The following is a 144179-nucleotide window of genomic DNA, read 5'->3' as shown; positions in this document are numbered from 1 at the left end:
CTGTGTCGTTTTCCCACCCCTTAAAAAAAAACTGGCGATTCCAAATCACATTAACACATAAAATGGAAATAATAGAGACGGGGTGGGGGAAGTCCTTCTGCAACAAGTTACAAGCAATGTTATTGAAGTAGATATGCTTTATCTTTCACAAATTTGGGAATGTGATACTTGGTTCAATTATTTAGTAACTAGGAACCAACAAAGTTTTGCAAAGCTTTGAATTCCCTACAGAATGTTGTGTCAGATTACAGGCTTGTTTGAAGGGACACTTGGTCTGGCGTGGGTGTCCAGGTGTTAATGGTTGAATTTTACTCCAGTTCTGAATCTGAAAGTTCACCCACATTTGTTCTAATTCATTCTACTTACATTATACTTAAATGTGAGCTTTCCTTTCATGATGCCTAGATGCCAGCTCCTTCTCAATTTCAAACAACTCCCAGTGAGATAGGTGTATTGCATTTCCTTTCAACAGGTTCAAAACAATGTAAGACCATTCATTGCTTTTTTTCTTTTTCAGACTTTGAAACCTTAGCACACAGAGACGAGGTTTTTGATGTTTTCCTTTCTTTGTTAAATTACTCAGAAAACTCTTCCTGTTCTGCTTTTTCTCAATTGTATTGTAAAATTGTAATTTTCCTTATGTAAGTTATCTTGTGCTGTCTCTTTTAGGTAGAGCTAGAGATATAAAATTGTGAAGGTGCCCTGTGTCTGCACTTTACTGTGTGTCTACTGACTTTCTCCAAGATGCCTTCTCAAACAGCGGTAACTAAACTCCACAAAAAGGTATTGTATTCATGAAAAGAAACTCAAAATTAAAGGAGATAAGTTCTAATTACAGCTTGGAAGGAGGATCATGAAACAAAGCATGACCTGATTATAATCTACCCGTGTGACCAACCAATGAGTATTGTATAGCCCTTGTGGTATCCTGTTTGTTCACATTCAAATGAGCCAAAGACTCTTTCTCAATCTGTAGTTTATAGAACTCTCTGTAAGAGTGTAGGGAAGACATTTCAAGCCATCAATCAGTGAGAGACTGAAAAAAACTCATTCTGAAAAAAGCGAGCTATCACTTTGCTATCAGAACATTCTCTTCATTCTTTCCTTCACTCTCCACCTGTTGGCAGGCAGTGTCACTGGTTTCAGTTACAAAATGACAGCAAAGCAAAGCAGCTTGTGTTAGCAAACCTCCTTGGAATTGCTGAATGTGAGCTCGAGTGATCCTTCATACTGTATGTTTGGTCCAGATTCAGATTTTCAAAATAATTTAAAAACAAAAACTTGAAACAGTCCTTAATGCATGCAAATGATTGCAGAAGCGCTGTTATTTTATTATTGATTCTCATAGCAAAGTGACAATCATGAGGTACAGATATTTTAACCCCTGATCAAGCCAAACCTTGCAAAATTACCAGTGTCAGAGCTACTGTATGTACATTCAAGAGGCCTACAACTCTGCATAGGTGCATTCACCTCACAGTGCACACAACTATTTTGCAAGAACTCCCATAGTTTCACTGAAAAGTACATAAAATGTCACTGTAAGCATGCATTGGTGTTTCAGTAGCACATCCACGCTTGTGAATACTTGTTTTCCAATCAAGTCATGGCTGTTGCTTTTATGTCTGGAACCAAACAGGTAGAACAAGAATGTTCCTGTTTTTGCTACATGTTAATCCGCCACAAGATTTTTTTCAAGTTGCTATTTAAAGAAAAATCCTTTAGCACTGCTGCAAGCCTTTGAGTAAGCAATAGCAGTCATTTTATTGAATATCCTAAAATCCGTGAAGTTCTTTTGAAAACGCTCCCACATTTATTAATTGATGTAGAAATCAGTAATTTAGATATGAGGCTTTATTCCTTGGAGTTTAAAAATGCACAGATGGATCCTATTTGAACTGATCACATGAAACCCTTTAGTTCTGTAGCAGAATCAAATATTAAAGAATGCATCTTCTAAAGCTCTCTGTGGAGAACAAACTCTTGTGCTGCCGTCACAGAGATGTCACACCTCTGTATTTCTGCCGAAATGCATGACTTCCACAGCTTTCACATCCCTCTGGCTTGCAGCAGTACTTTTCCATCATAACGCAGGGGGTGACAAATAGTCACAAACAGCCCCGGAAACAGAAATGATAACATTTACTTTCTTCCATGTGGAAAAATTCATGTGTGCATGGGGTTTGACAACATTGCAGTTTTTTGCTAATCATTGCAAGAGCTTCTCCTTGTGCCCCCCCGGCTCTCTCAGTCGTGCAGAACGGAGACAACACGCCCGTGGTACTGAAGGAGCCCCACCTGGGTCCACTGGGAGGTCCAGCATCAGCTGTCTGTCAAACTCCACCCGGTCTTCCGTGTGGATGAGTTTGAAGATGGTCTGGTTGATGACATCACTCTGAAAGGCAAGGCTGGGCCGTCACAGAGAAGCCCACACTAACAGACAATCACCCTGATCGCTGTGCGCGGATGCAAGCGGGGGTCATGCTTCCTCACGAGAAGCATCAGGAATATGGCTTTTAAAGGTGCTATTCCAAATACGCTTTATTATTATTGGAAACACTTCGGAGAAACATTTAGATCTTAAAGGCGTCTTACAGCTGACCACCTGTGATCAGGTGTAAATCACCATCTTCAAGTCCTTTAAACCTTATTTTCATTCTTTTATCAATTTAATAAACATAAAAATGTCTGCACAAACACGCGTCTTGCCTTTGATCCAGATGAACATATTTGCCATGATTCTGTCAAGATTAAAAGCAAGATTTTATTTCTGGCTGTAGTTATGCATTTTTAGGTCTAAGCACATCAGCTGAATTGAGCATTCAGTCGCTTGTGTTTGTTTATTCACTCACAATCACAAACGGAATTTAAAAGGATGTGCACTTGATCTTGAAAGTTGTCTTTACAAGATAGTGGGTGTCTGGAGCAAGTTGCCCATTCCTGTTGTTGAAGCTGATCCCTTGCAATAAACATCTGGTTTAGTTCCTGTGATTAATTACTGTAGCTACTATAAACCAAGACATACTCTAACATATATTATTATTCATTCTCCTTATATTTAAATTTAAATATTAAATTTAAAAAGTGGAAAATCACACCAATATGACAAAGGCACCATACCTGGTAGTATCCGAGGTGATCCTGGATGTTGTGGGAGGTGTAAAATACAGTGCCATCCCCGGTCACAACCAATACAAAGCCATTCAGCGCCTGGAGGGCATTTGCGAAATGTTTAACACAGATCACAGAACATTGTTTTCAACAGCTCTACACGCAGGATGACTGGATGTCAGCAGGGTGACCCTAGATATCTGCAACCCACCCAGGATGTGGGTCAGCCTGCTTTGAGCAAGACAGAACTTGTAACACAAGTGCCGGTAAATGGATTTCGCTTCCCCTGCATCTAAAAGTTGATGCACAGTTTGAATCAAGCATATTCATGGTCAGTAGCAATGGATGCTATATTTTCCACCAAACGTTAATGTAATCCCATTCCTAAATCTCCCTTCCAATAAAGGCTTTCTCTTTCAATACTCTTTCCCCAGGACTTACACTGTCTGCCCTATCCCACCCCATTGTGTACCTGGAGCATGAGCTCTCCCTCTGGGACCCCTGTGGTGGGTGGTGCTGTCCCCTGCTGGCTGTTGGGTGAATGGCCGGTTTGCGATTTCTGAAGGGTATCTGAAGAGCAAGCAGATAATAAAGAATCTAATAAATAATCCTTACAACACTACAGATACAGAGTGCAGTCTTCGTGAAACACGTTAACATGCAAGCTTTTCCACCAATAAGAAAACATCAAGATTAAGTCTTCATGTTTCATATACAGTTATCGCATATCCTGTATCTAACAGTAGTTCTTGCAAGGTTAGCAGGGGTATCTTATAAAATGTAAAATTGAACAACCAGTTTTTATTACACAGCAAATGTTGGTGCACAAGTGGAAACAGCCAGTGATGTCTGGACTGCAGGGCTCAATGATCTGACCCTAAGTGACTGCCTGCTCTGGGTGGGATCACAAGGAAATGTGAAAGAAATTGCAGTTTAAAAATGGAAATACGACCCATTGGAAAAACATGAATCCAGTACTCCTTCTGTAGTTTGTAGGGACATATGAACAAAAAAAAAAATTTTAGAATTGAACTTGTAGACCAATTACGCATCCAAAATGTGTCTTTAAAATCCTGAACAAAATAATTTACTTCACTTCCTACAAGGGAGCCAAGAGTAGGATTGGCTTTTCCTTGTTGAGTGGAAGACCTGTGTTATTCCACTTTGCAGACGTCTGTGCAGGAATCATGTCTAAATGTCTGTTTTTGAAAACTGACAGGTCTGGGTTTACAGTTCTAGCTGAAAAAAAAATGAATGAAAAGTTTAATGATCAACATGTGACAGAAAAAATGGGGAAAATCGTATTGCCCTACTCGGAGTACCATCATCAAACGCACAGTAATTAGACTTGAGTTACAATCTTGAGTCACAAAGAAACTACGTTTCACTTGTTCCCCTGCATATCCTACTCGCTACACTCACACCTGGCAGGTCTCACGTCCCAGCGCACATGCACCCTGTACTACACAGATTAATTGCAACACACACTCTCTCCAGGTTAAATTTAATCCACCCACCTCATTTAAATTTAGAATAATTTTAAACAAGGATTAAATACAATGGTTTAATATTATAGGAGCCTGATGAAAATGTGATGCATTTGTTTAAGATAGTTCTCTGGTTAATCTCTGAGCCATCAGACCTATACATCTGCAAATCTCTGGCACCCCTGAAGAAAAGCAGCTAAGTAAACACAATGTATTCATGTATCTCAGGTGTACAGGGTCCCACACACGGAAAAAGAAAACATCCCACTCACTTGCTGACTGATTATGTCTCTCTGGATCATGTGGGACACTGATATGGGGACATGCCATCGTTAAAACAAAAACAAACCATGAGACAGATAGTGAGGGCCTGGCTCAGGTCCAGATTCTCAGCAGAGTTACTGGTACTTACAGCAAAGCAGAAACGGGACTGCACACCAACAACTTTCACAATTTTCATTGAACAAACCTGATTGCGCAATCAAGGAGATAGCAAGAGAGAGTGTGTTGTCTTCCCAAGAATGAAAATGGAGAGCTTCAGAAAATGACCAGTCAAAAGGAGCTCCACTTAGCTCTTCTTGCTTGCCTGATGATTCCATAGCTAAATGATCTAAATTATCCCAGGATCACATTTATCAGTTTCCATTGGCCACATTCAATAAGATCACTGTGCAACTACAGACACTAACAACTTTCCGTTAAAGAGACTCTATGTGTAATCACCTGTTTAAAGTCTGAAGCACATCTGATCTTAGCTCCACTGATGGTCGGGTTTTGTGTCTGCATCCCCTTCAGCTCACTTCAGCTGTCTTGTGGGGGGGCGGGGTTCTGATTAAAGATTGATTATTTATACAGCGCTCCCTTGGCCACAATCAACCAGAATGCCCCAAATCAACCACAGCCAAGCAGTGAACTACTGTTTTTGTAGCACACTACCAATTAATGGATCTCAATCAGATTTAAACAAGCAATAAGCCAAGCAATGCAGTCAATATTAAATAATTTATTTTGTTCCATTCAGTTCTATGAGAATATATTTACTATAATTCCAGATATAGGTATTGTGATCATTAATTGCATCGGCAGTGGTATTGATCAGTTACTTTACCAGTACTTTACCAATAATGTCTGAGAAGATCTGAGAGAAATGATAATAAAAACGCTCCAACTGACTTCACGCTGTGTTTCACACTATTTTGAAGTAATACTTTGACAGGACACTGTCTATGAAAGAAAATACGCAACTAGAAAACATCAAACACAAAATTACATTAATCTGTCCGAGAGGAAGTAGAATCTTGCCATGTTAAAAGAAAAGGGAATTACACAGATTCCTGAGGCACTTAAACGTTTAGAATACCTTTGAGAGAAGCTGATTAGACTGCAGTGGCACAGCTTTCGGTTCATGTCAGACAACAAGAGCTGCACACATCAAAATAAGCCAACCAAATCTGCAATTATAAATATACATTTGTCTGTTTCAGTCATGCAATTTCTCGTTTAGAAACTATAGACTGTGTATTCTCTGAGAAGCACTGTGGGTACAGTACCTTTTTGGTTAATTTAAGTTGTGGAAACAAGTGGTAACTTTTGTGTTCATTATTGTAAATAGGGATAACTGGTAATATCAAGTACACTTGGTACTGTATAACCTGGGCCTCTCACAGTGGCATTCAGTAAATGTATAGTAGGTGGTTGTCTGGTCTGACAGCAGCTGAAAACATGTTGAGAGAATCCACATTCTCCCTTCTTTTGTCACTGGATCCTGGCCTGGCTGGCAATCATGTACAGTATATGGAGCTCAGAAATGCTTGGATTCCTAGTGACAGTGGGGGAACGGAGTGCTGCTGCTGGCCTATTCTCAGGGCATTCTCCTGTAGCTCAACTTTATTTGAGGTGCCCATATGGGAAGACTTTGAGGAGAATCCTGCTGAAGATTAGGGAATGTGGAGGGGGTAGCTATTTTATGTTCAAATAAAAAAAATTTACAGATTGCAGAATTTACAGAAAGCTGTAATTTCAGTAATAGCTCAGATCTTGTAAAACCCCATACTACTGTGAAATGAGATGAACCCTTTTTGTCCATTTTCTGTATTTTGGCATGGAACCGTACACGGCTTGAGTGCAGTGCAGTTTGCGATTGTCGCATTACAGCAAACTGGAGAACTTTTTTCTTTTTTGAAAAGAGAAAAAAGGAAATATATTTTCAATGTAATCCAACTCTTGGCAAGATTTTAGGTTGTTATACAAACGTTTAATTACTGTGTTGCAGCCTCAGGCTCTCTCACATAAACCGTAGCGTGAAGTAAAAATGATCATTTGTTCTTCACTTCCTTCCTAGAGATGGCTCGCATGCTTTTTGTGTTTTTCTAAATTCCTATGGCATTATATATCCAGACTTGTTGTTCTGGAAATGAACTCTGTTGAACGTTAGCAAAGCACACACAGGAATTACTCGTATTATACTACCAGAGTGACACACACTGAGATCTGTGCTGGTCTCCTGACTATGTGCAGTGCTGCTCACTTCTGCCTGTTTATCTGGACTGAAGGTTGCATATCAGCAATGTTCAATGTTAACACTAATATCAACTATTTTACAAAGAGCTTTTTATAGTTCAGTTCACATGAAAGCATCTCAGAATTTTACACATTTGAAAAACAAATCTAGGTCCTTTCCACTTATGCCTGCCACTAGGCTGTCATCACACCCGATCCTCACCCTTCGTTAGCAGGTGATCATCCCATAAGATGGCCCACATTGCCTTTTCGGGCTGAGCCCGGCTGGGTTATGTGGGCTGCCCGGCCACCTGACGCTCGCCGGTGAACGCGACCCCCAGGCCTGTCTCCAGGGGCAGGTCCTGGTAACCCTGTCCCAGGCAGGGTACATTCGATCTTAGTTTGTCCTGTCATGAGGGTCTTTTTTGGACCGTTCTTTGTCTGACCTCTCATCTCAGACCTGTCCACCAAGGGAGACCCCACCAGGAACACAAGGCTCCAGACGACATAGCTCTGCGCATCCCTGAGGTACACAAGCCCCACCACCACGACAAGGTGACGATCCATGAGGGGGGGGGGAGAGTGGATTGCTCTCTACAGGTGAGGGGGGAACAGCTGCCCTTAGTGGAGGAGTTTAGGTATCTCGGGATCTTGTTCACGAGTGATGGAAGAGGGGAGCGTGAGGTCGACAAGCGGATCAGGCAGCGTCAGGTGTTTTGCGGGCACTGTACCGGTCTGTGGTGGTGAAGCGGGAGCTGAGCTTGAAGACAAAGCTCTCGGTTGACCGGTCGATCTACGTTCCTGTCTTCACCTATGGTCATGAGCTGTGGGTAATGACTGAAAGAACGAGATCGAGGATACAAGCGGCAGAAATGAGGTCTCTCCGCAGGGCCGCTGCACTGCCTCTCTGTAACAGGGCGCGGAGCTCGGCAATCCAGGAGAGCCTCAGAGCAGAGCCGCTGCTCCTCCGGATCGAGAGGAGCCAGTGGAGGTGGTTTGGGCATCTCATAAGGATGCCCACCAGTCTGGCTTCTGCTGGAGCTGTTCCAGGCACGTCCCACTGTGGCAGACCCAGGACACGCCGGAGGGATTCTCTCTCTGGGCTGGCTTGGGAGAGCCTGGGGACCCCCCAGGAGGAACTGGAATCTGTTGCTGAGGACAGGGAAGTCTGGGCTGATCTACTGGCCTGCTGCAACCGCGACCCTCACCAGGAAAAGCGGAGTGAAAATGGATGGAAGGATGGATGGATGAAAAATACATTTGACAAAAAAATTAAATAAATTGAAGAGTAATATACATGGAGTCACAACGATAAAAACCAGCTGGGGGTAAAGCAATCTTATACTTTTCAAAGAAAAGCTCCAGACAGAAGGAAGACTACCAATGACTACCAGAGACACCAGCTCAAAAAGAAAAGGTCTTTAATGACTGGTTTAAGATTTTCCCCGTTTCCTCAAAGGTGCAGCATAAGTGTGTGTTATAAGTTAAATGCTTCTCGGAGAACACTGATATCTGGGCATTTTGATGTGTGCCTTTATTCAGACATTATTCTGCAAAAGCTTAATAATGTTTTTAATAATCAATGCAGCCTTTGCAAAATGGAGCTACAGTGCAAAATGGAACATTGGACACTAGTTTGTTTGCGTCTGCTCCCTTTTGCGCATGGTGTGGTCACACAGGTACCATTTCAAGGTTAGGCATCTTTTTTCTAAAATGACAGGGCTGTACTTACTGTGGCTCTAATTATTATATTCTAACCTACTGGTTTGGTATTTAGCCATCCCGGGTTTTAACAAAAGCAGAATAGCCTTGTGTTGTTTACTGCATTTTGAGATTTAAAAAAAAATAAGAGTCATGAAAAGGCACTTCAGCCCTAATTTGCAACTTCAGCTTCCTAAGTACGCCTAAGATTTCAAAATGATTATCTTCAGGTTTTCATTATGCAAGCACTAGCACAACTGCCACATTCGGGAACGGAGATGTTTCAAAGCTGTTCTGTTGCATAAGAATAGGTTTAGCCTTTGTTTCTTTTGACAAGGATTAAAGGAACGCACAGCGGATATCCTCAGTGTTCTTGAATGCGCTAACCGGAGGCTGCTGGCACGCTTCCAACCCCGCCTCCCAGGTGCTTGAAGCCACACCCATTTCCTCACAGGCCCCGCCTCTCCCTCAGGACAAAAGGCCAGGTGAGGAGAAACACGTGTAAAAAGTGATTGTCAGGTGGGCCTGAAACCAAAATCCCTAACCAATGAGCATTCTTAAATTCTCTTGTCAGGCAGCTTGTGTCAGTAGAGTACAATCACACTCACAGAACCTTCAAGTACTGTGCACTTTCTAAGTCTAGATCAATACTGAGCAGAAAAGATTTTGATATTCACATTCCTGAAAGGCACTGACAGATTTAATACAGCGGACGTCTTCCATCTTAACAGCAATACAAGGACCTACGGACTCAAGTCTTGAAAGATTACTTGGATCATGAAGTTACACCTACCCAAACCACCCAGACGTACCAAATGGAGACCATAAAAAGCCACACAACGCCTACATTTTATTTTTCAGATATTTCTAAAGCTTTCTACAATGTACAGATGATCAATTATAGGAAAAAAAACTTCTGTGAAACAAGAATTCTATTATTACATATTTTATAAAATACTTCCAGTAGAGGTCTATGAATCCTAATTCTGAGAAATAAAACCAGAAAAGTGTCTCTTTCACAATAATTATAAGAGTATTAACTTAAAAGGCCTATCCCTGCTTTTCATGTTTGTCAATAAATTAATACTGAAAACCTGTATTAGAGATGTAGTCCTGTTCGTGATATTAAGAGGATGTAACTCATGTCAGTGCAGGGCTTGGACAGAAGATGAGCTCACCTGGATACTGAATCCAAAGAATATTAAAAAATGAACCACCAAAAACGACCTACTTCACCTGACAATGTTGTGTTTCTGGTCATAGGTACAAGAAAAAAAGAGAGTGACAATTTGCACAATCTTATTGTTATAGTCACAAGTTATGCTAATATGCCAGAGAAATTGCATTTTTTTTTAATACAACACATTTCAGAGCAAAAGGGGTTACGCATTAAATTACATCCCTGAAGATGTAGAAACTCTTCCAAAATGATTTACTGTGCAAAATCGCAGATGTTTACCTCATGCTTAATGCTTACTCATTTAAAATATCAATGTCATGAAAACAGCTTCTTGACATATGACAAAAAACCTGTAAATTAAACCTTATCTTGGCGAGATGGCTCAACTGTTAAAGAAGTAAGTCTATTGGCTATTCTTATACTGTATAGTAGGTGGCTTAAACCAAATGTCTTACATTTACTGGCAAATGTATAATAACTGCATACATTATCAGCACCAGGTCACTATAAAGTGACAATGATCACACCATAAATCTGCTACTGTATGGGTTCAACAGAGCCCAGAAATCCTAAAGAGCATTATTGTGTTGAATCTGAAACCTTGCTGGAATCATGCCCTGGAAGGGCAGTAATAGATTATAGGTTGTGAGTGATGATACCTGCTCAACTGGAACAGAAGCAGGGCTGAACACAAACCAGGTCCATGACAGCTTTGGCAACACACCCACAGATCATGAACACAAAGCTGGAGAAAAAGAACTGGGAGCCCGTATGCAACTTGATACGCAATCACTCCACCATGGCCACCAAGCATTCCTGCCACTTCCACACAGGCTGCCCTTGGATTCACCTGTTTGTTTAGAGATGCGCAACAGAGACAAGGTGAGGAGCGAAGCTCTCTCTCTTTCCCATTTCAGGTAAATGATGAAAACCCCACAAGAACCCTTAAATCAGACTTACAGTCTTCTCCGCCAGGCTGACAGATAAAATTGAAGAGGAAAAGAAAGCTGGTTTGTGGGTTCTACTAATTTTAGTTGTCTGAGAAGAACTTATTGGCCTTTCTCCCCTGTCACTCTTGGACTCAAGAGTCTCTTAAAGGTATAATCACATTAATCTGGAATTAATGCGAGTTTCCCTGCTGTACTGGTCCTGGCTGATTTTCAGAAAGAATGGAGTGTGAAGGGTCTAAGAAAGGGAAGATGGAGCAAGAAGCGAAGTGAGCAAAAAATGGAAGATAAGACAAAGAGAGCCTAAAAGAGAGGACAGGTGAGTCTGAGAAGTCATTCATTTCAATTTCTGCCTCTTAAAAAAGCATCCATCAAGCACCAACAATCTGAAAACCCTTTTGGACTAAGACTGGATCCTTGTGAAAGAAACGTGACCTACTGTATACACCTTCACATGAAAAATGAGGTAGCAAGGAAACATGCAGGGTTTGCCAACCAATTCAGAAAAAAAGTGCCAAGAGCAGTGAGCTGCGTAATTCTTCACTAATCCATAGCTTGTGCATAATAAATACTATTTACTCTGAAATTCATTTTCATCCTGTCTTGATAAACCATGCTGTCTGTTGGCAGTGCTAATTTCTCTGAGGAATTAACTTATCTCACGAAACTGCCAAACGCACAGCAGCCCATTGCCTTGGACAACAGAGGCAACTCTGTGGCCGAGACTCGGAAGTGTTGCACTGTCTCCAGCACCACAGGAGCAGAGTGGGGAGCCCCAGGTGAGGAACAACACTGGCTTGACTTCCTGCTCAGCTTGACGTCACTTGGCTTTCAAGTCCTAGGAGAGCCGTCTGGGATACCTTTCTGCCGCCAACACAAACACTCACAACACCATAACCTCATTTCTCTCAAAGGCCCTTTTCTCCTAAGAAACAAAGCGCTCTCTTATCTCATTGTTCTGGGTTTTATTAAAAGTGCACATCTCTTCCTGGTAGGTGTGGGACCGTGGTATTTGGTTGAAAATAGTACCTTCACATTTGGAATCATAGGGGCACAAAACAAAACTATTTTTTTGCTGTAATCATACACTTATATACGTTTTCAGTCTGAGCATGTAGAGTTTGGATGGAATGTTTAAGTTAAAAAATGTGTATGCCTTATTTTGTTATTTAACTTTAATATGGGACACCACAGAAAGACTGGATACTTTTAAAAGGTACTGTATAATATTTTGCTAAGTACGACAGCAGAACTGAAATTGTTATCTAGTGAATATTGTTCACTTTAATGTGAACTTTAAAAGTCAAATATATTTTTTTCTGAAAATACAATGCTGCAATATAAAATGTGAAGCTCCCAAAACAGTCTTTCGCTTTTTATTACAAAACACTTTAAAGCTTCAGTATACTATATTAACTGTGAGCACAGAGAGTTAAATTAAAGCAATTAAACTAATGTCTTAGTTTTTTACTATTTACTGTGAGGTTACAACTGCAAAAGGTCAATGGTTAAAACACAAAGTCATGTTTGCAGAATATTTAATCATGTCTGTGCTTTTACAAACTGGTAATCACACGTTTTCAGTTCAACATGAGGATTTATTTTACGAGACTTTCGTTTCTGTTTGTCTTTTTGTGTGTGAAAAGATCATATTCCTTATAGAAAAAACAAACCCCAAACCAGCCTCAGTTGACCAGTGGCCAAATGCACAAAACAATAAAAGTTGAATTTCCTCTTAGTCTTCCTGTTTTGCATTTCTCGTACATTTGTCGTACAAAGCACTTGCAACGCATTTTCAACAACGGCCTACAAACATTAATTCGGAAGCTACCATAGGTTTGACGAGTTAGGAGAGATTCCTTAACAAAGAAGCTCAAGGCCTGGCCCCAGTTTTTTAGAGGAAAATCAAGCTAATTTATAGGTTATCAGTCATCACTTTTTTACAGTATGTAGTGTTTTGATTGCAGTTCAGTTTAGCACAGCTATTTGTACTTTCAAACAAGAATCGGAATGTGAAAGTTTTGAAATGTGAAATATTGCCAGGAGGCTCCCGGTTACTCCGTTTCTGACACAGTGAACAAGAGCATGGACAATCTGAAGAGCTAGCAAAAGAAGTGGAAGCAAAGATAAATTAGTTTATGCCTCATCAATCAACAGGATCACATCACACACATCAAAGGATCGCATGGTTGAGCCCCAACTGCCAGAGCATGCAAGGCAACATTTTTCCCTGAAGGCCTGGGCCTGGCACATCGCATCACCATTAAGTAAGTTTCAGCTTTTTCCTCTCGGGCACTACTGAAGAAACGGCACTAATAAACTAATAGGGCATCCCCCGACGCCAGGAAGCTGTAAGCAGAGGGAATCAACCAGGCAGCCTCATATAGCTCTCCTCCAGTTTGGACACAGTCCTCGTTTGTGTTATGCTTTTACAGTACAAGAGTAAATCTGTCTTTCTCTGAAAATGTGCAAGGGGTATCTGACCAAGCACAGAGTATTTTCCTTTTTATCATTTGTTTTAATATCTCACATTTCCGAATGACAGGAAAACAAATTATTAACTCCGAGGGTTAGCAGTAATATGGAATATATTTCCTGGATGAAATGGGAAAAGGAAGAGGCCCTTCTATATCATGTGAGTTGTGCAGGTCTAGGCAAAAATCCCAGCCTTGGGATGTCCAGTTGAAGCGGACGGCCCGGAATCTTTAAGAAGGCAGCTTGTTGGGATTCTTGGAGCGTTAAACACAAGATAAATGAGCAAAATGGGCTGAATGGCCTCCTTGTTTGCTCTAATGCTCCTAAACACACAAGTTTCAATACCATGCAATAGAGTAGTGCCTCATCCAGGAGTGAGTCCTGCTCTAACTGCTGAACTCTTAAGAAAATAAGGATAAGCCTCAAGGCTTGAATATGGACACTTTGCTATTTTCGTACAGGGGGGCTCTAAGGCTCTGTTTGCATCATATATTTTTCACATTTTACGCAGACAGGAAAACAAGCAGGAGGCACAGGGCACCTCTGGGGCCATGGGGTCCATTTCAGCCCTGGGCTGCTCTCTGCATAGAGTTTCTATGTGCTCTGGTTTCCTTCCACAGTCCAAAGACATACTGGTAGTTTTATTGGCTTCTGGGTAAATTAGCCCTAGATGTTTGTGTCTGTGTGCACTGCGACATACTGGCATCTTGTCCAGAGCGTGCTCTGCCTTGCACCCGTTGCTTGCTGGGATAGGCTTCGGCTCTGCAGCAACCATGAATTGGAAGTAGTGGTTAGAAAATAAATGGATGGAAGAAAACAAGCAAAGAAATCCAAATTCTTAGCCGGCGGTGATCCTATCCCAGCAAGGACGGTAACTTCCCACCTAGTCCCAGAGGCTCCAGTTAGCGGATTTTACCAGAGATGAAGCCACTTCCATTAATAACAAAGACACCACACCAGCAAGCCACAATTCAGGCTCAGTGCTCTTGTGAGCTTATACCCGAGCTTATACCCTTACACTTTGGTCTGAGTGACAACTCAAACCAAAAAGGCTTAAAAAGCAACTTTTTGGAACTACCTCTCAGTTAAAGGGAGACCTTTCCACAGTAAGAGCTCAGTAATAAACTCCTGGAGTCAAAGTACAGTCTTGATGCCATCACTGTGATGTTACTGTAAAGCTGTTCACCTCTTCATTAAAAGGGTATCATCCCACACTTTGTTCCTTGCTCTGTAACACCCTGTTGCTTTGGCGTGTTGTGGTACTGTTGGATCCAGTACCAAGAACTCAAAGCTATGTCCCACTGGGAGTTTCTTTATACAGTTTCGGCAGCTGTCACAGAGTAATCTTCTCCACTTTGCAGTCCCCACACCCAAACTGCACATTGCTGGATGTAAAAACTGATATTTAATTCTGTACACCATAGCAAAGCCGGCCAGCTAACGAGTGCAAATACATCAGATTTGAGGTCTGATCTCTTTTCCTTCAGATTAATAAACGGTATACCATTAAATATTTACAGGTATTAATGTAACATACACGAGAAAGTGCATGATTAAGAAATGTGCAATGATTTTTTCTCTTCCTATATTGCAGCTTTCAGAAATTCATGCACTTGAAATCAGAAGGAATGAAGCTCAATTTTCAAGTTGACTTGGTAGTTTCAGTTTTATGACAAAATCAGGTAACAGTCATTCTGTCAGAATCAGGCCAGAGGGGTTTAGTGTACAAAGGTGAAGACTTGCGTGCAGACAGCACTGCCGTGTCTGGGGCTGAGAAGACAGACAGCAGGCTGCTGATTGAGATCTAAAGCCAGCTTGCACGGAAAGCAGCCTCTCCTCTCAGCCCAGACCGCCACATGGAGCTGTACAGAGTGCAGGAGGAAGAGGCCGGGAGAAGTGGCGTGATGGGATCAATCTGCCAGGCGTTGCCCCAGTCTTTCAGGTGCTACAACAGGAATTCTCCCCCCTCAGAAGCAAAGCAAGACTGCTGGGATAAATACACATTGCAAAAATGTGTCAATGCTATCACAACAGTTGTTTAAAGCACCTTACTCTGAGCAAGTGTTTGTGGATTTCCTTACACAGTGACCAATGATCACTGTGCTAATCTCCAGACTTGAGAGTACTGCATACTAATTTTACTTTGCAAACCTTACTTATATTTATGGTAAGACTTTTACTTGTTCTTAGAGAAGCTAAAGGATCTTCTTCTTCATTATTATATTATTATAATTATCCGTAGTAGTTGTAGTTTTGGGCATTCCAAAACTAGTAAGTCCGTACTTACAGTTTTAAACTGTTTGTCATTCCTTAAAATGGGAATATCTGAAGAGACTTAGGCAAGTATCTTAAGAGATTCTGAAATAACATTTTTGCACTGAGCTGAAACGGTATCTGAAAACTGAAAAATATCAGATTTTTAAAAAATTCATTGATTTCTTTTTAAATATCTAAAACTTTAAACAACTAATTACCAAACTCCTTGCCTTAAGTGAGTGGAATACGTGCCAGCCAACTGATGGAAAAAACAGTTACTGTATAAGGTGTTGACAGATCAGAGGTTCACAACTAACACATTCTGCAATAGACAGAACAGGTCTAAACATGCCCTAATTAGGATGCAGGCAGCCTATACAGAGGTCTTTGCCCACTTTTAATGTGTGCCTCATCCTTTCATAGATGTCTTGTTTAAAGATTTGTAAAACAACAAAAATACAAATCCTGAAAAAGTATAATGAAATGGTATTTAAAACTAAAATATGCTGCTTTTCTATTACGTTTAAAAAATGCCTGGAAATTCCCCAGTGGAAAGTCTCTAATGGATTACAGGTGGGAATCCTATTATGTGGGATCAAATGCTACCAACCTTTGTACTTTGTATAACTATTATGCTCATGGTGAAATCTAAATATGATGCTGGATTAAGAAAAATGATGACCTCTTTTAAAAGGGATACCTCCTAGGGCAGAACTAGAAGACTACAATATTCATTAGCATGCTTCTAATGTATAATTATGATCCTGTCAGATTCAAACTGTGCAAGAGATCTCCAGGTTTCGAGAGCTTTCTTACAAACAAGGTGAGAACCTACAAACTTCATGTCAATAGCATCCCAAGTTCAGAATTGAACCCAGGCCCCCAGCATTGCGGGGCAGCAATGCTAAACCACTGTGACGCCATGCTGTCCCACATGAAACATAAATAAGAATAAAGCTTTCATACTGCTTCACCATTGGACACACCTCCATTTCTCTCCCAATGCACAGAGAGAGCTGAACCCGAGCTCTCCACACAACTCCAGCTCACGAAGATAGAGCCACTGATGGCTTTGAGGACAAAGTTTTTTTCCACAGCTTTTGCATTAACTGGGTCCAAAATAAACTGACAAGAAAAAAGTGAAAGCACAGAGTGCCCCCTGCCATCAAATGCATTTAAGACTCATTCTCTGTTCCCGACTTTCTTTGATCAGAGGACATTAAAAGCAAATAAAAACTTCAACACATGGAAGACAAACTGCTGGTATCTCACAAAACCGGTAATAGGTAGCGTTTAAAATAACTGGAATACCAATGCTGACTACAGTCACGTGGCTCATCCTGTTGGGCTTAACTGCTCTTGCACACTGTTTACTGTCAACAGAAGAAAAAGAGTCCAAGTTGAGCTCATTATTGAGTGGTGGAAAACCTCAGTAGGCCAGCATTCCACTCTGCCCCTAGAGACTCGTTTCATCTATCACCAGTCCTGTATGTAGTCAATTACACCTGAAAACACACAATTTCCCTTAATGCACCTTTATAACAAAGTCATGTGTATTTTGTTTGCTAAATCACTCTATATCCTAACCAGTTTTTCCTGTGTTTTTGACTCATAGTTCCTTTTTTCTTTGGGAACCATCACCCCTCTATTTCCTCAGCTTTCAAAGACATGCACAGAAGAATACCACTGACAAAATGCTCACTATAACTGAAATGATTCCTAGCAATAGTCCCGTGTGATCTCATTCCATCAGCTCCAAGGTGACTAGAACCATGTTTGAAATCTATCCTTATATTGCTACCAATAAGGAGGCTCCAAACCATAAATGGCTATACTGTTTCTGTGATGTTCAATAGACAGCTCCAAGATGCTCAGGGAGATTGACATGAAGCCTGCTAAGTGTTAATGTCACACCTGTACCATCATCAACGTGCTCTTCAAGACTTCCTTGCGGGATCCCAGCTTGGACACAAACTCGTATATTCCTTTGGCCAGGAATGTATTTCAAGTTAGATTTCCATTGAAGGTAACTAGTCATAAAAGGGGAATCTATCACAAACTAGGGCAAGTGTTTCCAGAATTCAGACTCAGAAAAAGTGAAAAAAAAAAGGTAATCCATTTTTGCAAAGAGTCTGTTCCAAGTTCAGTCTTTAACTTGAAAACGGTAACAAGTTGCATGCATATCAAATAAGAGATTCAATACAGTAAAATACAATTATACTGCTGTAAATTGCAGACCAACAGCAGTACAATGTAGAACACAAACTGAGGGTTAAGAAGGAATTCAATAAACCATTCCGTGTCAAGCAACAGAAACAATTAAAATGCAATATTTTCCAGCAGCCAGAAGGACAAAAGCATTTGACTACAAAAATGATTGCTGACTCAGTAATGAAACTGACATTATGACTCAGATTAAATGATTCACTACATACCTGTGTTGTCAGTGGAACCAGTAGATTTAAGCACGATCCTTTTATACATGTAGGGATCCTTCTTGTTTATAAATGTTTTCTTTTAATAGCCTCGCTAAAGCAGTACCATTGGCAAGCCACAATACAGCTGTGTGTCTACAATGTCTGCAGGACTTTTGTAGGATTGTATGCAAGACATGTTCAGCTGCCACTTGTATTGTAACTGGGGAACCAAAAGTGGAACAAAAGAGATATCTGTGCTCCTCAGGATCGTTGAGACACACAGATCTGAAGGACTCATCTTGTAGATTGCAGCTATAGTCTAAATTCTACCAAAAACAACACTAACAGCAAACAGCTTCACTCATCAAAAACCTATACAGAAGAAGACACAATAACAATGAAAACGTAAGATAGATTTTATACTTACAATTCAACACTTAGGTTTGACATGTAATGTTTAAGTTGGTATCTTATATTCAGAATGCCTAACTGAAGAAAAACTCCCATACTGCTAAACTGTATTAATCATGAATTTGGGCATATTTTCTTCTTTAAGTAAATGCATCATGTTAAGGACAATTCTCCTTACATAATATTTGTATCTATTACATCACACAAACTATATGTTATTGTTTACAGTAAGAATGTTTTAATTACTCTGCATAAATATTTCACTTGACACCTCTCATCAGGCATCTGATGAGCTACTTTCTGGTCTATTGATTGAACTTTCGTTCAATCTGTTCATCTAGTTTGACATCTACCTGCTTTCGTAAAATACTGTACATTTTATGAATTTACTGTTATTCCAATGTTAATATCAGCATTTCAGTCTTAATCAGATTCTTACTAAAGGTTATTTCATTAAGTGGCATAGTGGTTAGCACTACCGCCTATTTGTGGAGTTTGAATGTTTTCGCTGTGTTTGTGCAGGTGTTTTTCTGGGAGCTCCCAAAAAGCGCACATTAGGTTTGCAAAGCAGACTAACTGATTTCACCCCATTAGCCAGATGCATTTTAGTAATACAGCACGGAGCTAAACGCCTTGCAAAATCATCATATCAGAAAAATGACATGTAGTGTATAGTAGGTATTAACATTTTACGTCTTTACCGGAGGCAAACTTGAAAAAAAAATGTCATTTAGAAAATGATAAATTACACATTTTTGTCATTTAGAAAATTATAGAGCTGAAATGCTTAAACTATACAGAAATACCAAAGAAATGCTTGTAACAGGGGCAGCTATGAGCACTTCCTGACCTGATATCTAAAGACATGTATCCATAACCACGTTGCACAGTGCCACGGTCAATGTCATTAGACCTTTAGGAATACATGAGCTGTGAGTTCCTTACTGCTGAGGAGGGACTTGGCTCGGAGGTAGCCGACAGTTAGCCTCATGACGGACAGCTTGTCCAGCTTGGAGGACACATGCTCAGGGAGAGGCAGAAGAGCTGCCACCCTGTCCAGCTCCACATTCAGCTTGTCCCGGTGCCTCTTGGAGGCGTTAGTCTTCGCTGTCTTGGGAGAGCCTGGCTTCCTGAAAAGGTTAAAAAAAAGCCATCAGACAAAAGCCACCAGAGCAGGAAATGCAGAACAAAACACACAGTATTGGCTTTTTTATAATGTGTACCTCCGAAAAATGGAAATGCCAGTAATTCCATTTCTATGCCCCCTATAGCATAGATCAGCCATCTCCATTCAGCTTTCCTACTGTCCAAAGCACAGCTCCAAGCTACAGATGTGTCTGTGCCCACTGCGTTCTGCTCATGACTTTTTTCCACAGACATATCTTTGTCAAAGCTAGGCAGCTAATCATAACATAGAAAGATTTGTATAATAAAAAAGTTAAACAAAAAAGCCAGATCAAGAGGGGACCTTGATACAGGTACTCAAAATCCTGAAAGACACTGCTGGAGTCATTCCAGGGGATTTCTTGATAAGTAACAAAGATACAAAGTTTCAGGGATACAATTGACCAAGAACAGGGAATCGTGGGCTAGAACAACCGCAGAGGCTGGTCTGAGAGAACCCATTGAGAACAGGTGTGAGTTTGGAATCAGCCAAACGAGCAATGCAAGATGTAAAACATTTGGCCATAGCTGCAACCTTTGAACAATAGGAAACTCAAGGGGACACTAGCAGATCAGAACCTCATTTCTCTAAGTACTCTACTGTTTTTATCAGTTTTCAGAATATTTGATAAAGCCAACATTAAACTGAACAAGAATTTGATTCTTATTTGACTGCAATCAACTAAAATTTGCTTCAGCCTTTTGCAGCTACAATATGAGTCATACTTAGATTTTGGTAATACCAGAGGACTACAAAGTTGTTCTCTGTTCATTATCATGTAAAAAGCTGTCCACTGGCATTGTTAGGGTTAAAGGATTTAATGCAAGGAGAAATGTGTATTGTTTCAACAGGTAACTTTGAACAGGTAACAGGTGGTGTGACTGCTTCCTACCTCGAGGCCAGGCTGCAGGCAGCTTCCTGGCACAGTGTCACACGTCTGAGCGTGGGACGACTCACTCTTGTGCCTGTTACTCAACACTGAACAGTCTGTTTCTTTCTGACAGGCTCACCACGTGCTCATATTGCTTGGGTTTGGTGAATAGAATGGATTCTGTGTTATGATTCCCTTTTGATATTTAAGTCAAAGGGATTGAAATGGGTTTTGTAAACAGCTGGTGAGCATTCATGTTGATTTGTTTTTAAATATGTTATTCTTGTGATACTGGAAAATGTAAAAGGTGAAACTTAGATGTGTTTTTTTACATCTTTGCGGTAAACAGATCACTCCTCAACAGGAAAGGGGGCAATACCTAAGTTTAATCACAAGGCTGTTTTTATACTGTAGGTGAGGGCACCTGCTTGTTTAGCTGAGAGACAGACGCCCTCTGTAACTACATTTTGATTCGGGGCTTCCCACATTTTGAATATCATTGCTTCGCCACAGAGCTCAGCGACCGTAGGACACTGAGAAGCTGGTCCAGATTCCTTCCAATCAGAGCAGAGGGAGAGGCAGTGCAGTGTGACCGATTTAAATGGTTGAGCACATTGCAAATTAACCGAACAATAACATTAATATTACCATAGAGGTAGCTAAAACATATCTATCTACAATTTAAAAAAAGACTTGACTAGCACATTATTCATTATTGCCTTTGCTGAGCAAAATGTAAGGAAGCTGCACTGAATGTGGACGTTCCTTCCCGATACTGATGGCCTGGTCCCACCCAATTCTTCTGGCCAGAGAAGGTGAAGGACATCTGTCTGAAGTTCTTCGAATTAACCAAACATTGCCAAGTCTATTCATTCACGTTGTTTCTTGTAAACTGGCCTGTAAATTATCGAACATCCTACTCCTGCCCTGCAAAACGTCTTTTCCCCTATTGTAAGAATATCCAACCTTCTTCATGAGCAGCTGCACAGAGGCAAGGGACAAGATGCTTTTAAACTGCTGTGGCTGTGCCTCTTCCTTGTAATACTTGGCGTTGTGGCACATAGCAAATCCACCTGCATCACAGCTGTTTCTTTTTTCTACACAGCAGTACTACAATAAAACAGGAAACACTAGTGCCGACTGTGCTTCACCACTGGCTTACTCACAGCTTGGGAATCGGACGGCTTCTCTTCCTGTTTGCGTACACTGCCGGGTTGACCATGGCGCAGCCTAAGGGGGCAGAGGGCGTGGAGAGAACAGAGTGAGTGCCACTGGAGGTCACGTCAGTGCTGGAGTACAGAAAATCAACAACACAGGCCATTGGAAGTCCCAGACATAACAGACGCATATGGTTTTCAGTTGTTAATGTTGTACTTAATGAGCCAATGTACTCAGATCACCCATAGTTAGCACACAGGTAGATAGTGTCAGTAAAAAAAAAAAGGAGTGCATACGCTATACAGACTGTTCAGTACATGTTTAATAAAATTTCATTAAAAGCTGTAAAAGCATCTGGTCTCCACCACCCACACAACACAACATGGTAATTAAGAAACCAGAATATGTACAGTATAGACCCACTAGAACGCAGGCAGCACAGCTAGTTAATAAAAGACAAGTAAAAACAATCATAGTACGACAGAGGAAGTGTCCCCTACAACCACCAGAAGACGAACCAAGTTGTTAGATTGCAGACTCTACGTGGACATGAGTTCCTGGGAGCTCATCACAGTCTATAGTAAACCACAATTATACTTCATTGAATCAGAAGGAGGGGAAGAGGGGAGAATCTGATGACACATTCTGAAAGTTCCAGAACCTGACACACAGTACGCTGAGTTTCTTCCTAATCAACCTGATGTTCTAGAAATCCCTGCCATGTGAACTGCAGAGGAAGAACAACAACATGAGCCAACAACCTATGAAAACACTTCCCAGACAGCAGGGATACATTCACAAGCTCCTTACAGAGGTCTCTTAAGAAAGCTGAGTTTCTTAAAGGAGCTGCTGTTAAGCCCTGGTGCCGATTGAGGAAGAAATCCTGTTTGCAGCCAGAAGATTGACTTTCTGTTGTGTGTGCTGCTTGGCAACACATCCCCTTCTTGAAAACATGCTGCAGTGAACACCACTGAGAAAGACAAATAGTCTCTCATATCCATTCCACCTAAAAATAGTTTTATTTGCACCTGCATTAACACTGCATCGCTGCTGAGATACACTACGATCTTTTAAATTTTTAAGAAACAACTTTAAATCACTGAGGAACAGTATCAATTTTCTTATTGTTCATATGCCTAATTGTTTATATGTGGCAGCAATTATTGGTCATGCTAATTTAATGGACTACTTCTTGGGCTGTAATCTATATACTTTCATACATTAAAAAAGTCACAAACCTACTCTTAATCAACAGTTTTTGCAAACTGCTCTTGATTCCTTTATCATTTATCATGGTTACAAGACGCACAATTCATTTACAAAGAAAAGAAAACTTTTTGGGAGCTTTGAAATGCAATATGCAGGAAGTACAGCATATCAGTCAGCACTGCTAGTGGATATTTAATGCCTGCTACATAATCATATTTATGTAGGTTTTCTTCACAAATTAGTGTATTAACTTGAACAGAGGCCTGCAGACAGTAAAAGTTGAGGAGGTTCTGCTATTTTATTTTGCCTGCCCCTTCAACAGCTCTTCTTCCAGTATGTTAGGTTTGTTGTCTTTTTATTCAACTGATTTTGTTTTCCATTCTAGTGCCTGCATGATTATTATTTAGACGTAAGTGCTGTAAGTCACCCTGGATACAACAGCTCGTGAAGCAGATAAAGAGATACTGTAAGTTAAAGACAGGGTGGGTTTTCTCACTGGTGACACCTTGGCTGATTGATACTCTTCAGTAACAGTACACTGAACACTATAATCTCTCATACGATCACAATAAGCAGGGGACAACCAAAATAACTGAAACAAATGATACATTTTGTGATTTTTTTTAAATCCCAAGTTTTATACAATATTTGGCACTGGTATTTCACTGTACTTTGCAACTCTGTGAGATTATAACTCTTCATGGATAGTTTCTGTAATGTCAGGTTCAAGATACGCAAATCAGGGCTCAATGGGAATTCATGTGAAAATGCCACATTTACCTCACCTATGAAACAAAGTACTGGTGCTCACAAGACATACAAATTGCCGAGACAACAACACCTATAAACCAATAATAAGGTTAAGTTTTTGTCAGAGCTCGACCTGGCCTGATTTATGCTCAGGTGATGTTTGCAGAATTCTCAGTGAAAATCAGCATAGCCCTTCAAGTGCTGGCTGCTGATCTGTTGACCTCCGCTTGTGTACCATCTTCTGTGATAAGGCAGCAAAATTCTCATCGCTTTTGATTTTGCCCATAACATCCTAGGCTACTGCCAGGACATTTTTTTGGTTGATCAGATAAGAGACTGAAGAAAGAGAAATTTAAAAATGGGGGACACAGCAGGGAACCTTCCTTCCAGCCTGCCCTGCTACTTAACACGGGAGAAGGAGTGAGATAAATGTATATCACCTGACAAAAAGGGTACTGTACAGGAGTAAAGTTCCAGTTTCTAAAGAAAAGGGCATAGGAAACTCACAGGTTGCCTGCTAGATTGCTTCAGTTTGCTTCTTGGTGAGTAGTTCCGCCTAATCAATAAAGTATACAATACCCGGGGCACGGAAATAGAGTGTGCGTACCCGAGATATATAACAGTCGGCAATAAATCCCAATCTGGATTTGCTCCAATGTCAACGTACCCTCAGACAAACTGTGAAGTGTTTGCCTGTCAAGTGGCCAGCGTGTGTATACCTGAAACATCCCGAGATTAACCAGATGCCGCTGAGCGCCCAATAATTAGAGAAAGCAGAAAAACAGGATTTTAAATAACGAGTCTTTAAAAAAAAATAGAATTATTCACGAGTCGGGATGCTATCGAACCCAAATCCCTGAATGAAGTGAAGTTTTCACCAGCGTGTGTATTACAGGAGCTGGATACAACAGTAACAATTATACATTTATTACAAATTACACGTTTTTAGTAAAAAAAAAAAAGTACTTCGAAGATCAGCATCATTAGCTTCACCCCTGTTTTCTCGCTCACTTAGGCTGTAGAGACGCTTTTTATTAAATAGCTGAAGAGGGAAAAAGGTAGCAGCTAAAAAATAATGTATGCCAGAATCCGTCTGGATGCCACTCACCGGATCAAAGCGTGAGTCTTCTTAGGGGTTTAAGAGAAGTACCAAGACTAAAATAGTCATTAGTAATCCAGTCCGCAGAAGGAATGCAGCTACTCGTATCACACTGTCGATACCAGCTCAGTGCGGCGTTGTCACAAATCTTCCCATTAGTAGCGAGAGGCCAAGGTGGAGGTAGGGACTCGTAATAGACCAGTCGGCAGGTTTTCACGGAGCGAGTTACGCTTTCCTGCGCCACACCTGACGAGTTTCGAGGTACACACCTGCACAGGTCAGCTCTGCACTGCCTACACGACTCCGGGACCTGTTGGCGCATCCGCTCCAGAACGTACTTACTTCTTTCCGGTTTTTCTAGGTCAGCTATTTCCGTTTTTATCATCATTATCAGCCAAACACAGGTAAGCGCGTTGCGTTGGCGATTGGCATCAAAAGCAGAGTCGGTAATATAATACACCGCATAAAAAAGCGGAATGGCAGGTAAAAGACTCAAAATAAAGCCAGTGTTCATGCGCTTCGAAGGTTAAAAAATACTAGATAAGGTGCGTAATAGCACTCAAACTAAAAGTACACCATCTGTGAATTGTTGTGTGGAAAACATACAAGTGACGTGAAATCGATATGTTCCGTATGTGAAGTCCGCGTTTTAGGTGGATTAAAAATTAAAGATTGCTTTAAAATGATTTATGCGCAAATTATATTAATAACCGAAAACCAACCCCGATTTGTATTGTTTTCCCAACGATAGTTACTGTATATACAATTAACAGATAAACGATATGTACAATTTATAAGATTAAAGAAACACTTTAACAGAACACTGCAACCAACATCTCATTTCGGTGCATTAATCAGATCAGGTAGTTTTCGTATGTGAAACTCCTTGTGATTTTTTTTTCACGATCGAAGTACTGAAAATACTTAATGTGCTCCTCTCCTTTGTAACCTTCATGTTTATGGTAGTTGGGTAGTGTGTAAATGTTGGCTATGAGGATTAACTATAATTGCAAGGAGTTTAATTTCACATTTTCCACATTTCATAGCTAAATTTAATCTAATCAAACTTCTAGCATTCAAAACTGTTCTCTGTATTTGGCACACTTACAATTTGTTTTCCCCAATAGAGAGCAATTAAAGCAGATCTATACAGTATATAGGAATTAATTTTACAAAACAAGTAACACTGCTTGTCTGCCATACTAAAACACAGCATAAATCAGAAAAAAAATGGCATTACCGAAGACTACTATGAACAAACAGCACAGTACCTTAACTGTACAGTGTATAGGTCTTGACATTAAAAATCCAGAATTTATGCTTTGAAATGCATTACATAAAATAAGCCCGCCACAGTTTGGGAGCTGTTGCAAACAGCCGCTGAAGTAACATACCTTGATGGCTAACTAAATCTAAGAGCAAGACTAAAAAAACAGGTAGTTCTTTTGAAAACAATCAAGTTTTATTAATTTTTGTGTATATAGATTTTAAATATACAGGGATTATACAAGAATGCAACAGACATACATAAAACAAGACAGAATTTACAAGCAAAGAGCTTCTACAGGTCATCTTTCAGAAATGCTTAGTGTATAAAGCCTAGCAGCTTAGATCTGAGCATCTTTCATACTGTTTAACCAAGGGGTAGATACTGTAATTTGTATCCATTAGTGTCTTCCTAAAACTGAGAACCACTACTCCACTACCTTTGTACAGAAAAGAGAAATGGCTCCTAGAGACTATACTTCAAATGATAAGCAATAGTCCCAGGCTGTAAAAGTGCATTCCAACATCTTCATGATGGCAGTGCTATAGGTGAACCATTCAAGTCAGTATAATGTGGCACATATTACACTTCACATAGAACATTTTAAATCCCTCTCAGTTAAGCCTATTCAATGAATGCCTGACAGAAAAAACTGTCATTGTCATATAACATCATGGCATCGTATAGAGGCTTTGCTCTGTCTCTTCAATTACAGGCACATGTTGTGGGCTGATTATACAATACTCTTCCTGGAATGGGTGCTAGTGAACAACATCTCATCGTTCTCTGCTGGGTCTGTTGTTCGATACCTGACATGGCACCAAGGAGTCATCCAATAACTGACTAATTTAAACAAATTCTTAGGAATTGCAGAGTAGATAGCAGTTTCCGAATTTATATAGCAGAAGAACACATTTATCAAAAACATTACTCCATATTATAGGTTCAAATTTTCTGGATTCTGGTTCCACTGTAAGACACTGACATTAACCATTCTTTTTATATTGCAGTTAGGCAATTCAAAAAGTGCCAGCAGAGGAACAGATCAATAGGTCTGGTGTATAGTAAAAAATAAAACAATGATCTGAAAGGCTTTTGCAAAACAAGCTAACAAGAAAGTAAAATACATCTGTCCAGTAAAATGCAATTGTCCAGTAATAACTTTACAGATTACAAGCACATAACAAGAGATAAAACCCTCCATAGAGAGCTGTGGAGGAATTCAACACCTAAAACTTTAGACATGAAGGCTAATGAAAACGAACCACTGAATTATGGCAGTTCAAGCACTACTTATGTGAAGCAATAATTCAAGCACTACTTGTGGATTTTTAGATTTTTTCTGTAATTATAAATACAACCATCTACTCACCCATAATGTTTATTAATTTATTTTTTCAGATATCCCTTAAATCCCTGGACAGGTCTGCCTATTCTCCTTCATATTCTCCTAAACGTTACATCAGCGGTTACATTAACTCTGACACGAATGTATTTTTCCTTAATCACAAATAATAATGTATCACACATGAGCAAAGAGGACCTAGTGCTTTAGCCATCTTTGGTTTAAACAGATTTAATGTGCTATATTATAAATGCACAGTCCCAGGTAAAATTAATAAATTGTGCAAATTCCAAAATGTTTTTTGCAAAACAAAGCATACTAAGTAGTGTACATGAAAGAAACAATCCTAGGCAATTAAAACATATAAATCATTTTCTTTTGCATGGCATGTTTTGTTAAGTCCAAGTTAAAGAATATTGCAAAGGTATTTAATATTCATAATTCTTCACCCCAAATTACTGCTGAATAATATATATAGTTATATAATATGTTTTACATTTACAAATGTAGTGTAACTTCAAAGCAATTACACCAGACATTTGCTGTTAGCCGATTATAAGATACTTTCCCTGGAATGGGTACTAGTGAACGACATATCTTGTGGAGCATCTCTCTGCCGGGTCTGTTGGTCCGATACCACCGGCTTCCAGGTCCTGTGATCCAGCAGTGCCTGGTTCAGCTTCTCCATCCACTCCTCACGTTCCTCCTTGGTGTCTGCTGAGAACCAGCACCTGAAGCCACAGATAGTGCCCACTTATAAACACTCGCTACCCAAAATATTAGGAGCCCCCTGGTAAGATTAATCAAGTCTCTCAGTAACAGGCAGTGCGTGACTGGTATTAAAAACACAAGATCACCAGGAACCATAAATCCTATTGGGAAACCAGTGCATATGGTTGAAATTACAACTCAGTAATGCATAGCAAGACCATCATAAAACAAAACGGATTCTGCTAAGAGAATGGAAGTGGGCTGCAAAGATTTCCAAATCTTGTACAACATACCCAGTTTGAACTATTCTTGTTGCTTGTTCTTGATGCATCTTTGAGCATGTCAACTACAGTCAGCCTGGAGTTTCTGAGTATGGCAAGCATTAAAAGTGTTCTGAAAAAACATCACTATTAAGATAACTGGGTAGTTATCGAAACTAAAACACGGATCTTACTTGGACAGAATCTCACGCTCATCCTTCTGCTGTGATAACTTGACCAGCTCAAAGGTGTTGGGGCGTGCGCAGGAGTCTCTGTTCACAGGCTTCACACACTGGCTAGTACAGTTGGTCAGATTAATGCATCCAACTGCTGGCTGAATTCATACGAGGAGAAAGATCATACATGATATAAAGATGAGTTTTCCATTTTACAGAAAGTTGCAAAGTCACAGAGAATTTTGAGCCAGGTTCTATATACATTTTTGCCCCAAAGACTCACCTGCCATCATATCAACAAAATATCTACAATAAGATAGTAAATTGTACTAAAATAGTTGCAATGCTCAATGAGGATGTTTTCCTCACAATGTTGTCAACATTCATGAGGTAAACATTCTACCTATTTTATCAAAGTCTGAACCTCACAAAACGACCTTGTATTTTCTTAAGTAAAAACCCTTCAACACACAGAAAGTATTTATTCACAGTACATCAGTGTTTCCTATAAATTGTTTTTATATTGTAAGCTAATAATAATGAACCACCTAAATGTTAAAAATGTGCCACTATATTAAGACTATTTCTAATCACTTCTTCCAATTCAGGGCAGCAGGGTAGCTGAAAGGCTATCCCAGCAAGCAAGAGGCGCAAGACAGGTTACACCCAGGACAGGACGCCAGCCGATCACAGGGAAGACACAGACAAACATGCACACAATCACACTGAGCACCAGTTTTCCTAGAAGCCAGTGAACCTACCAGTATGCTTTTGGACAGTGGGAGGAAACCAGAGCACCCAGACAAAACCAACGAGAATATGGGAAGAACACACAAACCCCATGCAGATAGCACTCCGGGTCCGGAATTGAACAGGGACCCAGAACGGCACAGCAGCAATATTAACCACTGCACCACCATGCCACCCCTTATTTTTAAAACACATGCTTTATATTGTCATTTCAAGCACATGTATATCAAATTGTGCCCAAATTCAATTGCCTGCTTAATTACCGACCAGTTATACCTGTTTGTCATGAATTGTCTAGCCTTCGTGTACTATATTAGTAGTAAATGAGAATTCAAGCATGATGAACAGTAGTATGAACCGCAGTTGAAAGTTTGCACCTATTTACTTTGTCCTTAACAATGAGTTTCTAGAATCAAAAACATTCTTGCATAACATGTTTCAGTCCTTTTTTCATGGGATGTACATGTGCTAATGTCTAAGTTATTACAATAAGAATTTAATTTCCTAGTTATCTAATGATCTCTGAATGCATCGTGTTTAAACACAGCTGAAGATCAAAGGTTGTCTACTGAGATTATGTCCACACCAATGGGGGGGAATGTGAAAATACCTTGCTGCGCTCGTCATTGGGGTAGTTCCAGTAGGACAGGTTACCACGTTCCAGACAGACCCAGCGGCGGTGCCAGGCGCCAAACCCACTGATGTCTTCAAACATAGTCTGGGTGAAACACAGAAGTAGCTCGGTGAAACTACTGTTGCAAATAGCACTCTCAGAGAAAGCATGAGGGTTGTCAGCTTGTTTTACTGGGATGGAAAGAACTAACTGACTTGGTCCCTAGTCTTCAGATCATTTTCTAAAATGTGGTTTAGAGATTGCAAAGGGAAGGAAAGCCTGACTTTTCTGTTTTGTAAAGCACTATTCTGGGGGATAAGTATGGGGTATTGGATCTTTAGCCAGGAGGTTGTAGTTTCAGTTCTCATCTTTGATGAGCAAGAGTCCCATCATTCTCAGGAAACTGGAATATTGGGCCCAAAAAGCCACTAAGACATAGACTTCACTATGTATTAGATGCTACCCTCCTCTTCATGGAAGTCATCTCATGGTTTTAACCCTGTCTTACCAGAAAGCCTCTGTGCTCAATGTTAGAATGGCTCTGACATGCAAGACGTAGGTAAATGTTCCCTTCCAGAGGGGACAAAAATGGAACCTGTAAAAAAGATGAATTATGTTAAGATTTTAAATGTAACCATGGAAAGATAGGGCCCTGTTGCAGATCTTTCCAAGACAAATCAAAAAGTCAGTTCATTATTAAAGATGACCTTTATAAAATTAAGGTCCTATAAGACCACTCTCAGTAGTTTATATTGTTTATTGAATTAACATCTTGCTCTTATCCGAGAACAACATGTATCTAAAAATACATAATGCCTCACAAAGGTTGGTTTAAATTTCCAAAATGCTCGCATTTTAGGTGCTTACAAAAATGTGAAACTGACTGAATTTATTATGAGTGTGGTCCTTTTTAATCAACACCACAAACATGCAGTTAGCAGAAAATCAGCAGATGTTAATATTAGAGGATCTAGAGGATATTGCTACAGCTGCCAGAAAAACAGCAAAAACAAGAAACTATTCATGTACAAGCCATGGAAAGAGGTTACACACAAGGCAAAAACGAAACATCTTCCCCAAAATATCCGTTTTTGTTGACAGACACAAGATAGCATGGATTTCAAAAGATATTTTGTTCAGTCTCAAAAAACACAGTAGTTCACAATTCTACCCTTTCCTCCCCATGTAAGAAATTTGCTATAAAGACATGCGTAGCAACAATTCAAAATGAAATAGAAACAAGATACTTCAGTATTAAGCCAAATTAAAAAAAAATCAAGCAGCATGCAGAAGAAAAAGGATAGTCTGGAGTTGTGGCTTATACACTACAAGTCATACGCTGTAGTTCCTGACCACACTTTGTAATAAACCACACCAGATTATCCAGCATAAGCCAACAGTCAGTGTGTAATGTGAGAAAACCACTGAAACCTTCTCCTGAAATTCATCGCCCAGTAGCTTCCTGACTTTTCCATCAAATTTGATCTATATTAAGAAGAGAGAAAGAACACAAGAGAAGGTTACGTCACCAGAAACTTTCAGCCGTGAAAAAAACTGAAGCCTTTCGTGAACCCTAAGGAAGGTACTGTAGATGCAGTAAACCCCAAGGCTGTCTCCACCCAAGCAAGTGAAATTGCAATACAGTGCGTGGTTCTACAACATTAAACAAAATGGACGACAAATCACAGATTGAACAAATACACCAGCAAACCTGTACACACACAAACAAAAGATTGCATATGGGGAAAACCGACACCTTTTGAATTCAAGAACAACCAGAACACAAATGGTCAAAGGAATACTTTAACAACATCTAAGGTTGCAGCCTTTCCTGATATTAACTCTGCATTCTTTGCCCACTCTTGTTTTTTCATGAAATTATCAGTTTATTATCTGACATCAATGAAACAGGAAAGCTTTTGAAGGTGTAGTGACCTGCAAAAAAACCCAATTAGTTACAAAACTTGATCCACATTCTCAAACCCTAAGTAGGTATTTTACACATATGATGAAATACAATTTTTCAAACTTAGTTATTGGATAAATCTGACCCTCTCAACCAGTGATGGTTTTAAGCTTTAAAATTGAAAGTTTCAAAATGTCGGCTTAAACAGATGGGATAAAACTGGATTTATTCTACAAGGTCTGACAGACACTTCCTTATTTGAAAAATTTCTGACAAAGTTTGAAAGTCACCATGGTATGGGTCACAGGGTGCATTCAAGGTGGTTACCCCTTCACAGGAGATCAATACCTAGTGTCTCATTAGCATAAGCAATGCTCAAAGACATCCAGAATAATTCTCTATTTAATGTGAAAAACATATCAGGCAGTGGTGCGTCTGTCTGGCTTCAAAACTTTCCAGACTGTAGACATAAGCTCCTGAAGCTATGGGTTATTGACAGTATAATATATTGAATGCCACTGTGGAGCACAGATGTCAGGTTTAGGTAGATCCTCTCACCTTATCCAAAGGGAACTTATTTTGTCCAAGGGAAGTTAGCGTGATCTTATGAGATCCCACCAGAGAAAAGTTGCTGCCCCGAACAGAGCTTCCCAAAGCTGGAAGAGCTGCAGCTGAGTTGAAAAAAATAATTCTTCAGAATGAATACCAAATGTTTTCTGTGCCTATACTGTAATATTCTGCTGATTTCTTTACTGCTGTTGTATTCAGAGAACTAGTTTTGGTGTAATATTAACTTACATTTCATATTGCTCTATAAAAAGTGCAAGGAGGCATTATTCAGAAAATCCAATACTCTCTATATAATTGCCTTCTATATCATTTCTGCCCTAACACATCACAAACTGTCTACATTTTAATGCAATCAGTAATTTGACAATTGTAATATTTATGGTTATTATACATTAAAATAATAGAGGTTCAACAGTTAGTTTATAAGCACAGGTTTGCAAGTTTTCTAAAGGATAAAAAGCCTATATGAACTAGGGCCTGTGGTATTGTAGCCATAAAAATCTGAACTTACATGATTGGTTATGATTTGATTTCTGAAATGAAAAAAATACATATTTTCAATATGTTTTTTTACCATCAACATAACAGTGTTAATAAGAAAAGAGAAATAAGATGAGCATCTATACAGTATATTAATATTTCAACACTAGGGTGGTAAGAAGGGCAGAGATTAAATTGCATTTTGTAAAAAGAGTGGAATTAAAAAATGAACTTACAGTGATGTTGGTAAGCAGCTTTTTAGGCGTGACCTGAGGAGAGAGAAGAAATCTAGATTATCAAAGAACCACCCTTTGTGTCTGTAATATTTTTATATCCAGCAGAAACACAGGCCATTGTAACTCTTCCCATCTTATTTCAACCTTACTAAGCTTTGCCATCTGACGGCTGTATAATGTAGGGAACATCCCAGCTCTTCAACTACTACACAGCACTAAGGACCCAAGTAATACTTGACAATATTTTCCCTGAATAAACAATGGTATGACTGTCAGATCAGATAACCTGTCTTCAGTAAGTCCCATACTTTAAAGAGGGAAAGATGAAGACAACAGTCTGCATTCTGTCACTGGAAGTGTGGATGTGGGGCTCAACTCCAGTCCTTTACTACTTGCATTAAAGAAGTCAATGAAAAAGGCATAGCCCACATTTATCCCAGTATGCCTTAAAGCAAAAAAAGCCCATCCACCTCTACAAAACCCTCAAATACCTGTTCTTTTTTTAATATGTAAAGTTCTTCAGACTTCTTTGAAATTCTCATACAGAATAAAAACAAGGGCAATACTAATGTCTTTATTTAGGATAAGATTTTATTCCAGTTTCAGGTGTTGAACCAAGATGAGCTGAATCCTCCAAAATCTGGCAACAATTGCAATCATTTACCTCTACTGGCATATAACTGAATTCTCTCACCTTAGATTTTGAAGGTCTCCTTTCAGTATTACATGCATTTGTTGTGTGAGACTGGAAGACAAAAAATTCAGAGTGAATAATTTTTTCCCCATCCTTCTATTCTTCACTAAATCATAATTCATAAGCAGTGCACTACTATTCAATGGAAAGTTCTAATTTTTCAGTTTATTCCAACATGGTTTTTCACAAGCGAATAATAAAAGGGCCTTCAAAGAAAGAGAGATAGTAAAACATCAAAGTTGAAGTAACAGGTTCTAAACTGAAGGAACCTGAGAAATTATTTACATAAAAGAAATGACATTTATAAGCCATGTTTCTAGTTTTACATGTTCTTTACTTACCAAACTATAAACTTCCACATCAATTTCAAAGTTGGGGCGAATATCTTGTCTATAATAAAGAGCACAGCACAAAACAAATTTGTCTGTGAAACAGAAAACTGTTCGAAAACAAGAAATCTGATTCAGGTGCTTTTAAGGATCAAATATAAGACAATGAGGAAATGAGACACAATGGCAGTGTAGGAATGGCCGTGGCTGAAGGGTGCTGAGGAACTGCAAGGCATAGACAGTCACTGGAGCGGACTTCTACAGGAGGAACAGACCAGAGGAAACAAGTGACAATAAAGTGGTTGAGCATTTTAAACCAAGAACACATCCAACTTCTTTATGCAAAGGGTTGTGAGAATAAGGAACAACCTGCCTAACTATGTTATTGAAGCCAATACTGTGGCTTCTCTTGTGAAGTGGCTGGATAAAATCTTTGAGTCATTTTGCTACCACGTATGAAATTGGCTACATGACCCAGGTATCATCCTCTTTTGCTTAACAGAAGTGTGCGTGAAGGGTAGTGAATGTACTCACAGGGTGATGGAGGTGGGGAAAGCAATGGTGTCCCCATTCTTGGCATCTTCTGCTGTGGCAAGGGGGGTAGCTACTATGTTACTGAACCCATAACGGAGCAGCACAAAGAAATAATGGCTCGGTCGCCCTGTGAAGCAGGAAATAGTAGAGTAACAATTAAAATTGTTATAGCATAAATAGTGAGGTGGCATGCCAAAAGTAGCAGAAAGAAAGTGAAGGCTGTCATCTAAAATTTTCACAATGCAACAAAATCCTAAAGAGTCCTCTTCAAACAAAATACTGGCATCTGGATAAGAATGGTATTTTTATTATTTTTCTTAAAAAGTGTTAAACTTAGCCTTAACATCAGAATTTCTTATTAGTTTTAATTTTATATTCAAGTCGCAAACCGCTTCAAAACTGTGTGTTTTGCTTTGCCAATGATATTTCTATAGCTGAAAAAAAAATAGCCTACAGATAAAAAGCTGTGCTTTAAACCAATGCAGCAATTGGCATTATCAGATAAGCATTTCATAGCTGTCAGACCTGTTTATTTGGTGGTCCAAAATTTTGATTTTCAACCAAAACAAAGCAGAAATACCCAAGAACAAAATCACCACAAGCTCACCTGCCCTGGCACGTGCAGAGCAGGCAAACTCCACTTTCAGCGGCAGGCGCACATCGGAGATGCTCAGGGTGCCTCTGCATGGCTCCTGGGGAGTCTCTGAGCCCCTCTCTGCATACCCAGTGCTGGCTCCTGGCTCTTTCAAACGGCTCAACTCAGACAGCAGAGAGAGGCGCTTTTCCACTGGTGGATACAAACATACACAGAGCTTTCAGCTGTCAACATTCAGAACATTTGTTCTTGCTTTAGACTAAAGTCTGTTTTTTCCCTATAAAGCAAAGACCAAAACATAGTGAGCCATCCCAATAATACACTCAACCAACTTGTTTGGTTTTGCAAATCTTGGATTTTCTCATCTTTAAAAAAGTGATGTACAATGTTGTTGTCCAAGCAACATATGAACAATTTGCTCAACAAATTCTAAAATCCCTCATCAGAAATTGTAAACTTTAAAGAAAAAAAAGATTTGAAACTAAGTCTGGCTTACATGATCTAAGTAATGATGAAAAATCAAAAAGTTTAATAAAAGTCTTGTTACATTAAAACATAATATTCAATTAATTTTTGTAATGTACTCCTTTTAAGTGGGGACAGTGCTATAGAAGCGTACAACATGAATTTTAAGCCTAAATTCTCCAAAGATTATTTAGAGGCCACATTGCAATCAAATTTGAACCCTTACTATCCTCTTATGTTAATCTAATGTACATTTTTAAAGTCACACAAAACTGGGAAACTTGTTTACAAAGTTGGCACAGCAAATAAACAGCAGGCGTTACATGTTTTTATTCCTATAGTGTTTACAACAGCCTCACATGTACACCTCCAGTACCAGCAGGGGTAGCAGGACACGCGAGGGGACTCACTGGACACAAGCAGCAGCTTCTCGGCCTCGGCCTCCTCCAGCGAGCCCTTCCCGTGCTCCTCATCAGTGCAGCAGTTCAGCGCTTGGGTAGTCTGATGGATGATGGTCTGAAGTTTGCTAATCTCTTCATTCAGAATCTACAACCAGCAACAAAACAATCATGATGCCACAGATGGTACCGGCGGTAATAGTAATAGTTGTACACTCTTCTACCTTTGAACAGTGTCAAACTTTTCTTTCACAAATCATGTCTACCAATAGAAGAATTCCATCACAGAATTATGGATGCTTTTCATGCATTTATGTAAGTGTGTGTATATCACGGAGTACAATACTTAGTTCTAAAGTTAATTGTACAAAACTATGTTTAAGAAAATATATACAGCATGATGTGCTCTTACTTAAAACGTTTGCACCAGAAACCATGATATTTCAAAATGTTAAACCAACTGTTTTTTTTTCCCCCACTACAAGTTGTGAAGCTAGTCTTTGCAAAATCACCTTTAATTTGCATAAAATTATTTGGTTTCTTGCTTTACATATATGGTTTGAATAGAGCTTTTAATCAATATAATTTATTGAATGGCAAAATTGCTTTAATTAAAACAAAATGCCAATTTTAGTTTGCTGAAACAGCAAACAGCACTGTCATGGCATTCGATTACAGAATAAGAAGCTCAGACAAAGTGCAGAAAAATGGCAACGATTCATGGGCATTGCTTTGAAGCACATTATACTTTACAACTGTACAGTTAAACTCAGGGTCTACCATTTTAGGAAATAATACCATGAAGGAATAAGAAGTGTAGATTGTGGTTGGTGTAGATGAATTACTTGGAAATTCATGGCTTCATTTTAATCACGTGTTGCTGGAAAAAGCTAATTCAACCCAAATGAAAAAATAAATTTTAAGGAAAAATGTCCTACATAGTTTGATTGAACAAGTAAAACGCAATGATTGTTTTGATGGCCTACAAATGTGATCGATTCTAAGATGTAAAAATGCGAGTAAGACCCAGGAGAGCACAGCTAGAGGCTCTTCGCTCACCTTGATCTTCTCCTTGACACTGTGAGGCTGAGCAGTCCGAGTCTGCTCTGTGGTCTTCCTGTTGGTCGTAGGAGTCACACTGTTGTAGGAGCGCAGACTACTTTGCCGCAGGCTCCGATAGGCATCAATGCTTTAAAAAAAAAAGGATTAGTATATAATCAACTTTCACTGTTCCCATCTTCTGATTATCATGTGCAGATAAAAACTGAAATTTCACTACAAACAAGAAATAACAAAATGTGAAGACCATTACAAAAAACAGGGTTTTACAGCTGTACTATAAAATTTACACAATGAAATAACATACATCAAGACAGCATCATTTTTAATCATGCACAAGGGATATTTGAATCAGGGAATGTTCAAATCTGAACGCTTTTCAAAAGGTTGATGATCTGAATACAACTCTTAACATTCTAACCGCTTGCGATAATAAAAGATGCGCGAAGATTCGGTTATCATAGTACAACAGTGCATGCGCCATCAAGTACTATTAAAGCACTTACCTTAATTATGAAAAGTGTGATAATTTAAGCTATGCATCAAAGAAGTCACCGATTCTCACTCATAATTTGCAAAGATATCAACCCTGGTTATAACTAGCCTAAGCTTCAGACATACAAATGTATATTCTTTCAAAGCCTCCGATCTAAGTACATTCTCAGCAACGTTTTTATCTTTGCAGAGACTTTTCAGCAGCAAGTCCTTACCTGTAGAGAGGAGGGGTCTCCGTCAGATCATTGGGTGTCAGGTGGAAGGGAATGGGTTCAGATGCATCACCAGACATCAATCTCTGATGAATGGAGAAACATGTGACAGCTCAGTCTGTTAGTCCAGTCAAAACCTTTCATTTTTTAAGTGTAGAGTCAATCATAAAGTCTCACTGCTATAGAATGCTCAAGTGAGATAAGCCCTGCATCTCAGATATTACTATTGTAGGTAGAGGCCTGACAGAGCTCCCAGTGTAAGTTGGTTACCAACAAAGAGCTAAGAACAGACAATCATGTCATTAGGGAGCCAACAGAAAAATGTGCTGGGCCTATGCACTTTTTGAGCCACAGAGCAAAGCCCAGTGGGTTTATGTAGATATAAAAAAAATTAGATCCACATTCCTATTAATTACTCACTTGACTAACATCACATGCTGTAAGGAGAATTTGGTGGTGGCAAAGTAGACAATTTCCACTCCTCAGTCTGCCTCATACACACCACTTTTGGATTGTAATTAGAAACAAACTTTTACTCAAATTAAAATACAAGAATTACAGATCTTCAAAATATTATCAGAAAGACTTCTTGTGGCTGTGTTCTGTATGGTAATGGCCCTAAACACACACTTTGTCTGTGGTAAACAATATATTTAATACGTACTTCCTATCTCACTTTTCTATACTGAAACATTAGGAAATTTGAGAGGAGACTGAAAAACCAACCACCATAAATACTAGGAGGGAAATAGGACTGAGCTGTCAAAAATAAGCAGCAGTGACAGGTAACAAGGAAGAGTTCTAGAAAACAGTTTGCATTAAAATGACTGCAAAGCATTATCTACAGCACATTCTTTGAGAAGGATGAGTATTTCTAATAGGAAGCAATGTTTTCTCATTTAATTTTGTGCCAACCAATTCAAATAATGTCAGAATCTATCAAGTAAAAAACTTGACCAGATAGAACTTTAACCTATTAATGCTTAAGTGACCACGATCTTTAAAACAGAATGGAACAAGACAAAATACCATCACAATCTTACCAGGGGCGTAACTACAGCCTCAACAGACTTTGTTAAAGGAGAGAGAATGGAGCCAGGAGGAAAGGTCAGCTCTTCATCTACACTGTTGTCACCATGCTTGTCCACCTCAGCCTTCTCCTTTTCATCATCTGCCCGCTCTTTATTGGAGTTCTCCCTTGTCACATTCCCCTCTTGCGTCACTTGCTGCCCACTCTGCTCCTCAGTTTCTTCCCGACTACTCATGCTGTTATCATCGCAGTCTGGTTCCACCTCGTCCTCAGTGGTATCCAGCACCCCCTCAAATATTTGATCGATCATCTCTGAGCTATTCAGCTCTTCTTCCTGGGAGGTCAGGTCTGCATCCGAGACTAATAAGGTAGCAGGACAAGGAAAGGTACAATCCAATGGTTTACATAAAGCTGTTCTAGTGAACTGGGTCACTGCCATTGTATTGATGCCATTTGATTATTCCCGTTGTACCCACATGGGTGAAATAGCAGCCATTCTGCACCATTAGCACCACTACATAATAACAATAATAATTAATAATTGCTTACACTTATATAGCGCTTTTCTGGACAATCCACTCATAGCGCATTACAGGTAATGGGGACTCCCCTCCACCACCACCAATGCGCAGCCCCACCTGGATGATGCGACAGCAGCCATAGTGCGCCAGAACGCTCACCACACACCAGCTATCAGTGGGGAGGAGAGCAGAGTAATGAAGCCAATTCATAGATGGGGATTATTAGGAGGCCATGATTGGTAAGGGCCAATGGGAAATTTGGCCAGGACACCGGGGTTACACCCCTACTCTTTTCAAGAAACGCCCTGGGATTTTTAATGACCACAGAGAGTCAGGACCTCGGTTTTATGTCTCATCCGAAGGATGGCGCCTGTTTACAGTATAGTGTCCCCGTCACTATACTGGGGCATTAGGACCCACCTGGACCGCAGGGTGAGCGCCCCCTGCTGGCCCCACTAACACCTTCTCCAGCAGAAACCTTAGTTTTTCCCCATGAGGTCTCTCATCCAGTTACTCACCAGGCTCACACCTGCTTAGCTTCAGTGGGTTGCCAGTTGCAGTGATATGGCAGCTGGCGTATCATCTCGGCATACATAGCAGAAGAGCAATTAGTTCACCAATTAGAATTAAGGGAGAACTTTGGGAAGGATACACTGACCAAGCTTGACATTGGAGTAACAACTGTGCCATGGGATTTTTAATGACCAAGAAATGTTTGTCCAATAGGAGGGAAATTGGACTAGTAGGATGGGAAAGTACTCCATCCCACTAGTCTACCAATACCACATAAAGCAGCAGTTATCATTGGAGTCTTAAATTTCTAGGTAGTGAGCAAGCCCACCCTTGCTTACCTTGGGAGATTTGAAAAGCTTGGGTCAAGAGACAGTAATGCTGCATATTTTTGTGAATCTGAAATTATTCATTAAGCAGGCTCACCAGTGTCACTTTCCTTCCTCTCGGTGTCCTGGGAATCGGCCTCTGAGTGAGAGTGATCACCAATCATCTCGGGATCCAGGACAAAGGTCACTTTCTTCATGCTCCGAGACTCACGCTGAATGGCCTCACCCTCCTCTGGGTTTTCTACAGTGGGATCTTAAGCAATATGCTAATGTTAAAATACAAATTCAGAACACAGGAAAGTTACAGGTTTAGAAGCTTATAATTGAGACTTTGAAAAGTTAGAATCACTAAGTATTTTAACCTTGTAGATACCAAAAACAACGTATGTAGGAGGATGAGAAAATGTTGTATATACTAGGGGAAACCAACCAGAAAACTGCATGACACAACTGACTGATACAGTCACTAAAAAAAAAAGATTTGTGGGTACAGGCTAACAGTACCTCCAGCTAAGCACTGAAAGACCAAAAAAAGACCAAACTTTTTAACAGATGTTTCAAATGTTCTAATATAACAAATATCTGATATAGCTCCCCCCCACCCCAAAGGCAAAAGGTGTTTCTCAAAGCTTAACTGTTTCATTGAACTGCAACTACATTCACGAGCAACAGCTTACCCACCAGGAAATAGGCAATAAAAAAAGAAAACCATGACCACTGCCAACCACTAGATGCCAGAGGGAGCTATGTTTTGCATTAGTCTTGTCACCCTGAGTGCAATAAAATCCAATTGGCATAGAATGATACAGGCTTCTTGGTGTTAAAAGGGACAACTTATTTAAAAGTAGTTTACATCTGTAGTATTTTACACTTTGCATGATATATTGCTTCTAAGCCATAATGAAAGAGCCTAAAAAAGTTTGAAATTAAATTTTACCTGTTTAAAAACGATTAGAAAGTGTTCAAAAAAAAAGAAAAAGACACGAGGTCTGTCTTTCCAGTTTTATGTTCCATACATTGCTTTTCAGGCGACCTACACAGTCTATTCGAGTTCTCGTACCCCGATCTTCACTATGGGCAAATACATTTAAACTGGCTAAATGGAGATAAAAGCAGCTAAGAGCCAAGCAAAGGCACAATTAATTACTACATCTTCATTTAGGTTTGACATCTCACCCTCATCTTGTGGCTGCAGGTCTTTGCCGGCGCTGGTGCAGAGGTCCACCTCTGGGGACAGCTCAAGCAGGCTGTCCTCCTGCACCTCCGAGGGCGCTTCACTGCTCACGCTGTTGAACGTCTCATCATGGCGCCTCCTCGACTCCTCATACTGCAGCACATCACATCAACAGCTACACACAATGCTCATGGAAACAGCCCGCTGCCCAGCGGAATAATTAGGACTTGGAAGCAGAGAGACAAAAGCCCTACTCTGGGTAAACATTCCTATGTTGCAAGTACACCAGGTAATATGCCACATATGGCCAAATTACAACAGAGAGACCTGCTGCAAAACTCCACATAATGTATATTCTGTATGTGGTTTACATTTTTCTATTATACTGTACTTAATATTAGTGACATTATGTTAGTAGTTGCATATTTTCAAGTGAATAAATTTTTGAAGAATAAAAAAAGTACCTAAAGAAAAGCATGAAACTTAATTTAACACGTGTGAATTCAGCAATTTATCAATCATGGCTCAAAGTTAATTCAATTAACTCAAGAAAGTTAAAAAAGGTTAAACTGCAGTAGCAGTTAATGGAAAATTTGCATGAAGCAGTAGTAAGGATGGAGGAGGTACGTGCAGAATCTGTTAGAAATGCCTGGGGCTTATGATATTGTTTGGAGGGATTTAATAAAACTGTGGTACAAGCAGAGCAGCAGTGTGCATCAGAAGTTCAAAGACTGAAATGGGCAAATCAGGTCACTACTGTGGTTTTTGATTCTGTTAAGGAAGAATATTTTCATAAACCTTCTGTGTCAGAGACCATGAACAAAGGGATATTGACTAGCTTCAGTTTCCAGTGAACCCCTGCCTTTCCTACAGACCGTCACAGTTCTGTATATGAAAGAATGTGAAAAAGCAAAAACAATGTACGATAATACGTAGGTTTTAAAAGTAAAACTACAAAAACCTTCAATAACTTCTTGTCCGAATGAATTCTTCTTCAAAAAGCAGGTTTGCCTTCAACAGTTTAACAAAGATGGTTTTCTAAAAATCGAATGATTGCCTTAAAATATGAAGCATCAAGTAATTAAAGAATTGAGGCTTAATATGTAAACATTCAAGTGCTTTTTCATGCCCCTCGTTCTCAACACCTTACCACCACCAGTGGTAAACTTACGTCTATGGGACGGAGAGGTAGCCAATGGGTTCTCTTGTTCCGTTCTACTATTCGAGTCAAACCAGGAGTCACCTGCAACAAGCTGCACTTAGCATCCCTACACGCCTTCATGAGATTGCTTGGTTTAGTTAATCACTGAGCGTGGTTTCTAAGAATTCTTCAGGATGAGCAATGAAACATGACACCAGGGACAGGTGGAAGTTAAGGTTTGCAGCATTCAGGACAGAAAACATGCATAAGGAGCAGTGAGAATCTGAAACATACTTCCTAACCAAATTATTGGAGTGGACTGAAATCCATTAAGAAACTAGGATCATTAAGCATTTAGCACCTAAACAAAGCTCTCAAAGGTTTCACAGGCTTGAATTAAACTGCTGGTCCGCTTCCCAGAAGAAGCTAGACTGCAACACTGTATACAGATGTGGTGCTTGGTATTTTATAGAATACAAAATGTAACAATTTACAGGTAAAATTGGAATCCAAAACGATCAGTTCACTGCTGCCATTCTTATGATTCTCCTTCCCCTTATGATTCTCAGATTTACCATGACCATGATTTTAGGAACATATTTCCATTTACAACTCTGAGCCTCTATGACTTTAAAGACCATGACGTCAATCTTGTACCAACCAGACATCGAATGTCACAATACAGTCTTGCCTTAATTGTAAAGCGAATGTTTACCCTGGCTCACCACTGCACTTACGGAGGGTTACTCATACTCACCACTGCATCCTCCATAAGCGATGCTTCGGCATCATTCTTCTTCCAGATGTTGTCACTCTTGGACTGCAACCTCACCAATCTCAGTTCTTCTTCACGCTCCTGGGCCAAAACCAAAATCATTTCCATCAGTCACACCTAAGGCACTGCCCACAAAATCACCATAGCACCATCAATTTCAATTCAGTTCTCACCAAAGATTAAATAAATCCCCAGGACACTCAGTAACCAGTCACAATCTTGCGGAGGATTGCTGTTTGGATTTAAACCTGACCTTGCGGAGGCGGTTGGCCTTTGAGACACTTGACCCCTGGCTGTTGAACAGCTTCTCCTGGATGGTCCTGGCAATGGAAGACTGGGAGTGGGACCGAGAGGTGGGCGCTATGGGCTCAGTTGCTGGGGTCCTTGCCTCAAATCTCTCCACTCGAGAGCGAAATTCTGCATCACCTTAGGAAGAAAAGAACAGCAGCACGACCAACTGAATGTACTTGGACGCAAAACACTTTCAACCAATCTTTTAAATTCCCACAAACTGGGCTTTATTATCCTTCCCAACAATCAATTCACTCCAAGGAAAAACATTTTATTATCTAGTGGATAATAACCCCCACCAAGACACTTCTATTTCAAAATACGAAAGCCTCACGAATCAAGAGTAAGCAGGTTTGTGGAAAAAGATTAACAGAAAATAAATAATGTTAAGGATTCATCAAGGAATCACTTAAACTTCCTTGTGGCTGAAAAACTGTCATGATTTAAGAAAAATTGTGATGCATTTTGAATCAATAATAGTGATCAGAAACTCACCAATAAGACTAAATTCCGAACTTATACTTCTGTCACTGCCAGAGGTGTTCAGCAGTTCCCCGCTGTCCTTCTGAGAGAAACGCTGTGAGATCACCTAATGTCAAATATTGTGCAGAAGACAAAAACATTCAAGATGACACCCAGGATTTTACATTGAACATTTAAGCTGCGAATGATTTATTGTGGAGGCCCAGTGGGTTGTCTCTCACTCACTCTGACAGCTGTTTCCAGAGCAGCCTGGTCTCCGCTCTGATCCTCCAGCCCACTGACAGCGCTGGGTTCATCCTCCAACATGCCGACGCTTGAGAGGGAAGAGAGGTCTCCCTCTGAGACGCAGCTCCTTGGCAAGCCCACCGGAGCCTCCTCTGAGAAAACAGAGGAAGGGTTCTCCACACTGTCACCTGAAAAACACCACAATCCAAATTTGATATTAGAAAATAAACACAAATCAATACAAAGTGAGAGTTATCATTGCTTAATAAATATTTTAAAGTTAGCATGCTTCTTTTTTTAAAAAGGCTGGGTTAAGGAGAAAAGCCAATACATTATAAAAATCCATAAACACGTGACAACAGGTGGCAAAAGAAATGTGTTGATAAGTTCATTATTTTATCATGTGAACTTTAATGAGATGCATTACTACTGTAATTCTGACCTACAGTACAACTTAAATTAAACTAGCAATAAATTTAAAAACATTCAGATAATGTTTTCTTAATTTTGAATAAATATGAACAATACTGTGTATATGGCTGGGGCAGCAATGAATGATCAAATCAAAAAATCTCCAGACGTGTGGTATGATGGGGATATAGTATCGGACACTCCATTGATAATATTGTAGCTGTCAAAGCCCTCAAATAAATACAATACAAATGTTTTAGAAACACTGAAGAATAACACTGCACATTGAATATTATGTTGCAAATTGCTGTTTGAAATTTGAAAAAGAAAACACAAAGGTTTTATAACCCACAGACTTGATCAAATCTTAATCGATCGGACTCCAAACCACTGTGGGAAGTACCGAAATCTTATTTGGACAGTGCATTACCTTCACCTTCCATGTCCCACTGCTGCCGCTGTGCTGCCAACATGTTCATGCGTGACTTAATGGAAGCGACTGCGGGGGTGTCGGGCTTCACCACCATTTCCACTCGCCGGTGGAGAGGCTTCAAGGGCGACCTGGCCTGCTCCGTGGGGTTCAGATTCTCATCACCACTTACATCATAGCAACGCCTCTTGAACACCTCTTGAGGCTCTACAATGGAAACACAGGGACCTCTAGGCTCCATCGTGTTAAAAGGAACAGGTGCGCCCACATTTAGAACGGGGCTACACCTGCAAGATTTTGATGGGCCCACGGACATGACCAACAGACTTGCTACACTTTTTGTCTTTTAATACTAGGAAGACAGCAGGTTGGGGGTTTCTGCAGGAATACTGACTTAATATTATACACATACTGTACTTACTGATAAGTGTAATGACTTGCCTCATCTCTCAAGCATGTTTACCATTAACATAAAGCCTGAAAATAGTATTATACAATAACATAAGTTATTTAAACGTTCTTCTAGGCTCCAGAGCAGGAGCTCATCCAATATCTGGACTGAAATATGGTGTAGTTGCAAAAATAGCTATGAATTGCACTGAGATGGTCAAGTGGGGAAATTGAAGGACTGAAAAAGACTGCATGTGTTAGAGGAAGAAAGCAAACAAAGGCGTGGAAGACCCCCTAATGATGAGCAGACCAAGCCTCTGAGAAGCTGTATGGTGTCCTGCTCCAGGGGCACAGAGGTCAATTACTGGGGAGAGACATGGACCTTCAAGGACCAAAAGTGATGTGCTACAATCAAATAAAATGGTAGCAGCTACTCTATTGCTGCATCAAAAGGGAAACTTGCATGTGCTAATGTCAATGGTCAATAACAGACTGCGCCGATGTAATACACTGAGCGCTACGTCTCGTGTCTCAATCAGATGTGCCACATCAAAAGGCAATGGTCCAAAGATGTGATCATTAACAGAAACAGAAAACACCTTTACGTGCATCATTCACATTTAAACGATCATATGTAAATGCTGTCTCCTGGGAACTTGGGATCAACAGGAGGAGACAATATCAAGACGTTCCCGTGCCACGGCCCTGGCAGATCTTCTCACCAGGTGCTTCAGACTTTCCGCTCTGCTTGCCATCTGACAGAGGGTCTCTCAGCCTCTTCAGGGGGCTCCGCGCCACCCCACCCTCCTCCTCTCCCACTCGCTCTGCCATCTGCTTCTGTATCGACAGCTGGCGGGCACGGGTACGCTCTGCAACCTTCTGTTAGGAAACAGCAGCATTACTGGAGACACCAGCTAGTGAACACGGATCGAGGAAGCAAGCATAAGGTAAGATCACTTTATTGGCCATATACAATTTCTTGTATTAGGAATTTGTCTTTTCGCATACACCAACTTGCTCTCCATGAGACACACAGACAGGGAGAGAAGCTTGGGGACAGAGCTCAGGGTCAGCCATTTATATGGCGCCCCTGCAACAGTTGGGGTTAAGGCCCTTGCTCAGGGGCCCAACGGAGTAGGATTCCTCTGCTGGCCGCAGGATACGAACCAGCAACCTTCCAGCCACAGGCACAGATCCTTAGCCACAGAGACACCGCACGACAGGTCTTTATAAATAATTATGGTTCACACTTGCCCCAACAACATCACCATAACTTTAAGACAGTAGATATTTGGCACTGAATTGTAAATAGGGGAAGGTCTCTATAATTGTTTCCATCAGTAATTTTTGCAGAAGTGGTGCGCTCTATGTAAACGAGGCAGGTTACAGGTCAGGGATTCTACAAGAGCCTTTCTGGTTGACAACTTCTTTTTAAAAGCTCAAATTAAATCTGAAGATATCCGGACACAAGACAAAGTTGTACTAATGGTCAAAACACCTTCAAACCTTGGGCTCAATCTATGGTATTTTGCACAAAATAAACTATTTTCTAGATTCAGAATTATTCTTACACTCAGTAAATGACCTTACCTGACAGAAACCAGCTGAAACAGTCTGAACATATAACATATAGGCATATACTGTAAAAATAAAAGACCTGAAATACGACCCACGTTTGACGAATTTTAAAAATCGAATACATGATACCGTTGCGTCAGCAGGTACAACATCAACAAAGCATGCTCACTTTGTTTTTCCCTGGTTTTCACCATGCTTGACATTCAACAGGTATCTCACCCCTGTCGACTCTCACTAACGAAGCGATTCCGAACGCAGCTGAAACGCCCCGATTAATAAAAGCCTGAACTGAGAGCTGAAGGGCGGCAGGGCGGAGGCTGATCTCCTCGGCGCTGGGTCAGCTGATCAGCGTTCACGCCTCTTGCAGGGCCAGTCTCATCAGAGCCCCGCCAGACTAGGGACCATCTCACCCCCCAACCCCGATCTCCCGCTGCTAACCTTAATGCTACTAGGCGGCATTGAGGACTGCCTGAACAACGAAGCACACAACAATGTGCCACCCCCTGGTTTCAGGCTTTTTTAGCTCGGGCAGTCCCGTTTATTTCAGTTTAAATGTTCTACATATAAGCAGTTAAGCTGCTTCAAACAATAAATCACAACCGCTTTCAGGCCTATGAGCAAACAGTTATTATTAGCGCATGCTATATTAGAAAATAACAAAAAGTGTAGAATTAGTCTAGTAAGAGTGACACTCGTTTAGCGGGACGGTTAGTTTAATTACGTTTGAACTGTATGAAATAAAAAAAGACTCTCTGAACTCTTCTCTCTTCAACGGACTTTCCTGAAAACTAAACCAAAACAATCGCACTCACCTCAATGAAGGGGTCCATTCGCACGACAGTGCTTTTCGGAGATGAAAACGAAAACAATTTCTTTTTAGGATTTGATACAAGGCAGCTTCTTCTCCGCAGAACGTGTGCTGCTTTGTTTTTATTTTATGAAGGCACCTTTTTCCCCAGTATATAGCCTGCCTCCCCAAACGGTCCCGCTGCAGGTCAGCTTTGAATTTCAGCGCGCTGTTCTTCGTGCGCACGCAACGACGTACTCGGGCACGTAGAACGTAACGTCTGACTCGGTCCAAGTAAACTACCGTAAATATGTAGAAAGGGCGCATGTAATTTCGATTGGGTTCTGCTTTTCACTGAAATATGTGGAGATGATACCGTTTGTGGACAATTCTCCAGCAGAGAAGCAGTAGACATCCTAGTGCACATTCAGACAGTATAGCCTCATATAGGGGTATAGGGGTGTAATCCAGGCGTCCTGACCAAATTTCTCATTGGCCTTTACCAATCATGGCCTCCTAATAATCCCCATCTATGGCTTCATTACTCTGTTCTCCTCCCCACCGATAGCTGACGTGTGGGGAGCGTTCGGGCGCACTATGGCTGCCGTCGCATCACCCAGGTGGGGCTGCACATTGGTGGTGGTGGTGGAAGAGAGTCCCTATTGCCTGTAAAGCGCTATATAAGTGTAAGCAATTATTATTATTATTATTATTATTATTATTATAGTGTGTGACCGGATGGTCTATTTTAAACTCAGGTGATTTTCGATTTTCGTCTTGTACTGATCACTTCGTCTCTTAACTTAACTTCGGTAAGATGAAATCAATCACTATTTTTTCTAAAGATTTCCACACGCCCTGGCGCTGGACCGCCCCCATGACCTCTCTCTACCCTTCACCCTCACCCCTTACAAAGCTCGCTCTTTGCTCTTCCTCCCCTACAAAAACAGGGGAAGCACTTTTTTCTCTCCTCATGTGCGTCCAGAAGATGCCTGCGTTTCTCTCTCTGCTAAACTATTCTCCTGCTCTGCCCACTGTAAAGTAAGGGCAGTAAATGGGGTTGTTGCCGAAAAGCCCTCCTCTTCCCCACAGCGCCTGCATTAGCGACCGGATCGACACAGCACTTTAACAGACCTTGAAGCGGTTTAGGCACGGCCAAGCTAACATATTTTCAGTAAATATCCAATACTAAATACTAACTATAACCGCTATAACCTTGAAACTGTATCGATACATTTGTCCCACTTCGATGCAAAAGAATAATTAATCCAGAAGTAAAATTAACGTTTACTGCCATCCGCCAGCTGCTGCTCCGAGTCTGTCTTTTGAGTTTTTAACTCGGCAATTGTCACGTTATGGACTGTTCACGGGATACTGTCAGTAATGGACTTTGAGATCCCTGGTACTTGTTGAATGCTTACAGTATTCCCCGATGAGGCCAAGTTTCAAACAAATCGCTTACAGTCCCTGTGCATAAAAAAGCAGCTCTGAAATCTCGTCTTTAGACCAAAACAGAGATAACACTCGGACCCCCCCCCGTCAGAGCTATCATCCACTGAAGGGGTTTGAGAATGATCTGCCCTTTCAAAGCTGAGTTGCAAAGAGCGCAGAGGTCCGGCGCTCGTAGGAAGTGTGACTTGATGACTGGCCTGTCTTTTGTGATGGGGACACATGCAGTATAGTGCGGGACTTTCTAGAACAGATAGACATCAAGATAGGGGAAAACGCAGCGCCAAGTTTAAAACTACTGCTAAAACCGCAAGAACATAACGGAGATCATAGATGAAGAAGATAATATTACTCATATTGCTGCTAGTAACGTAAACACTCCGGTTTCTGAAAGAATATCATTGAATAAACTTTAATAACGTGGAATTAATCAGAATGGATAGAAGCTGTATTTACAGACGGACAGATGCACCGCCAGATCAAACCGCCTCGTGCAGTTATCGGTTCTTGCCCGCAGTTATAATGGTGTTCTCATTGACTCATGTTTCTCATAATCTAGGAATAGAAAATGAATAGAAAAAACAATTGTACAGTAATACTGAAATTGTAAAATGATTTAAATTGTGACTCTCCAAAACTCTGACAGACCCTTTTTTTTCACACCCCTGGTTCTGCTAGACTTTGAAGAGACGAGATACAGAGAAATAACACTTGAGCGGGATATTTGTTCAATTCACGACACCACAGAATACACTGAAACAAAAATAGTTATGAGACTGATGATAGTCTCAGGAAGATGGTTACGAAATAAAATAGTGTGGCCAGGTCATCTATGTACAGTGCAATTTGACGCATACTAAGAAAAGGAACGAGAGCACTTGAGAACTTTAGGACAAGAATGAGCATGAGGTCACACTAGCAAATATACATGCACACATCATACAAATAAAAATGCACACATCATACTTTGTTATCATAGAAGATCCCAAACCACATATAATGGAGTTGAGTTACAATATAAATCATAATATTCATATTATTATATGCATTGCATGGCATTTTGACTGTAGTGCTCTTCATTGTCGAAGGATAATCACCCAAATAAGCTCTTCAGTACAACTTTGATTAACTCTTGTATTTAGGCAACTCTTTAATAAGCTACAGCTCCAATGACCATAACCCCTGAATTCCACACATCCATGGCTACACATGTTCCAACCAGATCCCATCATTATCCTGGATCCAAACTGTCTTCAAGACAGTCCTTATGCACATGGACTCAAGGCATGGCTCACTGTCACACAGCACCAATCCCCTGACAGTGGTGAGCTACCACAGGGGACTGGGTCTCTCACTGTACTGTCTAGCATTCAAAGGGTTGGTGTCTACCTACGGTAACATGTTCAGTGCATTGATCCCTTTTTCATTAGTACTGTTTTCTTTTATTCAAAAATTGAAAATATGAAAACTGTGAAAAGGGGTTAGTAAATCAAAAATTTATATTAGTTACATGAATGTAATAACATTGTGTGATCTATCCATTTGTCTGTTTTCAAAAAACTTTAGTTAATATCCTTATGTGAATGTCCCAAATTCATTTGAGGATTATTTACTGCTGGATCATTTTGTTGATCAAAAAAATTGAATCAGCCTATCAAGCCATTGTGCGCTGCCCTGTTTCTTGCAGTTATTGTACTGCAATAGAAAAACGCCTTTATACTCGTGTTTCTCTATCTGAGCCAAAGTGTTGCATATAAACAACACAGAAGATGTCAGAATTGTGCAGATAAAATCTCTTGCATGAACCTCACTTGTCACCCAGAACATAGCCCTTGATCAAGGCGGAAGAGCTCAAGTCTTTTGCAGAATATTGAGACTATTTTTAAAAAGCCTTTCCATTTAGCAGTCTTTCATATCAACCTCTTTTTATGATGACTTTAAAATTCCCAGCATGAATGAGATTGATAAATAATGGGGTTTTCCTTTGCATGACTAGTGTAGGACATATGCACATACACACTGTATGGCAGATACCGTGTAGAAATACAAGTGTGGTATCATTGTTCATTTCTTTTTACAACTTTTCACAAAATTTCCCTCTTCGCAGTTTCTAAATTTGTACATTAAAATATTTATAGTCCTATCTTATTGACATCTGTAATGGTGTGACATTCCCTCAACAGACAATTGTCAGTCAAATGTGTATAGGTACAAAACTCTTGCTCCTATTTTGAGACAGAATAGGAGCAAATAGGAACAAAAAAGGTAATATGTTGTTTGTACAAGTACAAAACACAACAGTTGTTGAAGTTGCTATTGAAGTATTTCGGGATCTAGAAACAATGATCATGAGCATCTGAAGTTTTCAGCGTCTTATCCATGAGGAACCCAGGATAAACAGGTAGGCTGAAGCAGGAGGCAGAGATGGACATGAGGAAAGACAAAGAGAGAGACACACAACGAAGGAGGAGCAGAAGCATAACAGGCAAGAGAACCTTGTTCAATCATTCTTAATGATCAGATTCTAATTCATTATTTATACCTTATTTAAGAGAGGCTGACATCTGTTAAATTGGGAAACTCTGATTTCCTTTAAAAAGAATCCCCAAGCTAAAAACGTTCTCACCTGGTCAGTGGATGTATATTTAGAGTAGGGAAATGCAGTAGAGTCCCATACCCTTGGCGCATTTGGATTTATAGTAAGAGAGATTATCTTTTGGTTGTATTCTGTTTTGTTTAGGGTGCAGGTTTATCTCGTTTGCCTGTCAGGCATTAAATAGGATTTTTGAATACTGGGTAGCAGTCGAGGTTTGGTTGGTCAGGATGTAGACCTCTGGGACTCCTTGTTTGTAAATTTGTTTGTATGTCGTATTCTTGTGTGTAGTTTAGTGTGTGTCATGGCCATTGTTTATAAATATATATTTATCCTAGTTTGCCTCTGATTTATTACTTTCTCACCACAGCTGTGCCAGAGAACAAATATCTCAAGTGCTCTAGAGTGCCTCTTCTTTACAATTTGGGGGTTATGATTATTATTTTAATTATTGATTATCCTGTATTTTTTTCTATTTTCTGACCTCCTATATTTCTAACAATGCTAACTAAATCAGCTGGTGTATCACAATCTCAAATTCAAATTCATACAGGTGAGGGTCTTTCTTAGCTAAATCAGTTTAAAAAGGGTGGAATGGAGGCTACTCCTGCTGCTTCTTGGGTCCTGCAATCAATTCCAGATGAGGGCTTCTTCTGTGTGGAGTTTGCAGGTTTCTCCCATAATTTTGGAGCATTTTAAAAAGAAAAGGTACAGCAGATTTTTCCCACATTCGAAAGACATGCTTGCTAAGATAATTGGTATGTCTCAATTGTGTTTGTGTGCCCTGCAGTGCACTGGCATCCTGTCCAGGATGTGGTTCAGCCTTGCGCCCTGTGCACTCAGGAGATGGTCCAGATTGCTGTGTCTCTTAACAGGAACAAGAATCTTTTTGATGATGAATGAATAGTTTGAAAGTTTGTCAGGTAGAAACCTGAACACTGTCTGGAAACAAAGCAGATGGACTTGGAAAAAGAGTGGTTTTGAATACACTGGGAGAGGTACTGTCACACTAATCAGTGCGGACTAGTGGTATAGGTGATCGGACCCTATGCGGTGCTAACAGGAATCGAGTCAGACTTCCAAGGGACGAAAGACAAAGTACGAGGTCGGTGTAGCCAGGCTAGGTCGGGAATCCAGAGGTCAAAACAGCGAGGTATCCAAATCCGAAAGATGCGAGGCAGAGGCGGAGTCGAAGTCGGAGCAGAGCAGGGTCGGGAGTCCAGAGATCGAGGCAGCAAGGTATCCAGATCTGAAAGACGGGAGGCAGAGACGGAGTCGTGGTCTAAGGCAATGCAGGGTCGGTTATCCAGAAAACAGTAACGAAAGAAAGCGCACAAGAGAAAGGCTAGGACTATCTCAACAGTGAGCGAGGAGTGAACGGAGAGAACTGGTTTAAATGAGAAAACAGGGAGTGCAGTGCTAATTGCTAGCAGCGGCACAGGTGTGTACGCCGGGAGGTGCACGCGGGAGTGTGGTTCGTGACAGGTACCCTTGTCACAATAATCTAGAAGTGCTCAACGAGGACGCAGCTCTGTACAGTCCTTTACCTTGGCAACTCCAGTCCGCGCAGCCGTACTAATAGGTACCAGAACTAGTTGTAAGGGAACTGCAATGGACCAATGTTCCACCCGGATGTGGGGGACTCTGAGGTGTGCAGAGGTTCAAAACTCTTAACCGGGGTTATAATGAAAGAGTTCAAGCCTCCAGCACTCCAGTATGTGAAAAGACAAAACAAAGAGATTAAAAAAAAACCTTGTGCCTGCCTGTTTAACAACAGAGATCAATCATGATAGCAATGGAAAATGACAACAATGTTTGGATAAATAGTGTAATGCCTGGAAGGGTAATGATGAAACAAATCATTAATGAAATTGTAATTACCAGAATTCAATATTTGGGAAAATGATTGAATTAAGTGCAGTAAGTAACAGCATTTAATATCGTATTGATAACTGTATACAAATTTTTGAATGATGGCAATGATTTTGTTTGCTGCATAAGGGTGGACAAAATATTTAGTTAAGACTGTGTTTTCTGGAAGTTTTTTTAAAATCTTTTTCTAATCCCACAACAGGGTTTAATTTGTTTTCAGTAAATAATGAGAAATGTGACTGAAGAGAAGCAGGCAGGTTTGGTAACAACATCATTATTTATATCTGTCTCAGCATTAAATTATAGAAGATCCAAAGATGTGAAGCTTTTGGTAGAAAAATGACATCATAGATATGTATGGGGATATAGAAAATTGACTAAGTCATAGATTTATTTTAGATTTGTATCATATGTTTTTTTAGTGACTCTCTGAGCCCAATTAAATCATCAACATCAACACAGTTAAAGGAATGTACAAAAATACTTGTGCAATGGGAAGTTACCATTTAATAAGCGCTAAAAGTCTTTATTTTAGAGAAGTGAAGAGCATGCCTGCAATGGAACAGGGCTCAAGACTACATCTCTGAATTTAGAGAATGAGTCAGGGAAATGGAGACTAAGGGCACCAGCAAAGTGGTGTGTTGATGATGCAGAGTAGATGAAGTTCCACTGTGGGCTGCAGTCACACCACAGCCCTCACTGCATGTATGATGCAGGCACAGTTATCTTCTAATGGCATCAATGTCCATTTATGAGCAATTGTCTCGTATTCTAGCACATGCCAGAATGCTAGATGCTAAACTGAAATGCTACCTTAAAATCTAAATGTATCTTCCAGTATTTTGTGTATATGCACTTCACTTCACTGATTTAAAGGACGATAAACTTCAGTCAATAAATCGCTCTCTTCTAAAAAATAGATATATATTCAATATATAAATTGTGCCAAATGAATCAGCTTCTGGACTTGGGATTATTTTAGATGTTTAAAGCACCACATTTTTCCGAGAGTAAAGCTCTGTTTCTCAAGGATACCTGGGCAGGGAGGGAGCAGCAGGAAACAGCTGTAATTAGGGACAGAGACTTTAAGGTTATTTGTAAAACTGTTGTGGAATTTCATACAAAATTTGATGAAAGTCCAACGATATGCACATTCTCCTTCACTATGCTTTCAACAGCAATACTATGACCTCTGGAAAAACTGCAGTTGTAAGTACTGGAGCTATTTTAATTAGTAGTGTCATTGACAAACAGCTACTTAATACTTAACACCTGAAGAAGGCTCCACGGCCAAAACATTGCGTTTTCTTCTTTTTTCAGCATGGAATAAACCTATTGCTCATTACTTAATATTTATTACATTTATCGCAATATCTCTGACTTAACAAATTAATGAGTAACCTTGTTTCAGCAACACTATATGTTAGAGGTTCCCCATCCTTACAGTAATCCCTCAGAACAGGGTGATGTAGAGGAATCATTGGAGGATTTGAAAAGGCTATTAATGTAACTTGATCTTGCCATGCAGGTCTCACAATAACACAGTCGTGTGGATTTAATAACTGCTTCTAACATCAGTACCTTGCTTTTCTTGTTGACCTGAAATGATAGCTTTGAGCCAGTGGTTCTCAGAGATGGTGGTGGAGTGGTCTCTTGGTTCTGCTGAGCTCCTAATTACTGAATCTCACTGAACCCTGTAATCAAACTGCTAGACTGGACTATTTCAACAGGTTTCGTTCTGGGTTTCAAAAATGTTCAGTTCCAAGTGTCTTGTTTCCAAGAAAATGAGCAAACAAGCCCTTGTTTAACCTCTCATCAGACTGCTTATTAATTGCTGTTCCCCCTGTCTAAACCCCTCTCAGTAGGTTAACAGGTGAGAATACTATTAAACAACCCCTGAATAAATAACAGTCTTTCTTCAGCTCTGCAAGTCTGCAGAGACAAGAAGAAGTCTGTGATCCCTTCCAGACCTCACCTACGAGGCTCTGCATGGCTTGGCACCTCAGGACCTGTCTGAGCCACTATCGTCCTACTCTCCACCTCGCAATCTTCACTCTTCCAATTCTGGTCTCCTATCTGTCCCCCAAACCCATCTACACTCTGTGGGTGACAGGGCTTTCTCCTGTTATACCTCTAAGCTCCGGAGCTCTCCCCCCAAGGATATCGGAGTCACCTTCTCTAAACTTCTTCAAATCGAGACTCTTTCTTTAGAAAAGCTTTACTTAAATAGTTCTGTTCTTTACCCCTCGGCTCCTCAGTCTCCCCATTTGCTGTGTCCTCTCATTGTGTGTTATATTTTTTCATTGTTGTTGTTGTTCTGTAAACCGCTTTGAGAAGCCACCTTTAAAGGCGCTATATAAAATAAAGTTTAGTATTATTTAAAACAGCTCAAGTGTGAAATCGCCAACGTTTGATTGAGTGCAGTGACATTGCGTGGACGGGGAAATGCGTATGATTACACTCGGAAACTGCCGATCTGTAAAACTAGCATCTCTGCAGCATGTGAGGCGATAAGCATCATCTAGGGTGGGGGAGGAAGCCCCCGGGAGGAGCTAGGATAAACTCGCAATCTCCTTCGCGTGGAAAGTTAAATAATTTGCGTTTTTTTCCTTACGTTTCACCGAAAAAGGAAATTCCCCTTTGCTGCCACTCCGGCATAAAAGCACCATCACAATGGCTCAGAAATTCACCGAAGCTCTTACAGACTTTGCCAGACAAGCGGTATGAAAAAAGAGACGACAGCCTGCCTCCTTGCTCTGCTCTGCGCGGCGAACCTTGTCGCCTCGGCACGTAAGTCACAGCAGAGAACCGCCGCACTCAACACACCCCTTCAGTTATGAAATATTGTTGTGTGTGTACATAACTTACCGTTCTCAGTTACTATGTTATTTACTCTTTATATAATTCTGGTGAAGGCATTCCTTTCAGTAGGTTGAGCGGTGTTATTTATGATCGATTTATCTGTCAGGCAGGCGAGGTTGAGGGAAAAAAAGAGTAGCACTCAAAGCATGAAAAATATATTTCAGTTTCAGCAAGCCAGATAGCATTTAAGTGTTAGTCTGCGTTTGACTGAAGGCAGTGACAATTTGTCGATGTGTTACAATTTGATTGATTTAATTCTGAAATACGGCTGAACCGTGGCACCATATTTTAGTGGTATGTGCAGGTGAAATAACGACAAGTAATTGTACAAAACGGTAAGAAAAAAGGGCAATTGCAATTTGAGATGGATTTATAACATATAGGCGTTAAAGAGAACTGTTCTTATCTTTTTGCCAGTATGTTGAAATTTATATATAGCTGATTGTGAAGAGATATATCCCACAATAAATTGTTTAAATCACTGACACTTTGCCTGTTTGCAGCATTTTTGCAATCATGACATGACAAACGAATAGAGATTTTGTAGCAGTTGTATGTGAAATCGCAGATCAGCATTACAAAGGCGAACAGTACTAGAGTGCCCCTGATTGTAACTTTCTTACTGCACGTTTGTTTTTACAGCTTATTCAGTCGGCATCCCTGAGCAATGCTGCTTTGACTTCTTTAATGGAAAAATTCCCTTGAAAAAAATAGCGGATTTCAAGACGACAAACACAAAATGCAGCACCTCTGCTGTGATGTAAGTAAAAAACCTGGAGTTCAGCCTCGACCAGCAACACAACTGGGTCTTGCTTTGCTTTAATTTTACAGGACCATTTAGGGAAGTAACTTAAAAATGCTAGCATCCCAAATAGGTTTAACTATATATACATCGTGGGATGTATATGAACGCTAGGCTCTTTCCTAACCCAACACCTGTCTCATCTTCATCTAATCTTAATGATTTATCACACTGTTCACAGATACTCTTGTCCACATTCCTAAGAAATAAAGTGAGGAGATGCAGGTGATACTGATCCCATTCCTCAAGACCACGGTACAATAAAAATTTGAAACGTATATTCAGGTTCAAAGGACTTTAATTCCCATACTTTAATCGTATGGAAATGCGGTGTTGCCAAAGCTGATTCGATTAATGTCAAACAATTAAAAAAATGGAAGGTACTGTGTCTTTAGCTTTACAACAAAAGCAGCTGTTAGGTGAATTAGAAACTCCAAGGCAAATGTATAGTCTATGTAGATTAAAAGGCCAGTCGTGCTAATTAGTGCCCATATATTGTAACTGCAAACCTTGCGATTACAGACACGCCTCTCAACCAAGACTGTTACACTATTTTACTCTACACCCTTAAGCTCATGGAATACCTGAGGAGAAAATGGGAACTTTAATTTAAAGGTGTTCAACATCACTGGCCACAGGGCTCCTCGTGCAAAAGTCCTGCACCCTGTATCGCTACTCTCCTGCCATGCAGTAACCTTCGTGCCTTTTGATATTTTATTTGCACATTTGATTGGACACCTGCAGTTATCTTTTATGCCTTTCACTTTTTGAAATAACAATTGTGAAACATCTTGGCTTGGTGCTGCAGAGCTCAGAGCGACAGAGATGAAGCCTTGAAATGTGCATGACAGGTTACCATTCAGAAAAGGCTGAAGCAATTAAAGGGGTACAGACGTAGGTCTCACTGACTCAAAGCTACAGTATGCACCGCAAACTCACAGGCACTTGGTTATGACCGTATCACAAGCGAGCCGGAAAAACTGAGTTTTTTTGTGTTTGGTGTTTTTCAGATTTAAAACAACAATAAATAAATTGATCTGCATGAGAGCTGACAACGTATGGGTGAAGAGTACCATTGAATTTCTTGAAAAGCAGAGATCAAAAGGTTAAAAAAAGGAGCGTCAATAGGAGGGCAATGGCTTTAGAGCTTAAAACATTTGAAACGCTTCAACAGTCATTTAGAGAAGCTGATTAAAATGGGAGATTCTGCCTTAGTTGAGCTCTGAATGATAACTCTTTTGTTCACGCCTATCCTGTTTCATGTGTACTCAGAATATGATGTACTGTTTGATTATTAGTGTTTTCTTTTGAGAACTTTAGAGGAAATAAACATGTAACACCAAGGGGTCCACACTGGACTAGAGATTTATTTTGACAAAAATGCATTGTATAATAAAATTGTGCTATAATAAAGGTTGAAAGTCTCCTTAATTTTTTAATAACTCTTAACCAACAATTTATACACACTGCATTCCTCTATCATGGATAAAGTAAAGGTTAATTCTGTGCTGAAAAATTGAAAGTAGAAACGCAACTTTTCAGCTGTAGATAGTTCCTCAGGTGTGTTTAAAAAAATTAGTAGTCTCTGAACCAGCTGGGTTAGACTCTAGCTTGCCAAGGTTCACCTATGGATGGAGGACCTTTGGATAATTAATTTCTAATGTCTAATTCTTAAGTATGAAATTAAAAATCTTTGGATCAGTTCTTAATATTATTAAGCACTATAATATAATATATAATGCATTTCACAGCCATTCAGTTTTTAAATATGATATCATACTGCAGCTGATAAAAATAATGTTAAAATATTCTTTGATATATGCAATAGGTTTCTTTTTGCTTTTTTGTTCCTATGAAGTTGAGATTATGAATACATGACTGACAGCCAGCTTCATATCAACTGTTAAAGCATTTGAAAGAGGATCCTGCCACTGAAAGACCCCTGCACCCTCTGATACTCAGTCCACCCCAGCTCTCAGCACGTGTGAGAAGGCTGTGAAGGGCAAATTCAAATCTGAATTAAAATGTGCATGCAGGCCTTGGTTTCAAAAACACTTTGCTTGATGATTATTTTAGCATCTTTCTACACACATCTTTACATGTAAACAATTAGTGAAGCTGGATAGATTGGGGGGGGAGAATTAGAACGTTTTTATCTTTAATTTCTTTATAATCTCAACCGCTTATTTTCCAGAGACTTAGACGAAGGTAATTCAGAAAGTTGTGAAGGCATTCATGCTTGTTATGAGGTTAAGTACAAATTTAAATGTACAAATTCTACAAGATTTGTTTCTGTACTCCAGGCTGCTTGGGTCCCAAGAATGGTAGTATGGTTTTTGTATCTTGTGTCTGATTTAGCTTCATAAAATGGGAACAGGGATTGGCTTATTGTCAAGGACGCCCTCAGTTAAGCTCGGTTGACCTCAGTTTGGTTTTGTACCGTATAGGACAATACGCTGTTAATAACCAATCACAAAAAAATGTTTTGCTCATTCCCAAAAATCAAAGCCTGTTGCTGTCTTTAAGAAACTGAGTGAGAGGCAAGCTGCTAGCTAGCTGCATATGTCCTCCTCTCTTTATGGCAATCAAGAAGTCTCCAGTTTGATTTACCAGTCACGTGGCTTTCTGAGAAGGATCGAACACTTGGAAAACAGAACAGAGTTTACACTTTCTCCTAGACCCCTCTACCTTTTAAACAGAAATATAACACTCATGGTGTCTAATCAACAAGCTTGATGAGCCTCAGTAATTAAAGACAGCTGTTGTAATGAAAATCAGAAGATGCAGGGGTGCTACAGGACCAGGCTGGAGATCCACTGGCCTGCGTATTTCTACCTGTCAACCACCAAAGAATCAATTTTTCTAAAATATTTCTTATTACAGTACAATGTACTAGTGCAAATAGAATTAATCCCCTGGGTTATTTCTAGGATGGCCATAAGCCTCCATAATCACTGAGAATTGGTTGAAAAGGGAAATGAATGTGCTAGGGGCATTGGTGAAGTGAAAATTTTCAAACAAGAGGTCATTCAACCCACTGGATGATCTCTCGGCAATTTTCTTACTTCAACCCTCTGGAACACCCTCTTCAACAGTGCAGTTTTTAATCGAGAGTCAGCTGAACCTTGGACCAAGATTGTCCATCTCTTCAGTAATTCATAATGCTCTACCAGGGTACGAAAAGCCTACAAAGAATAACTATGCACAGCACAGTGTTTAACATAACCTTTTCATGTTTAATATTAATAATGTACAATTAAAGAAGAAAGAATTGAGGAGATAGTCAAATGAAAACAAATGATGAAAACTGTATACATATTAAGAAATACAATGAGAATAAAAAAATGTCTAAAATCATATTCATGTCTAACATTAAAGGGAGACTTGCAGGGAGTGGCGAGTTTAAATCTAGGGGGACTGATCGACTTCAAACAGCAAGTCTCCCCGTCTTCAGAAATACACACGAGGTTAAATCCCGACAGCTTTGATTCGGAGCAGCAGAGTTGCTGAAGATGATCACTTCATAAAATAGCAAAGTTCCTACAGAAAGATGCCAGCCCCACAGATCTCTTACTTTACTAGTTACAATAACTAGTGCTGCTAAGCAGGGAGTCCACTTTGTTATACACAGTATTTTACATATTTTATTTGGCATTAATAAGCTGCACCATGTACCTTATTCTCCAACATTATGGATCTCCTGGCACTATATCAAAATGAGCAGAGAGGGTTCTTTGCATATTGATTACCGGTAGCCAATTTGGTTTAATTGTCAGATGAGCTGTCTGACTTTTGTTTGTCCCGATACAAAACCTGATGACATTCTGAGCTACATCCTGTGAACAAATATGTTCTTACTTTAAGCTGGACAATGTAGTACAGTTCAGAAAATACTACACAGAGAACAGAATCTAAGTCAGTCAATAAACACACCAGTGAAGAAGGAACCTGCAATTTAATTGGGTCAGCACTCCCCCAATGGAAGGCATTTTCTATGGAACTCTTTAGCATAAAAAAAAGAAATCTGTCCAAGAGCAAAACATTACAGCAAAGCTCTTTGGCCGAGAAAAACTGCCAAGAAAGAAGTGAGTGTAATAGCAGTGCACCATCTGGGTCAATCCCCAAGGGAGGTCCATTGGTTACCACAGCTACTGGCCAGGTTCTGCAACTCAGTTCAAGACTGCAGAGCTAAAGCTTTATTGAAAGGACATTTTCATCCAATAAAAGGAAGTCCAGATCAATTTCCAATAAAGTTCTAACCAAACACAACAGTCTCCTGAGAAGAAGACTGAATGGTAAACCTTTTTTTTTTTTTTTTTAGCGGTACACAGTATTGCCTAACCTTAATGAGAAACTTAAAAAGAATTGTTTTCTGAAGAAACAATTCTATGAAAAATCAAAGACTTCCAGAGCTCTGATATTGCCATTTCTGTCTTCCTTTAGGAATTGAGTTAATTGTTTCAAAACAAGATGAAAAACTGTTAACCCTTACTCATACACTCAAAAGTCTGTTTAGATTAGATTTAAAATCTAACTCAATCAGGAAAATCTTGGTGATTTAGATTTTTAGAACTTTTTTAGATTTAGATTTTGTTTAAAACAATTTAGACCAACTAGTGGTGATTGAAAAGTTTGCTATAGAAATTTAAGCTTTGAAATTTACTTTTTTTTATAGCCTCCAAGTTCATTTTGACTGAGTGCATGTGTCTGCAATGAAAAAATAAATATTTAAGGCCAAACTGTGCCAATACTCTGCTTGGCTAATGTCATTTTTACATCAGACTATGAAGATATTGCACTATGTAACGAATTTATGATGTGCTTTCCACTATCCGTTACAGAATTAACACATTATAACACTTTTTCTCTCTATTGTTTTCAATGAAGAGCTAGTTGAAATGCCATTGTACACTTCATGCGCAGTAAAGTATGTTGTTTGTCAACACCACTTCAAAGTGTGTATTCATACTTGAGTGCCTGGGCAAGCTACAAAATAAAGAGGCTAGAGATCACAGGTGTGTTCACAGAACAGAATGTCAACCATACACACAGAAGGCAAAATAAGAATCAAAAGTACTAAGTTGATGCTGAGCCACAGTCAACAGGATTCAAGCAATATACTGTACGTTTGGAATCTAAAATCAAGCAATAATATTTTGAGAAATAGATCACACACTTTCTATTATCCGTGTAGAAGAACAGAAGTTTTACCATGGACACTCTTGAATGCACCCCTTCTAGGCTTCTATTCATTATTATATCCTTTAATAATTACAAAATGAGCTACAAGACAACAACAAAGCAAACACAGTGTCTCAGTACTAAGAAGGAAATTGAGAGGATTGGATTAACATTTTCATCTTAATGGTGGTGTAATGAGTAAACATTTAGCTTGAGGCTGCCACCTTCCTGCTAGAACAAGAACACGCAGTGTGCAAGAATGATTTGGTATGCACATTGTTTCCTTCCCAGAATTCCCAGACAGGAAGCTGCAAGTCAATAGGCATACTCCCATGATTCCTGCGGGTACTGCTGTTACAGTCTAGACACTCAGCGGGCGACATGAAGTAGCCAAGATTCAACACAGGGTGCAAGAGAAAATACAATACTGGATACAGTTAAAACCTTCAGTCATTCACAGGAGTGTTTCATGTTTGTTTTTTTTTGCTGAGCTGCAGTTCTGCATATTACATATTTCAATACAAAACATATTCACACCCATGCCCTCTTTTGATGGGTATATACAAAGATTTTTTTTTTCATGGATTTCATGGAAATGGAACGTCTTTCACCTGAAACCCAATTGCTTGTTTCCTCAGACAAGTGGACCCACAGGCAGAAAATGCCCTGCTGAACACTAACAATCACAGACTAAGAAGAATAAAGAAAGTGAAGGCAAGCCACCATGTTTAATTGGACTGGCCTGGAGAAGATGGCTGTGTTGGGTCTCTACTGGCCACCTCTAGAGTTTAAGCAGCGAACAAGAATGTGTCTGCCACTGGGTAGTGTTTTAAGTAAATAACATTGATCCGACAGGTTATTGCTCATACTCTAAATACTCCAAGGGTGTCATGAAGCCAACATCTGCCTTGCAGTGTCACCTGAGGAAAGGCAATGCTATACACTCTATTACAATCACGGAAAAGTAGTTTTTATTGTTTATAGTCTGGAAACTACAGTTGTGGTGTCAGCTTGTAAAAAATGATAAATTGACCCAAATCTAATCAAACACACGGATTGTAAATAATGCTCCAACACATACCTAGTTAGGAATAACTACCAAAAAGAGTGTTATTTTATTTTTTGGTTTTCAAAATACCTTATATACGACAGTAGCACAGAAATGATATTTCCTTGGGCTTACGATCACACTGAGCATATGCAGATCCTGCAGGACCTAGCACTTCCCCTTTCTCCTTATTAAATGTTCTTACTTTTCCCTTTGAGGTTCATACCTTTATACAGTATAACTCAAATAAATCAGCACTCTTTTTAACCTCACTAAAAGAGACAAAAAATGCTGGGTTTTGGCACGTCCTGCAAAATATTAAAACAAGTTAACATACATATGACCATAATAACATCACCATTCCAATGTGCTCACTTTTGGATACAGACAAAATATCCAAATGCCCGGATTTACAAATGATTAAACGATTTTACAAACGGTATGCAGATTTAAGATTGGAAACAGAAGAGCCACACAGGATGGAGTGGCTATTCACAGGATCCTGAGATGGGAATTCCTGCCTTGTCCCGCTGTCTCTTGCTTTACTCAGAGGTCACATATTTCCAAAGCCTGCGGAATTCTCCTCCGTCGCTGCTCAGGCAGCTCATAGCCCCCCTTGCTTTCACTTTGCACATCTTTTCTCCCACCTTCTTGGAACCTTCCACTTCTATGTTTTTTGTTTTTTTTTAGTGAATCATGTTTGAATTTAAAATAAGATAGCAGCCTTTTGCATTGGCCCAAATCACAGCTGCACAAGAAAGAGCAGGCACAGGGAACATCTGAAGCAGGAAGATTTGAAAAAGACATCTCCAAAGAAAACCCAGTTTCCAATTCATCCAATCATCCAATGCAAGCAGGAGTCAGTGACGGTGGAAGACACCTAGAGATGACTCAGTTCAGAGTGATTCCATTTCCAGCTTTTTTTAATCAATGAAATAATTGACATTATTATTATTATTATTTGAATTTACTTTTTGAAAAAAACTTTGGTGAATTCATTTTGGCTTGTGTATCTCTCATAGATTTCACATAGAAAAACAATACCCCCCCCCATCACTGTATTGTCAATTAGCAAAGCCTTCGATACGTTCCACCACAAAACCACTTCTGCACAAGGACAAGACAACTGGATCCTCAACAGATTTCACACAGATATCAATAGAGAAATGTACACAGCAATGTATCACTTCATAAACCAGACCTGCTACTCTCAATCCAGACGTCCAAAAAGCCTGAATAGTCACAGCTGTTTGAGTCCACAGTGTCTTATTTTCTACAATATTATCCTGGAAGGAGGAGTAGGTAGAAATGGAGAGGGGAAAGAGCTGTTAGCATAAGAGAATAAACCGGCAAAGTGAAGTCAAACTAGATCTATCAGTTTCAAGCAGTACAAACATGCAGGGATAAAAGAGCACAGTATCAGCTGACAATCCACCTAAAACAGTACAGTGGAGGCTGGTCCAATTGCATAGCTTGGGCACACATCTGGTTTTAACTGGAAGAAAACTCACTTTTTATATGGGATATTCCATTCAATTCAGCTCTTATTGACTCAAATTCTTCCATATTTGAGGACCTCTTTATGAATCAAATAGAAAAATAACTTTGCTGGAATTTTCTACTAAACCCTTATAGGATACACTTTAGAGCAATTAATAGAACACTATGGTTACCATTTTAAATTGTTGCTGGTACCCACACACCTCTGAAATGCCTGCAAGTTTAAATGGATTTCACAAGCAGAGCATTGTTTCTGCTTTTTATTTTTTTATTAAAGTAATATTGTATCATGATCTACTAGGTCACAAAAACAGTTTCTTCTCTGGTGCAGTGTGGTGCTGTCAACAGTAAAATTAAGCTAATAAATGCACTGTATCTTAACAATCCTTCAGTGGCCTGGACTTATATTTGCCAGGTACAGACTGCAGTGAAGTGAGTTAAAGTTAGAGTCACTAGATTTTTAAATACTTGAAAACACACCTGGAAAAAAAGTGAAAGGCCTGGAAGAGCTTCACTAGAGAGAAGATATTCTGAAGTTCAACATGTCAATCAACCAGCCTAATTCAGCATAAGGGCATTTTTCAAACCACATTTCTGAGCTAACGTAGCATACCCATATCTATCACTTTAATCTCAAATGTCAAGCCTAAAAACCATGGTGCATTTGTATTTATTTTTTAGTTTTGTGCTTTTTATCAGTAGTTTCTGAATGCACAACATCCATTTTTGGTACAATTGAGTTAAACTGCATAGGAATGTCTTACTTCTGGATTACAGGCGACTCACTTCAAACCTTCCCTGGTGTTTGCATTCAGGCTTTCTGTAGTAACACATTGAGCATCAACATAGACTGGAGATCCAGCTGTGTGTGACCATTACCCTGACAGACACACTAGCTACCCTATTCATCCACAGTGGACTAATGATATTGTATGGAACCTGTAAACAAGTTCAGACATTTTCACTAGTCTGGAAGGTTACAAATTCCTATACTTAGTCTTAGCTACTAATCTAAAACAATTTTGGTAAATATCTAAGAGGAAGCCACGGCACACTGAACCAAGGTTTTTCCCATCTGCCACTCTCAAATGCCCATCAATGGTGGTTTTCTGTTTAACATAGGTATCTGGCCTCAGAAAATAACCTTAAAAGAAGGTATTCCTTCAAAATTGGGAAGTTTTACACCCTTTTAGTCCACAGCTAATAAGGTCTAAAGATCAGAAGCAAAATCCCACCGTGTCACTGTAACACAACAAGAAAATTAAGTTAACACTCAACCCATGATGTCAAGGAGAAAACAGTGACAATTGTTTTGTTTGAATTATGCCAATAATAAATATACTCCACACTGGTTGAAGAAACATGCTTTGAGCCTTTAAATGGCAGACAACATCACTGCAGTACAGTGGCACAGTGATTAACACTACACACTAAATTTTGTCAGCTTTCTCGGATGGAAGTGGTGTTTTATTGAGAAGTACAGGTGAGATTCTGTATGATTCCCCTTCAAAAAGCATTAGACTTCCTACACACAACAGGAGCTGTTAGACATGAGTGACTGTAGCGTCCCATCTTCTGAGCAAGAAGGTGCCGGGAAGAAGAAAGTGCTGTGCCAGAGTCACAGCTCCACATCCGTGTCTAAACTGGCGCCGAAGATGACACTTCACTGATGCCGTTAGTTTGCCACCAGCTGGGGACGGTGATGATCTCAGTGTTGACATCACCAAACTAGACCCGCAGATTCAATCCAGTTCAATCCTCTCTGCCTCTCCTGTGATCCTCCGCATAGCCTTGCACCCCCCCAAACCCCCCATTTTTTCAAACCCCTACAAGCAGGTTTAGGATAAGCTGCCGGCACCAGTCATCCTGCATCCAGGCCAGTTCCTTTCTCTGCCCTGGCAATCCTTTCACCAGCTCTCCATGGCGCCGCTTCCTGAAGTCCTCTCAGAGGTATGCTGGGAATGGGTACACGTGTGATGTGCTGTCTTGCTCAGCTGGCTTGGCATGTAGGTGTGAGTGCGCTGGCGGTTGGTCTGTGGAAGCTATGCCAGTGTGCAGTAGGTGTGTTGGTCGATGCACAGAGTAGCAGTGTGGATGAAGAGATCTATGCATAGTTTGCATCAGTACAGCGCAATGCCTAAGGATGAATCAGCAAGGCTGCTTATGGTTATTGTACAGGCGGGTCAGGGCATTATTATCCAAAACAGAAGTATTTCTACATGCGTGTGGTATAATGGAGCGAGTATGGGTCCTGGAACGTTGGTGTGTCTGGAGTGTGGATGGAGATTCTGCCCAGATGTAGTAATCAGCAGGGGGATGCGATGAAGTCAAAAGGAGTTTGTGGTTTATTTGGGACTGAGGAGGGCCTGAGGTGCCTCTCAAAAGATCTTTCCCTTCTTCTTGTTTTTCTCCATGGTCCTACGAGAGAGAGAGAGAAGGGGGGAAAGGGAAAGTGAGTTGAATTACCATAAGCAAAGGCATTTCTGTTTTACTGTCAAACATGGGAAGGCAGTTCGTGGGAAGCCGTTAAAAAAGCCTAAAATAATGCTGGGGTATATTAAGAGTGTAAGATTTAGATCAATGGAAGTCAGCTGAAGACTACATAACCCATTTGTTAGATCTTAAGTCCCAAAAAAGCTGGGGATTGTACAGATACATTGAGCACACGCCTGCCGTTTATCGTGCATTTCACGGAACTGCCGCAAAATGCCCATGAGCTGTAAGACCCCTTTGTGCTGAAAGAGTATCCCAGACATTAGCACGACAGTGTCGTAACTACAAACTTACACTGCGTGCCAACATAACAGATCTCGCTTGCAGTACTGTGGTTATAAGCACAGGCTATAAGAGACGTCATTGCTCCAGAAGTAAGACAAAGAAGAGCAGACACATTTATTCCTGCTCTAAAGGGAAGATAACTCTCAAACAGACTAAGGGAATTGAATTCTTTAAGCCTGCAACAGACAAAGGTAACATGGGGACTTAATTCTTGTATTGAAAATCCTCAAAGGCAATTGGCCAAACGACAGAACCAACATCAAAACAAGGAACCAAGAACACAAGCTTAAATCAAGAGTAGCTTTCTTACTTAGAGGACTATGGGAATGAGATATCGATCAGGCAAAAAGACCTCTTGCTTGATGGTCAAAGAAGTTGTAGACTTTGATTACTTCAATATTATCTCCATTATTTACAGCCCTCATCTGTTTTCAGGAGGCCAATAGGACAAATCAACCTACTTTGTCTCTTTTCAAAGGTACTGAATTGCCATCAGATTGCCAGCAAGAAAGTGGCAAGTTTCATTTAGGAAAACAGCAACAGAATATAGATAGAGATAATTGCTCACAGTAATCACCAAGAGTAAACCCTCTTTAAGACTACAAAGGTGTTTGTCAGGGGTTGATCAGGCTGAGAGGGTCAAATTTAAAATGTAAAGAATTACATTTACAGCAGAATTAGAATCTGAAATCACTTTTGTCATTGCAGTACAGTGCTATTGTCTTCTGTTACACTTTCACTTCCAGCTATGCTATATTCAGTAGCTAATGTGTCAAGTAACAAGTATGTTTTCTGCAATTCAGAAGATGTATTTAACTCAACTGTAATTAACCAGTTACATTAATTGGTGGGTATGTGTAAAATTAGGCATCGGGAATTGAAAATGACATTACAGTTTTACTATTAGAGCAGTTAGGTATAAATTGTAAAACTGCAATAGGGGCTGATAGGGAGACCGCGTCTTAAATTAAATGCACCCGAAGTCGACAGGATCTCCCCATTCGCTACTTGATGGCTGGGTTATACTTTCCCAGAGGCCCCCAGCAACTGGGTCTGTAATGTGCGATTCGATGGTGGGCTGGATTAGTTGTGCGTTTCATCGGGCCGCGCCAGAGTGCAAGATAGACGCCGTCGGCTCTCACTTGGAGGCGTCGAGCTTCTGCTGCTCCAGGATGCGCTGCTGGGCCTCCCAGTTAGCCTTCTCCTCCTCGAACTGCCGGCGCTTCTCCTCCAGCTCCTTGTACTGCGCCTCCAGGTTCTTCTTCATCTGCTCGTGGCGCCGCTCCAGCTGAGGAAGAGGCACAGCGACAGGTCACATGGAGGGTCGGGAGTGTTGTCCCCTGGCTTTCCTCTAAAATGTGGGCAATGCAGAAGGAAACCCAGTCTCGCCTAGCCCTGGAGCCACTCATACAGCTGCTGCCCATTACCTAGCTAGAGAGACAGGCACGCTGCACCCGCATGAACGATAGCAAGTATTTTACTACCCAAACCAGGGTTAAATTGTGGGGTTTATGTGCCAAAACGTGGTTCCGGTCTTTCAGTGTGATCAACCTGCTTCAACTTCAGTTACCTCCGCCTCCGAATCCTTCAGTTTCTGCTTCTTTTCTTTGACCTTCATCTCAAAGACCTGCTCCATCTCCGTCTCCATCTTCTTCATTTTGGCCACATGCTCCCGCCGCTCCTCCTCCATCTGGGCCAGGGGGCTCCTGGGGAAGGGGGGGAGCAAGGCAGCCCAGTCACACTCGGCTCTCGCCATTCACTGGTGCTCTTAAAGGGGGAATGCAACACTATTTTTATATGTCGGGGTTAGAAAGAATCGACAGTGACGAGGGCATTTCAAACCATAATAAAAATAAAATGCACACAGTCGAGTGTAAAACCTCCAATTTACATCACGAAATAGATGAAGTTCCCAGGTATGCGCAACTTCATGTTCTGTGATTCAGCACAAGGCAATGCAACTTCCAGTAACATGAAGGGGCCACCTTACATTGTAAACAAGCAGGCTTGTGAATACCTCTCTTTTGATCCAATAGAAAACAGCGCTCTCGATTTCGAACCGGCTTTGCCATCCAATAATACATACTTGTTAACTCTGCATACGGATCAAGTTGGAACTGTTGTGCTGATCAACTTGTACTTCACTCGTACATCACATCACATTACATTAGTCATCGCAGTGACTAGTGAGCAGGAAGGGCTGCTTCACATTGCAATTTGCGCAAGCTCTTGCTCTCACCTGTGGCGAGACCAGTAGTTTGAGACAAAATAAAGACCATACAGGACTTTCATAAAGTTAATTATTTTGTGCTTGATTTGTAATTTGTAACATTTTGCGATACCGTTTATTTTGTTACTGAGATTTAATAACTGGTCTGAGAAATCCGGACTGCGCTTCCGCTTAATTTGTTTCGGATCCTAAACCATGTTACTCCCCTTGACTAAGCCTGGGCTGCGTCTACAGGAGGTGCTCGTCACACGGTGACATAGCGTAGCTTTGGAAATGCCCTCTAGGGTGTGTCCCAGTGTTTCACTGACTTTCCATGGCAGTGGCCAGTGCAAGGTAAATAGCTCCAGTCTTACTTGGTGAGCTGGCCCTTGGTCTTGGTGGCATCCACTCCATTGCAGGTGACAGCAGCCAGCTTCTTGCTGCGGTAGTTCTCATAGTGCACATTGTTTGTCACATCCTTCAGGTCCTGCATGTGAGTTCTGGAGAGAAATACAGACATAGACAGGGAAGCAGAAAGGGAGAGGAAGATGACAGCACATATAGACATCAGTAAAGCAGCAACAAACTGATGACTCTACATATACATGTAAAGTTGTATGGAGCAATTTTGATTGATAATACTGAAATACTGCAGTATCTGCTAATGATGCAAGTAAATGTGAAATGAACATTACAAAACATCAGCATCATTCAAGGTTGTAAAAGCAAGACATAAAAAGAGAAATGTGAACAAAGCCACTGTCTGTGGTGAGTTGATCACACACAGGAAGAGATTGCTGCCATGATACATTAAGCATATATAGGGTAGATAATAAAATAAAATTAGGTTTGCTGTTATGATACTGACAATAACACAAACAAAATCACACTGATATATGAAGCAAACAGTCAAAACATGAAGTGGCTTAATTGCAAAAATGGGGATCTGGTGTGTAATTCTGTATAAGTTATAAAGAAGGAAGACTTATATAGGCATCAACAACAGTGTATCAAATATGCACTGCCCCAGTGAAAACGAGAGATTTCAGAGATGTACTTTGACTATGCAGGACATGGTAGTAATGACACAAATTATTTCACAGACATTACTCGGTGGAAACAATCTGTATCGTGGATTGAAGAGAACAGAACATAGTACTTTGTCGAAGGAATATAGTAAATGAAACAACATCTGAAACATAACATTAAAGGAAAAATATTGTTTTATAGGGTAAGCACAGTGACTTTAGGTGTAAAAGGGACATAGTCGTTTTGCACTAGAAATCAAATAATCTCACCTGATCAGCATGTTGCGGAGAATTGTGAAGTCACAGTGTTCTCCATTCTCGACTACAAGATACAGAAACAGGTTACAAGTTATGATGGAATCAACTCATACACTAATCAAAGGGACACAGAGAAATAACAGGAAAAGAGCAACTGGGATTCCTGATTAGTATACTTGGAAAACGCAGGTTGCATTCAGCCAGTTTCACATTAAAAGCTCAGAAAAGAATCATCATATTTGGTTTTACACAAAGTTAGTTTTTCTGCAGGTGACCTACAATGCACCCAATCCACTTTTCAATAAAAGGAGCACAGACATTTCAATGTCTCTTACATGGTACAAAGTTATTTTATTTTGTCACATAAAGCTGTTTTAACTATTTAAACCACAGACTGTTCCGGTTATACAAATGATCTGACTTTGCATGGATCTTTTATGATCTTCTGCAAATATCATTCAATTTAATTCCCGAGCCTCCGTCCAGCATCTCAAACAGGTTACCAGAAATAATTAATGTTTAACAAGTTAATTTTGACTGTTTATGCCAACAGTAGCCTATGAGAGCCATGGTTTAGCAGGTTCTCTAAACGTTACTTAAAGCCTAAGTAAAAAAGACTTGGTGAGAAACTGGGAGCCCTGAAGTTTCATGGATCAGGCCCTACGAGAGTGGGGGGGGCAGCAGGGCCATTTGACCCCGGGCCTCACCTCATAGGGGGGGGCTCACCTCAGCCAAGGGTGCATGGTCCTCCACTTTAACCCTTTGGCTGTTTTTCCACTTGAGTCGAATTTGGAACTTTTACCACATACTGTGATTCTCGACTAAAGTCCACAGCTGTGAAAAAACTTCCCCCTTTCAGTGCTGAATCTACCATTCTTTAGGAGTTTCAAAATGCCCGCCATAATGTTTCCATCTCTACATTAAAATATTTTTTACCCCTCTTCCCGATCAACGAGGGGGCCTCACAAAGTGAAATGGCCTGGGCCTCAGGCCTCATCCAAACTCTCGGAGGGCCTGTCATGGATCGTGCTGTATTATGTATTTCACACCCTTTCCAAAGCCTGATAATTTCCTATATAAGTGTTGCAATTCAGAAAACAATATGATGGATTCTAGCATCACATTTAAAAATTGCAGTAATGCTGTTTTTTTTTTATAAATGAAGAACTTGATCTCTATGGAAACAATACAATAGCCATGGAAGCACAGTGACTACCTCAATTACAGATGGTAAGAAATTATACCAGGGACAAAAATACTACTGGCTATAGACACAAAGAGCAGAACAAACTAACTACATTTGCTCAACTGAAAGAAGAAACGAGAAACAGTAAAAATAACACCCTTCCCCAACTGAAGACTTTCAAAACAGCATTTCTCTTTTTCTGCTTTTCAATATCAAAGTTAGGAAGACATCTTCTGTTGTTCTTGTGCTTCACAAAATCACACTATGTTCACTGGGCCGATGGAGTTTTCACAGGCAGGGATGTGAACAACCTTTGTAACATGATATCATGAAAGAAACGCAGTCCTACTTTAATTGCAGATCAGAGCTCTGTAGCAGGAAGCAGTCCTTTTTCTTCTGTGAGATACAGCTGTAAACTAAATCGCACCAGCTAGTAGGGTTCGAGCCCCATGGCCTGATGATTACTCTGTATAGAGACTCCCCCTCCCTCTTAAACCACCCACCACTACTAGTCACTAGTTCCAGCATCAGACTATGTCATGTGTTAATTTTTTAATGCATACACACATTAAGAATAGGAAATTAGTCAATTCATTAAATAATAAAACATAGAAATAATAATATATATTAATAATAATATTTCCCCAAAATCTAAGTAACCAAACAACACAGTATTTGCACAACTGCAGTTTTGCCAGGGGAAGTGCACTGAATTAAACTGAATGGCTGAATACACAAATCTCTCATTGTCCAGAAGGAAACACTGGTTTTGAACATCGGGGAATTTCCCAGTCGTGAGTAGAGGAATCACACCTCTGTGTAATCAGGACTGCTTGTTGGAACATACTTTGCTGTAACAGTGCAGTGATCTGGGACAGAGATCCCTTTCCTAATTCTGCAAGGCACTGTGTTGGCACATGTGATTGTAGCTAAGCTCACTGGTAATTAAGTGAAACGTGACCTGAATCAATAAAACATCCATCCGTTTTCTAATTACTTCATCCAATTCAGGGTTGTGGGGGGAGCTGGAGCCTATGCAAGCAATGGGTGCAAGGCAGGGCACACCCTGGTAGGGATGCCATCACAGGGCAGACATAGACACACACTCATACCAGGGCCAAGTTTCCCAGAAGCCAACTAACCTACCAGCAAGTCTTTGCACAGTGGGAGGAAACTGGAGCACCTGGAGGAAACCCACACAAACATGGGGAGAACACACAGATTCCATGCAGACAGCACTCTAGGAACAGAACTCGGGGCACCAGTGCTATGAGGCAGCAATGCTAACCTGTAAGCCACAGGGCCACACTGCCCTGATTCAATAATATTCTAAGATATCTGTAGTTGTTTCTGAAACAAAATGCTTTACATTACTTAAAGCTACCTTGAAGTGTGAAGCGTTCAGCTATGGAGGAACTAGCAACAATTGAACAATCGAATTGTTCTGAGTGATGAAACTAGAAGGTTAATAAAATGGTTAATTAGTCACTGAGCTAAACGAACGAAAGCCGCATGGGTTCTGCAGGCGCAGGGTTCATCAGGGGATCAAGGCAGGCTGGAACCTGTTCTGGGCACAGAGCACATCTCAGAGAGAAATGGAACAGATAATCAATCTTAGCTAGCATTTATTTAGGAGGAAGGAGGAAACAAGAGCACTCAGACCCAAGAGACAGAAGCTAAAGTCAACCCCAGAATCCTGAAGTTGTGAGGCAGCTGTGATGCTACTGTGTTACTCTCAACTGTGTTTTTTTTAAATGATAAACATTCTCCTCTGGGCTTCACTTGTAAACTGTAGACACTTCAACTCTGAAAACCCAGAATGAATGAACCTGCCATGTTGCTCATGAGGTAAAAGAGGACAGTGCCTCGGGAGACCTGGGGTGCAGGAAAACTGACAGTGGTGAAGAGTAAGTGTGTGTCAGCGTTGGACTAAACTAGCAAGGGGGAAACATGCGATTTCAAAATAAAAGAAAAAACTGGGGAGACAGGTGGGTAGAGAAACACAAGAGATGTTGATTTACCAAAAATGCCCTCTGTCAGTCATGAAAAAGAAAAGACACAAGAAAATGAAAAAGTGAAAGACTGAGAAATGTGTGTCAACACACAAGAACAAAGAAGGAAACAAAATAAAAGCAAGACTGAGCTGTTTTACCATATGAAGTAAAAACTTTAATAGACTATTATGCCTAAAACAATACAGCTCCTCTTTTCCAAATCCCTCTGTCATACTCCTTGGAACCAGGGACATAGACAAAAACACAATGGCAACAGCTGGGTACATTAAACCATATGAAAAAGCGTATAGTTTCTAATTCCTCTATTCTTAATGTTACTTCCAGATAAGCAATGTATGCCATCAAGAACCAACAGGATAAAAACAAGAAACACCAGAATCACTTTCAGTTATGAATCCCAAGCCTAGAACTGCTAAATGAATGCTAGTGACAGTTCAGAGTAAAAGTTTAGTTCACAGCAGAGCAACTCAAGTAGAACCAAAAACAGATGGTAATCAGACAGAGATACTACTCTTATTTTCACTCAGCTTACACATAATAGTAGAAAAGCAGTGAACAAGGTCTCTAGAAAGAAAAAGCTTTTTCTTTTTTTTTTTACATACCTAGTCTGTTGTATCTTAGCTTTGCTCCCAAGTGGCTGTCTTAAGACTGTATAAAAGTACCCACTCCACTGCATCCACGTATATTTTAAATATTTCTCCACAAAACAGTGATGAATTTCAGGAAAAGTCATTTGGACAAACCGACTAATGGAACCTACTTAAAGCCAGCAATCCAGCATTCCTTATGGCCTTACCACAGAAGTGCACAGCTGAGGAGAAACTGAGCAAGGGGGGATGTTCTGATGAACTGGACATTCTGAAATGATGTATTAAAGACGGGACTGTAATTAATCCTGCCACACGAGACTGCATTGCTGGTTTATTGGAAATTGTGAACAAATAGGATATGCTGATTTTTAAATTAATTCTAGCACTAACGAGAGATTTTTTGAGACAAGCAAATTTTCATTATATGAACACACATTATCAATTTCAACAGAATTAGCAATGGTTTAATGATGTATTAAAGACAGGACTGTAATTAATCCTGCCACACGAGACTGCATTACTGATTTATTGGAAATTGTGAACAAATAGGATATGCAGATTTTTAAATTAATTCTAGCACTAACGAGAGATTTTTTGAGACAAGCAAATTTTCATTATATGAACACACATTATCAATTTCAACAGAATTAGCAATGGTTTAACGAGGGGAGGCGTGTATGTTTACAGATTGGTAAGGCAGACCATAAAACTAAATATGTATTATTAAAAGGCCCCCGGTTAAATATTCCTTCTGAATTTTGCAGATTTTTTTTTGACACATTGTTGCAGAAACATAAGAAATTCTGCTGAACTTTGCCCATTGGGACAGTGAGACAATGACTTGGTGTTCTAGCACAAAGGCCCATTGAAAAGAAATGCAGTGGGGAGGTGTGTCTGTGTAGTCTGTAGTCTGTGTGTCCTAGCCCAGGTGATCCACACTCCTGCTGAGCCCTCAGTGTCACAATCAAAGCCTTCACTGCCTTAATGAACACGAGATTACAGATTTGAACTCCAAGTTGTTCCCAGCTCTTAAACACGCTGAAGCTTTAAATGTTGTATTTTGTGAGTGAAATAAAATCCCAGACTTGTGACTAGAAACAAAATTTTAAATTGCAGATATTCAATTGAAGAAACTTCTTCTGGCTTCAATTATTTAATAAGGGGTGGGATGAAAACAAGCAGGTGTGTTGGTCACCAGGACCAGGACTGGGAACCACTGCTGTAGAGTGAGGTTCTAGAGGCCGATGGCAAAACTCTGGATGCAGCTCCAGTCCTCCCTGGCTCATCTACATGCCTATGTGATGATAGAGACCAGGAGCTCTTTTTGCAGCTCAAAATAAATCCATATAAGAATAGAGAGGCTAGAGATAGTCATCATCATCACCACCGACCACACTGCCACCACATGACACCCCATCACATACCTTCTGCTACACCCCAGGGATACTGGCGACCTCTGACCTTCCTCCCATTGACCTCGATGACCACGTTGCTGCCCACTACGGCGAGGGGCATCTTCTCCTGAGGAAGGGAATGAAACCCGAGTCAATCAATCTGTCCACATTGTAGCTGTGGAAATGCCGGCACAGTTTGCAAATAAACAGCTTTTTATCCTCATACTGCCCTGCATGTCCAAGACCTCCAACAGAGCTGCTCTGGTAAATATGCTCTGTGCAGCTATGCTCTGTGGAGTGGTGTATACATTTTCCTTAGTCTGTGAAGCTCAGGATCCAACGAGGAAACCAAATTAGAGAACACACTGCTAGATTTTGCAAAACAGAACTGTAGGTATTGAACTTAGTGTGGATCTGATTTGCTGGCATGGAAGGCAAGCAGATCAGTAATTGAGTAGCTGTGAATACTGCAGGCTGGCGCAGATGAAATCTCCACAGGTGTGACATAAATCGCAACACTTCTACCAGAAGAACTAACAAGGCTCTCCATACATAAATCTGCTAACAAGCATCATAAGAGTGTTCTGTTAACTATTGTGAAAATTATTTGCTGTCTCTTTGGAAATGTAAATTTGATTTTAACTATGCTGATTCCAAAATGCCTCTAGGAGTACATTTAAAATACTTTTACTAGGAATCATGTAAAGTAACAAAATGCTAAGCAGGAAAGCCCAACGCTATGAATTACATTTTATGCTGAAAAACTGGCAATGGCTATTCTGGAAACAGCCACTAGAGGACGACAGTGAGCCACACAGGTTTAGACCTGATCGAAGGACAGGTAAAGCCACTGCTCCTTAAAACCTTTCCTGGCTTTGTCCCTAAAATCATCCTTCAGATTTTCTAAAATCAGATTTTAACTAGTAGTGTCTAATCAAGCCTGTATGTCTGTAGCTTGTCAAATACGAAAACGTGATCCGGTATCACTGCACAGGAGAAGTAAGCACAGGCTGGCAAACTCCCCCATGTCCTGCAAAGGGTATGCAAACTTCTGCGTGTGACTGCATCTAACATCACCCTGTACAAAGACACAGATCAGTAGACAGATGGTTCCTTTGGGACTGGTAGTGTACTGATAGGACCAGGACCAGAAATCAAAGTCAAGCTGATAGAATATAACATGCAGGTATGCTTGTGAAGTGAAGGGAAAGCAAGAGCTAAATTAGACAAGCATCTTAATTAAACTCACACTTTGTGAAATAGGCTTATAGAAGCCTAGTCTGAGAGCCTGACGCTGACATAATTTCAGAGCACTGAAGCCAAACTCTGGCAGCCAAACACTGCTTCTCTGTCAATGCTCTGCTTCCCTGGAGATACAAACTAATCAGGCTGCTTTTGTTTGAAAGAAAATTACATTCACTTCAGGGGTGACCAACCCCAGCTGACACTGAGAAAAATGGAAAAATGCACCGGGCCACCATTCCCACTAACGTTCTGCTTCTACCCTTCAAAGCACTGCAGGATATCGACTGTTTTATGAAACCATTTTGTTTTAATTGCTCTCTGGCCATGTAATGATCCTCTACAGTCAGACTGCCTACCCGAGCCTCCTAATGGGTCGCAGTGTCTTCTAGCTATGCAGCTGATCACTACTTTAGTTAACTGTTCTAATTAGAAGAAAGAGCAGGCAAATTTAATACCTCTCCCCAGGCCACAAGATGTGTAAGCACTGTAACTGAAATGAAGTGCACTTCTTATGTAATCAGATGTAAAAGGCTTGGAAAATTTTACGTCCTACTGCATCAGCAATTACAACACTTATAACAGGTCTTACTGTGAGGGGGACAAGCTCAGTTAAGTCTGAATGTTTACTGGATATGTCCACAAAGAATGCCAAGACAGGAGACACCTTTAAAACGGGTTTAGTTTGCACCCTTATTAGCACCTGTTAAAATATTTCTTTTATGCTGTTTTCCTAGCAGTTTATAAAATAAAAATTAACTTACAAAAGATATGTTTTGAGTTGCTAGTTTTCTTGGATTTCTGACTTCATGTTAATAAAAGCAAATCTGCTGTGTTAACTTCAATAAATTGAAAGTAAACGCACCTGTGCAGGAAAACTAATGAAAGAAGAAGATGGCTACAATGCATTCTTTTGGGCACTAGAAAAGTCCATCTCACATTCCAGTGAGATGACCCAAGACTCACTTTGTATTTTTTTTTATATCTGGTTTTTATTAATATATTTTAGGGTGTTCAAGCCAGTCTCCTGGACCACAGGATTCAGCAAGAACAGCATTTTCCTTTGATGCTATTAATTTACATTTTTTCCATTTCACAAAAGAGTTATATGGTCAAACGATTTAGTTCTTGTTAGAATTGGGGTTATTGAGTCCAATATTCAATTTCCAAAACTTGTTATCTACACCCGGAAACCCCCCAGGTCCCACACTCCCACAGCATGCCAGTGTCAGCCTGGGTCGGGGGCACTACCTTGATCTTCCTGATCAGCTTGCTGTCTTCATCGTCCTCTGTGTCAGGGAACTCGTAGATCTTGATTTTGTGTTCTTGGATTTCCTTCATGATCTGAATGAATAGAGGGCAAACGGGAATCAATCAGTTGGATGGAGTAACACTGGTGAAGAATCACCTTGGAATCAGTCCTCTGCTGCAGCACGAATGCTTGCCTTAACTTGCCTTGCCTTAAACTCATCTGACTATTTGGCAGGCTGATGGGTGTATTTCCACCTGGTTAAAGTAAGAATCACCAATGCTCACTTTCCCTCTGTCCTTAAATACCTTCTCAAAAGCAAGGCAATTTAGTGATCAGCAGCTCTCTCCCTGCCCTCCCCCAGCCCTGCAGTGCCAGCGCTGAGTCATGCCAGCAGGGTGGCACCTCCATAATTAGTTACGTGCCCGCAGCATTTGGCTAACAGCTGGAATGAAACCACAGAGCTGCTGTAAAATATAATGGAGCATGAAGATGCAATATTGAAACACACAATGTACGCTCTCCAGCGAGCCGAGAAATTGCAGCAGAGATCGGGGAGGCTGATTTCCTTTCACGCACATCAGAGCTCTGAAATTCACCCTACTGATGCCTGCCAGCAGTTCATCAAAATATAGGAGCCCCAAAAATAAACGTGTCCTTTCAAAATGGTAAAGAAATTAGGCAATCAACCCAGTACTGAATGGTAGAAGCCTCATAGTATTTGTTATCCTGCTGTGGGTTTAATCCCAATAGTTCATGACTTTACCATCACCCATGGTCAGCATCATGCTGATTCATACCTGCTTATTCTTCGTTATGCTCTTCAATTCCAATGTGCTTTACTATATCTTATAATACTTTTACCGTGGTATACCACAGTTAACTTTAATAATAATTTTGGCATCAGAGCTACTAAACCCTTCCAATCCATTCTTGCTTCCAATCAATTCTGCAAAAAACAGCTCTAATGTTCATTAAATGATAATTTGCAGGTTCAGTACAATTACCCAGGAGCTGGTTGAACTAAAGTAATGCAAAGGCAAATGGTCAACTAAAACAGAATTTCCTTAAAACAAAATGACTTGGACTGGCCCAATGTGAAAACAGAGGGGCCAAAGCCTAAGGATAAGTGTTAACGTCCATTACGATTCCCTTTGTAGCTTCATGATGATGCTATAGTGAGAAACAGGTACCAGGGATCTGTGTAGGATAACATGCGGCACCCTTGTTATGTGTGGTACATTAGGATACTAAAAATGGTCATGGACTACTACAAGCACTGAACTAGGAGCACGCTTGTCAACGCTGCCCATTTCAGAAATGCTTCACTTAATTAGTGAGGACATGATAGCTTTTGGCTACACTGACCCAGATGCATATGAAGCACAAATGAAAACTACTCGTCTGGCACAGAGTATTTCCCATGATACAAACATTCAAACACACCCACACAAAAATACAAAAAAGAAACAGCCCACAGACTGAGTGGCTGCCAGCAGCACACCTGTTTCTTGAAGAGCTGGCACTCCTCAGGGGTAAGGGTGTCTGCCTTGGCGATGAGGGGGATGACATTCACTTTGTCGTGAAGTCTCTTCATGAACTCGATGTCCAGGGGCTTGAGCCTATTAAAGAGAAGAAGCAGGAGGAGTTTAGAGAGCAGGACACAAGGAGACAAAGAGAGAGAGGAAGAGGGAGAGGACATTTTACACCCACCATCAAAATGGTGTTGTAATAATGTAATAAAGCACAGTGTCGTGCTGGAAAAAGTTGCTTAAATCTGACAATTGAGATTAAGTTTTCAAGAAGGATAGTACAAGTGTGTTATCGCCATGGATACTAGCAGAAGAGCCACTGTACAGTCTACAAACCACTGAGGATCAGTACAGCAGCAATTTACACTACAAGCCTTACTGAAGATTAATCGGTATGGATACTTACAAGTTTACACCTGTTTTCCCATGTCTGACAACAAAATAATTAAGTCATAAAATGGCACATGATTCTTTCAGAATACTAATTCTACAGTGCCTCAAGGCCATTTACATGTTTAGGTTTGATTTTGTAACAGCAGGAGCATGTTTTTCTGCTGTCTTTTGAAAGGGAGGTAAATTTGGGTCCGCAGAAGATGTGTTGTGAACAAGGCTGCGGGAATCCTCTCTCAAAGGAGAGACCATGACTACGTACTCCTGAAGGAGTTCCACACTGTGGTCAAGACCGACAGAAGCTCAGCATCTGGTAGTGACTGAGGGAAAAACTTCAAGGATATTCTATTCATAAAAATGTTACGTTCCTCTTTGCCATAGTATGGAAAAGTAGATTCCACCTGTTAGTTGAAACTTGGATTTTGTCCCTAGTTGTGGGAGTTTGCCAATCTATCTCTATTTTGCAGACCTGAGGAAGGCACGTGACCATGTTCCTCTAGATGTCTTGTGGGAGGTTTAGTAAGCACAGTTTCTGTGTCCTGTCCAGTTCCTCTATACTTTGAGTGAAAGCTGTGTCTGCATTCTTGGCATTGAGATGAGTACATTCAAGGTGTGCTCTGGACCTTTCAAGGGTGTATCGCGTCTCCACTCCTCTTGTTTTTCAAGGAGCAGTTGAAGAATAGTTCTGTGGGGGCCAAGGAGCTGGAGTGCCTGCTGTTTGTGGACAGTGCTGTCCTTATGCATCCCTTCACCATGACTTCCGATGTGCACTCAAGCATTATGCTGCTAAGTATGAAGATGAGTACTGAAAATGAGTGGGTGGATCATTTCAAATTCCACAGTCATACAACTTTGACACATTGCATTCTTTTAATTTTGACCTCTTGGACTTATGTTCTCCTGAGAAAATAACCAAATGTGCAGAAGATCTGTTGTAAAGGTCCTCCAATCGAAGGACAACCTCTCTCACTTGTATATTGGTGATGGAAACAAGCCCACATAATATCTGTTATCTGAGGGAATGCTAACAAAGTATCACCAAGGTTTAAAGGCCTGAGGAAAAAGTTAGCAACTTTTGACAGAGAAAAGCACTATTTGCATTAACTCATCAAATAATCAGGCAGTGTGTATATCACTCCACCTCCTGTGGCTGTTACATCCTCAAACTTCACATTTGATCTGAAAATACTTTGTATACATACTAACCAATGAGTTCCTGTGAAATTTAGCAGTTTCTTAACTTCTGATACAGTTGGGTAGTGGGGTGATAAAAACATGCTCTTTGATGTTTTTCCACAGTTTCAACTCAAAGTCAATTCTAAATAAGGCTCACGTCAAATAAATTCATGCTGTTACAGCTGTGTTCTTCACAGGTCTGATAAACGCTGCTCAGAAACAGCAGGCGCTTGCTGAAACAACTTGCATATTGGCTAGCCGACTTAAAGACAAAAAGATGATGAGCTGAGCATTGCAGCATAAATCATTTGGAACAGAATCTGCAGAGAGAGGGCAGCAGACATTTGGAACCCAATGAGGGTGGGGACGGCAGTCCTCATCATTGAAAGACAAACTTGTTTGCCTCAGAAAAAAAGAAACTGGTGTGCTATTTTTCACTCCAAACTCTCCAAGAGAATCATCTGTTTCCTAAAAGGGAGGGTGTTGTGGTTACGCTGCCTTGGCCACTGCGCCGAACAAACAGATGTTAAAAGCAGCAAACTTCCAGCCTTGAGTCCTGAGCCCCGGGCATCCTTCCAGCGACTAGAAAAAGGACCCCGTTCTGTTCGTGATCTCTCTTTCTCACTTATTTTTTCCCCCCCAACCCCATATGTACAAAGAAGCCGTTATTTCCTCCGTTCAGAGTGCAAGAAGCTTCTCTTGGCCTGGCCTTGGGGAGAGTAAGCCAAGCCACCAAAGTATTTGAGGAATGCAAGCCACAAAGAGAGAGGCACGGGCCGCTGTCACCGCAGGAGAGAAATATAGGCCTGGTGAGGAAAGGATGTATTCCTGTGGCATGCTAAGCTCCAGCTACGCATAGAAAAATGCCAGGAGTGCCAGAAATTCAGTGCTTGAGAGCTGTTAGGTTTTGTTTGTTCCTTCCTTAAAAAATCATTTTAATAAGTTAATAAGTAATGGATCCCAAAAATAATATAATCCTTTAGAACTGTATGATGCTTATTATCCAGTAGGATCTTAAAGCACTATGCATATGGGAGAAGACCCTCTTCTTCCACCTTTGAAGAGTAGAGCTCACCTGAGTAGCGTGTGGCAGGCATTCTGTGCCACTAGCTTACTGTACAGCAGACCAGGCGGAGAATGGGAAATTACTGTAAGAGCTGAAGGTAGAGGAGGGGGTTCACGTAGGCAAGACTAAGAAAGCCTTACATGGTTTAACCAGTGAGATTGGTATCCTTAGCCTAATTAACAGCAACTATTGATTCTCAATAACATGGGAGTCACAATCTCACTTTAACATCTCATCCAAAGGACCGCGTTCCCTACAGCTCAATGATGCCTATCCCCACACTGGGTGAAAGTCCAGGTGAAGGAGCACCACCCACTGGTCTACCAATACCGCATTCCAACTTTCAGTCCAACATCTTTCAAGTTGGCAGCCTGCACCCAACGTACTACCAGTGTGTTGTCAAGTCGGCTGCCTGTCTAGCTTCATTTAATGAGAGTCACATTGTGATAGGAAATCGAGCAAACTGAGAGCCGGTGAAGCGCGGAGGCATTATATAACAGTGTGAGTCAATGCCCTGAAGAACATTTGGATGACGTATTTTTACGCCACTTTCCCATTAAGTAGGACTTCTAAAGCATTACTAAGAACTGAACAGAGAACTGAATTTCTGCAATAACCGACTGAATCTCACTATCTCACTTAACTGGACATTACACCTAGACATATACCTACAGTATAGCTAGGTTACAAATATTTAATTCAGGCTGTAACAGATAGAAATACATTTTTAGACTTGGAGGAGAGGGCTACATTCCAGTTGATCAAAGAAAATAGTTCACATATACTTTATTATACACATGACATATTCTGATCTACGTTAATGATAACTTGATGCTGCGGGAGTCAAACGTGAGACCAGCAGCACCAGTGGAGTGGAGCTGAAATGTCTGAGCAAAAAGCTGTTTGATTTCTTTCAGCCTGAACACACAAAAATTAAGTCTAATTTGTGAAGTCCGAATGGTAATTGTGATGGCTTCCCATTTATAAAGATGGGCGGTATCACTCCAGTGGTATAAAAATAACACCTAAATGTTCCTTTAGTTCCCTAGCACAATGAAAATATTTTAAAAGCTTTTTGTTATTCCTGCTGAATTAGGCATGTTAAGGTATCTTCCAACACTTCAAAGTACCTGATTTTTAAATTCTGTGTCATCAGTCTTACTGGAGCGGCAAGTAAACCAAGCCTTAGCTTTGAACCGTGATTTCAGTTAAGTGGGAACAGAGCTGGAATGAAAACGAGCTGGAAGAGCTGCAGGAACCGGACTGGGGGAAAAAAGGCTTTCAGCCGAGTGAAAAATAAAACATGTCCCATGTGCACGCTCTAAAAGTTTATGGTAATCATTTGTTTCTGGTTTCTTGTCCTCCTTCCTCACTGCTGCAGCTCTGCTGAAGCAGACATCTGGGAACTGCATGAAAGAGGAAACCCTATGGAGAGTTCCAGGTTAAATCTGTAATGCTTTGCTAATGGGCTTCAGAGCACTGTGTGACACCTATGTTCCTCCCCAGGGGCCTTCACTCACAGTGTTTTGCGAATGCTTCTCAGAGACTCTGTTTTTCCAGTTGATTTGATTAACTAGAATCTGGGTGATTAATTGGGTTCTCCTGATTCCATGGCCTTTCCAATGTACTTTTTTGGCCTCGAATTCATTCCACAGCTGCGAATGCACGTCCCTGCCAGCACGTTTCTGAATTTCTCTCAAGCAAGCCCTCCAGAGTGAAAACATCTTCTGGCCTTGTCATTATATGGGCAGATGTTCGTTGCCAAAGAACAAAACAAAACAGTAACTGCTTCTTACCCAGCTGCCCAGATGATGACAGGCCACAGACCTCTGTGCTTTGAAGTCTGTGATGCAAAATACCGATTGTGGCAAAGAAATGCGTACAGGTTAAAGGAAGAGGAAGATCAGACAGAAAAGTGAAAAAAGGCCAAACAAAGCAAAACAATGTGACAAGAACTAAGGTATAGAAAAGTTGGATAAGCACAGTTCTAAAGAACCAAATACTCAAAAGCTTTTACAAAGGAAATATCTTAGGTCACAACAGTTTCTGCCTCAGGAACAGAAGGGGAAATTCTGGAGATCTAGCTACCTAATGGAAAATGTCTTTTTTTTTCTGTTAACCCTTAACTGCCACTCCTGGAAACAGAATGCTGGACTGCAGAGTCCTCCAGCTGTCGCTCCAGCTGCACTGAGCAAAATGACTTCCCCCATGCAGAGTAATATCATAGCGAACACGCTTCAGCAATGTGCTGACCTGCTGCAGCTGACAGACCAAGGCAGGTAGTTTCTGTATGTGTTGCACATGCTGCTGTTACAAAAGCTTGTGTTCCGGACCACAAATTTATGGATTTAAAAACATGCAAATGTACCAAAAATAAAATTAAGACAGACTCAACATGTATATATAATTATAATAATGATTAGCACAGGTCAATCTGCCTATTGGTGCCTGGCAATGTCCTATACACTTAGTGACTCCATCACAACACCAAGACTACATTCCTAGCATCTTTGCTTCCACAAATTGCATCTGTAGTTTATTCAATGCACGAACAATTGACAATGTATAAGTGTTTTCTAGTACAGTATGAGTATGAAATTAACTTTGAAGAAGTTGCAGTTACTGTATGTCTACTTGGGTCCTGACATTCATTGAGATTCTTCTAAATGACCACCGGCATCAACTTCACTGACTCCCATTACAGCATTTTAAGTGCTTGCACCTCATATCCACAAACTTATGCTGATTGCATTACTTACCCATGGCCAGAGGGGGCGATAAAGTACAGACAGCAGTGCACCCTGTTATCAGGCATAAGCCTCCTGTTGACACGAGACTCTGCATTCAGGAAGTCTTCAAACTTGCTGTCAATGTAGTTGATGACTGGCTGCCAGCTGAAATACAGAGATTTCTATCAGTTTTCACACTTTTTAAAGTTACACTGGAACAAGATTACGTTGGCGATACTCTTATCAAAAACGATTTCCAACAATGTGGTGGTACAATCAAACATCTAATGAATAGCTGATAGGCAGTACTCGAGCTGGAAAGCTATAACAAGGGGAAAACTCTCTCAGCAGTTGGCCCCCCTTCTTGAATGACCCGTTCTTGTGGGAAGCAGGAGTCTCTAAACAATTCTTCCACCCGGTGGGAAGGCAGAGTGATAGATATGTCACCCTCCCCAGGGACAATGAAAATGTTTTTACGAAGGAAACACGTTTGGCAATTTCATTTTAAAAACAGATATACATTTCATCCTCACAATTATAGCAAAGAGTCAAGAGCTTAAATATAAAATTTATAAAACATTAGATATAGATAAAAGTGGGTCGTGGGGGGGTGCTGTCAAGTAAAGCTATGTTGGGGGAAAAAATCCAAAAGACTCCAGAATCAGAGCTGGGAACTTCTGTGTCAGGCTCTTCATTTCCTGAACTCTCACGGAGCATCCACTGGTCCGTGCTCAAGGAAACTCCAAGTTTCAGTTCTCTCCCTGTCCACTGCTCTCCGGCTCTTGAGGCCAGTGGATACTTCAGTCTCCCATCCCAGCCCATGTGGTCGACCGTGTTTCCCACACTCACCAGTTGCTGTTGTCCACCGCATCCCCAAAGCCGGGAGTGTCGACGATCGTCAGGGTGAGCTGGACCCCACCTTCTTTAATCAACACTTTGGACTGCTCTACCTAGGGTGGAAGTTGGGAGGAGGGAGCAAATTTGAAACTGCGGAGACAGACGCCCCCCAAGAAAGCCACTCTACTTGTACTGACGAACTCCTAAACTAATGCCCTTCATTTTATGTCCCCTGGCAAGGGAAAGTCAGAACAAATTCAGAGTTTTCCACACTTCTGCTTCAAGACATGGCTCGCTTTTGTGGCAGGAATTACACAGCATTGCGATTCCCGTTGCACAGCGGGGTGATCCATTTCAGGCATTCACTTTTGACAAATGTTCTTCGTATGACAGCTGCAGACCGCAGCACAAAGAGCCCTGACGAAGCAGACAAGGCACATAAAAGCAAGAATTTTTTTAATCCAGTTTTAAATCCAGGGTGGTGCACAAAACAGCAAAATACATTTACTAATTCTGGAAAAATAAATAAAATAGAAGGGGCATTCCCATCACTGCGCATTACTTCTCCCTGTGACTTAGAAACGTGTGATGAATTCCAAAAAATACATGCTATCATTTTGCAGGACGACTAAATTGTACATGAGGAGATCCACTGCGTAACTGTGGCTTGGAACTCGTGCCCTACCCTCCTTACTGAATAACCACCACTTTGACCTCCCTGAGGAAATAGAGAATAGAAAGGAAGGAATGATGAAAGCATCAGCCATCACAGATGACCAGCAACCCCTATGCAAGATCACCCTGATAAATACACATGGTCTTTTGAAAGCGTGCTACGGTTTTATTTTGCATACTATGGCTTTGTTTTGGTTTCCCCCAGGATACACTATATTCCAGTTGCTATGCTTTACGCCTCTTTACTGCGCTTTCACCACAGTGCACTACAGCAAAGGTTTAGAAGCGACGCCACAGGAGTTACTGTTTGCTACTCCAAGAGGAGGAAATCCTGACCAGCCCCAAAAATGACCAACTTTACTGATGGAATGTGTTACTTGAGCTTGAAATTCAAGTGAAGCCTGTGCCGCCCATTGGGTGGAGCAAGTCTCCCCGGCTCCCTAACCTGTTGCACAAAGACAGGGCAAGCACTCTATCCAGGGCTTGATCTAATAACCCCAATTTTCTCTTAAAGCAAGCCGGACAGGGCTCACACTGCACAGGAACGTATCCGCTAGCTGCTGCACACTGAAGCCCGTTTGCGAAAAGGCCCCAGGTTAGAGCCTGACTGATCTGGTCCTTTTATTTTCCTGGTTCACGCAGACACAGATCCAGCCTGGCTCAAGCCCCAGGGGCTGGGAATAAATCAAACGGCTAGGCCCTGTGTGTCACTGCTGTGCACACTGCCCAAGGCTCAGAGATGACAAGATAAAGAACTGAGAGAAATGTCTGGCACCCAAATTGTTTTGACAGCTATATCCGGCTTCATATACAACTGCTGGAGACTGTGACAGTTCCTGTTATAGGGAACGTTTTAATCTACAGTAATCCATATTTACATTTGGTGCTGTTTGTGTAAATTAAGGCATGATTCCTAGATGCGCTTTTGACTTCTGATGGACTGCTTGTGAATGGAGGTGCATTCAGTTGTATAAATTATAAAACTGTACTGCAAGTACACGCATAAGTTCAGTAGTTAGTGCATCTTGAAATACAGTCCAAAAAGCCTTTGTGACAAAAACGAGCTGCTGCTGGAAATAGCTCCTTTACTTTTTTCCTTAAACACGGAGATGTAATGGTAGGAATACGGAACATTTTTTGTGAGCATTCAATAATGTCTCTTAGATGCGTCAGTGTTTATTTTACTACAATGAGGAACCGTGCTGCCCTTATTAGTAAACTATTCTTTACATCAGGCTCTTGTCTACAGAAATCATTCTTATTCTGATTTAAAGAAACTATTATAACCTCCCAAAAAATTCAAAGCATCTGGAGCCTGGCTTCTGAGACTCAAAGACTGCATAACAGATGCGCCAGCAAGTCAAGAGATGCAATTAAAGAAATCCTTTTTTTCCTTTCTTCTTTTTTGATGTCCCAATGACCAAACAACCAAATCCATCTTACTTTGAAAAAAATCAAATCGAACCCAGCTGTATTCTGGCCAGGGGACATATGCTGCACCAGTGATGGATAGGGCAGAGTGATTTATGTGTTTTTTTGTCACAGTTTGGAATTCATAGGACAAAGTCATATCCTTTTCTTGTTTTCAAGACAAATTTGTGCATTGTTGTTTTTAGAAATGCACGATTTCTCCAACTGTTCTTTTTATTCTTTGAGCAGAGGATGATGTTTTTACCTCTGCCATCAGTAATTAAGCCTAAGGTGTTTGTACACCAAGTACTGGGTTCCATACAGTAGCGGGGTACACTCTCCACACATGGGGCGCTTGAATGCCAGTTGCATACACAACAGCAGAAAAGTAAAACTGCTGTTAAGATGTTCATTCTACACAAAATTACACCACGAAGAGGGACAAAAAGATAACAGAGACCTGCAGGCGAGGAGAATGCAATAAAGAAAACCGTCTGAGGACCATGCACTGCTGATCACTTTGTCACAGCTCTAAAGTGAGTTTTCACTTCCAGCCCTTCAGTTCACTTGGACAGCCCAATGCACCATTCCTGCACCGTCCAGGAGCAACCCTGAACACCATGCTCTACACGCTCTTAGCACGTAGGGGTTTTTTGTGAACATTTTCGACTTGCTCTCCAGCAAGGGATTTTGAAGCAGGGCACATCATCTTTTTATGATGTACAGGTGTAAAGTAAAACACTGAAAACTATTTTCAAGAGTCTCCTTTTTCCATAAACAGAAGAACTTGAACAATGAAGAACAATGGGACACATTAGGTGCATTCAGTTCTGCTGGAATTAGTGGACTGTCTGCTCCAAACTGACTGTGGGACTTTTTTTCTACCAGAGACATGTCAGGGCAGTTGGTGATCTTGTTATATTCAGATGCTATAACATGATGACAAAAGAATGAGCCATAAATACAGATAATCGATGAGACAACCCAAATACCCCTATGAAGTGGTAAAACAGAATTGTATTGGTATAAAAAAGCCTTCAAGGTTGCAATCTAGAATTGTAATTGATTCTTCTTCTGAATCAATGGACAGCATAGTTGTAGAGATGGCAGCAATCTGATGATGTTGCAATGTGCACTGGTAATTTTTCCAGTCGTAATAATATGCCCCCATTTATCTACAGGAGTAAACAGAAATAAGACCACAGCTTTTGAGAGGACCACAGAACACACTCATTAACCTTGTCAGTGCAAAAATGCACTGTGATATGTCCTCTTTTCCTCTTGTTCAGAATAACACTGTGTGCATGGAAACACACCTGCACTTAGGAAGGTCAGCACCAGTTACAGTATTTCTGAAAAAGAAACTGATCTGAGATTTCTAAAAAGAAAGCAAAAAGTAGACACGTGTATCAAAATAAACAACTCTTTCGGAGTCTGTTTTCACAGAGAAAAGATCATCTCTGTCACAGCAATGTGGGGAAACCTGGCAGCTGCACCCAGAAGTGGCCAGAGCAGACTATCTCTAAAGGCTCCTCTCCTGACTTTCTCTCAGCTTGCCCTGAACCTGCAGCATAGACTGGGTCTGTGGATTAAAGCCAGATGTGACACAACGGCCTTTTCCCAGGCCTCACATCAACTCTTCAGAAATTAGACCAACAGGAATTCTCTTCTGAAGTAGAAAGAGAAACAAAATGACACAAAAATTAAAAGAAGGGCATTTCCTGAAACTGCTGACAATGCATGATCACAGTCACTAACGTGCCTTAATTAGTACAACAATCTAGTTTTACATTTGATCAGTGTTATTTATTCCCCTTTACTGCTTTAGGGGTGATTACCATTCAACACAGAAGAGATGAAGACAGCCTGCATGCTGACTTCACTGTGTTATATGTACTGTCTGTATACTTCCTACTACATCCTGTAGCTGAAGGAAGTGGAACTAGTTATGCTTTGTTATCCAAACTATGCCTCATTTGATTATGGCTAGTGCTAAAAAAAATTTTCATTTTCATTCTGAAGTTCTGAAAAGGAAGCAGAGCACTACATTGAAATGACCTGAAATGGCAGTGTCATACAGAACTGCATATCTAGAACCATATCGCTAACACTGACTGTTGCAGAGCATTAAGCTGTTCTACCAAGTGGGGCCTGACAGCAGCTTTCACAAATGTCTGTATGCTGAACAGGCTTCAAGTGCCCATATTCACTGGACACTTGATTTCTAGTCAAGGTGAAGCAAGCTACTGCAGTTATAAACTATTTATAAAGTTCCCTTTACAACAGCCAAGTTCCCTTTATAAATAGAAGGATAATAATTTGTAATGACTATATATTATATATTCAGTCATATTTGTGTGACAGATTTGACAGCGAGACCCTTAGTAAAGCCAGTATTATATTCACTACGAAGTTATAATGATCACACTCTATTGTTGTTCACTGCTTTCTGTCCAGAAATTGTGAAAGTAGCTTAACTGTTTGTAGCTATGTGGAAATGAAGTGGAAATGAAGTTTTGTGTCGCTCAGGGTACAAAGAAAAAAGACGAGACACTTCACTATCTTTGAAAAAATGGTTTCATGGGGTTTTGGGATCATTCTGCCACCAGCAACAAAACAAGTAATACGTGGCAAATAGCCTTTGGTTTCTAACCTCCCTTGTGTTCTTATCACTCTGTATACTGAGATTTCAAGCTAAACAGGGTCAATCTTCAAGCTCAATTTCCTGTGTGTAACACAGCTCAAATTCACCCCCCTTCCCATACAGCTCAAATTCAAAGAAAACATTTTGAGATCACATCTCAAAAGAGTTTAAAGATAAAGACTAACTGCTGCTCTTAGCTGATCAGCTCCAGCTGTTGACCAATGGCTACATTTCAGTATTGAATGAATCATGAGTCTGATTCACTCAATACTGAAATGTAGTATGCGTTTTCCGATCAACCATAAGAAAACACACGGCTTCCAGAAGTACCACTTCAAATATTACACTTCTCATCTCTCTGCAGAGTAACAGTCTTTACTGGTGATATTTAAGCTTAAAGATATCCAATATCTAGGATTCAAGGCAAACATGTATGAGAATATGTTCTCCGCATATTCGTGTGGGTTCCCTCTGGGTGCTCCAGTTTCCTCCCACTGTCCACAGCCATACAGGCAGGTAAACTGTGTCTGGTGCGAGCGTGCGGGCGTTCGAGAGTGAGAGAGTGCGGGTGCGCGAGCGTTTGTGCCCGTGTGTGCCCTGTGACGGACTGGCTACCCCTGCAGAGTGTACCCCGACTTGCGCCTGTTGCTTGCCAGGAAAGGCAGCTCAGTACAGTTGTTGACAAGCAGGTTCTTTAACATCCCTTTTCAGCACCTATTCTGGCAACGTACTTAAAAAATGTTACAAGTTACGAGTAAAGAAAGTACATTTCCAGAGAGACGAAGGGAAAAACAAAACACTGGCAATCACATCCTCAGCAGAGCACTGTTTACGGCCTTTTCGCCCAACTTACAACAGCCAGGGAACAGAAACCGCTGTGAGCACCAGCAAACGTGCAGCCAAGTCCATTCTGATAATGGACTAGGGCTTTGAGGCCTGTGGGGAATCATGGTATGTCACCCCCTGAGCCTGTTACAAAAAATAAATAAAACAGTCAAGCCCATCATCTGAAATACCATGATTTCATGGGAAAATCTCTCTGGAGTGCCGAGTTTCGTGGGAACATTCCTGACCTCTGGCCTGACCCTCCTTCCACAAGAATGTCTGGGGCTCTCCTCTGCTCTGGGTTTGCTGTCATCTCCTCACAGCAAAACTGCCTCTTCTGAGCCTCTTTGTTTGTAGTTAGATTTAGCATCCCCTTTGGTTTTCAAGCCTTATTTGGAATTGTGCAGTGTGCTGTGTCACTTCAGTGCTGCATTCCCCAGTTCAACACCCCATAGCGATCAGCAACTTCAAAGCAACTGGTCTTGCAGAGTCCTTTTCACCTCCAATAAACCAGTACTGCTCTGTACGCTCAGTACCTGCGTGTGCTGATGCAACTGGGGCACAAATCACTCATTTTACAGCAACATCATATGCATTCTGTCAAACAGTTTGGTTTGTTATGGTTTGGTCATTCACCAAACCTCCCTGGTTCTATCAATGTTAAACCTTTGTTTTTCATGTTAAGAGCTGACAGACTTTCAATAACTCAATATTTCAAGAACAGAAGAAACATCTCTTTTCAGGTAACTGTCTCACGTTTTCTACCAATGGCTGTTGCATTCATGAACTTCAGACCTCATTTGGTTTTGTCAGTTTTGGTAAATTGGTAGCGCTGCACAGATTACACTGTACAATAGCCTAGTTCTCCCTGCGAGGGAGAGTCTTGTAGTCTGCCCCCTTAGCAGAGTAAAAAGGCTTTTGAATCTCCTTAAAGAGAGTGGATTCCTGATCCACTGATCACTTTCATTTGTGCTCACTTCAGGAAAAGTTTCATGAAACTGCTCCCACCAACCAGCTGAGTACTGAGCAATTACACCCTGGATGCTATCAGCATGCAGATCAGTACACTGTTGCACAATATCCTCTAGCACTAGAAATGGACACACAGATCCCTGCTGTGCTTGTGAAGAACGCTGATCAGCTTTGTGAATGAAGCTGCTATCCAGTCATCAGAAGTGATGACATTTGCATCTTATCCCTGAAGTGAATCATTCGAAGAATTCTTTTGCTCATATTCACACAGTTCACCTAGTCTTGCCAGAACCTTGCCCCTGGGCAGCTAACCTCTGTGTGTAACAGCTGTTTGCCATTTGCTTCCCTTTATTCCTACAAAATGGATTGAATTAACTGGCCGTTACAGTATAAATCTGATGGTTTTCACTGAAACAGAAAGCACATGATTGAGAATCTTTTCTCACAGCCACAAATTAGACAGAGACTGCAGGCTGTGCTGCCTTGTCTTGAACCCTTATCATCAGGCCTCCTGCTGTCCTGTCATACACCTCTCCTCATCGCTCTGCGTTTATAAACAATGTCCATGGCATCTTGCAGAAAACATTTCAGAAGTTTGAAAATCTCTCGTCCAGTTGCTAGTGTAGGAGGTGCCTACAACTGCTCTGTAGGGAAGAAGCATCTGTTATAATTGGTGGACCCATCTAACTGAATTGAAAAACACGGACACTAACAAACACTTTCTGTTCACATCAAAACAACATTGGCCTGGTCAGCGTTAGAATGGGAGACATCTAAGCAAAAGCAGGTTGCTGATGTAACTCCTTCAGTCTGAGCGAGAATTCCCAAACCAAGGATCAGTATGGAGACTGATGATACAGTGCTGAAAGAAGTGTCGTTAGCTTGTTAACTTCTGGCTTAATTCCACCCTGTCCTTGCACAAGTTCCCCCTTTAATCAATCAGTGACGTAATTTCTCACTTATCTGCAGGTGGGGACTGCACTTCAGTAGAGGATAAAATGGGCCTCTTCCTATAGGTAAGTCAGTTTTGGGATCCTTTGGGATGTAAAGTACTATTTAATTGCAAAAAAACAAACTTGAATTACTCCCTCTGAGGCTCTGAATGGGTTGGACAGAACAGTACAGGGGGACAGGCAACATCCTGGAGGAAGAACAACATAAGCTCTGTTTTCTTGCCAGACCACATTCTCTGGACTATCCATGGACTGAATCACATAACATTTTGAATTATGCAGAACACTTCTTTTCAACTTCCGGCGTTGGAAAAACAATATCATTTTGTAAAAAAAAAAAAGTCATTTTAAACTCTGACTCATTTCTGAAAGACCCATGGCACTCCAGTGGTGAAAGCCACTGGGGTTTTCAAAGCTGTTTACAGGACAGAGTTCAAACTGCTTGTGCCTTTTTTGCCAAAACATGGATCTTTGTCATAGTTCCAAGGACACGGAGTAGAGGACATCAACAAGAAGTTTGGAGCAGGGCTATTGCCTGTGGCAAATAAGTCACTTCATTTATTGTCCCAGCTTTGCAGGCAGGTAAAAGCATGTACACGATACATAATACATTTAACACAACTTGAACCCGTAAACAAATAAAAAACAGACATGCACAAGATTTAAAAACAAGTCAGAAGCTTTCAATGACCCTTACGATTCAAAATGAAGCTGGGTCATCAGTGAGTGAAACAAATACACAAATACAAGATACGTACACGATGAAATTTAAAACAGAGCAGTCAATTGCTTGTGCAAAGAGAAGCCAGTTAATGGACAAAGGAATAAATGATGCAGGGGGAAAGAAACTTTAACTTTCTCGCAAGCCAAGTGCTAAGAAGAGGCTTGAGGTCTGTCGTGCCCTCTTACCTGGACAGTCTTCTTGATGCGCTGCGAGGGCCCAGGGTACTCCTTGGAGTAGAGGTCTGTGAGGAAGAGTGAGTTGATGAGGGTGGATTTTCCCAGGCCTGATTCACCTGGAACGAAGAGAGCAAAGAGCGGGTCAGTGTCTCCCAGGACCGACCTGCCACCTGCTCCACTGTCACGAAGACAGTGTCGCCGGATTACACGAGGAGGCCACTCAACAATACTCAGACACCCGCACAGACTGACAGGAGCAAATGGGGTCTGAAGGGACAGATGTCATCAGAAAGCAGAAAAACCTTACTGAAACTGACCAGGAAAATAAAAGCAATGGTAGAGGCGAGTGTAAAATGGAGGAACTCTTGAAAACAATCATGGGGTGAATATCAAGAATGGGCCAAGCACTAAAGACATTTGGCTTCCTACATCACAGGGGGCTGGATGGAGGCAATAGTGTTGAAAGGTGGTGTTTGTGTTGCTTAAGCCTTGCTGCTCCAGTGGATTGGCCAAATCCATGAGCTACATCCAGAGGCATTAGACACGACTCACGATTAAGACCCGTTGAATGATGAAAACTGTTGTTTACACAGCTCATATCTTGTGTAACGACAGCTGGTTTGAGACACACATTAGGGTTGAAGAGCTGCAGATTCTATAGCACAGATGCCCCCAGTCACCAGAGAGAATACTTCATTCCTCTCGTCTGTTCCACATAGAAAAGAAATTGCCTGCTACTGGTTCTCACAAGAATTTGACACCGTTTTCCCAGGAGGCTGGCCTTGACTGAAGTCAGGCTGTCTACACCAAGCAGCAGGGGAATGTGGGAGCAACCTCTCACCTTCGCTCTGACCATTAGTATTTAGGCCAAACAGCCAAGCAATGCTCAGAACAGTGCCTGTAGAGTTACTGGAGCAGGAATCTGCAGAAGAAAAGTCTCTAAAGCCAGAACCAAGAGCAAAAATGGAATCTAGAATAACTTGACATTAAAATTCATAACTGTGGTGCAGTACCACATATACGGCTGGACACACATATCTTTTGAATGTGAAAATAGCCTAAGAGTCATGTTAGAGAGACTAGCATTGATATGTGAACACATTTAGAAGACCTTTCCAAATACTGCAGTGTTTGCATGTGAAACTCAGTGTTGCATAAAGTTATCCTGCTGCCCATACATTATCAGAATGCTGCTTACTCCTGGTCAGGATCACAGCTGGTAAAACCTACGTGAACTTGGGGAGAACATGCAAGCTCCAAACCTGTGCCCCAACCAGGAATTGAACCGAAACCAAGAGCTGTGCCGGTTGAGACTTTGTTATATTTGTTGGAAATACTATTTTTAATTTGACTACATGTATTAGACTGATGTTTAGGACAACTAACCTTGACATCCTGTATATTGCTTCCTCAGGGACTGATAAACATATCCTATGTTTTCATATTAAGTCATTGGGAGAAACAAAGTGTAATTATGATTAGTAATTTGTTGTAATTATTATTAGTAATAGAGAGTCTATCTAATTACTTATAATTATCATAAGTACTATTTTAATTGTAAATGTGAGCAGTACTCCTCATAATTGCAATGTGGGGATGGCGTTCTACATGAAAATGTTTACAGAAAAATGAATAATAATCTTCCATTATTTACTTTCTATATAAGACTGTACCCTAAGGGGAGCACAGGAACCTTTTTCCTCCAAACCTTTGTTGCCTGTTAATAAAAAGACCTTTAAACTTTTTATGCACACAGAAGCACGCACAAATTTTCCATCGCAGGTTTTGAAAGCCCTGTGCAGTATTTGATCAATTATTCACGGTTGCCTCAATCTTTCAGACAGGGGTGAGAGAAAATGACAGAAGTGTAAAGATACACTAGCTGTTCTGTCACACAGCTGCCTACCAGCTGGTAAAATAATAGCACTTTGTTTCTCCCAATTACTTAATATGATGAAAACGTAGGATATGTTTATCAGTCACTGAGGAAACAATATATAGGGTGTCAAAGTTAGCTGTCCCGTTTGTCCATCAACATTCTACAGCTATGCAGTGGAGAACAATAAAAGGTGATGCCCACACAAATGGAGGGCTGAGAGGGACATGTACAATTACTCACACCACTGGGTGCTGCACTGACTCAGTCTGAGCACTGGTTGTGTGTATGATGGCTTGCATGTGTGAAAGAGCATGTTACACAGCTGCAGAGCCCCACTGTCAGCACTGTCTTGAGTTTTATTTGTACCAAGTTTCATTTCTCCACAGAGCACTGTTTTCACAATAAACTTGTTTGAACAGGCCAACTATCTTTGCTTGCTCTAGAGTACTCTGCAAATGCTCAACATGTACATAGGAACAGAGGTCAGTCATGAATATGGCAGTGTCATTTTGGCCTTGGCACAAACATCTTTAAATACAACTTTAATTGTTTTAAAAACGCGACATTGATTTCCTCAAACATTTACAAGAGGTTGTAAATGGTGACTTACTCCACATATGCAAGATAGTATGCAAAACAAGTTTAAAAATTCTGTTTAGTAATCAGTATTATGCCTTTAAATTGGAATTTTCAATTAAGCTTTTTTTTTGGTGCAATGGGTATGTAAATATTTGTTGCACAACTGAATACACACCATCTGGTGTGAAGCAGAGTTGTGTACACAGACACACACAGCAGCAGAGCCCGCAAAGCATCTGGGTCACAGTGGTTAAAATACACACACACACACACACATTTACATGCGATAACTAGAGCTGGTCCAGTCTCAAAAGCACATAGTGTGCAACACACTTCAGTAAACTCCTGAACGTTCAGTGATGTATGCTGTGGTTGCTTTTGAAGCTTATTAGGTGCTGGCAGATAGGAAGGTCCAGATTAACTAGACTGTCTAATAATAATAATAATAATAATAATAATAATAATAATAATTCCTTACACGTATATAGTACTTTTCTGGACACTCCAATCAAAGCGCTTTACATAATGGGGATCCCCTCCACCACCACTAGTATGCAGCCCCACCTGGATGATGTGACAGCAGCCATAGTGCGCCAGAAAGCTCCCCACACATCAGCTATTAGTGGGGAGGAGAACAGAGTGATGAAGCCAGTTCAGAGATGGGGGTTATAGTCCAGTCTAGTAACAGTGTGGACGTTGAGTGCAAGATGAGCCCAGCCAAGCTCAGGCCCCTCCAAAGGTATTGCTAAATTTGCCAACTATCTTCAGCCAGTGGAGTAGGCTGAGGTCAGTTATGATATCCCTAGCTCCTCACGTACAGATAGCCCTATTATTTAGGCACTTGTGGTGTCACTTTCATTCCCTTGTCTTAAAAGCCTTGGTTTCAGACACCTCACACGAAAGGAAGCCCAAGGCAGCTTAACGATTGCAATTCCAGAGGATAAATCTTGATAAACAAGACTGTGCCTTGAAACAGCTAGTTACATGGTTAAACAAGTCGTATTTAACAGCTTGCCAAACAGATCTATTATACCGCAAGTTTTTAAAAATCCAACAAATTCATATTAGAACCCAAAGTATTCACAGAGTTACCTGACCACCATCAGTATAGCCAAGGTGCAATAAGGGCCACTTGCCCACATGACTTTAGACACTTCGACACTAACAAACACTATTCTGCTGAACTGTATTCAGTCTAGCTTGGCATGGCCTGTGCAAACAAATACCAGCTATTTTCAATGTATCATTTGTGCATCTGTAATGGGCTCCATGACAACCTGGGCCTCATATCCCCTGTGGCACCATTCTCCAACCAGTGTCACATTTCGCTCTCCATAATTACAGACAGAACTGTAAACCAAACCAGGACAAATACAGCCCTCTGCAAAACCAGAAGACACTTCACATTGTTCTCTTACCCCACATCACATACATTACCCTGTACCGGTGCAACACTGTGTTGGAGGCAATAATTAGGGATTCAAAATTGCATGATACGAAAAAGTAACATTTTCTCAGAAACGGTGCCAATTCTGACATGTAAGCATACAAGCACAGAGAGGTAAGAGATGCAGATAGACTCGGAGGCAGCAACAGGGTATTTCTAGGAAGCTTACAGGGAGCCCTCCTGTTGCAGGCAAATTAACTTCCCTTTTCACTTTATGACCTAACAAAGAAGAGAAGGTCTGACTTCATTAAACAGCAGGGCTAACATGCTGCAGGGGAGAACGTGAGTGAGATGAAAGTTAGCATTATTTCTCCATATGGAGAGGGTGAAAATTAAGACATTCTAACAAAATCGAGAGGAACTTTTCTGTTGAGAAATGAAGGAGAGGAAAACACTGATGCTACAAAGAAAGCTACTGGTTTATTAAGTCAAGGTGTTTAAAAGTGTACAGTAGAACAAGAAGGTTTCTTTTTGCACAATCTAATGAAAACCCTTAATCAAGGTTTGAAAAAGTAACTTGCAAGTTTTGCAGTAATATTGTTCTTAGATCATCTGGTCACTGATTAGGAAGCTACTACCAAATAAACCGAGTCTTTCCATGGCTGGCAGGAGCGTAAACATTCCTACTTCTGGCTACTATGATGCTCAGTTCTCCAGAGATAAGGTGGAACAGAAATGATGTGGCAATCCTGAAAATGTGCATGGGATTTGGCTGCAAATATTTCACACCCATACACTAGACAAGCCTGTGTGAGCTGATTCTGCTGCTCCTAGCCCCAATATTATTCTGTGGCCAGTGGATCTTCCAAGGTGTTATTATTTCCCTGGGTTATAAAGAGAGTTCAGATCCCACATGAGGAGCATTCTGGTGTAACTGACCTAGCATGTGTGATTTTAATTTTGTCCGAGTGGCTATGGCAGTACTGTATGGCAGTATGCTGGCACAGATAGTGCAGGGTGTGATCCTGTTGTCCTTTTGTGCAGTTCATTTCAGTTTTACTATTTACTTTAAAATATAGCTGTTGTTTGCACACTGTCACACTCAATATAAACTGCTAACCACAATTGACAGAAGTATTATAGCTCCAAAGAAGCATGCCCTAATGGTATAATCTCTCCTCAGACAGACAGTCTCCCCCCTCAGACGAGATCCACATACCTTCTCATGCTTGACCAGTTACAGCTGCAGAACTCTATAAACATGGAAAACTGCCTGTATGTCTTGTATGTTTGCATACTGCAGCAATTAAAACCTCTGTTAATTTTTTTTTAATTTAAGTCCTGCTGGGTTTTGAAAATCTCAATCCTAATCTACTGTATGAGGAACAGCAGATACACTATCTAGAAATTGCAGTGTGTAATTTTAACCAGGAACAACGACGGCAGTTTAATTTAAACTCCTCATGCCATTCTGCTACATTGTAAAGCATTATTCTCTGTGCGCCATTCAGAGCTCTTTGATAACTGATTTCCCACTTCACTGTAAATCTGTGCTTTTATTGAGCGGTGCAAATGTTAAGAATTTAGTCCTGACAACTGAAGAAAACAACACGGTCTACACATTTTTCTTTTTTGTTACTTTTCAGTGTGGACCCAACCTTAATTTTTCCTTGTTTACAGCCAATGCACTATCCTCCTCCTCCTCACTCAAACCGATTCATCTTTTGAGTTTTCAAGCATTATTCCCAAACCCTTAGAACATTTTCAAGAGTACATGGAATTGTTTAATTTCGGAAAACCACTGTTGTGTGTTCTTTTCCCATTGTAGTCATTACAATTAGAAAGCTCATTTATTCAATCAAAAGAACATTAATAACTTTTTCATCTTGAAGTACAGTATAAGCTACTATTTTGGTGTGACAGACCAAATTAATTTGCCTAATATATCTGTCCATTTGAAAATAACTTAGAATTGATTAAATCCTCCCTTTATCCTTTTTAGTTGGTGCTTTTGTTTCAATGGTAATAATCTGACATTTATGAAGGCTAAATGAGTTAGATTCACCGGCAGCCTTGGTTGCTAGACAGGCTAAATTGCTTCCTCTTGTTTGTAATATTTATGGTTAAAACCAAACCAGACCAAGCCAATACCGTGTGAAACTCATTTTAAACTGTTATTGTTTTGGTTGCCCACTTTGTTCAGTGTTGGCTTGTGAGGCAAGCGCAGAGACCTCCATTCATAAGAAATAATGACACTCTAGAATTAGAAGCATTTGAGGAGTGCTTAGGTATAGTGAGATTTGGCTTAACCTGCTTGGGTGCAGGCCAGCCCCCATGATTACAGCACAAGAAGGCTGGGCCGCCCAGCAAGAGTGAGGAGTGAACCAAGAGGGTGCAGAGATGGGGTAGAGGACACAAATCTGAAAAGAGACATGTTCACGGTATATACAGCTTTCAGGAAATCATGTCAGGAAAGATTATGATTTAGAACTGTTTGGGTGGAAGTCACTTAGATGCCATCATCCCTCCCAAACGTCTTTTAAGAGCTCCATTAAGTTTATTTCCAAGTGCATTAAAAAAACCTAAGCAATGAGGGAAAACACCCAGCATTATAGCCTAGGGACAGCTATACCGTTGATTGACTGCATTGATTTCAATATATTTCAACTTTCTCAGGCCCTCATTTTGGATTGATGAGCAAATTTTAGCTCATATGCAACAGATGCTCCATGGTTTTGAACTACAAGCACAGCTAAACAAATATCAAATTAATTTCGCTGCAAGACTATCTCATGTTTGTATAGGCCTGTCTCTTTAAGGCTTTATGGCTCTTTAAAAGAATTGGCAGCTACTTTTCCTCTGGAGCAGAAACGGTTGAAAGTCACTTTGTGTTTAATCAAAACAAGACATAAGCCTCTAAGCTACAACTGTCAGAATATGCCCTTTCAAAATATGGAGTCTGACACAGGCCAGACAAAAATTCTCCAGTTATACGCAACAAAGTCTGAACATTACCTCAGCATAGAACAACTAAATTAAATTAACACAGTGGGTGACTCAAAGTTGACCTCTCTTCCTTTCATAAACAGACTCTCTCAAACTACGCTGTTGCATGCTGAACGGATTGGCTCACACAAAGAATAGACCCTGGCTGGCTACAACGTCACCACTCCCATCCAAACACTGAAAAACAAATAAAGAAACTGTCACATGCATCCACAGACATGCTAAAGGGAGAAACACTTTCCTCTAAACATTCTTCTGCCTGCCTCGGAAAAAAAACTTCACAGACCGATAATGATTTTCGAGGCAGCAGCAAATGACGAACCAAACTTGACCCCTGTCGCGTTATCACTGCTGGTGGCTCTGCGCTCCAGTACACCAAGTCATGGAGAGGACAGGAATCTCCTCCCGGTTGGCATATTGTTGTGAAACCAAACATATGGCACACGAGGTGACATCTGCCATGAATGGCAATAACTTCCTGAAACAAATGGTCGAAAGGTGGGCAAAAAAAACTTTAGATATGAGACCATCCACCTCCACCTCGACTCTAAACATCTTCTTACAGTGCTAAAGGTCTTGCTAAAATATCCTCCCTGACTCCTCCTTATAGTCAGAAAGCACCATGCAGGACCCTGCTCTGTAGTTGGTTTTATGTTAGATATGCACCACTGGCAGAAGGTAAAAGGGAATATAGTTCTTATGACCAATGATTTCTGAGGACTGGTTGCCTTTTTTGTTCATTTTAAGCCACTGTATAAATGATCTAATATAGAAATATAGGAATCTTTGGTATAAACTGAGTTTATACAGCATTCTAATATGGGAAAAATGCAGTGTGTAATCTTCCTTGCCCATTACTGACCCCTGAACCCCTCCTCTGCTGGGAACTCTGCTCACGATCTGATGTGCCATTCCTGAGCTCTGCTGTTCCCATAGGAGAGGGAGCTCTGATGGTGGGCAGGTCTCTCTCTGTTATCATGCAGATCACAAAAAAACAATAAACAAATGGTCTAAGAAAGCAGTTGGACTGTAAGGGCACTCCCTTTCACTTGTTCCTTCCTGAATGGAGAAACTTCTAATGTCTAATGTGGACATTTGAAAGACAGTTTGCCCATATTACTGCATGTCCTGCAGTAACAGTTTCCCAAATGGTAGTCTGGGAAGTTTCTTTGGTTTGATGATAGCTAGCTCTGTGAAGTGCAAGACATATACCTGGTTTCAGACACCCATAGATCTTTTGTGTGATGACGTTCCTCCTGTTTTCCCATTGGAATAAATGCACATAGATATGAACAAACCTATTACAGAGGACCCTCATCTCTAGCCTTAAGGAGTTAAAGTGACTCTTCTGGCTTCAAAGGGTTTTCTTCACAGTTAACAGTCCAGAAGAGATTCTGAAGGAGCAGCAGGGGGTAGTCACCTTGATAGCAGTGAAGAATTGCTAAAGCTCCCCTCTCAAGACAGGCAAAGGAGACTGCACATCCAGTTACTGAGTCTCTTCAATTAGCCTGGCTACATTTCACACAGACAGCCTGCCAACAGCCCTCTTTTCCAATAAAAGCACTAGGCAGGAACTTAAGGGTAAAGACACAAAACGAAGTGCGTATTTTCAAAGGCAATAAAAACGTATTTTCAAAAGACTCACCCTCTCTCAGTCTACATACGTCATAGCTCCAATGCCCTTCCCCTGCTGGTGTTAAAAATACCCAAACCACCCTTACGGCCCAGAGGTCTCAAAGCTCTCCCAGCCCTGTCTGAGAAATGCAAGTCTTGTGTGCAGCTGTTTATGTCAGGCCCATCATGAGACACTAGTCCACTCGGCACAACTCTGTTTGTGTTGGCTCTGCGCTGTGACTATCACTGTGTAAAGGCTGCTCTTTGTGCTCTGTCCAATCTCACTAGGATTCAAAGCAGAGAACTGCTGAGGCCTGAAGAAAAAATAAAGCAGGACCTCTAAAAAGAATGAATATTTAAGCTTGAAAATGCTACTAAAAGGTCAAAGTGTCCTTTGAGGAGTACTTTTAACATCCACATTTTCTTATTTATGATCCTGTTCCATTATATAGTTACTGTTATCCAAGGACAGTTATTCAAGTGCTTCTGAGAATGGTCTTCAAACCTGGTTCCCAAGAAGCATCCAGCAAACAGCACCCTGCTGTTTGGAAATCTCCACTCCAGGCCAGCGGTTTGAACCCGAGACGTCCTGTTCTCCATACAGCAAGCAGAAGGAACGCACTCAATCCCATGTAAGCAAGGGAAAAGAAACATGCAGGAGCACTCTGTGTCCTGAGAACATGGACACATCATCCTGTTGCAACAATGATACTTAGAAACTTAACACAAACTTAAAACCAGAGGTTGAGTTACCAAAACAGACCCCCACAAGGCCAGTGCACTCTTAAACCTGCAATATAACCAAATGTTTTTATATATCTGGAATACCTGAAAAAAGATGTGCCGAGATTGAATATGCTGTAGGCAACAAGACTACCTACCAGTGCACGAATAATAACTCTTTTAGCCAAAGTTGTTGCTAAACAAATCAACACACAGACAACCAGCTGAACCAACTTCATTGTCATTATTATAACAAAGCAAACTCACTCAGTGATTTGGAGCCTATATGCAATTTAATTTAAAAAATTATATGATTATATATATTAAATATTAAGGTGGATTTAACCTTTTTAATTATTAATTATTTAATGTGTTAATTTTAAACTATTATTATTATCATAATAAAAATACATAAAGATTATAGACTTTTTTTATAGCATTATCTCATCCTGAAAATTGATTACATTTTAATTGTAATATTATAAAAAGGTTTACATTATAAAAGGACGACCAGTAACCTAAATGAAAGATATTTATGTAATGCATGCATAATGCTTTTAACATCTGCATGATTATTTTATTTGTCTAGTCTTTTTGGTAAGTGAAAAAAAAACTCTCCGTGCAAAACTGTTCATTTCTCAACATAAACAATATGCAGGATCATAAATTTATTTTTTCTATATCATATGCCATGAGTTTTTATTCCAACATATATAACATAATGCAGCCTGACACTATAATTCAATGTTTTTCTTCCTGGACCCCTTTAATGTTGATCAGACCTGTATGAGATGTTTTTCTAGGTTGACTTTTTACAGTACTATATATTCAAGAAAGGTAATTACACTTCAATAAAATATTCTTGAAATTTAAATATGAAGGGAATTTTCTACCACTTGCAGAGTTCTCAGCTTTGTTCAGTGATGTGAAAATGATCTCACAGAAGTTCAGTATAATGGGCATGGTGACATCTATTTATTAGGTTGACTCACAGTGTCCAATTGTGAAAACATCTGTAAAGGTCTCTTTAAACAAGCAACATGAGTTCCCAGAATGCAAATCTACGTCCCCCTGCAGTGTTGTCATCCTTAAAAATCTTCAATCCGTTTTGCTCTGTCACCTTTTTCTGCCAGATGTCAGAAATGCACACATTGGCAGTGTGTTACTCAACACTGTTAGGAACTTCAGTACAGCAATGACTGGCACATGGCCAGCTTCAAGACCCTGGCAAAAACATTTATTTTTCCTTATGTCAACATCTGACCGAATCAAATTTCCAGCAGGAGGGCCTCAATCACTTTGCTAAATTTTCAGAGAGCATTTCTTCTCATTTTCAGTGTTGAGGACCAAGGATGCATCTTGATAACACTAAAAACATTTTCACTGGAGGGGAGAAAAGACTTAGATTACTCAGACATAATATAAATTAGAGTTCATTTTGGTTCTATCTGATACCTTCGGCACCTTTTACACCAAGTAAAAAAAAAATCACTGAAAACGGTTTCCTTTGGGTGTCTCTGGCGATCTCCAAGGAAACGTCAGCCTGGACAAGGGCAGTTACAGCTGGGAAATTCTCCCATTATCTTGCTCCCTGGGCCTTTGCCTTCTTACCACAAATATTTCCTGTCAACACTTTAACGAGACACAAGTCAGTCTGGGCAGCATCTGGGCCCAAGCCTACACGCCTCTCCTCCATCGGAAGGAATGGAAACTGCAGGAAGACTCCAGTCGGCCCAACAGCCGACGGACAGGAGCTGAGGAGCTTCCTCCCGGCTGACACGAGGCAGTCAGCACAGTTCCATTTTCCCCAGGAGCTGGGCAGGCTGCCACAGAGGACCGAACCTTGCAGATACTAGCCATTTTCCGCTGCCTTTTTGAACACAATCAACCTCAAGAAAACCTCAAGGAATGGTGACAAACGGAACTTAACTTTGAATTAAAAATGGCAGGGAAAATCAGAGTAGACGCGAGTTCTTACAGTGAATATTGACAAAACGCAGGCACAATTGACTAGTTTAAAAGAGTCTGCTCTTCGGAGCTACGGACTAGGTTTCCGTGTGCTGCCAGTGTTATTAGGCGAAAGGTGACTGCTATGATTCCAGTGACAATCACCCACAAATGTACGTCTGATTTATTTACCAACTAGAGTTATTTAGTTTCACATTTTGGCTTGATGTTTGGTTATGTTTTTTTTTTCCTGGGTTAGTGTCATCTAATCCACAAGCCCCCTCTTTAAATTTTTTAAATTCTAGGTTTATAACCCTTGGCAAGGGTTGAGCTTTACAGGTTGAATTAAAAATGCTATAGTTTTGTTAAAAAAAAATAGAGACCTTCGAAAGGATTACAAAAACACTGCAATGGCCTGCAGCAGAGAATTTTGAATTTGAATATGGAAAAGGGGTTTGTTTTTACATTGATACCTAAACGTGAAATTGGTCTTGTTAAGTCTGGTGTCAATCAGGGCAAAATCTACTCTGAACAAACTGCAGTATGTCCAAAATTCAGCAGCCAGAATCCTGACCAGGTCTAGTGCAAGTGTTCACATTACTCCTGTCCTGGAGTCCTTGCACTGGCTTCCTGTCAAATTCCGTGTAGACTTTAAAATCCTCATGCTCACCTATAAGGCCCTGCATGGCTTGGCACCTCAGTACCTGTCTGAACTATTATCGCCCTACTCCCCACCTCGCAACCTCCGCTCTTCAAATTCTGCCCTCCTCACTGTCCCCCAAGCCCGTCTACATTGTATGGGTGACAGGGCCTTCTCCTGTTATGCCCCCAAGCTCTGGAACTCTTTGCCCAAGGATATCAGAGAGTCACCCTCTCTAAACTCCTTCAAATCCAGACTCAAAACCCTCTTCTTCAGAAAAGCCTTTACTGAACTGGTTCCATTCTTTACCCCTCTGCTTTTCTTAGTACCACCATCCATGGTCTCCCCTATATATTGAAATTGTGTCTTATCTTGTGTATTCTCCTTATTTATTGTTATTCTCTTCTTATTTATTGTTATTGCCATCCTGTAAAGCGCTTTGAGAAGCCACCTTTAAAGGCGCTATATAAAATAAAGTTTATTATTAATTATTATTATTATTATTATTATTATTATTATAACATAACATGACCGAATTAGTTCAGGCCAGTGACTCACCACACTGGGAACATGCTTAACAAGTGCCAGCGCCCAAACCGACACTTCCACTAGCACACTTCGCGCTGAAGCGTGAAGATTCACGCTGCAGGAAGATTACTCGGCCTTTCGCAAGAGCAGACATGAAGACAAACTCCATCAAGGACAAACTGAAGCCTGACCTTCACTTCCACCGTGGTGGAAACTTATCCAGGAGGCTGTGTTACAGACTAAAATCTTATTGATCCCAAGCGATTGCCAACAGATTCTCACTTGAACACCTTCAATCAAAGTGTTTCGATTACAAGGGATTTCAGCGGATCTCTGGTAAGAAAATAGCTGAACAACACTCACAGGTCTGTCTTATCTTCTAATCAAGGGAACAGAAAATCATGTTATGGAATGATGGATCCTTGCACAAATTCATTTGTCAGTTTTAAAAAACAATTTCATTTGGAAATACCAGTTTTATTTCCATTTAACACCCTCAAATTCTGGAAATATTTGTCTACTTTTTTGTTATTTTCTTTCGGATTCACCTTCTGTTTTTTATTTGACATGCTATGCCCACCCAGTCTGGAGTGGCAAATTGTTTCTTTACACCTCAGGTCTAAGCAACCATTCCTGAGCTGCATGGAGAGAAAGAATGGGCAAAACAAGCCCCTCAGAGCCCACCCACAGTGTTCATCTGATGACAGACTGCAAGCCCCACTCTGGAAAAGAGACATCTACTACTGAACTACAGCCCCTAGCTTATGAAGAAGCTCGCGGCTGGCCTCTAATCTTAAATTCACATGCATCAGCTACCATTTCATCGGTTTATGAACAGGACTGATTAATTTTATATAATTATCGCGAATTGCTAATGAGAATTCCTCAACCTAATTAAACAAGCATTTCATTAAGTATTTGCAGGAGTCAGAACGGCAGCCAGAGTGAAGTTTAATGTGCCAAAAGCCTTTGAAACGCCAGCGTAGTTTCAGTGCTAACACCATAATTAGAAACTCAAGAGCTCTGCAGAAAAGCAGGTTGGCAAAAACATAACAGCCCTTATTCTCGAGGGTGCAAGCCAGCATTTGTATTTTCTGAAGAGACCTCTTTTATACGTTTGAAAAAATAGTAGATTACAACTGAAAGATTTCTTTTTTCAAAACTTGTGTACTGGAACATGGGACATGCTGCCTAGTTATATTCAATATTCATATATATGAATTCATATTCATTATATTCAATCTGCAATGTTTTTTTCAATATACAAGTAATGACGATAGGAATCTGACTCATTATTCACTTTTAGTTTATGCTATTTTGTAATGTATATAATTTACAAACGTTAAAAAAATAACTTTAAGCCCTGCTGCTAAGACTCCAAGGTGGCCTGCCTTCCATCATTCTGCATGTTCTTGTGTTCATGCCAGACGGCCACTTAAAAAGCACAAACCTAATTAATCCCGTTTAACAGACGGACTGCAGTAGGGCAGATTGCCGAGCCACAGAAATCCCCCATCTGCTTCTTTACACTTCTCTGAACAGACAAATCTTCGCTCGCCACCTGGAGACACACAGAGCAATGAAGCCATGACACGCCACGCTGGTCATGAGGAGAGGACAAAACTGCCATTGACTGATGCCAAGGGGAGAAGCTACTGTACACGCACAGTAACTTCCACTCTCACTGGCAGAGACCGCACCTGTCTGACTAATATGATTTTTTCTGGGTTTATATTTTTTTTAATTTCTTCATTATGGATGTGGGAGGTCCTCCCACAGTCCTAACACATTCTAGTTTTAGGACACATGGGAGTATCAATGCCTACTATGCAACAAATTTTCATCAATAGCCTTGATAGATAGATGATAGATGCTGACTGCTTTTACAAGGAAGAAACCACGATACTGCATGTGGATCCCATACCTTTGCCCTCAGTACACAGGAGGGTGTTTATCACCTAAACCTGATATTTTTAACTGTCCAGGTAGGGATCATAAGTCACATAAGAGGAAAAAGCTGCATCAGTCATCGGGGGGGGAGGAGGGGAATTTGGAATAAACTATTCACATAAACCAAGTAAGTTATGAAATAATAATACTAAAATCAACCTTTGTCCTGATATCTCTGCGGCGGTGACCAAGCATTTGTATTTATTTGTATTAATGATTAATTTTAATTACTTGTACAGCATTTGAAATCGGTGAATATCCTTATATAAAATTTACCAACAATATTATCGTTATTTCCTTAGAGGAGGTGAAACAGGGGTAGAAAAGCAACTTCCGCTGCATGATCCACTTCTAATTAGACAACAGTATTGACAAAGGAAAGAAGACTCTCCTTACATCAAGATAAGTTTAGGTTGTATAAAACAGCAGAGTGTGATATTAATGATACTGACGAAACAGAAAGTATACATTTTCTTCCGGGTTTATCTTTCCAAATTTACTCCATTTAGAGCAACATTATTTGGGATTTTGAGACATAAGAAATGGAATAAGCTTTTAAGCTCTTGGATGGAGTCATCTTTCCTGGCTCTGCACTGTTTCTGGGGCTGTGATCAAGCCCAAGAAATTATTACTGGGTCTGGGTGTGTCATGGAAACAGTAAAGTCAATGTTATGTCAGTGTCTGGATGTTAGTTTGTGGCTGCGAGTGTCTATGTGTGGGACTGGCTCCATGTGTGGATGCGCTGTGAGTCTTGTGCTCAGAATCAGGGCGTACCGAGGGCCAGGCTGCATCTGACCGCAGCATGCCTGCGCTGATGTTTGCACGAGGTCTGTTTGTTATTTTGAGTCTGAGCTCTCCGCATGCGTTTCTGAGTGCAAGAGCCAACGGTCACTAGATATTAAGAGTATCAGCTGAACAGAGGCAGAGGAAACAGATCACAGAGGACTTAGCAGCACCTCACTCATTAAATTAGAAATGGACTATTGTTATGCCTTCTAAACCAACTATTTCTGGAATCATCATGATTAACTTATCTTAATTTACCAATCCTGCACAGACTAGGTATAGACAACCCAGGACCTTGATTAATGGGTTTCCTGAAAAATCCACACTGCCCACTGCCCACTGCCCACTGCCCACTGCCCACGCACAGCTGATTTGTCTTTTTTATTAATTTAATTGGTTCAATTAAGTCAACACAATGCAAGATGGAATGAAAAATTTAAACTAATGTAAGACTCAAAAGTTGCCTGTTGTAGACTAAATGCACAGAAACCAGTGTTCAGAAACTCGCAGACACTTGTTTAGCTACAGAGGCCGCTGCACCAATAAATACCACGCTGCCTTGAACTCCTTATGCCTATTGTGCACCGTTTATTGGAGAACCCCAGTTACAATCCGGCTTTGTGAATAAGCTCTGAGCAGATGTCTATACTGGTTGTGCCCCTCTGAAGGCCCCAGAATACCCCACTCCTAACAGAAGTGAGGGGAGTGAAACAGAGTTGAAGCCAGTGCTATACTCCCATGTGGTCACTGGGGCCGTGTGAGATACTCTGGTGCCACACGAGCCAAAGAATAGCGTGCGCAACAACTGAGGTAAAGAATGTAAATAAGGGACAAAAGATCCTGTTTTTAAAAAGTGAGCCATCTGAGCCATCACATTCCAGAGCACATTGAGCAGGGCTGAGGGCCCCCGTGATTCACATGATTATCATAAAAAGCCTTTCTTCATTGGACCACTGGCTCACCACCTGTAGGGAAATCAGCTGGACTGCATACAACATCTGGACTGAATAGGAAGTCTTTTTTTTTCCCCCCACAAGGCACGATTATAAAGGATGTGCTGTGCTCACAAAACCTCAATTTTCCTGTCATTGTGCTGCATTTGAGAAGAGTGTAAAGTACTGTTAAGCTTCTACTCCCTTTTTACTGTTTCGTTGGTGATTTGCTATGCTTACTTCCCATTTCTCTCTAGAACACAGAGATGCCTCCCCAAGAGAAAGAGGAAAGGCCAGGAGCAAGCGTGGCTCTGGGCCACCGGTTAACAACTCCTTGTAATGTAAGCGGAACCAACAGAGCCTGTGCTCTGAAACCAGAAACCAGCTCAGAGACCAGAGGACGCACACCAAGTCAAGATGCAACAGGAAGCTGCCGACGCGAACTACTGCACAAGGAATTCAACCGCTGATGCCAGCCGCTTATACAGTATGTAGCGACTGATAAAGTCAACGTTAAACCAGAGCTTAATTGCTCATCCTGATTACAGGACAATCATATTTACTAACAATTGCTCAAAACAATTTTAGCCGAACCAAGAATTTTACCTAGATAAAATCTAAACCAGACCTCTATCACTTGATTACAGGTTGCAACTTGATTAGTCCCTGATTGCATGTGAACGTGCCCACATAAAAATACATGCAATCACAGGGTCATCAAAATCATTAGTCTTCCAACACGATAACAGCCACTCAGAGAACACAAAAATGTTAGAAATGAAAAATTACACATTAGGTTTGGGGCTGCTAGTAGCTTTTTGATTGAATGATCTTGTCCAGGCATTTCCTGAAGGGAATTTGCTTCATCTAATGGCATGAGAGGGTTTTTCTAAGGATATGTTTTGAAGAGAAACATTTTGTGCCTCGACTTATTTTTGTTGGTGAGCATATTTTATTCTACAAGTTCAGCTAATTGCTTCTAGAGAGAATTTAACAGAGCTGGAATCTCTCACCTAGAAAGGGCCTGAAATCCTACGGGATGAGAATGCTAAATAACATTGGACACCACAATATCCACAAAAACAGGAAACAAAGGGCTGACATGGAAAAACAAAAGATATATATATATATCAAAGCTGGTTGAGTGTTAAAAAACGCAAAGTTCTAAATGGCTATTTATTCAATCAAGGACAGAAGACAATTATAAACATTTCGTTATAAAGGCTTTGAAGCATGGTATTGCACCTGAGCTGAGTTCTATAAATGAGGAACCACCAAGCACATGCTAAAAAGACTACTGCATTCTTCAGGATTATGTCATACTGTATCAATCATTTCAGATGGTTTCAGCTTTTTTCCAGCATTAACTCAGAAGACATGAATGTATATTGCCTCACACTGCAGCGCACTAAATCTGTAGTGGAAATCTTCAGTAAAGCTAGGACTATAATGCCATACAAGGGGAACCCGACCCCAGCACCTCATCCCTGCCACAGCTGCAATACAAAATAAGAACTGGAGTGCCCATTGCACCCAAGGGGAACCTAACTCATCAGGTCTCCAACAGCACAGCACTTCCTCTGAACTGTGGGACAGCCAATCAATCAATGTACTGTTAAAACAAGTCTCAGTGCTCAAGACAAGAAATGACACCTTAGTGTAATGAGAATCGTTTGGGACACAGGGATATGTTCTCTCTTTTCACACTATGACAGCTCACTGAGAAGTTCCACTTCTCTGGAGTCTAACGGAACAGGCATTTTCTCTCAGTGTGTTGCTAGAAAAGTCATTAAACTGATACTTCAGTCTCCTCTGACAGTGTCAAGCATCCGAGGAAAGAGACGACTGTCTGTGCATGTGTGTATGCGGGTGGGGGAGTGGAGCTCAGGGGAGACAGTAATCTAAACAATTTCTGATATTCACTGAAAGATAAGAGCTCTTCCCCCAGGACTCCCCGACCTCCTTACACACCACTGTGTGTCCCCAGGAAACACAAGAAACTCCTCCTGTGATGTGAGCACCAGTGATGACCAGAGCCCAGGCAGTCCCTGGCTGTACTGATAGACTGTTTGATGCCTCAAGTCATGCTCACACACTTCTAAACAGCTAAGATCTTATGCACTACTTGGCTTTATTTAATTTATTGGTATGTTGGTATGTTGATGAATCACAACACTTGTGTTTGGTTTTCATTAAGCAGACATAGTAGAACTGTTTGCAGGCCCACAGACAGTACTAATAATTCCACTACATTGTGTATTGACCCATTGCCATCCCCCACTATTTACTGGCTTGTACACAACAGCCTGCAACTTGCAAAATCTTGAAAAGTCAATGAGACGGGAATCTTTTTGAGGCCCAGTGCTACCAGTGCTGTTCTGCACAAATCTGCTATCCTGGGAAACACAGACTGAGTGTTGGCCTGATTGGCATAGCAGTGTGATAGCGGCACCAGGTGTCTTGAACCATTACTGAGAAAGCCAGCAAAGAGGTCAGGTGATGTTTAAGGTGACAGAGTTTTTCACTGCTGTCCTGGGATCCACTACATCCAGTCCAGATCCTTAAGCCACACTTACAGTCTAGACTACCTTACACAGCCCATGCAGCCTGTACATGTGACGCAGCACCATAGAGCAGATATGAAAGTCACTGCCTTAACCAGCATCTTTGTAAAGTGGCATGTCATCAGCACTAGAGAGGCAAAGAAATACAGCTCCCCTGAGGAGAAACTCTGGACAATGTCCACTGCTGACAGGCTGAGAGCAAAGATCAATACCCACACTAAAACATTTCTCTCTACTGTGCGCCATGTTACATCATCTTGATGACTGTTACCCCATCCTGCATCAGATTACTAGAACAAATCAAGCGTTTGCAAAAAAAAACAAATATTTAAAGTCCATGACAGAGTATCTGTTGGTACATTAGCCTAACCTTTTGATATCATTTTGGAAACAGAAAAAAGGAGGTTAGATTAGTGTGGAGGGCCAAGTATTAAAAATATATGCTGCAAAGTAAAGTTTCGCTTTCCTGTGACAAATATTTGTCACTTTCTTCCCCCAAACTGCAAAAACATCCATGAGATCGCCATATTACTTGTATAATACTTGTATAATAATTACTTATTAATTCTTCCAGTGATGACTCCCGTAGCTCAAAGCCAGCCATAGAAACAGATGGAGACACAGACAGAGTCTTACAGAATAAGGTGGACACAGAGAAACAGGCACCTGGGCTCAGACAGACCTAGGCCACAAAGCAGCACACCTCTCTCGGTCCTGAAAACAGTACTGGACATTGCTGACAAGTGTCCTTCCAGCTGCTGTGTTTTATTCAGAGGTCTATGTCTGTACTGAGGTTATGAACACACTGCAGATCCTGTTCTACTACAGCAGAGGGACACAGGAGAGAACAACCTCCCTCCACTGGAAGCTGTATTTCTCTCGCCTACATGAGAAGACGAACTGCAGTAGTCGGAACCCCCCACCTCTCAAAAGGCAGTTTTTCTACACAGTGAAACAAAACCTCACACAGACCGTTTTTTGAAAGAATGGATTTTTTACTTAAAGACCCTGAAAAGAACCCCACCATTGTCCAAACAATTTTCCAGCTGGTTTCCATTAAAGTGATACTTCATACAGGAACATCTCTCATTTTCTTTGGCCTCAAAGCTGCAGCCGCTGTATGTAGGGACGTGTGGGCATGGGTTAGATACATGACAGATGTCAGTTCTGTTTAATATTGTTGGCTTCGTAAAAGCTCTGCAAATTATATAAAACCTTGAAACTGGATCTAATACCAAAATCATCTGCGCAAAGTTACCCTGTTTATTTAAGTTTCAATCACTGTTATTACTGTTATTAATCTTCCACCTTGGGTCAGTTTATTCCCAATTCAAACTATAAGAAAAATAATTCATGTGACAGGGAAAAGAAAACCTTTTTTCTCAAATATGCAGCTTTACATACACTGGGTATCTATTTTTAAATACTGGCCAGGATTATAAATTCTGAAAAACAGGCCTGTCAGACTAACTTTTTTGTCAGACTTTCCAAATATTTCTTATATATATTCTTCTATAGGAGTATATTTGTTCCATTTTTTATTGCTCATTAAAGTCCATTTAGTGCTAAAGCTACATTACGCTGAAAATACTCTTTCCAACCAATGCTCTCGCATGTAGTGTGCAGTGTTAAATGTTCACTTATGAAGTGCCCTGTCTTTACACAAGCTTTCCAAACCTCCCAATTATTGCCAAACTCTTCATTGTGCCAGCAAAGCCCAGGACTCTGGTAACCCACATTTATTATGATCTCAAAAGCCAGAAAATGCAACAATCTTACTTGTTGCAGTGTGCTTATATCCCTGCATACCAGCTATGTAACCCCCTGGATATGACTGATATCACTAGAATCTAGAAGCTCTGCTGTGGCATTGATGTTAGAAGGGGAACACTCTAACTGCTGGGTGTGCTGTCAGACTGACAACACACCTGTGTTCTGAAATGCATGCCGAGGCCTTACAGAGAGCCTTCACTTCTCAGGACACAAATGACAAGGTGAAATCGTTCTTAACTGGCATGCCACTGAAACAGTTCTACCAACAGCAGTACTGTACGCTATAATACTATATATTTATACAAACCCTCCACTTGCTCTTTAAGACCGCTGTACACAGCTCTGTATGTCTCTGTGCCCATGTACATAGATACCACAGTATTCTAGATGCATGAAATCTAAACAGCGTGCCTTTCTTTGATGTGGTGAACATGGTAAACCAACACACCATGCTGCCGGTAATTTTGGGGAAGAGTCATCGCTGCAATGTGTTGGACGGAGGCAATCTGATTCGCTTGCAAGGCCAGCCAAGCCACCCTGCCAATCTGTATGGCAGCTCAAATTACCCTTCAGGTCGCGCGCGAAGCAGAAGAATAACAATGTTCCACACAGCTGCAACAACATGGCCATTAGACAGCATGCCAGAAGTATCAGGGAATCTCATCTTTCATTCCTGCCAGCTGAAGCATGGGGGACTAGGGGGATACTTCTGAGAAACTCACATGTTAAGGGAAAACTTGCAGCCATCTTGAGGAAACTGGGGAAAATACAGGAGCTAAAGAGAATGCCAACTTTAAAGCCTGGACAAGTTCAAATGTAGAATGTCAGTTTCAATGTTGTCCATCTAATTTGCCTCTTCAAATACGTTTTTAAAAATGTTTTTTAGAAACAGAAAATGTTATCCAGTAGTGAAAACATTTTTAGGATACTACATGACACATGGATGCATAGGAATAACAGCAATAACAAGAGGAACTGCAGTCCCAATTTCTCAGAATGGTTATTAAATCTCCGTGGCAAAATAAATTAATTGACGGTATCGCAAAATTTTACACATTCTGAATGAAGCACAAAATCATGAGCTTTGTGTATGTCGCCATGTTGTTGCAAACCACTGGTCTCGCCACAGGGGAGAGCGAGAATACACAAGAATGGTGATGTAAGGCAGCCCTTCCTGCTCACTAGTCACTGTAATGACTACTGTAAAGCAACATGCGAGCGAATAATTATAGGCTGTGCAGCAGACATACCACCTCAGAACTCTTCCAACATGACCCACCTGCAGAGTCAACAAGTAAATAGTATTTGTCTGCAAAACCGCTGTGAAGCTGAAAGCAATATTTGCATTGAATTTAAAGAGAAGTATTTGCAAGCCTGCTTGTTTACAATGTAATAGTGCCACATATGTCAACGGAAGATTTGTAACTTTGTTGTGAAGCACCGATGATACGGCGCTGCACATACCTAGAACGTTGACCTATTTTGTGATGAGAGTTGGAGGTTTTACACGTTACTGTGTACATTTTATTTTCATTGTGGTCTGAAGTGCCCTCATCAATGCAGATTCTTTGTAACCTCGAAATATAAAAAAGAGTTCCAGTTCCCCTTTAAGGACAGCAAATCTGAACTTGAACAATACCATTGTATTGAGAGTGAGTGATTAAACCTGGCAGAGAGAGAATGTTTGATCTTGTAACCTGAACTGTGGACAGGAAGGGAAAAAAATTAGGATGTACTAATAATGATCAGAGATGTGGAAAGAGGATTCTTTTTTCTATGACTTCATATCCTAGTGAGTAATAGGATAATAACTTCTGCGAGACTTGGAATTTAAACAAATAATCCTCAAAGTGCTTAAGAGGTAGTAGGGACTCCCCTCCACCACCACTAATGTGCAGCCCCCACCTGGATGATGCGTCATTTTAGCAGTCCTGAGGGTGACTGGTGTGGTTCAGGACAAAGGGCTTTAGGACATAATGGTGAAAAGGGCTCTTTTCTGTGCTCAGTAGTGCTTTCTGGTAGATCGAGTCAAGATGCTGACAAGAGTGCCAGACTTTGTGGAATTAAGCAGACCTACAACAGTATTTTTAAAGGAGCAACCACAAAGATGCTCAAGCCCCAATCTTTGAATCCAAATTCTAACACCTTATCCATTAAGCCACAGTCTCCATGGCCTAATGGATAAGGAGAGTCTAAAGATATCTGAGATAAGACTCAGACTTTTGTATAACCCCACATAGCAGAAACGCCATATATTTGACTCCACATACAGTACCTGTCTGGGCAAACGCCTTTGAAATGAAAAAAATCAAAAGGGAAAACGAAACAAACAATTGCCTGGCCCTTGTCGTTTTAAAGGATATTTCAATATTTTTGTGGTGGGGAGTGCTGGTGATAAGGTCCCTTGTAACCAGTGCTATCAGTCATGATAAGGATGGAGTCTCCAGAACAGTGAACGAGGACGATGATTCTTTTATCAGTGAAGGAATGAGGCCCACTCCTGTGGCTACCAGGCCTTCTTTGGGTAAAGGCTGGAATGTCTATAAGGACACTCGCACAGGGAGGTCATAAATACCGCACAGGTAGGGGGCTGAGTATCTTATAGGGGAGGGAAAACTAGAAAGACTACTTAGGAAGTATCTTTCAACAAACATCCCTACAAACTGCATCAGTCAGGCTGAAGCAAAAGGACAGAGAGAGAAAAGGAAACGCAAAATGTTTTTGCTTGTATGATACAATGCAGTCACACACAGGAAAACCTCTCTGAAATTTGATTTCAAGCCAGTCCTCTGCCTTCCTCATTTTTTTTTCCTCTTTGTCATTGTGAACCTAACCATCACTTCAGAGCTTTTTGGCTGATTCTGAATTTTGCTGAAGATAACTGGCATGCCTGGCTCCCATTATCATACACAGTGTATTTGTTTAACTTTTACCAACCAGTGTTTATTTTCCCTCATTTTTCCCTCTCAGTTTGGAATTCCCAATTTGTGTTTACCTCCCTGCTGTCATGGGAACAGCGCTGTTGACCCGATCATTATTCATTGATTTTGGAGCCAAACTTCCTGCTCAGCTCTGAGAAACTGGAATCGGAAATTAACCGGAGGGATGGCTTCACTTTACATAATGTGTTGAGAGAGACGAGCCAGAAGGGATATTTCTCCTCATGACTTCAGCATTTTAAATTCTCTATTTACATGGTAACTTAACTCAAATTACTCCCAATTACAACTTCTTACACCTAAAGTGTAAGCAAGCTGTGCAGCTGGAATTTTTTGTAACAATATACTAAAAAATCTTCAGAACACAGGCACAGGATAAACCATATACCATATATATATAAAGAACTCCACCAATCAGCAGGCAGTATCTTAAGTACAAATCAAGCCAAGGCCATTGTTAATTAAACAAACTGGAGGGATGTACACTCTGTACACACTGAAGTCCTTCACCGAGGTTCATTGTAGCTGCACCAAAGCCAGCATCGACGTTATGCAGTATCATTCATGACTGTTTTGGCAATGAGAGCCGCCCTACCCAAAACAACAGTAAAAGGAGCACTTTATATAGTGCAGCACAAAGAGCAGCTGCCGAAGCTCACTCCAGGCAGACAGGGCTGTTCAAATGTCACGGCTTCCAGCACACTGACATAACATAAAAGGGAATTTTGTCAGGCCGCAGGGAAGAGTACTGTACAACTCCATGGTTCACAGTGGAAAGTCTCAAGTTATTTAATAGAATGGGCTTTAAGTTAAATAAATTAAGCTTGTATAAATTAGAACACAAGATTACCAATTTTGTTTTGACACTCTGCAAGGAAGGAAAACAGAAAAAGAGTGGGGCATAAGTTCAAAAAGTCAACGCATTGTGTTGTCAGTTATCGCACACTACATAATGCAGAGCTTACTGCTGTAAAACACATTTAATAGCAAAGACACCTGTTTGTGAAATCTGTGGTATAATTCAAGGATAGGAGGCACCATTTTTTTAATTGATGTCTAGATGTCAATAATTAAAGAAAAATAAAACTGTCAAGCCGAATAAATTATCTGCCACCTCTTTCATGTGGAGAGATGTTACATATTCACCATCAGTGTCTAAAAGCACTGTAACACTTTCACTCAGAACCTCAGAAGTTGAATATGGCCCTAAGCTTCATTCCTGAGAATTTTCCACTTTTCATACATAGTAGTCACACCAGCTCTTTGCAGAGTGATGCAGCTTATCTGTTCACTGCCGTGCTACTGCTAAGCATTTAACAAGAGGAATGACATTTAAGAATCCACATATCATATATTCATTTCTGACCAATAATAATAATAATGATGATGAAGATGATGACGTCTGTTACCACAAGAATCAGGTCACAGCTCAAACTACGCTTGATTTTTAAGTCATGAAAAAACATTTTTTTGTCTGGATACCCTCCCATTCAAAATCAATTATGGAATCAAAGTGCTGCACATTAGGACAAAATGGAGAGAAGTGGGAGCCGTCTCTTTGGAAGACGCAGGTAAATGGTCTCTGCTCACAGAACTCTCCTAGGAATTACACTTCCTCGGCTTTTATATTGCTGTTGCGAGGGCTGTAAGAAGATTCAATTAATCTGCCCTTTATCAAGTAACTTTCATGGCAGCCATAACACGGCACAGCACAGTGCATTCAGAAAATAATCTTTAGGAAGCAGATATCAAAAACAGCAACCATAAAAGCAATAAGACCATAAAAATGTGCTCAGTAGACATGAAGGGCTCCACATAACCCACAGTTTCTGAAAAGTATGATTATAAAAGAAACATATTTACAGTCTCAGAATGACAGCAAGATCACAGCATTGATTTGCACACTCAGAGGGCTCCGTCTCCTAGAATTTACAACTGCTGAACAGAAGACCAGGAGCTGTTGTCAGGAAAGCAAGACACAGGGAAGTGGAAGGAAGCAACAGATCCCACACAGATGAGAGGTGCGCTGCCACTTACAAGCCTGCAGCAATATTCTAGAACTGAATCTAAAGGGAACAAGAGCACAGTGAAGTCAATGCAAATGAAGGGAGACCCAGGCCTTTGCACAAGGAAAAATACTCCAGACAGCTGGCAGCACAGAACAGCTCTGCTATCCTTGTGACGACACCTCGGGCAGTTCACTTGGAAGAAACATTTGATACTCATCTGCCTACTGAGTCTTCCAAACCCAATGCTTAATGGCAGCTTTCTCACATGTGGGCACATGAGACGAGGTCGCCTCCATGAACACGTGAAAACAGTCAACTTGCCAAAAGGGTTTCATTTCATTTTTTCCTTAGCCTCGGACCAAAGCTGAGAAACTATTCGTAGATGTCACAGAAATTTGTCAGAAACGCCACAAAACAGTAGGCACCTTCATTTAGTGTTAAAATAGCAAGAAAACAGCAAACGCAAAGCAAGAGCACAAAATTCAAACTGGCCAAAAAACCTGATGACGCCACATGTCTACAGTACAAGGCCGAGCACAATCAGAGTTTTAAATTATGAACGTAAGATCAAATGTTTGTTATACTAAAGGAACTTTTCTTTAGTTTAAAAAAAATGAGAATTCATGTTTTAGTCGAGTCCCACTATGTTACAGTTTGATAGAAGAGTAAGAGAGAGGTGTTGTAGTTAACTTGCAGTTTTTCTAGGCATGCTTGACTGATGAGAACTGTCTGGGTCATGTGAACACACAAGCACAGTAATACATTAACAGAGCAAGGAATCTGAAATGGAAGTAACAGAAAGAAGGTTGCACTTTGCCTCATTCTTACCGGTTGATTTTAACATAAAGGACAGGACTGCTTTTCTGAGCATACATTTCCTTATGTCGCATTGCTTTCACATGGTTTTCATGTCCAGATGTGCTACATCTGTTTAATGCATCTCTGGAGGAGTAACAAGGGAAGAATGTTGGATCTGCATTTTGTGCGTTCTTTAACTAAATGCACGGACAGCCAAATTACAACTGTACACTGTTTGTTCCTCCTTCCGGAGAGCTCTTGAGATCATGCTTTAAAAATAAAAATCTGGAGCTCATCTAGGGCCGGGCCAGTGTGTGCATTACACAGACTCAGTCTCGGGGAAATGCTAGGGCTCAACAGCAGGTTTGGCTCCAGCCTTTCGCACTATCCTTAGGCTATTGATCTGCATGAAGCCAAACATCATAACACCAGCACCTTTCATCATGCAGAAGGTCTTTCTCAAAACAGCATGTCGAAGAATTGTATAAAAGCAAAAGGAAGTAGGCAAAGCAGAGCAGTTGCTGATTCATTTTTACATCGCATTAACACAATGCTGATTCTGAGTCTGCACTGAGCCACTGTACTGAATGGACTGTAGGTCAGACCTCTTAAAAAGCACTTAACACCTGCCTTCAGTGGCAGGTCTTTACTAGTAGTGGTGCTTTGTCATAAAAATAATATATCCTGTCACGAGCTAAGGTGGCCCTACTGGGTATGTAAAACCAAAAATGGTACAAAAAAAATGAACATGGTTTGTGTTCCTAATAAATGTGAAAGTACGGCTGCCAACAATATGTAGGTGTCCCAAAAGTTAGCTGGATGATTCTATATAGCAACTGGCTCCAAACAGGCTTGTTCAATGCTGTTTCTTTCTTTTCTTCCTCCAGCACATCAAATTATACTGTCATGGTTGCGGCTATTGTAATGTTCTTGCTTGATGAAAACCTAAACTATCTGAACTCAGCAAGCAGTCAAGGAGACTGAATAAAAACAGTGATCTAAAAGAAATGTGACTGTAGACCTGTCTTTGACAGTAGAAAAGGAAACCAGGGTGTCAGGTGGATCTGATACATCACCATCTGTTACACTGTTTTTCCCATCATCTACAAAAGGAAGTGGGTAAGAGATAGTAAACCACAATTCTGCTAACTATAGATATTTTCAGCAAAACATTTATAGTTTGCATGCTCTTCGCTTAATTAAAAGTTGTTTTAATAAATAAAAAGTAAGGTAACTGGCATAGCTAGAGACACTGCTTCTGTAGAAAGAACGAGAAAGAACATTTGACTACCGCAAACAGACTCCTCATTAAAGATTAGTCAGCCAAAAGCAAAAACTGTGATACAGTATAAAGGGAAATCAGCAGAGGCAAACGGAAAAGGAAACTTCTTAACTTTGAAGAGTTGGCTCTTTTGAGCACCTTAGCGCGAGTTTGCTCTGCAGATACTGTACCCACAGCTGAGGAGGGTCAGGGAGTGGCACACATTTCCTGTCTGTGTTCAAGCTGTTTTGGAAAGAAGGTGAGCTCTAAAAGGTCATTTCAAATGCAAACAGACACTCCGACAGCTCCGGCAGACACAGAGCCTGATGCAGACAGCCGACGCCGTGAAAATAGCAAAGAATTCCCCAACTAAACAAAGACTTCAAAGGTATAAAATTTTACAATGTAATCAGCATCCCTAAGAACCATCCTTAACTCAGCTGAATACTGGTTGACAATGACCTTAATATCACATGCAAACCAGTAGACCGGAGAGCAAACAGAAGCATCAAGGACTCACCTACAACCATCAGTGTGAACTCGAAGCCCCTCTTCACAGACTTTCTGTAGACCTGGTTGGGGAGGTTGGCGAATCCAACATATCCCTCCAGATTCCTCTGCTGCAAGACAAAGAAAGTGGCACCATCAGGTGAAGATGTGACGGCTTTTCCACAAGCACACAGCAGCTTCACAAGCAGCGTGTGTGTATTGGATCTGACTCGGCCCACACAAATCCCATTTTTAACAAAAGCCTTTTTGATACCGTACGCCAGCCTGAAGAAAAGACTTTTTAAAGGAAAACCTCATATGCAAGTTATGAGCTTTACTTCGTCCATGGAAACGGTGAACACAAACTGACTGCTCTCAAACCATCATCTGTGTAGTATTTGAACTGACTTTTATGTTCTCATAGGTGGTTAAGTGGGAGGGGATTTCATCTACTTTTATGACTTCCAGGACGGCATGAGTGTTTTAATGCGTTATAAAGTACACACCAGCCCCAACTGCGGAGGTCTGTCTTCTAATAGGACTATAAACCAGCTCCAATAAGGTCTGTGTTATAACAAAGTGTTCCGCTAAAGCAGTACAGTATATATAAACTCTAGTGACAAGATGTTGAGCTACAGTCGTATACAGCAGCTCCAGCAACAGTGTGCATTAACAGTTGTACACACCAGCTTCAGATACAGTGTGCATTAACAGTCGTACACAGCAACTCCAGCAACAGTGTGTGTCAGTCATATACTCCGTTTCCAGCAACAGTGTGCATTAACAGTTGTCCACACCAGCTCCAACAAATGTGTGTTACAGTACTATACACCAGTGGCATAGCTTTCAGTCTTGCCTCTGTACTTCACAACTAAGCAATAAATGCCGGTTGGAATTTCAGGTGTCTGTGAAGAGTGGATTTTTTACTCTGAAACTTTTATCTACTTTATTGTTACAATAAAACAATGAGTCAATGGGGGTAATAGAATCCAGAGGTTCAAAGCTACTGGCACTGATGTTGTTCTCTGGTGCTCACAAAGATGAACAGATCTGTACAGCTCAAAGGCACTTTTTTGTATGGATCAAACTTTCTTTTTTGTTTGGTAAAAGTATAGGTTTCATGTGATTTTAAGCCCTTTGATTTCACATCAAAAGAAATGTGATTCCAGAACAGTTTTTTAATTTATCTGAAATTGCATTCTGAAGAGTACTTCTGAACAACCACAGTCTTATTTTCTGTGAACAAACAATTAGAAATACTGTCTTTTTCCGAACACTGCCCAGCCTTGCTGGCTGCTTCTGCACCTCAGGACATGTCCTCAGGACATGTCGTGAGCTTCAGTGGCAGTGTATCATTCCTTGAAGAGCACATCGACATTTGCACAGAACCAGCAGTTTGAAGTAACCCAGAAACAAATTTGCCGCTTCCCCCCTAGGCAGAATTGCTTCAACATCCTCAAACACATCTCAGTCTTGGACATTGTTATTCCTTGTGAAACCCTCAAAGGCATTGACAGTCAAGCCATTGAACTTCAGTATTAACAGCAAAGTAATTCTGGGGAGACAAGGTGTCCAAGCATGAAGTATGGAAGGTTGCAGGAGTACAAATCAAGCCACTCAAGCATGTAGATGAAGGTGAAACCCCAGCTTCCTTTAAGAAATAGCTGGTAGAGATCCTCAGATCACTTACTTATTCTCAAATAGACTCTAAAAGGCCAAATGACATCCTCTCACTTACAATTTTTGCAATCTAAGCATCAAAAAACAACATATATATTAGTGTCAAGTTTCAAAAAAGGAGGTCCTATTCAAGTATTAAATCTAAAGCATGATTCCATCCCTGTGTGGCTGATACTATGCTGTGCAGCCCTTCAGTCAAACAATTCAATCATCTACAAACTGAATACATTTGTAAATACATACTTATATAGTTATGACAGGGATCAATGCTGTTGGAACAATATGCACATTTTTTTTTTAAATCAGACCCACTACACAGGTTTAGAAAACAAAAAGGTGAGCCATGTTATGGTTCCTTCTGTAGAAGGAAACTGAGTGTAAGATGTATAGCTGGTTGAAAAGTTGAAGGAACAATGCAGAGAGGTTATACTCAGTCAGATCTGAGGCATTTAGAAACAAATGTCACTAGAGACAAACCATGAGCGTTACCATTAACAGACGTTTTATCTGAAAGAAATGCTGGCATCCACAGCAGTACGATTGCATTACTTTGGTTTGGCTGTGTTACCGCAGAGATGAAATCACACAACTCCTTACTCAGCCCAAAGCAATCTGTACTTATAATCCAAGGAATCTGCTCCCCAAGTGTGCAGCAAACAGGATCACTTGACTCTCGTAATCCTTGTAATTATCTTCATGTCTTGTATAAAAAAGTCTAAACAGGTCTGAGTCCCTCTTTTTATTCCAACACTAACAAAACTCATACCAGCAGGTTAGTAATAGATTTTTGATGCAGAGCTTATGAATTCCTGAATAACACTTGTGATTTGATACCTGCAAAAACAATCTCTGAAAATATTGTATTATATTTGCCATCTGAACTAAATTATAAGCGTGACGGTGCCATTTAGCCCTAGCCTGGTGAGATCAGATGACCTCTCAAGTTCTCAGAGTCCAGTCTCAGCCAGTCCACTCCTATCTGCCTCCACAGCAACACTGTGCACTGTTCCAAGTCCAACACTTTTCCTTTTTTTCCTGCTAGATTCATCCATAAAAATCTGTTGTTTTTTTTACCCTGGCCAGCATCTAGCCTGATTTGGATAGATCAAAGAAGCAACACAAGGCTGGGCCTGACCAGTATGAGGACAGGAGACCTCTGAGGAAAACCAGGTCACTGCCAAGACCAGTAAATGACACCTCTCCCGCTAAGCCACATTTTCCAAACCAGTGTCCCAGTATGGTTACTGGGAACACTGTGCTGTAGAAGGTTCTCTCCTTAAGATGAGATGTTAACCTTCACTACCTGGTCATAAAGTATCCCATGTCACTGATCATAAGAGTAGGGGTGCTAGCCTCATTGTCCTAGCTCAATTCCTCTGTGAGCTAATTGAATCTGGCCTCTCTACATTTTCGCCACAATTGAATGGATGAAGCAGTTTTACACATCTCTACCTGATCAGCTGTGTAGTGGTACAACTGGTGCAGAATGTCTCCTAGTGTCACCCTGGTGGTGGATGCACTTCACCTGTGGATGAAGACAGCTCCCTTTAAATGTAAAAAGGCTTGGGGATCCTTCGAGATGAAAAGCACTCTATAAATGTAGTAATCAACTCCATTGATCTAAAGGTCTCATCCAACCCTTGCTTGAGACGGGTGACATTTTATGTGTGACAGAGGGAAGATAAAAATATTCAGTTTCCTACAGATGGCAAGTCACAAAGATTATGGGTGGGGATCCTCCAAGCCAGACTCACACCACCTTCTTCAGGCTGAAGGTAAAGAGCGATGAGGCTCCTATGCGCAAACAACATGTAACAGAGTCTGCATCTATATTTGTGGCCTCTTGGCTCTACACCATATTCTGCACATTAAGTGGAGACTTTTCTCTAATGCTCCTCCCTCGTTTTTTCTTCTAATACCAATGACTTTACGGAGGGAAGTTCACTTCTTAAAGTTCAACATGAATGAAGGATTAGTTGCCCATCTCCTTCGCTCATGTACTAACTAAAGGGAATGTTTTCTTATTGAATTACTTCAGTGGCCACAATATCAAAGGCAGATATAAAATGAGCATCCTTGCAATAGAGATCTTGGTGATATACCACTAAAACCCCAAACCTAGCAGACGCCTGCTATCTGGTAGCTCTGCCCTACAAATCAAAATCCATCTTAAAGGTGTTCCTGGGGAAGACAAGGCAGCGCCTAACATTGTCCGCTTTGTGCTACATCTTTCACATCAGCTGCACAAAAACTTTTCAGACCTTAGTTTTCTGGAGCCATTAATTCACACGGGAAATAATTTGTTGTGATATGTTACAGGTATGAAATCAAACACAGGAAATCCAGCAGGTTTAAAAATACAATTTATGAACAAGAACAGCAAGACCCATGAGTCATATCCCATTTTATTAAGCCTTTAATCTTTGGCAAGTTTTTATACCAGCAAGCTACATGTTCCAGACAGAATCAGCTTAATACCTGTTCAATCTCTTAGGAACCACAAGACTCATTGTGATTTTTGATTTAAAGAGCACAGACTGGCCAGGTACTGAGCTTAATTAATGAAGGCCCTAAAAATATAAACCCTGTGCAGAACAATGTACAGCAAACCTTAACCCTGCATTTCAGCTGAAGGCACAGGAAGAAATGGGTTGAGGGAATCTGGAACAGCATTGAGCACATTGAGAAGATCAATCACAGGGAACTGGGCACTGGGCTCGGACATTGGGCCTGGATGTCATTCACTGGCTATTGAAATAGAAACTTTACATTTTCAAGAAAGACCAGGGTGAAGTGATCAGGTAGGTTCTCTGGATGGAAAACTGTGGCAGTGCAGTACAGTGGGACAAGGCACTAATGGGATGTCCTCAGTCTCGTCTCACCCCGTCGTGGGCCAGTAATCCGAGCCGATTAACAGATGGGGATCCCAAAATGCAAGAGTATAAAAGTGGAAGAAATCCTACATTTATTTAAAATTGTGTAGCTGATACATAAGTACTTATTTTAAAGTGTTTTGGAGAACTGCCAGCGAGAACTGTAAGCGTAAAAATCATTGGAAACTTAAATCATTGGGGAAAAAACTAAGTTACATTTTAGATCCTTTAAATATGATCACTGAAAGGATGCACCTGCTCACAGGTAGTTATTTTTTACATCTGTCCGGCCTGCAGAAATATTAAGTGTGCCAGGTTTATCAAACAGCTGTAATAGTGAAATTGAAAACTGGAGACAAGGTTGGAAGACACGGCACACACAGAGTCCCTGGGGCTTCTGAAAGCAACTTCTTACCACTATCATGACCATCGTGAGTGGAAAGCCTTTCTTTCTCAGTGGGTCAAAATCAACACACTCCCACTCCTCCTGGACTGGCAAGGCCCCTTCTGATATGCTGCTGGGTCTTTAAAGGCATGAAACTAGGGACTTTGCATTGAATACCTCTGCACCAGACCTTGGGATGAAAAGACATCTCTGCACACAATCCTTTTGGTATCAAACCCAGACCTGTTTTGTGGGTTTAATTGCAACTTACATTGCTACCAATTAACCATAGGTGATGAATTATCCAAACTCATGTGCTTACAAATATTTTGTGGCTGGGTACAACTATCCAAGTACCATTAGCCTTGATGGAATGTTTCATTGCTGTTGTTTTTAGACCACAAATATGCTTGGATTTGTGAAAGCAAAGATGTGACTCATTCACATTAGATTTTGCAATCATAAGCAAGTCACTGCAATGTAGAACAACACCAAGATAGTAATGGGACAACGAGAGCAAAGAATAACATGGTATCCTTTGGGTACAATAATTATACGTCAAGTGTTAGAGCCAAGAATTCTTTAAACAAGTTTATTGTTAAAATCAGAAACTACTACAAAGTTATTCAAAAGGCCCAGGACTACCTTAATGTCAGATTCTGTCGTCACTCAAAACTGCCACCACTTTTAAAGCTCAGCCTCAGGTATCGTTTTGTTCAAGTGCACAAGATCAGCTGCTACAAAAATGTAATAAAGAATCATGACAGCTACAAACTCCAGGGTAAATGACAAGACAGTGCATTTATGTCATTTTTAACCACAAAACCCATCATATCTCATGACTGAAATGTTTTTCTTGAGCATTTCCCAAAAGTGCTGAATTTACCAAAGTGGCACAGCAACAGAAACCAGTAAGATATGAAGCACAATTAAACAAACCTTCAGTGAGTTAGGTGGCAGTAATCAATTACTGAGTGTACTGTGCTCTGTGCCAAACACATTACCAAACCAGAACAGTACATTCCTGAGGGACCAGCTACACTTTCCCCAAGAGTAACTCTACCACACCAGGAGAAAGATGTTCAATGAAGACCATTAAGCAATTTTTTTTACAAACTCTGGGTGATCAGTTGGTCAGTGCTGACAGAAATAAGATGAAATAATAACCTGTGTATGAGAGAGGGCCCTTACGCGGTTTGCCAGAAGACCCTTTACCATTGAAATACTTCACAATTATAAAGTTGGAGGATTTCAAATCCTACAGCAATAATGCTCTGGATTCCGCTAAGACAATGTGTTTTGTAGTAATGGATTCAGCTGTGCTTCTGTCTAGTCTTCTCAGCTTGTGATGCACGTTTGCACCATTATTTGAATGAACTCTGAATGCCATCTCTGTATTGGAATGGCAAAGTGGAATCACTCACCGGTATGAGTGATAACTAATTCTGTTCCTTAATGGACATCTCTGTGCCTCAAAAGGCCACTATTCGGGCAGGCATTTTTTTCTCTAATAACAAATTTTGAAACAGGTTCCACACAACTTTAAGTGACAGTTAACCATCCAAAATATTTTTTAAGGGGAGTCTAAAAGTCTTCAAAAGTCTCATGGCTCCTTCCTACAAGCCACAACCTGACACGAGTAGACACAAATGTCAGCAGTCAATACAGATACCTTACAGCAGATTGAAACCTTCATCGGTTTGAACTTGGCTTCAGATGCTGTTTCACTTCCTCTCACCAATGCATTGTTCTGTAATGTGCCTTTGTTGCTGGGTTTTGTACAAATGAGCCCCAGGCTGAATGCAATACATCACAGCTCACTGAGTGCCAGGAGAGACGATCCTTTATATCAATGCTTGGCATCTACCACTGGCGTAGTGGCACGGGGGAGTCAGGGGTGGCAAGGACGAGCTGAATTTAGTCAGCCTGTTGTCAAACTGACTGACATCCAACTCTCCCACTTGCTATGCAACAGCCCAATTTCCAATATCATTTCCTGGCCACTGAAGACTAAAGGAATGCACTGTGCCCACTGACATCTGGAATAAGACCTCAGCAAGAAGATAACCAATACTTCTTAATTCCCCACTATAAACAGATAAATAAATCTCTACTGATCAAGTTATGGGAAACTCCCTCGACAAAGAGGACATTTACAAGCCGTTCAAGGACCCAGTCTATGTACTTCGAATTTGTTTAAAAAAAGATCAAGATGAATTAAGTGCTCCATGTATACAAACTAATCCCATTTGATTTCTGTTACTATGGTGTGCGTGATCTATCTATAATGGAATAATATTTTTGAATAGAATTGCAAAACCTGATCTCCAGTCTCCCTACGTCTTTTACAAGCATGGACACACTAATAAGCGAGTTCCTCATTTTTTTTTCATGTATCAAATATCAAAGCGCAAGAAGACTGCTCTCGGCGCAGAAGTGGGCAACTAACATTAGACAGTTTAGGAACATTATTCTGACCCTGAGAATTAGTTTACAAGAGACTATCCAAAATAACTGTCTAGCGCCTCTTTCAGTACAGAAGCCACCGCACAAAACGATCTGACAAATCGCATATAACAATGAAGAGCCTACCTAAAGACCACCCCAAATAAAATCATCAGACAACAGTATCGCACTACTAGTTCTGTTTGACATGGGATACTCCGAAAGAGGTACATGTTTTTTTAACATAACACAGCCCTGTCTAGTACAAATGGATAGGAGCTGGTGCACACCTTTATGAGCGAACCCAAAGTTTTTACTTGGCTTGCGTGTGGCCCATCGAGACATATGGACAAAACGGTTAAGAGAAAATAACACCCATTGCTGAAGGGCAAAAACAGAGTTCAGAGCCTTGAAATCAAGCGCGCTGTAACACAGCAATCCACCTGTACCCGAGAACTGGTTTAACGGTAGAGCGAATATTTAGTACTGGCGTGTTTTAAAGAAACTTAATTGAACTGTGCTGATTGCTCGGATGGTGGCGACTCCGTCATTTCGGTTTTCACATCCTGTCAATAACGTTTGTAAGATTGATTTGTGAACTCTCGCATCTAAAATCCCCGCAAGACGCGGGCTGGCGAGAGGCAGTGGTCTCCCACGCAGAGCCGGCCTGGCAGCCGGATCCGGTCCGTTTCCTCTGGGAGGCTCCTCGCGGTCGCCCCGGTTGTCACCACCGCGGGCGCCCGGGCAAACCAGCCCCGGCACCAGCTGCGATTTCACCGGCAAGCGGCCGAAACGCGGGGCTGTCCGCAGCTGCCTCATCTGCCCGATAGAGCGGAAACGCGCTCGGTTCACCAAGGCAGAAGGGAACGCTGAGCCGGCAGAGTCGCCCACTGTCTCACTGAGATTCAGCAGGATGTTTCTGTGATGGATACCGCCTAGCCTGTAGACGGGGTGGGAGGTGGGAGAGGGGGGGGGAGGCTTCATCCCGCTCCAACCGATCCCACCACCGGGCCCAATAATCATCCATCAGCGAGGTTCGGCGACACGCTGACTTGCCGCTTTGCGACCACATCTGCGGCTGCCTGCCTGCCTGCCTCTGACGCACTCCCCGGCCAGGGGGAAGGCGCGTCGCTGAGCGGCCGGCCGGTGGGGCGTGTGAGCCGCCTGCAATGGAGGATGTGCCGTCTGCCTGCTGGCCACAGCCACCTTGCCTTTCTCTTCCCTTCTCACGGTCAGGCGCCCGTTCTCCGACTCCGGACGCGATCTCAGACTGCAATCGTGTGCACGAAATACCAAGAAAACATCAAGCGTCTAAAAATATATATATATACTTACCGCTATGCTGGAAACTGCAGAATCGGGTCTCTCAATCATTTTACTGTAACAGCAGCAACCCCAAATCCAAATAGATCAGGCATAAAAAAGAGCAATCTTCTTTTTTTTATTTTAATCGTTTTCTTCGGGTTTGCAACTATAACTCTGGAGATTATTTCTGAGGATGTGTGGGAGATTCCGAACGGATTCTAATGAATGAAACCCAGAGGGAATCCCCAGGTAACTCTATCGCAAGGCAGAGGCAGAAAATTGGTATAATGTAGCGATCTGGAAGGCGGAGGTTTGCCCCCTCCCTTGGAATATCTCTTTGATAGGCCCGAAAAGTCTCGGCTCGGCCTGCCATTGTGATGTCACAAAGAATTAGCCAGCCCTCCGCATGCGATTGGTTCCAAGAGGGGAGGCGGCCCACAGACGAGAAGACGTTTCGAATTGCCTGATGGGATTTGAGGTTTTCTCATCTGCCTGATCGTTTTAAGGGCCAATGCATACTAGATGGCACGAGTTAAAACAATCAAAACCTCAGGTCTGGTTGCCAGGACACGGTCACTGAAAACACCATTCACGACTGCGGATGTTCCTATAGATACATGTACGGCTGCGTCTACATCTACAGCATTTTGCAGTTATGTTCACCATCATAAGCATCGTAAGTATATAATATAGCAGAAGTATCTATATTCCTGTAAATATACTCTTACACATACTCTTCAAACACCATCATGATGAATTCTGAAAAGTGTATCAGGCTGTATTATGGAGAAGACTGCATTATATACGAATTTCAAAGCACTGTTGTGCGTTACCTGCACAAATTATATAATTGTATGAGTCTAATGATTGCCATTTTGAAGCAAAATTCAATTGAAGGTACTTGTTAGTTTAAAGGACTAGTCATTACTCCTTTATTGTGATAAAATTTATTTTGTCATTGCATATGTAGCTGTGAAGTTGTATCGTTTTGCAAACTCGCCCCCTTGTGTAAGTATTTATTAATGTCTTTCAAGAAGCTCGTCAGCCATGTGTAACGATTGCAAGTTTTCATGGTTTAGGATAAAAGTACTATTACCTGGGATACATTTCAATTCCTCAGTGTAAGAATAAAGTTCACATAGTGTGGAAATGAAGTTATCTAACAAGTATATAAAAAAACAAAATATAAAAAAGAATGTATTTAAAATGACATGTCAAACAAAATAGTTTATTTAAACAAGGACTGTAAATATCTCCAGCCGGAAAAAAAACATAAACATAATTATTTATAAATTCTACATTGATAACTGATATTTTTTTCATAATATTTGGATTCGTTTAGAACAAAGCAAAGAGAAAATGTGAGCGTATACTAATGTGCAATAAGAGACTGTCCACAATGTACAGAATTAACCACGCAGGATTAAAAGCAGGAAGCAAAATTTCAGAAATTTGGGCTTATATTAAAATATTGCTTCCAATGGGGACCCTAGTGCCCAAGTGATGAATTTGACGGTCTTAGCTTTTTGAAAATTGGATAAAGCCATAAAATTAATATAATGGATCTAAGGGACCAGATTAATAATAGATCATATTCAACGTACTGTATACGTCAGAGGTATTCAGTCCTGATTTCTGCCGGGTTCCTGAAATCCTCCTTACGAGTGAACCAAGAGATCGGAGTTCAGATGGACCCACCTTCTCCCTCCAGACCTCAACCTCCTTGAGATTTGTTTTCCATAGAGATATCATCGTCAACACAGTAAAGATGAGTTTCATATCTGATCGAACAAAAAGAAATGTTTAAGAAGATGAAAGACTAGTTATTTTCTGGTGTCTTATTTTATTAAACCTTTACTGGTCCATAATCAACATCATAATGAAAATAGCTATTCTGCTAGTCATGAATCATGCGACTTTTAGAACGCTTCACAATATTGCACTCATACACATTCATATACGTCTGTGAAGCTGAGACGAGTATGAAATATGTCTCCTTTCATGATCAAAGATATATATTTTTTTACATAGTTGCGTTCTAAATGTTCTCCAATGTATTTTAAGAAATAGCTCAAAAATTCTATTAAATTATAAACACTAGACTATGTATAAACTATGTATAACTCTATTTTGTTTTGTTTGTATAAGTGGTAGGAACCCATAGATTTGCAACTCTTACCTCGTAGGGAGTCTGGCAGCTAAAACTACAGCAGAAAAGGGGGAAATACAAAATAGTTAAAAACAAACAAGATGCTTAAGACGATAGCGAAATTCTCAACATACAGTAACACCGTTATTGTCAGAAACAAGTGGCCTACAGTTATTAACAAACTGGAGGGACGTAGTTTTAAATTCATATAAAGGAATTCAAAGCAAACAAAATATTCCACCAATGAATTCAAACACTAAATGTTAAGAATAAGACACAACAATTAAATATGATTCTAGTTAATTAAAAAAACAGCAATAGCGTTTAGGCGACCCCCAGTGGTCATTTGTACTCATTTAACGTTTTTTAGAAATCGATCTGTCTGAGGAGGCACAGTACAAGAAGTTCAAGTTTATTCAAGTCTGTAGCAGACACAATAAATGAGCTGTAGGGAATGTTTCTTTCTTCTTAATCCTCAACTAAGATGACTTCTTCCATGAAATAATCACTTGAAAAAACACTCTAATATAATTATAATATAAATACAATATTTGCAACTTTTGTGAACTGCAGGAAAATTGATAACGGTATGAATGGTTGTTTTACCGTTCATACTCCTGGAACTTGATGGATTAACTCAATCCATGGGAAGAAACCAGCTCTTCAAGTTTAGTGTGCATTTGAATATACAAATTGATAGAAAGAAAGAGAACAGTGATTCATTTCCATTTTGTAATTTATTTAAAACACACTTACATTGACACTTATAATACAAACCGCCACACAGGTTATTTTTCAGGTGAATCAACAATGTGAATTGGACCTACGTGTCTCTCCTACACAGATAAAAGATTCACTTTAAGGCAGTTGAAATATTTAGGTCTGCCCTGGGGAGTTTATTTGATTTTTGTAAAGAAATTATTCACATTATTAGGCACATATTTTAAGAACAGATTTCACTAAAAAAATGCCAAAAGGTCCCTACAAGCTGATGTACAACTCAGTCATCTTCGGGTGACACACTGGAAAACCTGTCACACAAAGATGACTGAGATGCATCAACAAAACGGAAGCAGAGATCAGACAAGCCCGCACTCATCTTTGACCTGTTTCTGCAGTTTTACACATGTGGTTGGCCACAGTGCTGCCTGATACTAACATAGGAGCCAGTTCAGAATGTGTCAGACATGATGATGCATAAAAAGGGGAAAAACATCATTGTGTTTTAAACATTTTGTAGTGCTTTTTAATTAAAATATAATTTTAAGTTTTTATTTTCTTACACTAGACAGAAAGTAAGAGCCTGAAAGGTAATTAAACATTGTGGTAATACTAATGTGTAAAAAACTGTAGCCAATTTAGTAGGAAACCTCCAGTTAAATATGATAGGATTTCAGATGGACCCACCTTCCTCCACAGGTCTCAATTTTATTGGTTTCGAAAATCTCTTCTATACAACAAGGTGGTATACCTCTTCTATACAACCTCTTAAGTTTCACCTAAAACGTTCCTGAGGTTTAATGGTGTTGTACAAAACACTGCAGTACGGGTCAGCAGCCTGGATTAGGGTTAGAGAGTCTGTAGAGAGTCATTTGAGGTGTTTTAGATAGCCTGGGATGGGATCTTAGTACAGAAAACAGAAAGTGAAAATATAGCTCTTGAAAAATAATAAGAATCTGAAATCTTTTTAATAAAATGTTATTAACATTACTATCCAACCCACTAGACACTGATAACAAAGTTATAGAAGCTTTACTTTCCTAGAATCACTTCTCTCTGTGGGTGGTACAGTATGCATTCTGACCTACTGTGAATATGAGGTATGTTCTGGTCTGAGAGAAAGCAAACAGAATGGCACAGCCTACACATAAGCTTCTAGCTGCCCACAACTACCTTATATACTGTATCAAAACTATCTGCCCTTCAGCTGCCTAAATGCTGATTGGAAATGGTCAATGAAGTACTGGTAACAGCTGACTCATATTGATGTGATGGGCATCCAGAATTTGACCCTCACGTTGTTTACCCCTCTTATCGCTGCACATCTTAATTGTAATCAGCTTCAAGTCACAACCATAATACTACATGATTATTTGCTTAGAGAAACTTTCTGCTAATTTCCTTCCTTTACCATGAAAAATGTAATGACTGAAAAGAAAAAAAAGTTTGAAAAAAGTGCTTACACCACACAGTGAAACAATAGCACATTTATCTCTGAATCTGTGAATTTGAATCTGAATCTGTGCAAAGCTTTGCTGTTTCTCTATACAAGACATTAAAGTAGCATGTGTCTAAAAGACTCATTTTCCACCACTGGTCCAGATGTTGATCTCAAAATGACCCCAGTACTTAATGGAGCCTTCTTATGTACTGACTACAGTATGTACTGTATGACTTATTTCTTCATTAGATCTAGAAACTTTTATTCAAACACCAAGTTTGTAATTGGCCATTGGCAGATGGGTCAGGTTTGTTATTTAATTCATTTGAGCAACTGTTCTGACTCAGAGCAGTGTTTATAGCACCCAGTACCTGACTCTGTCCTGCAAAGTGTATGGGTGGTTCCACATGTTCAGAACACCGAAGGCTTGGTACAAATGGGATTAAGACAAATTAAGTTATGAATTTTTAGATAAGAGAAGATGCAGAACAAGAAGCAGAATACATTGCATCTTTTGATTAGTAGATGTGTCTACTGTTGTATCCACTGAAGTGCTCGTGGTATCTCCAGAAAAGGAAAGCTGTCACATTAGTGTTCTAGTGCTACAAAGGTACTTAAAAGGCATGTTGTTGGTGTCATCACTTGTCTGAAGGTGTAACTATACACATATTGAATACTATGAAGCTCACTAAGTTACTAGATCAAGTGTTTTTGCTAATAAAATACCTTGCTACAGTATATAATGATGCAGAACTATATGAATTTCATTATAATATAGCCTTTGAAAATTATTACTATAAATTAATTTTCCAACTTTTTGTTAGGTATAGAAATCACAGATGAATATGTTGAATAAGCAATTTCTAAAACACAAAAGCTCTGCTTTAAAGCACAAATGTACTCTTCCGTTTGTTGTAGTTCCATTTGTTCCTCCCACAGTGTAAGACATACTGGTAGGTTAATTGGCCCTGGTGTGAGTGTGTGCATGTCTGTGTTTGTGTGTGCATTGTGACGGACTGGTCTCCCATCCAGGATGTACACAGTCTTGCACCCATTTATTGCTGAAATATTCTTCATATCCCCCACAACCCTGTATTGGATAAAGCCGTAAGAAATTAGACAAGTCAAATATCACATAGAAAGGCCAGGAGACATTCCTTTGAATTAAAAAATGGAACTCAACAAAGACAAAGTACGTTCTAAATGGAGTGAGACTTTAACCTTTTACTATAAAATGTTAAAAGTGGAATGTAAAATTACTGTTTGTTACAATATGTAACACAACATGTTACATGTTAAATTACACGTTACATGTTAAATTACTTAGTCCACCTCTGTTAGTCATAAAAGTCATAAAGAGCTGGGTTTTGGCACCCATGTTTATAAAGAGAAAGATATCTTCATGTTCTGCCTTTTCAACATCACTTCCAGTAACTCACCGTGTTCAAACGGTGCTTACATTTTTAGTTTTATCTCTCTTTTTATTTCTAGGAACGAAGTGTTTGAAATTAAACTATAATGTAAATGAAAATGTACCCTGCAAATCGAAAATGCTTGCTACATAAATCGGATTCAAGACAAAATCTTTATAAATGTGGCTTTCTGGAGGTTTGAAGAAAATGGATTAGAGGAACTCATAAAAGATGAAACCACAACAGAAAGGACATGAATTTCAGAGTGACACATCAAGTATTTTGCCCCTTAGCCCTTATGTAAGCATCTTTAGTAAAATAAAAATGATCAGTTAGGTCCCTTACAGAGGCAAAGTGCTTCTGCTTTCACTGTTTCTTCCAGTTCGGGGGAGCCAGACCTCATCTCAGCAAACAACGGGCAGAAGGTGGGGTAACCCTGTTCTGAAGGGGTGTACAGGACACACACACATACAGAAACACACACACACCAGAGCTAGTTTTTTCAGAAGCCTGTTAACCTACCAGCATGGGAGGAAACCCACTGAAACACAGAGAGAACATAACAATCCAGCCCCAGGAACTGCACCCACAGCCCCCTCACTGTCAGGCAACATAGCTAATCACTGCTCCACCATACCACCCGAAACCTAACGTAGGATTATTCTTCCTCACATCCTCTTCCTCCTTCTTATGGGTACTAAAGAGCATGCTACTGCTTTGATCACTAGTAAAAATAGTTCATTTTTATTTCATGGTTTTTTTTTTTGCTAGTAGTTAGAACATCAACATGCTTCCAGGACTGGAAACCACAGAGCTGTTTGAAAGTCATTCTTACAATGTTGCATTTATACAGCGTCGACATAGTATCATTTAGAGAATTCACCTTTGACTTCTGAAATCTGATACCTTTTACACTATCCAATACATTTTTACTGGTGCTTTGTTTGAATTAAAGTAGGATCTGTCTAGAATTTCCATACTCCATATGCAGTAAGAATGTGCCCTGATAATGCTTATGTGGGGCTACTGTATGTTCATGCACTATACAGTATGTTTTATATGATGTGGTGGTTCTACCAACCCCTGTGAATATATAGAAGTATGCAGGATGTGTACATTTTTAAATGAAAACATTATTAGCCATGGTTTATGACACATAAAACAAATCTTGTTTCCCCATAAAAATGTCTCCATGTGGACAATAAGAAACAAGTGTTCTAATTTTGTCTAGATTTAAATGTTGTCTTAAGTGATTTCAGATACCACTAACTGGGAACAGCAATGAAACTTGCTACAGTGATGGATATTTATCAGTGTTATTCTGGGAAAAATTCAGGTTACTTTTTGCAACACAAATGCTGCATAAGACATAGTATGAACTGAAACTGTAACTTTGTCAAATGTGATGTTACTGTAGGTTAAATTTGTATTACCACAAACTGAAAGTAAAAGCAGAGATCACTTAAAGTTCTTAAAAAGTAAATACCAATTCTTTCTCAATAGAATAAACATTCCTGGCTGAAAAACATAAATTAAGTTTGAATAATCTATATATAATATTCCATATAGTCCATCAATTTTCAGGAACTGTTTAGTGCCTGAGCCTAAAAATCATTCATACTTAACCAAGAAGAGTAGTAGCATTTTCATTTTTTAGTGATTCATTTCCTAAATAAAATTTATTCGAAGAAAAATAAATTCTACATTTTAGTCCTCCTTGTTCAGGGGGTGACTAATCCCTTTCAGTTAGGGGCTAATCTGACAGGCCCACCCCTCTGAAAGTAATTCCCCTTCATGTATTTCTCAGACGAACAGCTCAGCAATAAAACAACGCCGCACAGGAGGAGATATTCACTTTCACAGTGAAAGAGTCTTCTGCAGAACCGTCGGCTTTGGGCTCCTTAGTGCTGTGCTGCTGAAGATGGGGTCTCTTCGCCTGTGTCTGCCAGTCTGGCTCCTGGCTCTGCTGCTCGCTGCGTCTCTCACTGAAGGTAACACTGTCTGGGCAGCTGGCCCTTTAAAATCACATGGGCTCTGAACCTCTGTTTTGGCTTGTAGTGTGTTTTATCATCTTTTCTTAAACAAACTGTAGGGCTTCTTACTAATAACATTTCGCCACAAAATGAGGATGGCCTCCAACCATATTTTAATGTTTCTAAACATTGCATCCTACAAGTACTCAAACTTTTCTTTTACTATATAAAAAATGTGCTTTATATTTAACTAGAGATTGTTGAGGAGGAAAATAAATGAGGTGTAAGAGACTGAATTAAGAATCTGGGAAGACGGATGGTGATAGAAGATGCACTCCCTGATAGAATGGACAAATGTTTGGGGTTAATATTTTAAGGGTTCAGCACTAAATTTCATTTAACGTTCACAGTTAGATGAAAAAAGGTTTAAGATAGAATTTCAAATGATACTCGGCTGCACCTAACTGATTTCTCTAGAGATGTCAACCTCATTTGACTATTTTCACCTGTTGGCATCAGGGAAGGTATCACAGTCATGTGGCGTTCGTACCACATGATGTCTTTCTTGACTTGCTAAGACACTAACATCCCACTTAGTTTCAGTTTTGATCAAGTAATACTGCACAGAGTTAAACAAATGTTAAAAATCTTATATGTAATATCAAATCAAGTATGTTACGACTTAAAGATTGGTTATCAAATTGTTCGCAATTTATGATGCTGTAGTTTCAGACTAGTCTTGGAAGAAAAATCAATAAGATAAGCTCTGGAACATTTGTTGCAAGTCTACGGGCAAAACCACAAATCTGGGAAATCAATCATGCAGCTATTTTAATAAACTGAAGAATAATGATCTTTTCTACTACACAGATCTGGAATATGTATTTCAGAACTGTAGCTGTGAATATAAAAGTACCATATATTCAGGGAGGACCCATCATGCTTTACTCGGTATAGTTTACGATTTGACTATACCACTGTGCTTTTCTAAGAAATGATAGAAAAATAGTGCAATCTGACTAAGAAACAGCAAGATGAGGAATTGGTCTCATGAATGATGTAAGAAATCTGTTTTCAAAGTTTCACACACTAAAAATGAGATTTTTATGATTGTTTCATTCTCAGTAGCTAACAGCCATGCAACAGTAATGAAGACAAATTTGAAGACAAATGTTGCTGTGCATGGGGAGACACGTTTTTGTCTACTGTGAGACAAGGTTTGAAAATCGCTGTAAAGCTGTCCCAAATGAAACTGGTATTTACAGTATAAATGGAAGCAAAATCAATTCAGTTTAAAGCAGGCAGCCTCAGAGGAACACTTTCACTTGATTGAAAGATAGGGGAGATCATATTTTCTTGCAGGTTCTGTGGCTGGTTTAATTCCTCTAAAGGCAATCATAAAGTTACTGGAATTATTTAAATATAACTGGCAGATTAATTCTATTCAAATAAATGGGAGTGAATTATGTTTAACCATTCTTAGCTGACAGACAGTTGAACTCATCTGAGAGCTAACAGCTCTATAAAACAGATAAAAAGTCCGTGTTGGCTGACGCACAGAGAGCACACCCTGAAGTGACAAGAACTGACAATTTCCCCTTGTCCGTGTCTGTTAAGGGTTTCACATGGTTAACAGGCCCAGGAAGTGCTGCTTTGACTTTGCTGCGAAACAGCTGTCTAGACGGAAGATTGTGAGCTATTCAACAACTAGCCAGCAATGCACGAAGGGAGGAATTCTGTGAGTATGGCTTTTTAATCCATACAATAATACTCTCTTGCTTTCCTGCATGGAGTAATGTAATATTCATCAGGCAGCTTGTGTAATGTTTTAAACCCAATGTGTTCACTGAACTGCTGAATTCACCCGCAAAACCTTCAGTACAGTTTCCATCTGCTTGTGAAAGATGGCCATGTCACATCAAAGCCAACCACACAAAACAGGAAAGAAAGGAAGACTCACAGATATTTGCAGTCTTTTCTCAGGTGACACAATGTAGATCAAGCTACCCTGAATTTCATAGGCGTAGGTTTCGTAGGTGTTGTGGTTACATCAACCTCATGTAAGGACGTGACAAGAAAGAATTTTCAAAGATTTTCTTAAACTAATGAGTTCTTAACTTTAACACGTGGAAAAAAATGCTTTGGCTCTTTTTCTAAATATGGACTTGTCCACCTCAGGCTGAATACAAGCTTTAGACCAAAAAATTTTGAACTTGTAAAAGTGAGCATTCAAATTCAAACCCCATCTGTCACTCAGCACACTGTGGGAAATTTGTATTTATATTCTCCATGCCATCTAGTTCCTTCACCTAAATAGGTGGAATAAACATAACACTAAGAATGGTGACGAATAAGTGGAGGTCGTTCGGTCTACCTTGTGTTAGTTGTTAGTAGTGTCTAGATAGAAGCCACATAATCAACTAGGGGGCTGAATAGATTGACTTACTAATCCTCCTTTTTTAGTTTACGAACTAGTTGAGGTATTAAATAGTAGACTAGTTCACTAAGCCAGAATCTAGATCACCAATACAAATTAGGAGAAGTGGTCACAAGCAGATTATGGTGCTTCCCAAACTGCAAGGACAGTCAGTGTGTTCTTATTTATCTTCACCTGTTACTTAATTAAAAGTATATATTTCTGCTTATGTAAAGTTAATGTGGCCCAGGAACACCAGCTGCCATTAAGAAAAACGTGCAGCTCTGGGAATAGAAAACGGCCCCATGAACAAAGGGGTTGTTGGTGTCTCCCAGTGGTGGTCTGGAAGCTGATTCGAGAAACTGCTGGATAAGATCTTCAAATCCATCGGCCACTCTTGACCAAGAGAGGAAGAGCACGGCTACATGTTTTCTTCTTGCCTGCTGGTGTTTAACCTGCCTTGTGCTCATATTGTGTGTTCATCTTCCTCAGGTTCAGAACTCTAGCTGGGAGGGAGGTCTGTGCCAGGCCCTCAGACAAATGGGTGCAAGACTACGTCAAGTTTTTTGATGGCAAAAGCAAGCCCTCCAGAATTTAAAAGCTCTGCTGCTGAAGCCCCTTTCATCATCTGTGTCTGTCCTGCTGTTCATTGGTGAAATAGCCAAGTATAAAATTCTCCAACGCACCTTTCAAGCTAAAGTTGTCGACGTCAGCTCTGTTGCTCATGTGTTCAAGTGAGTGACTGAGTTTGACTGCATTTTGCTCTCAGTTTAGATGCCCCATAGGGAGTTTGTTGTTTAAAAGCACATACCAAAACCCGCAGTCTGGAAAGCATGGTTACGAAAACTCCAGTGGAATATCATGTAAGTGTAAATCTGGAAGATATCAGATTAAAAATGAATGGAAAACCAAAACAAGCACTGTGTGCTGAATTCTAAACTCAAGAATGTAATTTACTTCCCTTTACTGAAAATAGTGAAGAAAAAATGTTAGAGAGGGGGCTACTTTCCTGCAGCACTTCTGCTTTTAATGTATAGTACACTGAAGCATACTGCCAGAAAATCCTGTCTATTATACTAGGCCAATTTGTGATACTAAGGAAACTCACAAAGCTGAAATATCAGAAAAAGCTATCTACCTACTAAAAGAAAAGAGTTCTGTGATACCTGATTCCTGTTGCCTCCTGTAAACAATTGTCTACAATAACAGTGATGCAGAAATGTATTGTAAATGCCCTAAAGCTGGCTGTACAGCTGTGTAATACACTCTGGAATTTCAGCCAGAGGTGGTCTATTTTGTACATGTATTTTTTGTGCAAATCTGCGTGTGTGTTTCATTAAAACAATATTCCTGAAACATGCTGCTGTATCTGTTTTTCTTACATAGATATCCATGTCTGAACACACCACACACAGTGCACTGCAAGCAGCGTAAAAAAGACAATATCACTGGGAAGCAATCTGCAATGTGCATTTTGTTACTTTTGTATGAATTCTGACTGTTCTAAACTCATATGCTGAAGGACAAACTCCTTCACACCATCTACAAAAACGGGGACTTCTACAAATTAATTTTATGGTGCCTAATCATGAAGGACGGTATCGTTCTCTAACACACCAGCCTCACTTAACACAAGACCCTTCTCCTGTGCAGGGGCCTGTGCTCAGTGAAACATTTAAAAATCACATGCATCCAAACTGTTTTCACCAAACCCTTCATCACATTATAATAAAACGGAAATGCTGGCGTTCAGGTTATATTTGCGCTTCTTTTGATTCTCGTCTGATGAATGAGCCTCTAGAGAAAAGAAAGACGCACTCGCCTGCTAAGTGTATCGGGTTCTCTAACTTGAGGAGTGTGCAGTGCATCACTGCTATTTGGCCAAAGTCAAATCCTTCGTCACCAACAAAACTTTGCCATCATCAGTCGTTGCTCATTACCGAACTCCCAGCACGCACAGTATAAATTCAGTAGAATATGTTTTAGTTCAGCTTTGTAATAAGTCTCTTTTGTTTGCGTTTGAGTAAAGGGAGTCTCGTTAAGTGTTTTAAGACCACGTTCTGTTAAAAAAACAACTCTCTGAATTCAGCAGCTACAGTAGAACACAGATTCGCTTACATGCCCAGTGCAATTAAACTGGAATTCAGACGGTGAAAGGAACGGCGGAAATAAATCACAACAGCCTGGAAGGTCAGGCTCACCAAGTTCCGTGGAGACGGCGGGGCGCTGCTGAGGACCGGAGTCACTAAACAGCAGAACAATTCACTTCTGCAAACCTTGACCCCATACGCAGACTCAGGACCAG

General features: G+C 40.6%; 4 protein-coding genes across 4 annotated transcripts in view; 1 reads left to right on the top strand and 3 right to left on the bottom strand.

Moving 5' to 3' along the window:
* The window catches only part of LOC148817108 (aryl hydrocarbon receptor-like), a 35092-nt gene extending 10090 nt beyond the window's left edge, over nt 1-25002 (bottom strand). Inside the window, exons 1-6 of the mRNA XM_088939207.1 lie at nt 24746-25002; nt 21687-21750; nt 19430-19614; nt 3584-3681; nt 3121-3210; nt 2299-2395 (exon numbers count right to left, since the gene is read on the bottom strand). Of these exons, the coding sequence (XP_088795333.1) occupies nt 2299-2395; nt 3121-3210; nt 3584-3681; nt 19430-19614; nt 21687-21742 (526 nt within the window). The 5' untranslated portion in view covers nt 21743-21750; nt 24746-25002. The remainder of the gene's footprint in view (nt 1-2298; nt 2396-3120; nt 3211-3583; nt 3682-19429; nt 19615-21686; nt 21751-24745) is intronic.
* Nucleotides 25003-26293: 1291 nt separating this feature from the next.
* anln2 (anillin, actin binding protein 2) lies at nt 26294-48054 on the bottom strand. The gene is made up of 26 exons (XM_088938903.1): nt 47932-48054; nt 46264-46420; nt 45152-45358; nt 44311-44498; nt 44098-44191; nt 43565-43737; nt 43294-43392; nt 42567-42638; nt 41398-41548; nt 40319-40474; nt 38875-39221; nt 37835-37917; nt 37125-37254; nt 36078-36213; nt 35215-35394; nt 34608-34734; nt 34086-34134; nt 33745-33795; nt 33051-33083; nt 32846-32867; nt 32323-32435; nt 31290-31343; nt 30367-30453; nt 29856-29963; nt 28514-28653; nt 26294-28079 (listed from the first exon to the last, which is right to left on the bottom strand). The coding sequence occupies exons 1-26, from the start codon at nt 47947-47949 to the stop codon at nt 27902-27904; spliced, it is 3153 nt and encodes a 1050-aa protein (XP_088795029.1). The 5' UTR covers nt 47950-48054; the 3' UTR covers nt 26294-27901.
* A 16567-nt stretch (nt 48055-64621) lies between these two features.
* On the bottom strand, nt 64622-132054 carry LOC148817106 (septin-7-like). Its single transcript, XM_088939211.1, has 13 exons — nt 131794-132054; nt 123107-123206; nt 95281-95387; nt 86905-87005; nt 86086-86220; nt 80667-80784; nt 79165-79257; nt 76702-76798; nt 71499-71550; nt 70575-70700; nt 69562-69697; nt 69134-69279; nt 64622-67631 (listed from the first exon to the last, which is right to left on the bottom strand). Exons 1-13 carry the CDS (start codon nt 131830-131832, stop codon nt 67592-67594), a joined length of 1290 nt encoding a protein of 429 aa, XP_088795337.1. The 5' UTR covers nt 131833-132054; the 3' UTR covers nt 64622-67591.
* Nucleotides 132055-132332: 278 nt separating this feature from the next.
* On the top strand, nt 132333-142903 carry LOC148817105 (C-C motif chemokine 3-like). Its single transcript, XM_088938802.1, has 4 exons — nt 132333-132439; nt 139293-139476; nt 141076-141196; nt 142367-142903. Exons 1-4 carry the CDS (start codon nt 132419-132421, stop codon nt 142470-142472), a joined length of 432 nt encoding a protein of 143 aa, XP_088794928.1. The 5' UTR covers nt 132333-132418; the 3' UTR covers nt 142473-142903.
* Nucleotides 142904-144179: the final 1276 nt, after the last annotated feature.

The sequence above is a fragment of the Atractosteus spatula genome, chromosome 21 (assembly GCF_055471065.1).
Source record: "Atractosteus spatula isolate fAtrSpa1 chromosome 21, fAtrSpa1.hap1, whole genome shotgun sequence".
In the NCBI taxonomy this organism is placed as follows: Eukaryota; Metazoa; Chordata; class Actinopteri; order Semionotiformes; family Lepisosteidae; genus Atractosteus; species Atractosteus spatula.
Note: the sequence above shows the minus strand (reverse complement) of the source record. Positions and strands in the feature narration are given on the sequence as shown.

Excerpts from the sequence above, each read along its gene's own strand:
- anln2 (XM_088938903.1), bottom strand. Across the intron at positions 34,135-34,607 it reads TTCCCCACCTCCATCACCCT|ACAAGATATTCGCCCCAACT; the intron begins GTGAGTACATTC and ends TCTTTATTATAG. Across the intron at positions 33,084-33,744 it reads GGAGACCTTCAAAATCTAAG|GTCACGCCTAAAAAGCTGCT; the intron begins GTGAGAGAATTC and ends CTCTCTCCTCAG.
- LOC148817105 (XM_088938802.1), top strand. The coding sequence starts at position 132,419 with ATGTTCACCATCATAAGCATC. Across the intron at positions 132,440-139,292 it reads TGTTCACCATCATAAGCATC|ACGAACAGCTCAGCAATAAA; the intron begins GTAAGTATATAA and ends TGTATTTCTCAG. Across the intron at positions 141,197-142,366 it reads TGCACGAAGGGAGGAATTCT|GTTCAGAACTCTAGCTGGGA; the intron begins GTGAGTATGGCT and ends CATCTTCCTCAG.
- LOC148817106 (XM_088939211.1), bottom strand. The coding sequence starts at position 131,832 with ATGATTGAGAGACCCGATTCTGCAGTTTCCAGCATAGCG. Across the intron at positions 95,388-123,106 it reads GTTCACACTGATGGTTGTAG|GTGAATCAGGCCTGGGAAAA; the intron begins GTGAGTCCTTGA and ends TCTTCGTTCCAG. Across the intron at positions 80,785-86,085 it reads ATCGCCCCCTCTGGCCATGG|GCTCAAGCCCCTGGACATCG; the intron begins GTAAGTAATGCA and ends TCTCTTTAATAG.